Raw genomic sequence first — 115,508 nt, 5'->3', positions numbered from 1 at the left:
TCCTTTATAATTTGGGTTTGGCTTGAACTGTACAGTGCACAGTACAGATTGTCAGTAACTGGCGTTATCAGTATTGGCTTGTGAACAGGCAGTGCTCAAAAGTAGAGGAGGAACACCTAGCAAAAGATAGTCCGCCAGAGAAAATGTTTTAAGAAATGTTGGCTGTGCTTTGTGCTGAAGTCACTTCTTGATTACGGTCATGCTGTGGACTTGCGGTTAAGTGTGCTGACGAGGAATCTCAGAATTCCCGTTCAGTGCCAACCTGTGATAAATCATCTTCTTTGAGATCATTGTTCATGTCAGCTTTCCTTGTCTGTGTCCCACCATGACAATGAAAGAAGAATGTCAAAGGCATGTATTTTTACTCACAAGTGCGAAATTGATTTGACACCGAATCTGTTTCTTCTCTTTCTTTTTCAAGTTTAAGTTTATTGGGTTTTGTTCTTCAGTGAAATCAAAATGGTGAAAATATACCAACTATTTAAAAATAATTAAAAGATATTATCATTATTTCACTACAATACATTAGTGTTGTGTTAATGTCGATTTTAGGTGTTCTTCAGTGTTGTTGTCAAGAATGTATTTTATAAAAAAAAACTGTTATCATTCTTCTTTATGATAAAATATGAGGATAAAGATCCTTTTCTTTTACTTCATCACATGTTTTAGTACATGTGAAAGTAATCCTGGTTTTGACCTGACCAGGAAACCTGGGAATGGGGTTTCCTATAATTTTCCTTTGTTGTGGTGTTTAGCAGTGAAGGTTTTGCAGATACAGTATCTGGCATGTGGCTGGCTAAAGGAATCAGGGATATTCCTTTACAGAGTACACAGCAAGGTCCTGAGGCTCTGAATGGTTGTTCTTACAGGGGTAAGTTCAGTCAAACTGGTTGCACAGAGATCAAGTGTCAGCCTTTCCTCCACCATAATTAAACTAACACTTTTTATTATAATGAAGGAACTGTATCAGGGTGGCCTAAATACAACAGCTAGCTCATAAAGCTATTACGAATGCGTATACAGCAATTGCATAAATTACAAACTGGAGACGATCCTGAGAAATTTGTTAAATGAAGTGTGAGAAACATAAAATTACACATAAATGCTGTACACGGTGATGCGGTGGCAGGTTCAGACAAGATGGCAGCTCTTATCTGAACTACATCTCCCAGAAAGCTGAAGGGAACAAACTGCCATCCCATCAAAATGTGAATAAAAAGTACTTTGCTTGAAATTAGACTCAGTTTTACCTTTTCGGTATTATTCCGAATTGTTCTCACTGTCTGCATTATTGCTATATCTACAGTACAAAACCTACATTTTTCAACAAGGTTTAAATATCTGTGATGGTACTGTATATTAACCCTTTAAAATCTGGAAAATCCACAAATGCCTCACACGCCTTCTACAGAATGACTGCAAGAATCAGATTTGAACTGGCAAGGTGGCATGTAAGCTCCCCTGCATTCCTCATAATCTTTATTTACACTTATTTCTATGCAATTGGACTCATTTTTTTTAAATACATCAAAATATTCACAGCTGTTTATTATGGTAAGATCTAAGCATTTTTTTTAAAAAAACTGAGGGCCCAAAGGACTTTCATCCTTACCTGTATTTGTTATTAGTCCATACAAAATACAAAATGTATTTTATTAAATGAAAGTGAAAATTGAATTCTACTACAGAAATGCTTAACACACACACATACTGTACAGATTTCACACATTGAGAAACATCTTGGCCAGATTAGGCTAAAAATGTCCCTATATATGTACACTCACTGCAGTAAGCTAACTTTCATTGTAAGCTTGTATGGCGTAATACTGTGATAGCCTGGTTAAGGTAACTAACTAACATCAGTTTTATACAAAGATGTTTATATGCTTTGCAGTATGGCTAATAAATAATTCTAAAGTTGATTAAAAAGCAATTTCGAATGTTAATAATATTCACCAGGAATAACACCACCCAAGAATTAAGTGCACTGAAAGGATTATAGAGTGTTTAGTCAAAATTTGTCTTAACCCGCTTGGCTGAGGGCTGACCTCCTGGCCAAAGGATGAGGAGGCTGGGACCCCCTTACAGAGTGAGGAGTGACCAAGGGGCAGCTGCAGAGGTGGAGATGAAAGAAGATGTATGTGACAGAGAGAAGGGGATCACGTACAGTATAGTATAGTATTATAGAGTTCCAGGAGAGGAAATGGTGTCAGGAGTGATTGCTAATTACTGACAGCCCAGTCTGATTAAACTTGGGTGTTGCCATCCCTCCTGAACTTTTGTTACAAACTCTGTTAAATAAAAGTGTTTTATATAACCGCTCAGGGGGAGGTAAAAACCTCATCTCTCCTGTGTACAAATATCATGCTTCTTGCACTTTTTGTTTTTGCCCTTGCAGCAACACCCCGGCACCTCCCTCTGTAATGGAGGGGGCCGTTCCAACAGCAGCGTCCTTACAGACGGGGTGTCATTCTCCTCAGACGGGTGAGATACCCCAATAATATTCAGTATTCAAATCTCGCCTCTTCTCCGCCTTTTTTAGGATTTAATCAGGCTACTAAAACATTTATTACTGTAACTTTAGGAAAGACGTGTTTTTCTCTGCGACTACCTGGGTTAGCAAAGAATTTTTGCTTTGCTGCCATTTGTGACTAATCCTTCCTTGTCTTCCTCAGAGAGTGGATCCGGTTGATGTTCTCGGACACCAGAAGTAAGGATTTTAAATTTGTTCCACTGTCATGGCAGTGTCCCTTGGCTAGTGGTTGCCCTGGGAAACCGTCACATTCTCAAGAGAGCTCACTGTTTTCCAGGGTTTTGCTTCTCTGACCGGATTAGCTTTTCGTGATCCGTGTTAATTGGCTCATTATTCAATTCTCACTTTTCTAGATAAAATAAAGCCGAGGCCCCTCTTTGATGGCACTTTCACACAAAATGGAAGGCTTCAGCTGCTTGTTTGATAAGGGAAAGGTGATTGGCAGCACAAAGTTCGCAAGCGTCCCACATAATCACTGGGCTGGCAGGCATAGCTGTAGGTGGAGGAAACTGGAAACTGAAGCACTCATGAGCTCGGATTGCTCAGATCGTTCGGGTAGATATTGAAAGTCTGGTGTAAATGAGCTATTATACAAGGAAATATTTTTATTATTTTTTCCACCTATCTTGACACAACAAGTCCTTTCCTACATCACCGCAAGTAATATTTATCCTGTGAAATGTTGTATTTTTAAATTAGACCCCCAAATGGTTTCCCTGTTGGAATGTAGGCTAGGAAATGAGACCACTTACAAAAGGTGTGTCTGCAATATGGAATCAGCAGTAATCAGAACGAGGTTTGAAATGTTTTGGAGGAAAACAAAGCTATTTATGCACTGTAATGACTCTGTCTATATCTCACAGGAGACAGTCCTGGTCAATTAGAAGGTATGTCTGGCAGCTGAGGTTTGGGTGTAATCTGACAGTCTTATTGTTTGTGGGCAAATATCTCATCTGCGGCACAACAAGGACTGAAACTTCCACGTGGATTACACATTGAAAAGCATTTTATCTGAGTCACACACCTTGTACTTTTTACCCTCTGCTGAGATAGCTGAGGTCAGTGTGTGGTAGAACAGAAGTACGAAGAGGCAGCATCAGAAATCATTTTTAATCTCCTGACCCAAATTTTGCTCTTATTGCCCCTTTCGTTTCGCATTTCCCAGATCAGACGTGACTTCATTTCTGTCCACCCTTATAGTATAATACCATTGGGTACTAAGGATTTCGTCAGTTCTACAGAAATCTCTTGTGAATCTAGATGTTCAGTTGTTTTCTTTGTGTCTGCACTTGTAAAATATTGTGAACACAGTATGTGGCCCTAGATAAGGGCCTTGCCTTAGGATCCAAACAACAAACTTACAATGGGGACTGACTATATATAATAATATATAGTATGTATTTCATATACCATATCATATTAAAATGTAGTTGACTTATTTCAAAATTGATCCCTATTCCTTCACGTGAAGAATAGATTTTTAATATGCTGGAATAAAGATATATTGAAAACATTAAAATATTATTTAATACCAAAACATGTCACTGTACCATTAGTTGCTAATGTATTATTCAATATATTCACTACATGTATTAAGGAAAACACCAACAAAATATTATTTACTAAAATTCATGGTATAGAAATGTTAAATAAATGCACATAAAAAGGCTAATACTAATATTAGTATATATAGAAAATATGTGTATGGTATATTACAATACATATTTTACCGACATTGTTCTTGTTTTGTATGAGGTGGCCAAAATCAGTACTTACAGTGTTCAAATATAGAGAATATGTCCTAAAAGAGTACAACACAAATTGCTAAAATGGTGGGGCTTCTGTTTTTCTCTAAAGTTTAGTCTTGCCTATAATTATTATGCAGCTGGCAACAGTATTGCCAATATAGTACATGCTGTATTGTTGGAAAACAGGGGGTGTGAATAATTGAATAATGGGAGACTAAAATCTAAATCAGAAAATCAATCAAATCAAAATCAAATGCTGACACCAGCTTGCTATACAAGCAAAATACATAAAGTAACAATTCTAATATCAGGCATACTGTACCCCACACACAGCATGTGTGTTCTTTGTGTTTCAGCACAGCATGGTAACAAATAAGAAATAACCATGAGGCAATCTTAAAAAGGAGAGGTATGTCATAATCATACAGACTACTGTGTACAGATATTTATAATATTGTTAGCATCAGAGTCCTGCCTCCTACCAACATGGACATATAGAACTCTACCTGGCAAGTAAGGAGAACTAGTGCACAGGAAAAAGAGGGAACATGCATCATAAAAGGCCATTTTAGGACTCAGTTACTTTCTATGTATGTTAAATAAATGGAAACCCTTCTCCTTATTCCTAATAATGGAGAAGGGTTCCCATTTATTTAGACAAAGAAGAAATATCTCTAGTCTGGTGGATATCACAAATAGGAAATAAATGTTTCCTTAAACAAAAAACAACAGGTCCCTTGCTTAACGCCTAGAGCTGGACTCTTTAGTGTTCGAATTACCTGGAAGTTCTGTGGCTGGATGGATGGATGGATGTTTGCCCATTATGCCTTCTGGCATGTAGGGACAGCAACAACCTGTTGCTGTTACCAAAAAATTAGTTTTTTACAGGACAGGGTTGTTAGCCTTGTGCTCAATAGTTGTGCCGCAGATACTTTACCTGTAATATCGTTCTGTCCTTTATCCATTTAGTGTTAAGCATTGAGGCAATCACTACTTGTCCCAGAAGCAAGGGGCTCAGCTCAGGCTGCACTCTGGAAGGGTCACCGGTGCATTGCAAGCAACACACATCAGCACACGGTTGCAGTTAGAGGTGTCAACTGACCTTTTTTTTAACTTCTTTTTATTTTAAATGCTCAAAATTTGTCACACAGACGAAAGAAAAACACAAACACATTTATTCCCAATCTTTAACCGCGCCCTTACCACCAACACCGTCAGTGGCACACCTGTCTGGTGTAAGACAAAAGAAGCAGTTCCTAATACAGGCCTGGCCTCTGCAGTAGCAGTGCCTCAAGACTTCACCACCTCCTCCCTCAGTACCATGGAACACATCCATTGAAGCTTCCTTAGAAATTAAATGAAGGTAAGTGAGGGTTCAGTGATGCCATGAGAGGGACTGTGGAGAATCCCAAAAACTATTGTGAGAGCCGCCAACCAGACCTACCCCTCTCAGCACGAGATACTAAGAACAGAATCAACATTTAGTAAGAGCACAAACTTGTCTACTTGTCTAGGACAGCAGCTGAAGCTGAAGAGACACATTTCCAAAACATAGTCACATCTGGGCACTCCTACAACACATGTAAAAACGTGCCTCTAGTGTCCTCAGGGAAGAAGACTAGGGATGAGAGATTAGCTTCATATAAATTCATTGGCCGCAGATCAGGGATACTTTGTAAATATTTTTTTACTTCAAATCTTTTGATAATCAATATTTTTGGATGCCAAAATTATTTCTAATAGCAGTACTGTGGCTGCTAAATGTTTGTATTAAGTTTGCACGAGAAATTATTCCTTCAAATACCAAGATAAAATTAATTGGCTAAAATTATTCTAAACTGTTATACACCAGCAGCTATATAACCCTGCAACTCGTAACTCGTAACTGGCAGCCCACTGAAGCTCAGCAGCCTGGCCAGTACCTGGATGGGAGACCTCCTGGGAAAAACTAAGGTTGCTACTGGAAGAGGTCTTAGTGGGGCCAGTAGGGGGCGCTCACTATGTCTGCATGGGTCCTAATGCCCCAGTATAGTGACAGGGACACTATACTAAACTATAAAAGGTGCTGTCCTTTGAATGAAATGTAAAACCAAGGTCCTGACTCTCTGTGGTAAATAAAAATCCCAGGATGTCCCAAATCTCATCCTGGCCAAATGTCTCATTGACCTTTACCAATCATGGCCTCCTAATAATCCCCATCTGTGAATTGGCTTCATTACTGTGTTCTCCTCCCCACTGATAGCTGGTGTGTGGTGAGTTTACTGCTGCTACTGTCACATCATCCAGGTGGGAGCTACACATTGGTGGTGGTGGAGGGGAGTCCCCATTACCTGTAAAGCGCTTTGCCTCAGTGTTTCCAGTTCTGTTTTTCAGATCATTATGGCTTAAACAAGGTCGTACAGCTATGGGCCAGTCTACAAAGGAAACTTCACATTATTTAGCACCTTTTAGTCCCTTTCAGTTGTACTCTACTCAGAAAGCAGCACTGCGCAGGGCCCATTCTATATGAATAAAAGATCAGGTCACATCTGATCTTCTGAATGGATTCTCCACAGACAAAGGGCTTTGCTTTTGGAACAAGGCCTTTTGTTCCTCGGCATCATCCCCCAGGACAATGCTGACCTAAGTGAAACCAAGGGGCTGCTCCTGCTGGGATACTGTACTGCCCTGGTAACAATTAACCCTTTGATTCAGCTACGCGGAGTCCTCAGCAGATGCTCGGCCCTGTCCTCATGTGGTTTCCACTGCCAGTTTGTGCCCATCCGCTCCCCTTCAAAGGCAAACTGACAGAAACACGACCACTCTAGAGAAGGAGAAGCTCTGGGAGTTGTCCTAGGTGAATCGCAACATCATCGTTAAATCACCTCTATTTTGAAGACTGAAATTCCCTACCAGCACATACAGTAGCGGAAGGGATCGTAACTGTGTTTTTACTAAATGCTGATAATTATTTAAACTATTTTAGCGACTGCAACTATTTACATGGACATTCGGATTTAAAGCAGTTAATTACAAGACCAATAATAACGATCATTTTGTAGGAAACTCAGGCCACAGAAACTGCTTTAAAAATGGAACTGTTGCTATAAAAAGCAATTTTTCTTGTCGTTTTTTCAGTGCACTTGATCAGGAATTTTGAGATCATGATTAGGAGTACTACTTCACAGTAGAAACAGAGCAAATCTGGGGCTTATAGCATTCAGTCATCATTTGATAGTCTGCATTTCTATTTTTCATGCAATTTACCTGATAATAGAACATATCCAGGCACACAGACAACAGAGTGAAAGTCTCGATTGATACCAATCAAGGTAGGCCACCCTAGTATGAGGGTCTACATAACAAAATTGAATACAACACAGACATGGAGACAGAACATCAACAATTAGTAATGACTCCACCACTAATACTAAAGATGTTTATTATGCTTTTTACTGGAAATGCACTTCTGGATAACTGTATTCCTCAATGCCAAGCCATAATTCAGCATTCTGTGTTAGTAAGACAGACAACTCCACACAAAGCACAGGATTGATTGTAGATAACAATCTCAAAAGTAATCCTTACTGGAAACAAGGAATTTTTTAACAGATTTACACAGGGCAGAGAGCTGTATGGAAAAGATAACATTAATGAGACAAATGTGATATACAAATAACAAATAGAAAAGCACTACATCGAATAATAATCCGTACCAGATTTTTTGTTGTAGCAGACAGACAGAAACTGACTAAATACAGCTAACCTTGACTTAAAGACTGCTGATTTTAACAGGTTTTCAAACTCATCATTGTGAAAGAGATTTAAAGGGGAATTGCAGTCCCGATTTTCAGACTGGTTATTAAATCTTAGTAACAAAAAAGCACAAAATTGGGGATTTAAAAAAAAAACTTGTGTTGTTACCATTTTGTTGCAAACTGCTGGTCTCGACACAGGTGAGAGCAAGAGTTTGCGCGAATTACGACGTGGCGCGGCCCTTCCCACTCACTAGTCACTGTAATGACTAATGTGATGCGATGTAGGAGGGAATAAATACAGGTCGTGCAGCAGACTTTTAACGGCAAAAAAAGTTTCAACGTGATCTGCATGCAGAGTTAAAATGTAAATAGTATTTGTTAGCAAAACGTGAAGCCGAGAGCAATGTTTCTGTGGGATTAAAAAAGATGTATTTACAAGTCTGCTTGTTTCCAATGCAACAGGGCTGCTTCACCTCTCCGGATGTTTTGTTGCCTCATTCTGAGTTGCAGAATACGGTGCTGTGCATACCTAAAAATTTCATCTATTTCAGGAGTTAAATTGGAGGTTCTACACATTACTGTGTACATTTTACTTTTATTGTGGTTTGAAATGCACTCATCAATGCTGATTCTTTCTAAGCCCAAAATACAAAAATAGCGTTGCAGTTCCCCTTTAACAAGCACGAAACATAAATAATACAGCAAATAGTATGTTATTTAATAAGACCAAATATTATTCTGAGGTTGTACATCCTGTAATGACAGATAATAAAGTAAGTCTTTAACACAAGATTGGTCCTGAAATTATAAATACAACAAAAGTTCAGAAGACATTTGCAATAAGATGATTTCAGAAAAAAAATCATCAAGTTTCACAGAAGACTACATGAAGTCCCAGATGTTTTTGGTGTTTTTAATTTGGCAATGATAATATTTTAATGGAATACATATTTTTTTATATTCAAATGCTCTGTTGCTAGGAGGATGGAAACTATTTTAACCAGAGTTTACACTGTTTAAATTATCTTAGACAATACGTAACAGCTGGGTTCTTGTATCTTCTCTTTGTACCTATGGCAACAAGAAGAGACCTGAAGGCCTATCTGTTTTTCAAAGTATATAGTATATTTGTATTTGTATATACAAAGTATATTTGTTCATTTTCTTTGTTCTAAAGATTTCCAAGAAAATGTTAGGAGTCACAGCTGCTAAAACAACATTAGTGACAGCTACACTGTACCACATGTGTTTTCTCTAGGTGCTCTGCTATTCTAAGACAGGCCAAAGACATTCTGTCCATGTTATCCGGCATCTCTAAATTGTCTACTGTATTTGAGTATGTCCTACAGCAAACTGGTGTCCCGTTTGAAGTGTAATCCTGCCTAGTGCCTCCAAGAGTATACTCTGGCTCACCATGACTCTGTTGGGCTAAATTAGTTTTCTGAAAATAGATACTGTAAGTGGATCAAATAGACCTTTGTATTTTAAAATTATCTTCCAGCCTAATAAAAAAAAGTCCTTGTGATATGGGTGTCTGTAAATACAGTATATGTTTAAATAAGATCAAATATATATTTGTATAATGCACTGCAGAAAAAAACAGCTTTTGAGCTATTACTGTACATATCTGTGTTTTAAAATACAGGTTATGCTTATCATACCATCAAGACAGGGTAAAGTTCCACAGTGAACTCATTGAAAGATGTTCAAAGGCCTATGCTTAATTAGCCCTTTTGGAATCAAAGCAATGATTCATGTTAAGTGTTTCAAAAGTGCATTGTCCTCTAAGTAGCTGGTCTGTATATCTTCTCAATTCTCAAGTGCTCAACCCACAGAGACATATCCTGTACTGATACTACACTAAAAGGTAAACATTTTCCCTGGCTCTTCTCTTTGCTGGAAACATGCAAGTAATACTGTACCATCCACACTACCATCTAATATATCTATATATTTTATTATATTTCAAAGCAGCATAATAATAATAATTAAAATAATAGGTCTGGGAGCATTTTGTTCCAACATAGACACTTCACAAGTGCGATCTAGTCCAGGAACAAACACAACACAACTGTAAAACGTATTTACACCTACAGAACACTGCCAATTGTTAACTGAAACCAGAGGAAAATATACATAGAGAAGTCAGATACCCAGCATGTTAGACTATTCATAGAAATCCAAGTTATTGGATATTATACAAAACAACATTTTTTAATTAACATTATAGAGGTGCTATATTTTACCAGCAACATACTTTACCTGAGATTTTTTTGTATCTGGGCTTCATGTTTCAAGTACTGCTACTTACAGATCGCATCTCCTACATGTTTTCACAAATTCACAATGAAATATTTCTTTCAGTTTGGAATTTATTTAAAAAAATATCAGAAGGACTTGGAACATCGCATTATACACGGCTTAGTGTTAGTGTCCCTTGTGACCCAGTATTAAAGTCTATAACTTCTCTGACTGGAAAGCAAGATTGTCCTCTCCGTGCAAGGACTTCCGAATATCCCTGCTTACTGCTGACACCGACCTGCTGGAAAAGGATGTTCCGATACTTGAGCCATCAAAGTCGGCTATTCTGGGGACAAGGGGCTGGACTCTGGGATTCTGTCTCTCTGGAAACTTGTAAACTAAAAATACCAGCCCAGTGAAAATGGACAGAACCGAAGACACAATCCCAACTGCAATGCCTGCGCCTATCTCTTGCCTCGAAGGAGAAGAGGGCATGTGGAAATTTGAAGGAAAGTTTATGGGCCTGTTTTCAACAACGGAGTTCATGTTCCAGGAAACGGAAATTAACACACACACCCCAGAAAAAATAAATAAAGCCCCTCCCAGCGAAAAGGCAATTCGTATGGGTCTGGACTCATTGATTCCGAAGTAGATGTTCCTGAAGGCATACACCGAGGAAGCTTTCGCTGCTGCTCCGGCAATAATGGCCACGACCATGAGTCCCTGGGCCACGTAGATCTCCGTGGGAGCGAAAGGGTCTGAAATATTAATTCCCTGACAGTACATCACCTTGAGCTCAGAAGACACCAGCTTGTCGCTGAAGAAACAGGCCTTCCAAATTCCGACCCAGGCCACCCCGGAGGTTATGATACTGGTGTCGGACACGTACCATATCCTCCACTCTATAAGTCCAGTGCTTATTGCGGACAGAATCCATCCCACAATGCCTACCCAAAAGCTGCCAAATTGCAGGTGAGCTGTGTTAGGCAGGAAAGTCATGACATGGACCAACACGATAAGATCTGTCAAACATCCAGGCTGTTCCTGCTGCCAGGTAGGCTGCACATGTTCAGAGGAAAAGAAAATGTGTCGTTTCAGGTCCTTCTGCTGGTAGGGCAGCCTTGGTATTGAAGCCAGTATTCTTTCATCAGTGTCCAGCTCCTTTAAGGTTGCTCTATTAGGGCGCTGAACATCACAGCAGCATCTGGCTCCTTTCAGAGCCTGCTAGATCTTTTCACTTATCCCTGTTTCCTGGAGACTCAGCAAACAAAACACTTGGGGTCCTCTGAGAAAAAACACAATGTAAAAAAAAGGTGAGCTGTGTTAGGCAGGAAAGTCAAGACATGGACCAACACAATAAGATCTGTCAAACATCCAGGCTGTTCCTGCTGCCAGGTAGGCTGCGCATGTTCAGAGGAAAAGAAAATGTGTCGTTTCAGGTCCTTCTGCTGGTAGGGCAGCCGTGGTATTGAAGCCAGTATTCTTTCATCAGTGTCCAGCTCCTTTAAGGTTGCTCTGTTTGGGCACTGAACATCACAGCAGCATCTGGCTCCTTTCTGGATCTTTTCACTTATCCCTGTTTCCTGGAGACTCAGCAAACAAAACACTTGGGGTCCTCTGAGAAAAAACACAATGTAAAAAAAAAAAGTGTGTGAGTAAGAAACAAAAAGCAGGCCACTTAGAAGTCATTACCACCTAAAACAAACTGATTGCTGGGGACAAAACCGGAGAAATCTAGTGCAGCACAGTGTTGCACTTGTTGTTGGTTACTAAAAGCTGCTCAACCAGCTTTCCTGGTCTCAGAAGCTGAAAGACAATGAAGTAATGGTCTACCAGGACATTATACATTGAACATTATACACTGTAAAAAAACACAGATTTTTCATTATTCGAACAACTATTTTACTGGATCTTTTTGCAGCACTGTCGATTTGTATAAAAGAACACAGCCTGCTGTACAGTATGTCTTTAGGTAGCAAAGGCCTTTTACGATATATACTGTATTATAACGTGAAAACGAGATTCAGAAGGGAACTCTCCTGTTAGTTGTCCAGTAAGACTCCACTTCAAGTGCCAGTTGTATTGTCTAGTCTGGAAGATGGCGATTTGATTCCAGGCTATGTGATTTTCTGACTGCGGCGGACAGTCCCACTTGTATAACTACAGGCTCAGAGAAGAACAGCAAATGTTATTTTGGGCAGGTGAAGGTTGGTGGTGGAGTGTGTGCCTTCCAAACTTTCTAGCCCCAAAATTATCTCTTCTGCTCCTTGGGACTGTAAACAGGAAGCTGAATGTTAGAAATCAAATGAGAAGAATGCTGTCACCTCTTTAACCCCCACCATTGGCAAAATTAAGGACGGGATTAAATGCTTACATTCCTACCCCGGACAAACTATGCCTGCTTATCCACTTTTGATAAACACTAGGCAAAAGAATTGCCAAGGATAATGTCAGGACTGGGGGAGCGGTGCTAGCTGCAGACCTCCCATCTTCCTGGGTTGCCAATACCACTCTCTCATTCAGCATTGCAACAGCAAGACCACAAATCAAAGAGTCCTGGATCAACACAGTTCATTTCTTTTCTATTTTTAAAGTGATTATTAAATGAAAAGCTAGATACCTCTGAGAACTGTACTTGTGTTTTATGAACAGGAGTGTGTTTTCTAGTTTTCTTCTCTGTGTAGTTTCTACCAAGATGCTTTTTGCCCTCGCTATTTCCTTACACTGAAGAACGTCTCTCTGTATGATTTTGGAGATCGGGAGCTCCTGTGTTACACTGGAGAGGGTGTAGGTGGTGCTGTGATCGGCATGACAGTGGGAGTGCCAAGGATTAGAGATTTATCTTCCGTCCTTCTCCACTTACACCAAATGTTTTATTTTATGTGTAGGTCAGTTCCTAAGAAAATGATATACAGGTAAAAAATTACATTATATGACAATATGAAATTTTGAAGTTTTGTAATCAGTAGATAAGACATAATAACCTACATCATTGCGACCTTAGACCACAATGTTAGTTGTGGGGGTTATTTGAAAACATCATTACTCTAAATTCTATTACATAGAGCAAACACAAAACATTAAGAGATTGCTTAATAGAACACTTTCCAGACTGCTGTTTTTGAATACCCTTTGATAGACCTTCAGCTCAAAAAATGGAATTTCCTTTGTATTATAAATCCAATATGTTCTATGTGTATTGGAAACAGTTAAAAGCCCTCTTAGCCTTTCCACAAGTATTCACTTCCTTCCAAAATACCTCAGAGATAGGAAGGATAGGAAGAGAAAACTGAGACAGAATGTGTGGCAGATAATTACATTTCAGCAAAGGTCACCTCACGACAATATCAAATGTGCTCTGTACCTCAAAACAAACTTGTTGAAGTTAAATGAGCTAAATGAGAGGAAAACTAATGTGAGCTAACTGCAAAATCTTGCATCTTTGCATCTTGCTTTTGCATAAAAGGCCTGAAGCTCGAGCTCAGTCTAACATTCTCTTATGTCAAAGAGTAGGAGAGTTCAATCGCAACATCCTATAAAATAAAACCTTTTTTTATTGCTGATGCACTATAGGACAAAGGGTCAAGAATCTAAACTTTCTCCAAGTATGGCATTATACAACCTAACAAGCAAAAAACAATATATTACCCTTCCATAACCTATGAAAAAACCTGACTGTGATCTATGGTACCCTTCCTTCAACCTAAGTATAATCTCCTTAAAGATGTAATTTGTGAAAAACCGTCTTATATATTATGGAATATATAAAGCTACACAGAGACTTGCAACCAGCAATTTTGGGTTGCAGTTCGTCTCACTTAAAAAAAGATTCCTCAGATGGCAGACATATACAGTTGTGGATATATATTTTCACAAGCTGCTAGCAAATATCACAAAATGTAATATTTGTGTGAAATTACATGATTTACGTTAGATTGAAAGAAAACAATCATAAAAGAAATGCAATATTCAGGTGTAATGAATCTATTCCAAACGAAATATGGAAGTCAACCATTAAATAAAAGACTCAAAAAATAACTACCCAGATCTGCACAAAATGGATCAACATCTCTTGAGCGACCTGGCCAGTGAGATCATAAAGAAAACTCACAGAAAGAAAAGAGTAGGTATTGGGACAGAGAAGTCTAAGAAATCTCAGGTCCTAAGCTAGATGATAAATATGAGGCAAAATGTCAGGTTTCATTTCTGGGTATTTTTGTGCATACATATTTAACCATGTTAGAACCAAAATGTTTTTGTGTTCAATCTCCCTCAATTTCAGGTCAGCACACGTATTTGGACTAATTAACTAGTGCAAAGTTAGTATTTGGCTGCATGCCCCTTACGTGCAATGACAGCTTCAGGTGTGCCACCCATCTTCCTTTGACTTTTTTCACCTTGTGATGCTTTGCCAAGCATTAACTACAAGCGTTCAGTTGTTGCTTGTCTGTGTCTGTGGGGTTTCTGATTTTAGTTTCCTCTTTAACAAGTAAAATGCACGCTCAATAGGATTTAAATCAGGAGATTGACTAGTTCAAACTTTTGATCTAGTTCAAATTTCCACTTCTTCCCAGTGAATTCCTTGGTTCAGTGTGAAGTATACTTTGGGTGATTTGCTGCCCAATGTTTGGAGGCATTTTTGTAGACAGATGAAATGTTTCTGAACACTACTGATTTAATTCTGCTGCTGCCATCATAACGGTTAATCTTGACCTTGTTTGTCCATAAACCTTTATTCTCGAACTGCTGTGATTCATCCTGGAACTTCTTTACAAATCGTAACCTGGTCTGTTTTTAGTGCTGTGAGTTTTGTGTATTGTAGTGTAGATCTTGTATTTCTTCTGACATAGTGTTCTGCACACAGTGAATTGAGATACTTTCAACTCTGCATCCTGGAGATTGCTTATAATCTCTTTGGCTGTTTTTTTAGGGTTCCAATTGGGCATTTCTTTGTGCTCATTTTCACAATTGCTTGCTTTTCCAACACAGACAGCTCTCTAGTCTTCATTGTGGTTTGTGCCTTCCAAATCATTTGGAAGAGGCAAAAAGTGAGCTCCAAAGGCTGGAATCAAAACTGTACATTCATGGCTCTTTTATGTTTTCACTGTTAATGCAACACTGAATACCCGAGCAATTGAATGACACAACAAATGACAGTGTTCTTACGTGGTTAAACATGTATGCAAAATAATACCCAGAAACTAAAGGTGAAACTTTATATTTTTGCCTCATCATAATCTTTTGATACAAATACAAATTTCATTAATGCACATCAAAGATGATAAATTTCACTTCACTGTCACCATACTGACATTTTCACTGTACTTCGTGATTAAACAAAGGATGTATTATTTGTATTGATTTTACATACAGCACTTACTTTAAATGAAACAGTTTCTACACATATGCAGTACTGTACAGTATATATAAACAGTACTACTTTATACATAAAAGAATTAGCTATTTAATATTCAGACTAAAGTCCAAAATAATGCATTAGCTAAACAAATAAACACAATTAAACTGAAACCCAGTCCCTCCTATAAGTAACTGGAAATTATATCAGTATTAACTTTCTATTTATTTGTAGCTTGATACCCTATAATTCAACAGGATAGCTGCTGTCCCTATTAATGGTTCGTTTGTTCTCTAACTTATTGCACGACGCTGAATTCTAAACCTTATTGGAGTGCTCAACACTGTTTTGCACTATGATATGTATTTACAGTACAGCTTGTTGTTTTAAATAGAAGGTGCTCTGGATTAAAACTAAATTATTTATTAGTATTATCACTGTTTCCAGTTTCAGGAAGTGACTGGTTAAGACTGCTCTCTGATCAGAACGGGATGTTTATTTATAAAATGATTTACCAAAAATATAAAAAGCAAAATAATTACAGAAAATGTCAGTAATGAAGGATATATATTTTCTTACCAGAGTAGGAGACTGCTTCTTCCATAAACATTCGGGGAATGACCAATCCTTGGTGTCTTGAACATCAGAGGCTTGCACAACCCCGTGATAGAAAATTCTCCAGATGAAACCTCTCGTGGGATGGGATTCTGCACAACTGAAACACACAAGATGTTAGATTCTAGTTTTGTTATCAAGCAAAGTCAATATAGTTACAACCTTACAATAGTTATGTGTTAGTTAATGTTTAACTTACTATATCCATTATCACACAATAAAAAAGGCTAGGCTGATAGAGATACAGGGTATGTTCTGAAGATAGAGTGACAATAAGAATTTTACTTGTCAAAAAATTGCCTTCCGGGACTTAATTTGCAAAGTCATTGCAATCAAAATGAATCCCACAACTGGCCTGATTAAGACTCATATATTCAGAACTGTTTCATGATTTTCTTTAAGTGTAGCCTTACACATCTACAGTGCCCTCCACAGGTATTGTGAAAGTGAAGTCTAAATAACTATTTCTGCTGTATACTCAAGCAATTCTGATTTGAGATGAAAAGATGAATAAGAACAGAAAGTTATTTTTTATTTTGGGGTATTTCTGTGCATACATTTTAGAATAATACAACTTTTTGTGTTCCCCCAGTATGCATTCATTGACAGTTAGACTCTTCACTAGTGTATCTTGCAATAAAAACTCTGCAGAGCTGCTGGCACACATACTGTAGATGAGTGCTGGACTTCAGTGGCTGGGGACATGAGTCCCCTCCAATATGTAAAGCACTTTGGTATCCCTTGAAATGAAACATGCTATACAAAAGCAGAAGTTATTAATTATTGGTTAAAACAACACTGACCTTTAGACAAGAAATCACTTTAAAGAATTGGCGATCTAATGCAACTAAATAAACTCCATTTAGTTTACAGGACTAATTACAAGAGGCGTAAACGCAAATGGAATATGCTTCCTGATTTTTTAAATACTCCAGTTACCCTCACATCCAAGCAATTTTGTTACACTTTTATTCAGGGACCTAAGAAAATTGACAGGCCTGAATACGTGAACTGAAAATTCAGTACTTCAATTAGAAGAGAAAATGTGTCTTCAGTATATCTGGGGAACAGAAATCTTAGGTAGAAAGAAACAGTTTAGAAAATATTTTCACTCTTCTCTAGTTGCCTACATTCAATATGGTTTTTAATTTGAAATAATTTGCTATTTTTCTTTAAGGGGGTAGAGGGAGTTTCATTGCAAATATGGATTTTTACTATAGACTGCAGCTGCAAAACAGTAGTTAGGATTTTTCAGATCCTTCTTCCTTTCCTATGTTAGCTGGGAAGTTGTCACTTTGTGATCACTGTGTTCCTCCCAGAAGTTGATATTCAACATCTAGAAATCTAAGTTAGATCTATCTAGCTTTCATGCCTGTCTGACTACAGACAAAGAGACAAGGACTCACCACCAGAACCTGAGACCAAACAACGTCTTCACAGTCCATCGGGCACGTAAGAACAATTAAACATTTATTCGTGCAAGATATGTACATAGTTGTAAAGCCTGTTTAAACTAAGTTAATGTTTAGCAATTTCATGTAAAACAAAGAGTGCTACTGTTAATGGTGTGTGGGGAAAAAGTGGAAAATGCGTAAATCATAGATACATCTGGTACAACAATAATAATACTTCCCTACACTTATACAGCTCTTTTCTGGACACTCCACTCAAAGCTCTTTACAGGTATCAGGGACTCCATTCCACCACCAGTGTGCAGCCCCCACCTGGATGATGCGACAGCAGTCATAGTGCTCCAGTACTCTCACCACACATCAGCTCTCAGTGGGGAGGGGAACAGAGTAATGAAGCCAGTTCCGAGAGGGGGATTATTAGGAAGCCATGATTGGTAAGGGCCAGGTGAAAATGTGGACTGGATACAGGTGGAACCATCTTCAGCCCTTTTGAATAAATGGTCAGACATTTATTTTTCATTTTCATAAGTTTTTTTTATGTCACATAAAAACATTCAACATCTTATTTTTTATTTCATTTAATCATTTTATTTATTGAATATGAAGGCCAATGGTAATGGGTTGTTTTTTGTTTAATGTTTTTCCAAAAACTTTACATTGAAGTACAGTTGTACTGATTTTGTGCACAGCTTCCTCTTAGTTTAATTGACTAAACTGTAAATTTTACACAACACACATAAAGTACGGACTAAGACAAAGGAGACATTTTATTGATTTATTCAGTGAACTTGAGCCAATGAGAGATGAACTAAGACACAACCCGCCCAGCTCCCCGTGCGTCACCAGAGTGATTTGGTTCATCCCTGCGCACGACTCCCACGCGCGTCGTGTCTCAAGGTGCCGCTGCAGTCTGCCCCCAGAGTGTGTTCCAGTGAGAACCGACTCATCCTAAACAAAGTAGTAGTAGTACGTATTCTTGAGAAGCAGTAAACTAAAAATGATTACATTCAAGAGCGTGCAAGTACAGAACTACCCGTACTAAATATCCCAACAAAATAAAGCAGGAACGCGTCCAGAATGAGGAAAGAGGCAACACGCTCAGATCAGCCACACGAGATGAAGTCCTTCAGCCCACAAAGCTCATTCAGCTCTCGGTTGTACTGCTCCCAGGACCGTTTAAACTTGGAATAAGCGGACCAAGCAGGAAATTCACTCTAAAGCCCAGCCCTGGGGTTTTTGTTGCCTTAGCCAGTTGAAGGTAGGACAGCTCAGCTGGGACAACTGTGTTGAAATCGCAAGGGAGAGCAGTGAGAGGTGATCAAGAGTTCCTGCGGCTGGAAACCTGCTGCCTAAACCGGCAGGCTCATATTGGCGGAGGAATGACGGAGGAGAGAAAAAAAAAAACTTCTGACACTTTACTTACAGTAAGATGAAAAAAGAAGAAACAAACCATTCACATTCAACCAGACTCTTTATTAAAGTAGTATAGCCGAGCACACACAAATGTTAAAAGCCTTAAGTTACAGCTGTGGACAGAGTATAAATACTACATTAAAGTCTCCAATCATCCATGGGCTCAGGGATATTGATGTTATCCCTATTAGAACAGCAACTGCAACTGTTATTAATCTTGCACATTTGGTGCCTACAAATGAGCAATGTTAAGATAGTGCACGCGTCTAAAGTTACGTCTAAAAGGAAATTCATTTTTGACATTGTTTTGGTTTTACATTAAGTAGAAAAGGCAAAGCAGTGGCAAGTGGGTCAACTGCCCTCTCTGCATAACTAACAACCCACTCTGCTTCTACAACGGACACAAAAAAAAAAGGCCCTTTAAAATTGTCTAGCGACTCTGAAAAATTAACAACCAAACAAACACTATACATACATTTTCCAGAAACGTTGTTTTAACTGTATATATGTGTTTTAACCAAAACTGTCAGAAATGGAGATTAACGCTAACTGTCTGGATCTATTCCTGTGTGGTGCTCTTATGATTCTTGTTCCTACATCCCGGGTTCTCTGTGGATCGAGAGTATGGGCCCATATTTTGCTATGTACACACTATTTTATAGTTAAATAATTATTCACATTTCAGATAAACTCTTCATCAACAAAGTCAATTTTATAAACTAAAGCAACAATGACTGACACAGTAAGTCATGCCCTGAATGGTGGTCATGTGATCCAGGTGGGCTCACCATACAGCTCACACTCTCAGTGGTCAAAGAGCTGCAGAGTTCTGCCAAAATCTAATAATTTGTCTCTGCATGCTGACAGGGTGCAATTGGACGGCATGAACAGTCCATGTTTTAATTTCCCCATCTCGTAGAGTTCAGCCTGTAGTATGTAAGTCTGTCATGGGGAAGACCTGAACAAATTCATTTCATTGTTTTCATTCACACACTAAAAACTGCTTTCATCTCTTTACAGATTGGTTTTAAATGTGGCTTCGAATGGAATTGTTTAAGATGTGTATGCATACTTACTTAAACACACATACACACACGTACACACCATCAGACACAAACCCTTCAACTGCTAGGAGGCAGTGACACACAATTCCCAAGCACCACTTCAGATAAAGGTTTTTTCTCTCTGCTGCAGGGTAATCTCAGTAAAGTGCTACCTCAGTACTTCAAACTTTCAAAATGAGTACCCTTTCAGACTCCCTGTACCCAGGCTGCCAATTTCAAAACGGTCCCTTTTCAAGGGCAACTCCTGATGCAAAAAAAAAAATCTTCACGATTCTCTGTCAAGAACAACTCTGAGGTCAAGAAAAATACAAATGTAGCAAGGCGTGCCCTGGGCATAAAATGAAAATAAAAATAATTAATAAGAAAACAGAATAAAAGACAGACAAAAGAGCAATGGCATTTTTTTTGACCCAGCACCATATCCGTGTTCATATATTACTGAATGCTTTAACTGAATACTGATCGTATGATCAGTACTATTTAGTACTACTGATTTACATTTTTGCAAGATCACATAGTCACAGTCTTGTAATTCTTTAATGATACTTTAATGCGAAACTTTGTATGGACAATTATGATTGTTAAATGCATATGATGGTCTTATGGTATAAGTTTGTATTACAAAGATTAAAGATTAAAACAGTGCTCTATCTCCAAGGTCTCTGCATCAATTCCAAGGCTAGAATAAATAACTAAAATTTGTTTTTTCAAATTGCAAAATAGATGAAGGCAGAAGGCGATCTGAAAACATGCCCAAGCCAGTAAAAAGTCATTTGGGGTGGCTGCTTACATTATGCACAAGCAAGAGGGATTTCAAATATCCAAAATCAATATCAATCCATGTTTGCACGGTCATCACCACAGGTGTAGAGATCAAAAATGCCCTGCCGGGCGGCCCTATATAACAATTCCAGCTAAGGTCATCTGTATGAAATGACGGGAAATGTCTGCAGTCTTCCTCCAAGGAATAAAATGTAGGGGAGCTCCAAGCGAAAGTCACGCACTGCAATCAAGAGTCCACTGTTTCTTCTTCAGTCATCAGACACGGGTGAGACTGGAGAACCTGGGTCTCCCTCACCCAACGGAGGTACACGGCCCACGTTTCTGCCCAAGAGGAACCCAGCCAAAGGTCAGAAGGGGGCTCGGTGATCCAGCGGCAGGCTGTCGGTCAGACACTTGAGCTGCTCCTCGCCCAGTTTGATTTTGTCTTCCAGTTTGCGCTGCTCGATGATGAGGGCCGACTTCATTTTGACAAAGTGCTCGTAGTCGGCCAGGCTGTCCTCGTCGAGGTAGCTGGCCAGGATGGCGAAGACCGCGCGCTCGCGGCGGTCCAGGTTCTCCTTGAGCTCTTTGGCATCGTCGTGCTGTCTGATGAGCAGCTTCCGCTTCTCGGTCAGGATGCGCTGGCGGGAGAGAAAGCAGGATCGCTGGTGTGACAAGACTGTAGGACCACGGCCTTCTGTGGAAATACTTGTCAGTACATATCTTGACTCAAAACAGGAAACAAACAAAGGCGGTCCAACTACACATCTTTTGAAATTAGATCATTACAATACTACAACGTGAGTAACTTTTCTAGATATTGGAATGGTTACAAATTACAGAAAAGAGAAAAAAAAGTGCAAGGAGCAACATGAAGTGTCAGTCCAGATTAGTAAGAATAAAGAGACATAAGTTCGCCTTTGGAATTATTCTAATAATCTATTTAATTATTCTATTATTATTAGTCTATAATTATTCTAATTATTCTATACAGTATGAAGAACAAATTATAAAATATTCCTTTCATGTTGGTATTTGATGGGAAGTTATTTTCCTGTCAAATTATATTAGTTTTCGGCACTGTTGCTCTCTTCTGATAGGGCCGAGCCTGAGTTTTTACTCTAAGTTCTTACTAACAGGAAAATATTTTGATGGAGTTCTGAATTACAGATGAACAGATGCAAATATCTTTCCTTAGCATTAAGATGGTTATGACAATTACAGTGACGGAGCTAAGCAGAGGTAAACACAGAGTAAGCCAAAGGCCAAGCTGAAATTACGTAGCTAATTATTGTTCAGAGACATTGGTCAGTCGTTTTCATGCCAGTTCTTGATCATCAGGATATACAGTTTGCATATTTAAGTGATTTTACAAGTGCTCTAAGAGCACCCACCCAACCTTAGAGACAAATTGTACCGCATATGCTTATAAAGGTGTTTCAGCAATGTTTGGACACTTCACTAAGTTGATTGCCTCATGTTTGGGCTGCCTAGAACCCTTTGCTGACGTCATAAATTATTGCATGATTTAGCTATTTTGTAATATTCTCTGAATCATCATCTCCAATTTTTTAACCATAAATGTATCATGCTGAGAAATATGCTACATAGCCAACATGTGTTTGTTTCTGAAGCAAAGAGTAAACTTCATGAAACATTTTACTTCCGTCTTCTTGGGTGCTGAAACAGGACATGTTAAGGGCCTAAAATGTTAAATCAGAGGTGTCGGGCTCCAAGCCTGCAGGTTTACATTCCAGTTCCACCCTTAACGACACAACTGGACTGATCATTAGCTGAAGAGGAGCAGTTTAACAGCGTTGTGCAGCTTTATTAAAAGAGATCTATGAACCCTGCTGGACTGCAGCCCTCTGTGACTGTGACCTGAGCATGCCACAGTGATACTACAGGGGACTACGTGTGGAGAGGTGTGGGTGCTGCAGGACACAAAACACTTTCAGCTTGAATAAAACTAGAAGCCTGGAAAAAAGACCAGACCCTGCTTCTCTTACCACTCCTCAGGCCCTCAACCGAAATGGGACCACAAGACATCAGACACAGTCTGTGAAAGATTCAGCCCATTTTCAAGTGACTTAATGTGGCATGACTCAACACAAGCAAAGATCTCTTGTGGCCGGGAACCGTACACCATGTTGGTTTCTCCTTGCCAATATAAAGACACAAACGATCAAGAAAAGGAAGCAGGCGGCGAGTTGGACGTTTCCCAGACGCGGCTGCCGTCTGTTTTCCCAGGGTGTAGTGTTTGCACTTCGGTCGACGGCAACACCCAGGAGCTGCAGCTGGGCTCGCCGCCGCCCAGGCCCGCTCTCTCACCTTCTCCTCCGCTGGCGCACCGCCGTCCAGACTATCCAGGGCATTCTCCACACGGGCCAGCCGCCCCGACAGCGACAGCAGCAGGCTCACCACCTTGTCCAGGTCCCCCACGAACATGCGGAACTTGTCCACCTCGTTGGGCTTGCAGACCCGCTGGACGAGGGCCTCCACCTCGTCGCCCAGCGCGTTGTTGGCCTGGACGTCCTCCAGCAGGCTCTCCCGGGCTTCGCGCAACACCTGCAGCTTCCTGCCGATGCTGCTGATCAACTCCTGCTGCGGAAAAACAAACGACCGCCGCTTCAGAGGCCCGGATTATTTCTGGTTTCACACAACCCGGGCCACCACTTGCCAGGAGACCTTTTGCCTCAAATTATTTTTTTTAATAAAGCAAACTTAAAATACAAATTTAATTTCCAAGTACGGTCCAGATACCTTACTTTTCCGCACAGAGGAATGTTAAATAATTAGAGCCAATGCAGCTCTACTTGACTGCCGGAGTACCAAACTCATCCATTTGACTTGGGGTCTGAAGCCATGAGCCATCTCCCGGTCAGCAGTGAAATAAATAACTGGTGCCACGTTTCAGAGTGATCTCGCACTCACAGGGTAATGAACCAATAGCAATAAAAAATTCAGTCAAGCAAGCTCAGCTACGTAGAATAACATGGCAAAATCTGCCTTTTTTTTTCTATACTAAAAAATTGAGCAAACTGTCTCTCTGAAGTTCGTTACTTTTGGCCTGTGACTGGGTCACCCTTGCTTGTGTGTCTTATTTTCACATTTTTATGCGACTACAGCACTGTCCTTTCACTTTAAAGAAACAAACGAAACAAAAAAAGCCAGCAAATAAACAATATTGACATTACAGTTGGTTCCAACATAAACTATCAATTGGTTTGGACTGGTGTTTAGTTAAATTTAAGTTCAGACAAGTTAACTTCAATCGATGCTCTAACAATAGTGGAATATAAATATCTTTTTCCTCAGTGGGTTTTGAAATGTCCTGAATTGGAGATCGTTTCCAATAGAAACTTGATACCTTCCTGGCAAGTTCTCCCTCATTGGCCCTATACTGCACATAGTCCCTCAATCCCTTTCAGCTTTTGACTTCTACAGGCAGACAGCACCCTCTTCTGTTACACCAGCATCACTGCTCTCTGCTCATACATTTTATACGAACTTATTTTAATGGATGACTTAATTAATATATATATACTTTAAAAAAAAGGACTGGGCAATGAAAGTATTCATTCTAGACTGCACAAAAACCACTTGCAAAAAACTGAAAACCTAGATGAATATACAATTGGTGGATATTCCCTACCCACACTGAGTGGCTGCATCGGCAAAATGCTCTGTAGATACCAAAAATGAGTAGAATTTTATTTACAAATCTAAACATATGTATAGCCCATTTAAGATCTGTAAAGATATTCTGTGACTTTATTATGATTTCTCTTGATCACTGATAGGCAATACCTTCATTCAATCCTTTCAGTATTTTACCTTTCATATCCTGAACTAAAGTCATTTTCTTTCCTCTAGTAATAAAGCTGCCTTTCGTAGCAATTTCACATTCATCTAATATTGATTTCCTGAGCTGTGTAAATCGCCACAAAAATCAGTGAAATCATAACCAAAACACTGACGGCTGAAGAATCAAACAGAAAAATGCAGGTGGCACGTATCTGGGACAGTGGTGAAAATATCGGAAACTCTGATCACCCAGTCTCAGGGTGAATAAAGAAGCGAACAGTGATTTTAAATAGAGGGAGAGCAGTGACAGGGTGGTGCCGGCGACGGCTTTGCTGACTGCAGTAGATATGCTCTCCTATACCAGCTACCTTCTTCTGAGAGAGATCATTGTCCAGCTCGTCCTCGGAGTCCTGCTCCTCGATCTGCTCCTGCATGTCCTTCATCTTGATCAGGAGCTCTGCCTTGGGGGCTGACGTGCTGTAGTAGGTGGAGCTGGTACCCAGGGGCACAACAGAGGCCAGCTCGTCCTCCTTCCTGTGAGAGAGAGAGAGCGAGGAGGGGCTGGGTCAACAGGATTCAGTCACTTGACCCTGGCTCTTCAGTTTGATCTTCTTTTCCCAACTAATCCTTAATTACGGAAGTGGGCGACAGCAGAAGGGTAAGAGCTCAATTAAGAGATTACCAATCCCCCAAATGAAAAGGCAAGGATGCAGCTCTCTTCACCACGTGCTGTTGTTATTGTAGACGTCACAGTGTCAGACGCTGCACAAAAAGATCATTTTGTTCCAGAAGTTTGCTTCTGTCTGACTGAATAACATTTCTCTAATAGTAGACATCCTAAAGGAAAAACTAAGGCTGCATTTAAATAAGTGTAAATTAGGTTTTTAGAGTAACTAAATAGGGTGGCATGGTGGCACAGTGGTCAGCATTGCTGCCTCACAGTGCTGGAGCCCTGGGGTCCATTCCTGGGGTGCTATCTGCGTGGCGTTTGTATGTTCTCCCCATATTGGCATGGGGGACTCTCACAGTCCCAAGACATACTGGTGGGTTAACTGGGTTCTAGGAAGACCGGGCCTGGAGTGAGTGTGAGCACATCTGTGTGAACGCTGTGATGGACTGGCGTCCTGTCCGTTGCTAGGACAGGCTCCCCCAAGACTCCAGGACTCATGAATTAGCGGGTGAAATGGAGAGGTTTAACAGGTGACAGCACAGATGTCCAGCAGTGCTGCTTGTTAACTGTACACATTCGACATGTTTTTGCACAGTATTACCATATCCATATCCCAAACACTTCCAAGTGTTTCCTTCTAAAAAAGGACTCAATAGCTTAGAGCACATAATTTAGATCACTTCTGAAAGTACAGCTTTGTGCAGATATTTCACACCAAACAGCCCAAGACGAACCTGGACTTATTTTGATGTGGTAGAATTTTGGAGTTACTGTATTGGTTGATTACTACAGGATGCATTTAGGTATTCCTAAAAGAAGTCTAGTTATATAAAGCCTAACAGATTCCTGCAATCTGCTTTAGACATACATTTACTTTATGCAGTTGTCAGCTTTGCTGGTATTTAATAAGATGCTTCTTCATCCTTTACTTAAGGACCTATGCAAGGTAGCACATTTTACAATGGGGATCTATTTAGACTCTGATATCACTAAAACATCCCTGGACAGCACACTTGAAGTAATGGATGTTGTTACTAGTAATGGGCCAAGGATTCACCATAGTGTTTATCACCTATAACTTTCTCCATTTTTTGTTTTTGTAGTCCAAGGAGCCCACTGGTAGAAGTTTAAACTACACTTCCCAGGCAGCAACAGGATAAGGCCAACTGTAAGAGTCTCTGAGTTAACAGAGCACAGGTGGTGTCAATAAGGGCCTGAACCCAAAGACCAAGCAGGTCTGCTGAACTAAGACTAAAAAACAAAATGGAAAACAATGTTTTTGTGTATGAAAACAGTGTACTGAAGGAGAAACGTCAGCCAGTGAGTATTTCTTTTTGCTCCAATGTTGATTAGGTAGTTGGGGGTGGAATAGCCACCCAGCAAGTTAGATAGGGATTTGTGGAGAAGTGTAGTGATAACTCCACAGAATGAAAAGTCGTTTTTTTTGTCCTTTTAGTCTTGTTTGACTAATTCCAGTTTCGTGAGCCCTGTTGCTTTTTTCTAAAGCCTTCTGTGCACGTAAAGACGCTTGGACCTTCATTTTAAACAAATGCACACCGTCTCCTCCTTAAGCTCCTAAAGGACGGGCCCCAAAAAAAAAAAAGGAAGAGGCCCGTTGAGGTGACCAGCACCCCGAGGTGTCACATGCAGCTCAAGCAGATCGCCAGACAGGCAAGGGCAAGATTGAAGTTGCCAGTATAGAAGGAGGCTGTGCAGGACCCATGGCTGCACACTGCGCACTGCAGCCCGCGCGCGTTCACCCCACAGGCGCGAATGGCCGATGCTTACTTCTCCTCTGCGCTCTTCGGGGAGCCCTGCTTGGGCACCGGCTTCCGCCGCTGCTGCGCCCCCTCCAGCAGCTGGTCTTCCTTGGGGAAGATGCCCTCCATCAGGTCCATGGTCGTCTTCAGCTTGCTGCCGGGGTCCAGGATGTCAGCCAGCGACCTGTCCTTGTCCACGATCTCCCGGGCCAGCTCCTCGGTCTTCTTGTCCTCGTCCGTCCGGTCCGGCGCGCTCCGGACCCCGTTGCTGGCGGCCTGCGCGGCGGACGGGCTGTCCTTCGGGTCCTCGGCACCGGCCTCGCCGGGGCCCTCCGCCCTTTGCCGCGTGTAGGCACAGAAGAGGGAGTAGGACTCCTCCGAGGAGCCCAGGGTCTTGACCTGGGGGTCCCCCTGCTCCTCCGCTGAGCCGGCGGGGGCGACGCTGTGCAGGAGGTACTGCCGGCTCTCCTTCTCCGAGCTGCTCTCGGCATGGACGATCTTGATCGGCACCATCTTCACCGTGGTGTTGTTGTCCATCACCTTCTCTATTCTGCCGCAACACAGAAAGAGGCAGGTATCAAATGACAAAGGTTTTAAAAAAAAAAGCACAATTAAAAATCTCCTTGAACTTGGGAGAAGAGTCTTTTATTACACAATGCTAACAATAGCCAATAGCAACAAAATGTCACTCCTCTACCAAATGACAGCGCTCGCGTGCACTTCCTTGAACTCTCACTAAGGCAGTACGATATTCAGAAAATTCACAGCACAAAAAACAAAAGATTAAATCGCCATCTAAAACTGCAACACTCCTTAGAGAAAATGTTCCCAACCCTGAGCTTCACGTGTTGGCAAAAAGATCAAAGGAATTGGGGAAAAAACATTTAATTCACAATGATGTTCTCTTTCCAGATCTTACTGTTCACCTCTAAGAATCGATTCAATGCCTTTTTCTTTTATTAACAAGTTGTTAATAAAGAAAGCTTTGAACGGGCCACAGTCCATTTTTATTTCAATTAATTTGATAGATTTAGTGCCAAGACTGAAATTTATTGATTTACTGACGACTATGTTGCTTTGAGAAAGCAAGCTACATTTCAATTTCATTTTCCAATACTTGACTATAATATACATATTTATAATATATGTATTATATGCAGAGAGGGAGGTCATACATTGCTGTACAAACGTCTTGGTCATTCTGCAAAGTTTTTCACTTTTATTTCAATGTCACACCTTTTTTTATGCAGAAAGAACTCAATAAAGAAATTTAGCCATTTTATTTTAAGCTAACAGTTAATCCTGCTAGATTTGTACACAGATGTGTAGCAGGGAGCAAACTATGTTAATGGCAAGTAACACGTGACCATGAGTCACCTTGATTTTCTGGATTCATGTGATGGATTAGCTATTAGAATACTTATAAGTTGCTGCTTGTTTACAGTTTACCTTGAGTTCTGAAGTGACAAGCTTAGTCTTGTGCAGGTTCTGAGTAAACTATTGATGTACATAACATGCATACAGCATACTATGCATATATATACAGTCTGTTTTCTGGTTATTTTGTATATGCAGAGTTAAATATTTGTCAATTAAGCAAATTCAATCATTCCATCAAATGACTGCACACTTTTTGTTAGCAGTAGGAAGTTAAGTATCTGGGTTAGATCAGAGTGTAGTGACAAAAAAAACAATGAAGAAACTATAATCAAATATTAGTATCTAATTTTTAACTCATTGCTATAATTTCTTAGCACTGGAAAACACCTATATTTTCAGAGACATCTTATTGAAAAGGATATGAGAATCAGTCCATTATTTAACTCTACTTCCCAAGAAAAAACACCGACCATAATTTATCTTTCAAACCTGACTTTATACCCGAGTTCTTGGTAAAAAAAAAAAATCATACATGTAGAATACATGGTTTTCTTGCCTCCAGTATCTTAACTGGTGTTTACCATTCCACAATGCCTTCTTTGCAGTTACTTTCAGTAACAGCCCTGTTTTCACAGTGCAGGAGAAAAGGCGGTGTCAGTGCAGTTCAAAGGTCACTTTTGGGGAGTGTGGATAAAAAAATGAATCGCAAAAAAAAACACACCAGTCTTAAGCAGAACATATCAAGTCTCTTCAACATGAACGAACAACAGCCTCACAGAAATGACCCTTTCTGAGGGTCTGAGTGACAAAGTGCATTGACAGAAATTCTCACCGGAAAGTGGACACATGTAGGGTGCACTTTCTAATTTCATTTGGTAAACTAGGTTGGGGCGCACTTGAACTCTTGAGGCACTCGAAGATTTTTTGTTCAATAAAACAGAGCAACGACAGAAGCTTAACTGAATTACACCGGCACACGACAGGAGAGGTCTGACAGTGAAGTCCGAGTAAGAACTGGAGCTTCTGTCAGAAGCGCTCAGGCGGCAATCGTCACAGTGTACTACCTGCTTGGGGCTTCATCCTGGATGGAAACCGGCGGCCTGTCAGTCAGCCTCTGAGGTGCAAACTGAGGAGAGGGAGTCCTGGGTCCATCCATGGAAGGCCGGAAGAAACCCGCCGACTTGGAGGAGGAGGGTGAGGAGGGGGGCGGCGGCGCTGGCTCGAGTTTGGCGAGGCTGCCTCTCTCTGCGGCTCCCTGCTCTTCCTCCGGCCCCGCGGCAAGCTGCGTCTGGGTGTGGAGCGGAGCCCCAGGGGAGCGAGGCCCGACTGCTCTGCTGCTCTGGGAGCCGAGCAGGGATTCTGAGGAGTCGCTCAAGGAGGATGTGGTTTCCTGACGTCTGTATTTGTCTAGCTTGGGCGGGGGAGGCCTCTGTGGCACCGGGCCTTTCTTCTTGCTGGAAGGCGCTGCTGCTGGATTAGCTGCTGGATGGTCAGGTCCTGCACTGTGAGAGCCGACGCTGCTGTCAGTCGCGGCCTGGTGTCTCGAGCGAGCGGGAGGGGCCTCATTAACATCCCCGTTGTCCGGGGCAGGGGGTGATCTCTCGCCACCGAGGGCAACAGCCCCGTCTCTGTTCTCAAGGTCCCCTTGCCCGGCCTGCTCGGGTGGAGGTTGCCAACCGGTGGAGCTGGGCTTGAGCTCCTGGGCTTGGTCATTCACTGGCCGTTTTGCTTCCAGTCGGCATTCCTTGTGCCCTCCGTCGGATAACCTGCAAGGCAGACCCACGTATTAGCCACCCCCGTCACGTCATGACCCTGTTCTCTCAGTATTAACTTACCTCTTTGCGTTTTTATTATGAATGGCCAAACGTGTTTTTGCATAAATGCTGCAAAAAATAAAAAAGTCCTTAATAACACGCTTCACAGAGTGTTCATTATGATATAGATGCATAACTCTAAAATATTCTGCATAGTGGGTACTATGGTAAGAATATTTCAATGAATTACTGTAAATTTCTGAACACATATTTCTCATGTCTCCATAACAATGTACCACTGTTTTTCCGAAACTTTCCATGGCAACTTTCTGCAGGCAGACAAACCAGCATTTTTTTGTTCCCACAAGCCTGTACTGAATTTGTAGCGAACAGTGATTTGCTGTCAGTTGGACTGGCTGGGATGCTGTTTTTGTCATATATTTTAACTCTTTCCCTCTCAGTTCTGTCTAGAAGGATAAAAAATGTGGGTACAACAAGCATAAATCAGCTTAATAAAGTAACACCCAATTTGCACACAGAAAAGAACATTATCCTGAACACTACAGTGCCCAGCCATACATATATATCCTCATTTGGAAAGGCTTTTCAAAACCATGTAATTGGTAAGTAAGTTATCTTCTTTAGAAGGACGAGTAAATAGCAGAATAACTTCATTAGCAGAGAAGAGATCAAAGGTGCAACTTCAGAAAAAAAAGCTAATATAGTATAAACACATGCCTACATTCCTAAAACTAGCTGAGCTAGTCAAATTACTTGCAGACTGTTTTTCTTAGTTCCACACACATGTATCTGTCATGGGAAGACGAATATTAATGAACTCTGGCTGTTTCAGAACACTAGAAAGCAGAACTGTCTAAATGGACACACAGATCCACGTTGCATCCATGAAATCAAAGTGAAGAAATCTTGTTTAGAAGGTTCTGCTTTCTTGTGTCAGACATGATCCACAGCAAATTAATATTTACATTCGCATAAATCATAGCAGCTGCTTACATTTAAAAAAAAAGACACTAGGCTCCTGAAAGGTGCTACTTGTAAGGTATACAGCTGCTTTTCTATATTTTGTACACTGGCAAAACCACAAAGCAGGCAGGCTTAAGGACTGAGAGGCACACACACACACACACAAATGAGACAGAAAGAACAAGCGAAAGGAGTACCTGTCAGGCACTGAGAGCCTGTTGGGTTGCTCTACGCTAGATGGCTGAAGACACAGAGAGTGGGCAGGAGACAGTCTTGAAGGGAAGCAGAGAAAGTTAGGAAGGAAAGGACGACCCCATTCAGGTGGTAAAAATGGCAGAGGATGGGGTGGAAGCCTCAGGGAGTCTCCTCTATCCTAAAGCCATGCAGGGTTGTTAACATATTCATGAAATTACAGGTATGAAGAAATCCAGGCATGATCCCTCCAGTTTCCATTTGAGAAGTACAATGGGAACGTATTCCTCATCTAATTAAGGATAATCTCTCCTCTTTTATACCTTAACGCTGGTGGTGGAGTGAATTTAAAGTCTGCTGCTCACCCCGATTTGCTGCTCAGTGAAGACTACTTTAAACTACACTGCGATGCATACAGAGCTACATGGCTTCACATGCGCAGTTGTAAAGAAAAGCTGTATTATAAACGCAAAATGCTTTAAAAGGCAAAGAGAAACAGGGAACCTGTGCTGCAAAGGCATGCATCAGGAATGTCCGCTAAGGGAGATCATTCAAACACATGCAAGACGAGAGATCAAGTAAGATTCCTGCCTCAATAAAATGAGCACCCCAATCTAGATGCACTATCGAGTGCCTGTAAACCTGTTAGTCCTGTTATTTTCTCCGGAAGAATCGCATCAGGCAACAGCATGCATGTGAAAGTGTGATGATGATGTCTAATTTTGGGTGTTGTTGATTTCCAAATGAATACAGCTAATAAAATCTGACCTTTTTTATAGACGTAGGATTCCAGCAATCACTGTCTTGGATAGTGTAGCTGCAATGTTATACAATGTACTGTATACATTGTGTCTACAGCTTTTAGGTTATTTGGGTAAACAGAGTGTCTAACAGCAGTATTTGGTGTTGTAATCCCAGTGTTTCACAGACCAGACAGAACAGAACTGCCTGCTGTCAGCAGATACCAGAATAACCAATCTGAGACACATGTGTTAGAGCACGTTAGAACATGTTAAAACACGACTAACCGTCTTTACAAAAGCCCAATTCCCCCCAACTAAACGTCCTCCTCCTAGGACATATTGTATTCCAAACTTAAAATGACTTGATTCTTAAATTCTGAAGAAAAAAAAATCTGACCTGCATTCCAGTTTGGTTCTGTATGGAAAGTTTCAATTGTTATTTCTAACATTTTCTTCTTTTAAAATAAGGCAACAATTCGTTGTGGTGTGGTGGAAAAACCAATCCCCCTGCATCCCTTACAGTAGCATTAACAGTGTGAGTTCTGCGTTTCAAGGCTTGTTCCAGTCTTGGAGAATAGGAGGCTGAAGTGGAACAGCAGAGCTCAGGCAGACCAGTCTCTAGCAGAAGTCCGCTGTTCAGGTTTAGAAAGTAATCTAGGCCTTCAACTGGAGGAGGGCTTCAGACAGATCGGCCATCCCAGACTTTATTCTTGTGGGAAGCCTTGATCGAATTTTTGCCCTTTTCAGCCAAATCACTTCATCGGCACTTTATGAGATGAGTCTGAATTAAGCAGTCACTTAATAAGCAGGGGTTACACTTCTGGCCATCTCTCCAATGGAAGGATGGGTGTGACTCCGATTTGGCACACAGGTCAAACAAGTCTGATGTCTCAATCTACAGGCGGTGGACAAAAAAAACGGAGATGCTGGGATGAATGAGGGACACCAAGCATATTGAACGCAAAGGCTTCCACCCAGGCGAGGACTTATAATAACATTCCAGCGTGTGTAGGGTCATGTATAAAAATGCTGCCTATAATTATGACTACGGCTGCAAGAGGGGACCTCAGCCACTTTGAAAGAGGGGGTGACTGCAGGGCAAGTTGGGAGGAACGTCGGTGGCCAATACAGCCCAACCTGCCAATGTTGCACAAGCAACAGTGTCTAAGATGTTGGTGGGAAAGACATCATCAGCAGAAGGGCAATAGGGGGCTCCAGTGCAGTAATCCGAAGCGTTAGGCAAAACACGCGAGCAATGGAAGATCAATTTACTGCAAGCTCTATCTGGAGCGCAAACAGCATCAAAACTGGTCTGCTGAGAACTCCACAGAGCTGGATATCACAGTCCGGCTGCAGTGCAAACTGTTCATCATACCTACTGTAGCAGCGCACGTTTGTGAGTACGGTGGTGCAAAGAACACAGGCAATAGACTAGCAAGCAGTGGAGAAATGGGATAAGGTCAGATAAAACATCCTTTAACATGGTTTTGAATAAATGGACTAATGCTCCAACTGCTAGCCCGGAGAACTCTATTACCCTGAATGCTTGGTTCCAACAGCGCAGGGTTCTGTGGGGCACTTTCTGTGGGGCTTATTTTTCTGGCATGGTTTGGGTGCTCACATTCACTTAGAAGGCCAGATCAATGCTATTAATTAATTAATAGTACTGAGTGATCATCTCCCCCCCATGTTGCAGCAGTTCTTTCCTGTCAGGAGGGGTGTCTTCTGGGATGACACTGTCCCCCTCCAAGGAGCACCTGTGGTCACCCACTAGTGTGACGGATTTGTCACTGGTGATGCCACTGCCTTCTCTGTCACCTGATCTGGACCCAATCGATCATTTATGGGATATTCTGGAATAAAGCCTAAAAACAACCTAATTATGAAACCCAATGCCTTATTAAGTGACTTTAAATTAGTGTTTCTATGTTTTTACACTACCAGCAGTCCACAGCTCATATCGGTGTCACAACCACTGCTTAACAGCCTGTAGCCTTGCGTGTTGGATGGCTATAAACTCTTCCTTTCTCTGCGAGAGCAGGATGTACCCACAGAGAAATATGAAGGGTCCTACATTACAGCTGCCCATGCTGCACTTTAATGCAGATAAAGACGTTCCTCCAAGTTCCAATTTTCCTTTTAGGGACAAAATGTCACAATAAATGAGAAATTTCCCTGAACCACAACATGAAAACCGAACCCAAACTGGATTGCAGGTTCCGACTGTAAGATGGCTTTACCGAGGACGATGTCAAAGATGAGCGCAGCTCAATTATCCTTCAGCAGGATCACACAGAAGGTGAACGGTAGAGCCTTGAGAAGGGTTTCTAGAGTGATTCAGACAAGCGGCAGGGAGGGAACACATGCAGCATGCTTAGTAGATTGGACTGTCATCAGGTCTTACTGTTTAAAACAGTGGAGTGAAAGAAAGCTTCAAGCACCAGAAGCGCCCAATGGCAAAGACCTGCAAAGTGTCAAATGTGAATCAATGAGTCTAACAGTTATTCCTTCATTATTCCTGGGTGCTGAAGAGAAGAACCTTCAAAGCACAGGGCTGTTGACACCAGAAATTCACAAAAGAGTCAAAAGCTTCATCAAATATGTTGGATGTCCTACCACAAAGACTTACTTTACCTACTTAAGACTCTAAAAGCAAACATCATCCTATGAGCATTAGAAAGCACAAACAATTTTAGAATACACACCAATTTAAACTACAACACAACTTTAAAGCAGGCGGGTCATTCATACCTATATGGCTAGCCACTGCTCACGGCTCATGCATGCTTTCATTTGCATGGAATGCATAGATATTGATCAATGAAAGACAATTTTGCAAGCGTTTTTCCTGGCACACAGCTTTAGTTACTTTTTTTTTACTTAAATTTTGTCCAGACATTTAAAAAAATGATTTTTGGTTATTTTGCACATTTTTTTTGCAAAGAAAATCAGTTTTATGCAAAAGCACAATTGTCACACAAACTTTGCTGTTCCAATCACAATATCTGGTTGCAAGGATATCTGCTTACACCAGAAATAAAACCCAAACCCAACCACGTACAGCAGCAGGTAAAGACTGTTACATCTGGAAATTATCAGACAAGAAAAAAAGAATGTAAACCAAACTAACTTAAGACATTTGTGAAAGGGTAGTGGAACCCTGATTTATATGGATTTATACCGCATTCATCTCACTTGAAAGAGTTCATTTTATCATTTTGGTGCTTGAAAAGCATTACCTGTGACTTGCACAGCAAGAGATGCACAGCAAAGTAGTTGTTCAATTTCTCAGAGAAATTAAATTCAGTATGGCAATTCAGATGATGGCAAGGTTGATGGAAAACAGGCAAATTACTTTTTAAACTACTAATCACTAAAGTTTTTTCTTAATGTCAACTGAAAATGAGCTGTCCCCTCATGCATATCTACTGCGTCTTTAAAACTAATCAATACAAACCACATACTGTACTCACTCAAGGAGTTACGGCACACAATACTCCAAACTCCATCAAACGTATCAATATATTAAAATGATCCAAAACACCTGGTTCATATTATTTCTTGCCATTACAAGCTGCCAGGCAGAATTTCGGGATTTTTTGTTTGAATACACAAATTCAGAAAAAAACATCTCACTAAATAGTGCCATGTGTTTTTCCCAGAAACCTTCAACACACAGAAACCAAGACTTCTGCTTATGGTACAAAACATGCTTAAATCAAAATTATATTCTGATGTATTGATTGACGACTGAACTAAAGATATTTCCCCGTGCCTAGCGCTTATTTTGGTGTTTGTACTGACAGTGAAAATCACCAATACAGTAAGTCTTACGGTTACATCAACATTCCGTGAGTGATAAAGGGATTAAACAACATATCAAATGTGAAAATTGACACTAATTCCACACAGAAAAATAGAAACAAAGTTGGAAAAACAAACACGCAAGAAATGGCCAAAACGTTTGTGTGCAATTAACAGGGTTCCTTTGCAGCTCACACATGACGGTTTTTAAATTGTACTGTACATTAAGGTGTTCTGTACTTAAAAGAAATCGTCTCCTAAATCTTGCTTTAAACAGCCAACTGTATGTGAAAAATATATGAAAATGAATAAGAAAATTATTATACTGTATATAAAAGATTGTGAATGTCAATTTGTACTTTTTGGAATGGAAGCTTGTTTGCTGAAAACATCATTCCTACAAACTGGTATATCCCTTGTTTTGTCTCATACAATAACAACATTTTGCTAATACACAGTTTCTTAATTTTATCACTGGTTAAAAAACACTGAAGAAGGAAGCGAAGGAAATCCGCTCTCCACCTCCAGAAAAAAGCACGAACTGAGAATGTACACGTTTTGCATGAATAATAAAAGTTTAACGACTTAAATTAACTATACTTCAAACCATATCTAGACCTACACATTGTAGATTGCTCATAATGTGTTGTATTTTAATCCAAAAAATATACAATGAAGTGCCATACTACTTGCCAATACCGATGCTCTTTATTTGTACAGCGACAGTGGAAAAGTCATACTTAAGGTATAAAACACTCAGTAGTCTCTAACTCTAACAGTAGGCAGGGACTTATTTGTGTACCCCTGTAGGTGGGCTTAGGAAACATTTGCATGAGAGAGCTCTGAAACCTGTCAAGCAGGAAGCGTTTCCATTGGTAACAGGACTGTAGTCCCAGACAGTATCTCGGTGATTCGAGGTGATAACGGCGTGCGAAGACCAACCCTGTGGCCTTGTCTTTCAACGTGCATCTTTTTCACCGGCGCACACGGACTCAAATTTTAAATCACACAACAAAAACAAAAAAATACGGCACACTTCAAGAAAGAAGAGCACTCGACATGCCATTCTGCTGCAGAAATGCAGACTGGGGAAAGGCCGTGACACCACTTTGTTACAGGGGTATCGTTATCCACAGAGGCGCCACAAGTTTCTGCTCTGCCCCTGTGGCGCATGGTGACCTCTTTTTTCCACAGCCCTGCCCAGAAAAGCTCTTTTAGGGCTGACAGTGTGTCAACTAAGCAATGTTCAGAGACAACAAGGTTTTCAAGCTTTGAAGAGTAAGTATATTACTATAGCCTGTAAGTATATTATAATAGCACACAGTGGCCTTTGCATTGCGTCTTGTACAGTCATTAGTATTTTAAAGCTATCTATCATTTTTTATTTCACTGACATGCAGAAATGAATCGTCACTGCATAATTGTCACCAGATAAGATTTAAACTAAAGGCTGGTTGGTCTCATCACCAGCCCACGCCACTGCTGAGGCCAAAGGCCCCGAGCAGCACACCAGTTTCTTCTTTCTACGCAGAAGGCGGGCCCGTCTCTCCCGGCCCGCAAAGCAAACACCTGGCAAAGCTGCAACTCCTGCACGGCCCAGATTCTAGACAGCGGTTCCACAGGCAGGACAAACACAAGTGATACCCAGACAGCAATGGAATCCGGAATCTAAAGGATTAGCAGTGATTCTCCTCCTGTATAGTTTACAACCATAAAAAAATCACCTGGATTATGAACCCCTTTTCCTGCCCCTGAATGAGCCACAGGTGTGTTTCCAGTATTTTAGGGGAAAAACACTCTGCCATTGACATGAAGAAAAAAGCCCTTTTCCCAGTAGAGTAAAATTAAATTGTCAAAAAATGCGTATTGCGCATTTAGCTCTATTTAAGATGGCTGTCCAGTAAGCACATTTAATTTTAATGCACATTAACTTGTTAAATAAGCTGCAAATTTAAGTAAATGTTGACGTTAAATTAAGACTTAAATTCAAACGTTGAACTTATCCACTTTCAAAATTTTTGGTTTTTATTATGAAGCCACAACCTGGAACTCCACCTCCTGCAAATGTGTGCCTTTCTCCATTTTGTTAACACTACACAGCAGTTATCGGAGCACTGCCCCCTTTTATTTGAGAAAAAAACGATTGAAGGGTTTGTAAACTGAGTCATCTGTCAACAGTATGTTGTACAAAAACACTTGTATTACTCGAATGAGAACTAAGCCCTGCACTTTAGCCTGACCTGATGAGTGATGAATGATGTTTATATCCTGTCAGGTCACCAGTGAACCACAATGTAGCACAGACACAGGTGCAAAATTACATTATGTAATTACAATAAACATTAATGTATACTTTTATAGCTCTTAAATTACCAAAGTTTAGGATCCTAGCATATCTGACATCAACTTGACAATTAAAAAAACTTTCTGCGCGCCCAGCCTGATTCAGGGTAAAGGAGAGAGCAGGAGCATGGGAGCGCATTCCTGGGACTAGAGCCTTGGATACCAGCAGACCGGATGCATAATTCAACCAGTGCCGAGGACAAAAAGGCCCTTTTTTGCCCCTTAGTTGCAACAGCGTTTTTTTTCACATTCCTCGGACAAGTATATAATAGCAAATCTGCCATATCTGCAAAATCGCTTAAAACTAAATGTGCTCATTGAGGATTCGGGGGAAAAAAAATACATTGTTATTGCAGCCATCGGCATAGCTGAAATATCAGCTGCGGTGGAGAAGAGGGAGACACTAAGGCACGCTCCCACAACCACAATTCTTACTTTATTTTAAACACAAACAGAAAAACACGACCAAAGTTAAAGAAAAATGCAAGGTATTCCTGTTTTGCAATTCATGGATTTCCAGGTAGCCTCTCCCTGTCACACCTATGTAACCTAGCTAAACTAGGATACCTTATTTCAAAGTCAAAACCTCCCAAAATAATAAGAATTCGACTTCCAGGCAAATACTTGAAGGCTAGAGTTTTTTTTAATTAAATACTACTGCAAAGACACTTACACTAAACCACTTCTAGACCTAAAGGACTGCTTATAAAAATATAAATGATGCTCTTCACCCTCTGAAACCCCCAAGATAAGTTAAAATACAAGTTAAAAGATATAAGTTAAAAACCTCACACTGTAAAATTCAGCACTAATTAACTAAGGACCTCTCTCCCTGGTGCATTTCAGTCAATTATACACTCATTGGTTTGCCCTCCTAAACAGTATTAGTTACTGTACTTCCTCTGTGTACAGGCACAGCTGTCGCTGTATGGCTTTAACCCATTAAATGTACTTTTTTTTCTGTGAGAGAAAGAGCAGATCAAAGATGGCTTTCTTTTTACAACTGGGCCTGAGCCTTAGGGCTGTTATGAGCGGCTGGACAATAAAGAATGTGCTGTTTCGCCCAGGCAAGTACAAAGTGCCAGTGTAGGCGTTTTGTTCTCTGGTTGGCAGTCGTCATAAAGCTTTCCTCACAAAATGAAAACCAACAACAAAAAATCACCTTCTTTTAGAACTTACCTTTTAAGCTATAGTGCATTTAACCACACTGTACCCAAATAAATACATGAATCATCCCCTTTCGCATTTTCTACATACGCATAGGCATTTCATGATCACAGCACACTTAACAGTGCATTAACAACACAAACAGCACAAAGAAAGGATTCCACAGATAACAGCACAGCCAAACCATGTTTCTAAAAAGTAATCATCCCTACATTATTATTCTATTTAAAATAAACATTAGGAATTATTTTAAATAAGGTATACAAACATGCTTAAAATCTTAATGCCACAGCCTGTGCTCCTTACGCAAAAACGCTGGAGCCACCACTTCTGGAGTTAACCAACTGTAAATACGTAGCCTAAACTGTGTAACCCCACCACATTCAGGTATTAGCAAAGCACAAACTGCAGAGATACAAGCTGCAAACAGCAAGCATTCACTTCTCTTACAAAGCAGAAGCTTCAAACAACCTTAATGCAACGTCAGTTGATCAAAAAGAGCTTTACCTTGTAGAAGGAGGTTCGGCGTCAGAGTTTTTACAGCCAGAAGGGTTCTGCTGTCTCTGAGAATAGTCCTCCTTCTTCCTTCCTTGCACAGGGACATTCTGAAAAGCATTTAGAACAGAACACTTTCTAATGACAGACTAGAAGAGTTTCCAACTGAAAGAAAATCTGTAATTATCAAAACTTCTATTTGAGGGCTTGGTCGGCTGGACCGAGATGTAAATCTCATCACGGTGCTATTTTGCCTCTAGACTTACCAAAAGTTAAGACATTTTCAAGTTAGTACTCAGCTCATAAAACCTCTTCCTTTTTTTTCCAATCTCTGGGTGTGTCTGAATTAACAGGCTCGGATTAATGTTTGACTAAGCCTCTATGTTTCTTTAAATTTCTATTACTCACATATCCTGCCTGTCTAAACATGGTTTAAAATGTCACTACTGACTATAATTGATTGGATCCTGTAAAAGCTACACAGATAAGCTCTGCAATTTATTGTATGAATGAATAATGGTTCTCTAAATTTGTTAAAAAATACAAATACAACATTAAGTGAAGTTTACCAAAAGCTACTAAAAATGTTACAAATGTTATTTTAGTTTTTAATGACTCATAAAGCATTTTACTTAATGTTAATGTTTTACTTAAAGTTTTCAAAGGGTTCATATGTGAAATTATTATAAAGTATTGAATTCAAACAAGAACTTGTATCTAGATGCCGAGGGTGTGTAGATCATTTCCATGTTACTACAATGCTGTGTGACCAGTTTTATTGTAATAAACACAGCAATACTGAGTGTTCAACCAGATATTCATTGTCTAGTCTTCACCAACACTCTAAAAATGCATTTTATTATTTTGTTTTTTATTTATTTGACTCGCATTCTGCTGGGTTTCCAAAAGAAATCATCCAACTGTATCGTTCTTCCCAAATTAAAATAGTTTTGAGAAGCACATAGGGAAAATATTTGGGATACTACTTTAATACAATCATGTTTACAGATTTGAATTTAGGGATTTCATCTGTCCTTCCAAGCTTCATTTTTTTTCCTTGAAAGCTTCCCTAACCGCAGATGACTAATTCAAGGGTAGCAGAAGAAATACTGCCAAATTGTGCCCAACCTGGTATTTTCTGTGACAGCTGGGGTAATTATCATCATTCTTTGTTGTTCTGATTAAAGATCTACTGCAAATTTACAAATATGGTACAAAATAAGAAGCTGAGCAAACATGGACATCGGCTTGATTTTGATAACTTATACTAGGGAAAAGCACAGCTGCTCATAAAAAATGCTTTGGAAAATGAATGGTTATTTGTGGCAAGTTATACATGGAAATACCAGACTAAAACAGCTGTGTTTCAGATTAATGCAAGCTTTTTCTCTTTGGCTTCAAAGCCGATATATTAATTTATTTTATCTGCAACGTCTTACAAATAAATCAGAACAGAGGGACACATCAGACTTTTAATTCAAGAAGCAGAAAATAGAACCATTTCCTGACAGCTGAGTCAGAAAACTGTCTCGCACAATCTTAGCTTTTAGAAAAGCAAAAAGTTCTAAATATTTAAAATAACTGTATGCTTTTATTCTCCCTGACTTTGTCCTTTTTATAATGATTGAACAAGCATTTGACATGAGGATGCAAACATTTTGTGTGCTCTGACCTGTCCGTGGAAATCGGCCGATGGGGACGATCTGGACCTCTCGTGGATATAAGAAATTTTCTCTTCCATCCCTGAATCCAGGATGTTGTCGGCTGAGTGGTACCTCCCCGAAGGTCTCGCTTCTGAGAGCTTCCTCTGCTCATTCCACGTGGCTTCATACTCTGCAAAAGTGCCTAATCGCTGCTGTTCCAGCATTATATACCTTTCCGTGGCCTTTGCACGGACATTATAGCCACGCTGATCCTCCTCCAGAGCACCCAATGAGCAGCCATAGCCCAACGAAGCAGCGCGTGACCTCTGCTCGTGCCACGACTCCTCCGGCTCACTGTGATGCGACTTCCTGGAGAGCCTCCCTTCGCCGTGTTCTTCGCAGGAGCTCTGCAGCGCTGGTCTCGAGAGCGGTTTAGGGAAGGCAGACTTGGACGTGCCCTCAAAGAACTTGCAGCGATCCGCGAACGACGTGGCCTTGTCCGGATAAGAATGAGTCTTTGTCACTCCTACCTCGTTTATCTTATCTGGCTCCGAGTACGACCTTACCTTTTGCTCTGCCGTGAAGCGTTTTCTGCCTCCAATTCGGGATACCTGGGCAGCACCGCTTCCCGTGGCAGAGCTAGCTCTGCTCCGTGGGACCTCAGAGGAGCTGAGCGCGGGGTTGACTTCTTTACGTGCAAGAGCAGAGGACGAGTAGGTGGGCAAGGCATCCGGTACCGGAAGTTCAAGTAGCACAGGTTCCAGATCTCTCCTCTTGAAAGATGTAGCTCTGAGGACTCTGGCCTGAGCTTCTTTCAGGTGATCTTTGTAGGTGCTGGAGAAGGAGCCATCAGAGGACGAGGTGGAGCTCTCTGTCGACTCGCTCTTCCAGACCTCTGCATCTTCTTCGGCTTCACTGGGACCCGTCAGGGTGGCGGAGCTTTTGCTCTTCTGCAACTGAGCTCGTTTTATCTGGATTTCATTGCGTAAAGTGGTGGCGTAGCGGTCACTACGCCTCACCTGTTTCGCGGTAAGAGGGTCGACAGTCTCTTGCCGGGCACAGCCGCTCTGAGGTTCTGAAGGGTTGCCAGCTGTACTCAGGCTCTCTTGAGCCAGAGAGTGAAGCATCGGAGTTTTCTGCGGACTGATCTTCTCCTCCCCTTCAGTCAACCATAGTTCTTTCTGTTGGTCTGTTTGCTGGATGCCCCCATACTTCTTCAGGTCATCATGCTTGTTGGGAGGATAGCTCATGTAATTAACTTCCATATTATATACATTGTTCCTCTTGTGCCCCCCCCTATCCTCGACATTAGATTTCACTGCTGGGGTGTCTTGTACAGCAGCTGAAATTGACCTGTCATGAACAGTCTCTTGTTTATAATACCCATTACTGTCCTTGATATCGGGATGAGGCTGCTGCTGTTGAGGTAGTAGGCACTTGGCCTTGCTGACCTTTTGAGCACCTGAAAAACTCTTTTCACTTAACACAGCAGCTGACTCGATCCCTGTGCTGCCTTTCCAGCCCTCCACCTTCACCAGCGATGCCTGAGAAACAGTCTGGGCAGGCTGCCTGGCTGTAATGCAGTAATATCGACTATGCCCAGTGCCCTCCATATTTTGATCCATAGGAGGACTGGATAAGGAAGTACTAGAAGTCCTCACCTGAGCCTGATTATAGTGCTGACTGAAGCTGTCAGTAGGCAGCTCTTGCATGCTGCTGTAGTAGTTGCCTACATTCTGCTGCTTTGGTACAGAGGTTGATCGAGGTTGCTGATACAAGGTGCTTTCATCGCTGTACTGGCGTTGGTGGTAGGGCACATAGTTGTACGGATTTTGCCCTGCCCGAATGTCTGTGCTTGACAAGGAGTATAACTTGTTTGCATTTAACTGGTTGTTGTTGTAGCTGTCCAGTGAAATGTAAGGAGGGAGGGTTTCGTTCTTGGGAGAGGGGTTGTAATTCCGCCTGGCCTCATGTCCTCTTTCATTGGCACGGTAGGCTTTCTGTTGGCTTTCACTCAGTTCAGCAGACACCCAGTCCCCCGATCTGGCCTGAGGCTTCTGCAGGTTATGAGGGTAAGAGGGTGTCTCGGCTGTCTCCGAGTAAGGGACCGCCAGTCCCTTCTCATGAACTTTAGTTGCCGCAAAGCTGTCACTGCGCACCGGCGGAGGAGGCGGGGGAGGCGAGGGGCTGCGCTTCTTCTTCTCGGGGATGTGCCACACGGGGCCGAAGCTGGACCTCCCCGAGCTGGAATACCGGGACCCGGGCTGCTCGTCCGTCCGGGGGCTCTCCCTGCCTCCAGTCCCAGCGGGCAGCTGCAGATACCCCTGCCGGTCATCGCTCAGGCTCTGGCTGTGCCTCCCATTGCTGTGCCTGCCCGCGTCCCACTGGCCCACCTTGTGCAGCATGTTCTCCGTGGAGGCGGCGTTGCTCTTGGACAGGGTGTAGTCCGGGGTGCTGGAGCTGGTGGAGAAGGAGCTGTAGGCCGAATCTCTCTTGTTGCCATGGCCGCTGCCCCCCAGGTGGTCGATGCTGGTGTTGGACTTGGCCGGGGACAGGCGGCCGGGCGGGTAGGGGTGGGAGGAGTGCTCTAGGCTGTCCATGCTGCCAAGGGAGCTGAACTGATCTGACGCACGCCGAAGGTTCGGCTGATCCCATGAGCCGGTGAGGTCATGTGAAGATGAGCTAAAAATCACATACAGGCAGCGTTAAAGAGAAGCGGTCAGTCAAAAGGAGATACCTGTAAGATCGTCTTCTTCCAAGGTTGGAAACAACATTCTTGGCCAGGGAATAAACTAATATTAGGAGAAAAAAATATATATCTAGTTGATTCTCGACATACAAGTAACAGAGGCAATGACAATGGGAATTCTAGCAAAAGTGATCAAGGAATAGAAGAAGTATCTTTATTCAACAAGTCATTACCGGTGAAGCCCAAGAATCGTTAAAATGCGGCCTTACTCACACTGTAAAAATTCTTAGATGAATGAGTCTGTTAAACAATGTTGAATAAATGGTGGAATTACATTCCTATTTTTTGACATTGATACCTGGCACACAAATTTAAGCTACCAAGTCAGAAGACATGGCAAAAATCATTTTGACACAAGTCATCTTTTCACATCTCATTAGTAACACATTAGAAGAAAACTCACGAATTATTTTAAATGAAAAAAAGGACTTAATTTACAAGCTGCAACTTTTACCCTTAACTACCTCAAAAATTCCACATTAAAATATCAGAAGGGAAAGACAGTGCAGGTGCTGGGGATCGCTTCCTTCGTGGTGCCCAGGTGACATGGCCACACTCGTTGCTGGGAAACGCAGGCCAACTCACCTTGCATCGTATCTCGTGTGCCAGACAGTTGTGGGTGTTAATTGTGTTTTTGCAGCTTCTGATTGGTTCTCTGTGAACTTGGTCGAGTGCCAGGAGTGGGGCCTGCTTACCGGTTCATTCCTCCTAGAAAGAGACAACAAGCAGCACATGATTATCGAGAGACCGAAAGATAACCTGCAGTGCGACTGGCCTGCAGTCACGTATGTAAATGTGTATACCTCCCTGCAATCCTTGTAAACATTCAACAATCGCAGCGATCCTTTTCAAAAACACCCAAAGATATTAACAGACCACAATTCACATTTTCACTTAAGAAAGATATTTAAGACATCAGCAGAAAATACAGTCTTAATATAGTGTTTAACCTTGCTGGTGAAAAGTGATTTATTCAAATCTGTAATTTGATTGCCTGTTTTGCCATCACCATGCTTTAGTAATGAAGAGAAGTGGACAGCATGTCAGAAAAATGAAGAATATAGCTAATAACGAAGTGATGTGGTTTTAGAGGGGTTTCTCCAATAGGTCACATTTCCTCTTTGTGATTCCATGTCCTAGAGGATGATTGTATTCATTCCCCAAAACATTTTGTATTGTCTGCCGGATAATCACACATCAGTTGTCTTCAATGCGCCCCAGTCAGCAAAGTATTTGCTGCGATCACTGTAAAAGCTGAGTGCCAGACTTTAATACGATTGGCGATGCTGGGAGGATCCAGGCCTGCGCATTATAAAACTGAAACAAAACAAACACCACCAGCATAATAAAAAAAAAGAATATTTAGTCACCCACAGTCACCAAAGCTGGCTTTTTCAGAGAGAACTGTGGTTGTGTGTGGACCCTCAGGAACACTGCTGCTCTAGAGGTTGCGGTCTTGACAGGAGGCGATGATGAAAGGTATATTTTTACGTAGCTCATCTGAGGGCCACATAATTGGGACTGACAACATTTTTGCCACTTCTGTAGCATCACAGCTAACATCCATCCATTTTCTAACCCAGTGTGTGTTTGTGGGGGAGCTGGAGCCTATCCCAGCAAGCAATGGGCGCGAGGCAGCCCCTGGACAGGACCATCACAGGGCAGATATACCGTACAGACACAGACACTCACAGCCAGGGCCAGTTTTATCAGCATGCTTTTGGACTGTAAGTGGAAACCAGAACACCTGGAGGAATCCCATGTGGACACAGGAAGAGTACAAACTCCACACAGACAGCACCCAAGGTCCAGAATAGAGCACACGGCCCCGGCGCGACAAGCGGCCCAGCTCCACTCTACCATCTTCACAGCTAACGAATTAATGGAAAACAATTACACAATCATTTTACTTGTCTTACTGTTGAATATAACCTGTTGTCTCAGCAATGATAAATACAATTCCCTTAACTTGTTTTAATTCTGTAAAACATAATTATGTACATACATTGCTAATGCATAATGCTTCTTCTTAAAAGCATATACTTTATATACAGAGATATACTGTTGCATTTTCACTAAGTCTTACGTTCCCAATGAGGTATGAAAGTATAGTGTTTTTTATATTTTAAGTACCGAGCAATTAGGCTTCCTGATTGAATAAGATTGTTCTTTGAGATAACAAAATAGAGAGCTCAAGTCATGCGATTTCACAAAAACACCAATGTTGGATATTTTAGTTGAGCTAAAACTGCTAGAATGAGTGAAGGATGTACAGCTATTCAAGAAGAAATTAATTTAATTAAAATTAGAACAGTGAAAGCTATGCCCAGGCCTCATTCGAGTAATGAACATTGCTATCGGCTCTATTGAATAGAATGTGCGTGAGATAGGATGCCTGCAGAATGAGATGTTCCGCAGATTACGTTACAGCAATCAGGAAAATGGCTCTAACAGAGAGATCACATCCTGTAAGGCAGGGGTCTCTATACACAAGCCCAGGACTCTCACATCTTCTGATCCACAGGAGTATAATATTCAAACTTCAGCAGCTATCTGATAAACCAGCAGCGATGACTGGAGTTCAACATTTGTGTGAAAATTACCTGCGTGCTTGGAAAATTACGGGAAGAAAATGTTGCCGTTTTATTCGTATTACTATTTGCCCAGACGTGACAGAAAACCACACGTGGAGATGTAATGGTGAACAGATGGTACCTGTTGCCTTGTTCAAGCCACTAGTTGGCAGTGGATCTAGAAAAATGCCCTTTTTTGCAGATTGAGAGCCACATTACTGCTTAAACTACATGAATGAGCTAAGAGTTCCTCTGTTCCTGCCGGCCGATTCAAAAGTGTTAATTTTCAACCAGGACAACGCAAGACCACATAGTACTAGGATTACAATCATATGGTTTCAAGAAAACAGACCTTCCAAAAGGAGTCTATCCAAAGGCTGATCAGGTCTGTGCGTCTATGAAACTGTAACTGAATTAATACTTTAGGATCTCCTTCCTGACACTGACTTTGACATTTTGTCATTGTCATTTCAACATCTGTGTTTAAAATATTTAATTCAATCCATCATACTTGAGTGTTTTGTAGATCAGTATATATTTTCAAATCTCGAGATAATATCCAAATGTTCCAGAACATTAGTATTGTAAATATACAAGCACACATGTACACCATCACACAAACGCTGACAATCTTAAGACGTCTTTAAAGCATATGATTGGAGCTAAGAATGCAGAAATGCAAACACAGAACACAGAAAACCTACCCTTTGAAGCGACTCTTTCTGTTATGCATGTTTGAATAGAAAAAAAAAACATACAAAAAACATTAATTCAAATGAAGAACAGAAAGCCAGTACCATTTTTTTCAGACATGGCCTTAAAAAATAGATCACGTTGAAATCTCCACAGGTTCAGAAGAATTAACTGCAATTAACTAGAACAAATCTCTTCCATTTATGTTGGTCACTGTAGGCCGCAGAGTAAAATAAAAAAAAACAAACATTGATTTCCACTACAAAGTTTTCTCTTTACCCCCGTTGGTGACATACTGTCCATCAGGGAAGCAAGTATTCAAAACAATTTGCGTTTGAGTCTCAGAAGAGCGACGGCTTTTGTTTTTTCTGTGGAGCACCAAACACCCTGGTGTTTCCAAGCATTCCGAAGGAAACTAGTCTAACATGGAATGGGTCTGTTACTTTTATCTCTGCAGTGATCATTTAACTTTGGAAAGGCAAAAAAAATCTGGAAGCCTAGGACAAAATGGGAGAAAAAAGCATAGTCAGCACTGGCTACACACTGAACAATTCACATTGAGTATGAAGCCAGGAACACTGAGACATGAACGAGGCACTACCACAAGGTATGGGATGCACATGACTGGCATGATGGCGAGTATGATATCACTACGCAGCAGAGAGCATGGGGTGACAGATATGACCGCGGATATGAGCCGAGGGGTGGGGTTGGCGTGGCAGAGATCTGGTTATGCCGATACCATACCTCATAGAGCTTCGCAAAATCTTCGTGAGAAAGCTCCTGGCCACGTGAACATCGCTCTCTGATGGCATTTTCTGTGCTACAATATCCACCATTTTCATCTTCCTGGGTAACAGGGAGGAGGAACACACAGTGGATTACTCAGGTTTATGATGCTGGGTGTTGGGGACTAGGGCACTCGGTGTACAGCCCTGAACGGGCAGTCAGCCGCGTCGGCTGAGAACGGCATCAGCCTACACAGGAGAGCGGACCCCACCCTGAGAGCACTGGGGCCTCCCATTGACTGCAGCCAATGAGGCTGGAAGTCCGCGTTATTCCCTTGCAGAAATAGACAAGATGGAAAAAACACAAAACACATCGGTTCATGTGCTAAAAGGTAGAGAGGAGTTGTACACGTGACTAGTAACTGTCTATGTCTTTACTAAATCTTAAACATCTTCATTAGGTTCAAAATATGGCTAGGAAGAGAAGCATTTCTTCAAAAGATTCAGTATCTGATTGGTGGCTGCCAAATAAGTACATAATATGTTGCCAAATAAGGTAAATAACATATGGTGTGTACCATAAATAAGTGATATTTCCCACAGTGTCTTATTCATTTTTACCTAAAAAAAATAGGAAGTCTTAAAATAAGTTTTTTTTAATCTATTCCTCCCCCCCCAACTAATTTCAGCTTCTAAAGGTGTAGAGCACCCCCCTCAGCAGAAAGCCCTCATTCTTCAGTGCCTGATCTCCCATTGATTCAGGAAAGCAGGCTGGCTCAAACATTTCCAAAAGTGAATGAGTCCTTATGCCTTAACAGACAAAACGCTGTGGGGTCTAACTGCTGTATGAAGAGGTAATTGCAGGACTACACCGCAGTACATTGCACCTGGTGCATTATTTCAAGAAAAGCTGGGGAAATAAAAGGTTTAATTCCACATTTTCTTTTTTTTTTTTTACAGTCCATGTGGCATTTGGCATTGTAATGTGGGGACAGAATAGGCGCTTATTCTCTTAGCAGAGCAGACAGAAGAATCGGTTTTCATTATGTAAATTCCAGATCATTACAATCATACCACGTTCCATGTATTTGTAAACATTTAGCTTCAGGTGTGACAGAACGAGTGAGAAGCATGGCTTCACGCAAGAAATTAACTACTATCACCTCAATGGGCAGAACACAGGCTAGACGGGCCGAATACCTTGCTCTGGTTAGCAGGCCTTCATTATTTGGGCAGCAATTACGGATTAAAATCTTGAAAAACTCAAAAGATTTGGCAGTATTTTTCAAAAAATAATACAGCGACATTTTAAACTGATCAGAAAATGTTCTGTATGGATCAAAGAACACAGCTTTATCATATCAAGTACATTATATTCTACTATTTGAATATTGGATGCAGCCTAACATACAAGGGAAACTCAAATGAATACATACCCTCCTGACAGACCAGGCAGTATTTCCGCCCTCAATGCAACTTTCATCCCACATTTACTATGACATTACCCAGTACAGAAAGCAAGGTGCATTACAAACACTATCAGAAACAAAGGAAATGAAGGATAGTACATTCAGAAAATTAGAAAGTGGAAGCACTGACAGCACAGAACAGAAAAAACGAGGAGAACACAAGTGTTGATCCCCCCTTATGAAATACTTCCTGCGCATGAAAAGCAACTTTCACCCGGGCTCTGTTTAACACTCCGGCCTCGCTCTGCTGTCACACACGCGTGGTGACCTCGGCACATCACCTCACGCCTTTTCGCTGCAAACTGTGAGTATCCCCCACTGCAATCATGCCAGGGGAGCACCCAAGCAGTTTGACTTTTTACAACGGATTTGTTTTATGGAACAGTACAGTATTGGGTATTGAAATGTACAAATGTCCTCAAATGTTTAGGGTCCTGCATTTTTTAAATGTATGCTATATTTGTGTTTAATTATTTCTACTTTAAAACTTATTCATTCAATCATGAATATTACTTTTATCATTGTCCATATTTTTTAAATGTTCTTTCTTTTTCCATCTCTATCTCATGGACTGCACGCTGCTGCTACCCTCTCTTGCTCTCTACCCCTCACCGTGATCAGATCACACACACACCCCCCTGTTAACCACTCCTTCCTCACTACAGTATCCCATCCAATAATGGCTTTATCCAATACAGGATCGTGGGGGAGCTGATCTCTGCAAGCAAGGGAAGCAAGGCAGGGTACACCCTGGACATGACACACACAGACACTCACACACTCTCACCAGCGCTAAATTTCCCAGGGACTCAGGAACCTACCAGCATGTCTTTGGACTGTGGGAGGAAACCCGTGCCAACACAGGGAGAACATACAGACTCCACACAGACAGCACCCCGGGTCCAGAACTGAACCCAGGTCCACAGTGCTGCGAGTTGAAGCGTTGCTTCCACCCTGAAATTCTCTGAGACAAAAGGGGCTATATAAGAAATGAAAGAAAGTGTTGTAAATAATTCTTATTCTTCTCTGAAGTATCCCTTCAACAACAATGTATTTTAAAGTGCCAACTAATGCAAATTCAGCTGTACGCAAGAGTGTTTTCTTTATATTTTGGTCTTTTTAGCCAGTAGTATTTTGAAATATAGAAACACAGGCTGGCATGAAAAAATGCTGATGGGACTTTTTTTAAAACATGACATCAAATGGGGAATTAAGGGTCTGAGAGATAACATACACTTCAGTTACTAAGTTAAAAGTGAACACATATATATATATAAAAGCTAGGCTCATGGGATTTATTTATTTTTTTGGTTTGGTTTTTTTCCCTGTCAAAACTCTTGACATGACTGGATAGGACAGCTAACAAACTACTCTAATTTTAGTATTAAAATAAGCAAATAATAAGCAAATCAGCTGAAGCAAAGTGTGTTACCAGCTAGAACTTTTATTTCAAAATTTTCAAAAGGAAAATTACTGATGGCATAAATCATAGAGGCTATAAACAGCAGCAGTAAAAGCTCACTACTCAAAGTCAAGAATTTTTGCAAGATCACAATATTTGCAAGTTAATAAATCAAAATGAGTTTATGGATCCGATGCTTATGAACTGTTTAAGACCAGTGGTATCCAAATGCCCCCTTGTGGCAGATCATGCTAACAAAAACTTGATCTAAGCTTTTGTTTAGACACAAGCCTACAAAAGGTAAAATCACCATTTGCGCTAACAGTGTGTTTCTCCGAATACAATTCATGTCACAGTAGGTAAAAGCTGTATCATAACAAGATAATAATAAATAGCGTGTAAAAAAGTTCTGTTTTAGTGTTTTTCGAAAGATTTTGAAAAATTATTTTTCTTCTGTGAATGATGTTTCTTTTGCATTTGGCAGTCTGCTGTCAACACATCCCAAAAGAGGCCCTCTAATGTAAATACCTCTAGTGTCCACTGCATTTTTAAAATGAACATGCAAGCGTATTTATAGTGTCAGAATACTGTATATGAGGATGTATATAGCATTCATCCCGTTTCAAAACCCTGGTTCACGGTCCTGTGGGCTAAGACTCTCGGGTCGCGCCTGGCTCCAGTGTTGTATCTCTCCCTACACCCCCTCTTGGCCTCTCCACTTCTCCTGTCCCCCCTTACCTTCAGCACCCCCAGTCCTCCCATTTCCATAGCCCATTCAGCCTCTACGCTTGCTTCTCAGTACTGGAGCGAGCTACAGCCTTGCGGCACCTGCGTAGGGCTCAATTGTCAAGCCCCCACCTGCGATCAATCAGCTCTCTAGCTCCAACCCACAATAACTCTTACATTGTGCCACACCAGCGGTTTTGCTTCTCGAGCTGGGAATGCACCTCGCTAATGGCATCTTCCTGGTAAACATGGAATACTAAAGGGTGTTTACATTACCATTCGGTACGAACACCGTCTACACTTTGTTTTAGGTATTTAATTTTGTGTGCCACTTGAAGTGGTTTTCCAATTTTGCAGCAGCCTGTAGAATGATATAGAGCACTGCCCTAATTTGCCCTGTCCCTAATTTTAACATATACAACACCGTGCCATTCACTGTTTGATAATCATCTTATTAATTTACTTTTACCATGTTGCACTTGGATGGCTTTTTCTTGCATTAAAACTGGAGAAGATGATGTTATAAATAATAATAAAAATATAAGATAATAAGTGGAGACATCTTCTTCTTTGGCAGGTTTTCTGTAGCCAATCAGGGATATTTAAAACTGCTTGCCTCCTTAATCATGCAAATGCTGAAACCACAGCATGTTTGCCTCACATGGCGCTTGCAATTGAGATGCAAATGGGCTCTTTTCAACAGCTCTATCGTCAGGGCTACAGCTGTGCAGCCAGAGATATTCCAAGGCAGTCGAGCTAATGCAGCAGGGAGGGGAACTGTCTCTGCTGACCTCCTGCTCTTCAAGTTAGTAGTCAGTAGGGTCTCAAAAAAATGACAAGTTGGAAAGATTAACAAGTGATCGTGCTCCACACATTCATGCACTACGCAGAACCATCCAGGGTTTCTAAAATGTGGTGAAAGGATGAAATGCAAGTCAGTGTAAAAATCTGTACTGCTGTAGCACAACACCTGTTCCGTGTAATGTTCGGAGGGACATAGCGATGTAAAAATGGATAACTGTTGAAGGTTTGCAGAGAAAATAAAAAAATCATCCTATATTCAGTCATAAAACATGGACTGATCTGCCGTTGTGGATTACCTGATTTGGCACGTAAAGACTAGCATTTCGAACAAATCAGGTGAAATTTAACCATTATATTTAAAATCCATTCAAAATATAACCGCATTCAAATATGTATCATTTAGCCTATGGACTACCATAGTTCTTGTACACTGATCACATTTTAGTTCTCTAATGACTGAACATGATACAGAACATATAAAATTTGTTTCCTTGTTTATGTGCTAAAATCCCCCCCTTAATCTAGCTTGTGCTACAGTAAAATTGAACATTCTGATGCTCCATTTTATTACAGGCCCTGCTGCCAATATGTGCATTTTAAAGGGCTCAGAAACAGGAGAGAGCAGCACAGACACTGACAGGTGGCGGAGAAGCAGCAGAGAATGACAGACGAACACAGCCAGCGAGACTCAAATACTGTAGAGCAAGAGATTTGGAAATAACAGATAACAGGATAAAGGGGAGGGGGGGGGGAATGGAGATTGGGAATAAAAATCCCCTAAAAAAACTAAAAGAAACACTTACCTAACTCCAGAAAACACTACGCGATAAACACGTAAGCAACATAATTAAAAAACGGGAACAAAAAGCCGTTCCTGGTCAAAAGAAGGCACACGGGCTGTAGGGTTGGTTCGGAAGCCCAGATTTCGGCGATGGTAATTGGCTGGGCTCCAGCGCACTTTTGCAGGCAGTACATTCCTCAGGCACTTCAAAGACAGACGAGGACAATGGGAGCTCCAGAAACCAGCGGACTTTGAGCTTTGGCATTTTCCTTCTTCCAAGCTTTAATACACACGAGGCACGAGGCAGCAAAAGCCCACAAGCATTTGAGGGGAGAAGTGGCTTCCCTCAGAGCGCACCACCACTTTTGGGGTTGTTTTCTCACAAAATGGGGGGGGGGGGGGGACGGGGACTGTCAAAACCCAACCCCCCTTAAGGTAATCCAGCAGAGCAGCTCCTCTCATTGGTGGAAAGCTCAGAAGCCAAGGAAGCGTTGAAAAAGAAGGGCTCGCCGTTTACTTCGCTCTCCCATTGTCCAGGACTGATGGGCTGTCCTTCGCGCCGTCCGTTTCTCCCATAACTATGGCAACAGGTTCATTTCTAATTAGCAGGTAGACCCCTCGAGCCCGTCTGCCTCTGGTCTCCTTTTAGGCAAGCCGGGGAGAAAAAGGGCTTTGTTTGAGGGCTAATGGTCTGCTCAAAGACTGTGCCTGGCAGGCACATGAGGCAGACACTTAATTACCTGCCCCTCAGTGAAATTCTAACAGCTTGATGAAGAAAAAGAAAAGGAAGTGGAAAGAGGTTTCACTGCTAAATGATTAACTTTATCCAGTTTTTTTATTTTTCCCTCCGCTGTTGTCCAAAGTAAACAGAGGTGATTTATTCCTTTATGAATTCACAACAGATGGAGTTGCTGTGGAGGCTCCTGTGTGAGCTGCCATTTATTGCCTACAATCACAGCTACACAGACCTAAAAGAAAAAGCCAAATTCTACAGAAAAATCTTTCCCAACGAGAACATTCCCTTCACTAATTCCTCCGTATAACACTTACAATTAAGAGTGGACAGTTAAACTCACCAACCATGTAACACACTGATAAACACCTGTTCCCATATTTGGGCTGTCTGACGAGGTGCCCACATGACTGTTCTCTGGAGACACCTAAGCATAATGCTGAACATCAATTACAGCATACAACGTCACTATAAAATCCTCTCCTGTCTCAGTGTCCCCTTTATCAATGTGTCATATGGTCACCTGTACCAGACTTATAACTGCAGTACAATAAAGTTAAAAAGAACAATGAAGGGAATAAGTCTGAGCACTTTAAAGACTTATCCGAGTGCTGCTTGGATTGTTTGACTTGGATGGACTGAAGGTATGGCAGGGATAGACTCTGATGGATGGTTTCCTGCAGCTTTAAGGGAAAAGTACAATTTCTGAGCCTCTTGACTCAAACCTTGCTATGTTTGAGCTTCTTTGTCGAGTCTCTAGATTCAAAACCTCTATACAGAAAGGCTTATAATTAGCATCTGTGTCTGTTCCATTTTCTAAAGACCGTGTAACTTCTGTCGCATGTGTAACTGCTTGTTTGTTATATGTACTTATTTTGTGATTTGCTTTTCTTATAACTGTTTTCTTTTAAATGTTTTTTACATTTACTGTAAAGCGTTTTGAGATGCAACTTCTAAAGGTATTAAATAAAATAAATATTTTTCTAATCACTTCTTACTACTCAATGGGGAAAAGCTGCCAGAGCAATATACAGCCAGAATACAAAAGCTTGTGGATCCTTTCAGTGACTGACGTTTCTGAACTGGCACTGCAGAGGTCACTCCTCATAACCAGGGACGACCCCACACCCGTCACTCATGTGCTCTCAGCACCAATCACCAAACGCACTATCCCTGGCCCATGTGGGCACACACACCCTTCCTTTCAGAACCATTCCCTCAGCTCTCATCTCAAGACCTCACACCCTGATCTGCTGGTAGAGTCATGAGTAGGGTTGCACAGTTTGAAGGTGCTTTTCCGCCCCTAAAAGTACATTACAAGAGCTTCAACACCAATCAGAAGAAATGACAGTGAACACAGACAGCGAGATGAAAGTTAACATCTCTGCTCTCAAAATGATTTCCTTCTTCAGAAAATTGTGTTTTTTGCTGTATAAAAGTTACTCACAGAACTAATAAGCACAGAAAATGAAAAAGACACAAGAAGCAAGGTGGGCTTTATCAAGAAGTAAACTTAAAGACCGGTCTTTAAACGAATTTAAAAATATCAAAGTAGTCTAAATCTCATAATTATTGAATGATATAGAGCAATGCTTTATTTCTTGCCCGTAAATTTAACATTTACAACACAGTGCCATTCACTGTCTGATCTCGGAACCACACCAGATGAATAGTTGATAAAGGACAGGTTCGCACAATGCAAGACATACATTTTCCAGACCCTTGCAAAGGCTTTATCACATTGAAATTCTAGCTATGGTAATGGAAAATGATCACCTAAAGAATACTAGAAATGGCAACACAATAAAATACATAAGTATAGATAATTAAAAGAAACACCTTATTTTAAAATTCTAATACCCTCACAATCTTTCTAACAATGTCATTTGTACAGGATGAAAACTGCATGATCAGAGCTTGACCTGTGCAGATTTGATTAAACCTATCTTGGCACACACACAAGTTGTCTGCTGACAGGCAAGAAGATTAGACCAGAACCATTTAAGACCTTAATTGATGGGGGAGTGCATTACAGAGCAGAAAATGTTAGACAAAGGTTCTGCTGTGAGCTGACTTTTCTACTGCTGCACACTTAGCTGTTTATTAAGATCTGGTGCAAGTCCAAACAATGCATCAATATCCTCATAAATAAATTATTCCTTCTTTGACTGCTGAGAGCAACTGAAACCCAGTTTCCATCGCATTAAGTAAGCCAGCTTGTAACCAGCTGCAGAATATGTCATTTTGCATCCAAATAATGGATTAAACATGTCAACAGCTAAAAGGTTTCTAATTAATACAAAAAAATAAAATGAGGGGGAGATTATGTAAAGTGTATTATTAAATTGAAATAACAGGCCATAAAACCTGAAATAAATAATACAAACACCTCTGGACCTGATTTGGATAAACTGCAGAATTTTTAAGGCTCTTAATAAGGCTTTAGTAACAATCAGCTCAGTTATAGTTGACACATATTTTAAGCGACAGTATGCCTACTGAAAATAAATGTTACAGTCCAGAGCTATCTAGCATGCCATCTTCCTGAACTCTTAATGAATTGTAGATTACGGGTCTATATTATTAATGGTCTATATTATAAATGGGTCTACATACTCAATGTCTTGGGCTACTGAATAGTGTTCTACTTATACAACATATAGGCTCTTCAATATCAGGAGCCAGCAGCACCAGTCTAGGTAGTATTTTCTATATTGTCTCAGCGTCTCAATAGGCAGGGTCACGAGGTCTGCAAAAATAGACTCAAATCTCATCTCATCGGATGACTGTAGCTACAAAACCTGCATCAAGACGTCTCTGTCCTCATAAAATGGAAGGAAGTCTTCCGCACTCTGGCTGAGCTCCTCTGTCACACCGAGTTCTGTGCCTGTTAGAGTGATAACAAGTTTGCCTGCCTTGTTAATATTCATTGCAGGGGAGCCGACATCACCAGCTCGCCATAATCTCGCCAGTGTCAGTGAGCTCCCAGCCAATAACGCACCCAGTGCCCACGACGCCATGCCAGGATCCAGCAGAACAGGAGCCCGGCACCCTGATCCCAGCCTCGACGATGACGATTCGAGCAGCGGGCCATCACACACGGGGGTAACGGGATGAGAGGAACTCTCCATCGGCCTTTTCGTGCTCTTCGGAAGGAAAGGTGGGAAGGATCCCGTGAGGATTAGTCGAATTTCGAAGGAATGAAGAGCTAAGCCTCTCCCACCTGCGGTAATGTGGTGCTGGCAAACACAATGTTACTTCTCAGTTACCGCCATGCTCACTCAAACGCCCTTTCAGCAGAAACGAAAGCTGCTGTGCAGAGGTGAGGGTTACTAAACGCCGCAGAGTACAAGACACGGCACCTGAGGGCAAATTTGTTGCGTACTCGGACATTCTCGCTCTCCACTTCCAACAGCTCAAGAACGCCAGGCCAGAAAAGAGAAAGCAACACGCAGACCAGATGAAGCTCAGCCGCAGCTACCGCTACTGAAACCAACACTCACGTTGCGTGATGCGGCCCGTTATCTTGATGGATTTCTAATTAACTGACGGCTGCCATCACTAGCTCCTAACAAAGGAAGAAGGGGCGGCAGTCCGACAGAAGGAAACCTGCAGCAATGGGAAGCACGGCAGCGGTCGTTAGCGGGGCTTACCAGCCCTGCAGGGGGAGCCCCCGGGTCTCACAGCCCAGCCACACGCCTCCCCCGCTTCCTGCTTCCACCGGCTCAGCGACAGGGCACTGGCCACGGCCGGGCGGCTGCGGGGATACACTGCTCCTGGGCCGGAGGAACGAGACGGATTCTGGCGCCTTTGAAAACATAGCTAGGTAAAACGTGGTCCTGGCACCCCTAGCCCTTTGTATAAAAAATGCCTCCTGTTGTCAGCTGTAAATGAACGTTCTCCATTGTTTCTATGCCTCGATTTCATGTTTCACTACTGATTCTGAAGAAGCTCACTGGGTCAACATTGTCACTGCTTATAAAGATGTTTAATACTTGAATAAAGTCCTCTAATAACTCCCTGTTTCTATTACGAGTGCCTGACCGCTGACCACCATCGGGCACGGCTGTGCCAGGCACAGAATGCCACCTGGCTGCTAGACCTCTTCTGTGTCACCGAATAAGCTGTAAAAGTCCTCTCTTCCTGTTGCTGACCACCCTGGGACTATTTACATGAAACAATCTCTAGTGCCCAGGGCCTAGGAATGATCACAAGCCCTCACCAGCTGTGAAAATAAAACCCCGATACATCCTAATCCTCAGCACTTGAATGTCTGGTGTCAACGTAACTTCATCTTGTAAAAGTGCCGCAAACTGCACAAATGTACGTAAAATGTAAATAAATCTATTTAAAGTGTTTATAAAATGCTTAAATGTAAATAAATGTATACATTTATTATTAATCAGTTCAATATATTTTACTAGTTTCGAGTGAACTCCAACAACTCCAGCTTGTGACTAGAAATCCATTATTCAACTGGTGTATTTGAACAAAAACACTTCATACAGCTTCTACATAAAATAAACGATAAAATAAAATTAATTTAGACACACACGGGTCTGTTTTTCCTTGTTTTTGCCTTGCCCCATCTTGCTTATTAGACCACTAATAAAAAAGTTAATAACCGATTTAATAATCAATAATTTAAGTACTTTGGTAACCCAACCAATCATTAATAAATCTTCATTTTTCTGTTTTTATCCCTGGTGTGAACGTCCTCATCTCCAGTAAATTCTTTGTCTCACAATGGTTATAAGCCATGTTCCTCAGACAGCAGATGTATGCTCTGCCTTGAATACTCCTCCGAAAGGGTCAAAGGTCAAAGTGAGGGTTCACTGCTGTGCGACATTTAACCCAAGAGCTTTGGAGCATCAGGGGTCACCGTCTTTAGCCAAACTCTGCACGGGACAGCGCAGCAGTCTTAAACAGCATTTGTTTAGAGATGAAAACGCCTGCCCTCTGCGGTGCGCACTGAATAGGCTTTGTGTCTTTGCACGCCGCAGGACCCGACAGGTAGGGCTTATAAGCTCAACCTTTTCGCCCCCGTCGAGCCGAACCCCGTGTTTAAATAGTACAGGCTGTCTGCCCAGAGGACAGAGTTGACAATATAACTTTAGCCTATTCATCACATGTCAGCTCCACTTCTGATGCACAAGACCTCAATTGTACAACGTGCATGCCAGTGCAATCCAAACAATGCACAAATTAAAGGCCTGCACTGGGCAGCTATTTCCCAGCAAACTGAAATAGCATCATAAGGGAGATACAGCTTATTAAAGGCACGACGGGAAAGAATATTTTGACTGAACACGGTTTAGTGAAAATTTATGAGCAGCCCTCCTTCCAATATCAAGGCTTCTTGCCATAACTTTGTGGTGCCCCTTGGCAAAAAAAAAACCCATAACAAAAACAGTATACATTAGGATACAGGATAGCTACGTTTAGAAAAAGCTGAAGAAACTCAATCATATTCTTGCTAGCAATTTAAGAACTCAATTGTGAGCATTACCCCCCTTAAATGGTCTCATTTAGGGAGAAAAGGAAAGCAGGGGGTGGTGCGGTGGGGGGGTGGGCAGGTAGCTCAAATTGCTAAACTGTGCCTCCCCCGTATCTCCACAGCGCAGCAGCATTCCTCTGCCAAGTCACTGCCCTTACATTGCGGGGGGATTAAGTCTGATCTGAGAGCAATGAAATGCAACTGGAAATGCCCTGAAATTTCAACCCTGATTGCTGCTGACGTCGCTTTGATGACATTTTTAGGCAGAGGCCCGAGATGGCAAGGAGGCACGAGAGAGAGAGAGAGAGAAATGAAGCGGGCCGAAGGGGAGCCATCCTCAAAACCACAGATATGTTGGAGACGAATTGAAAACCGTACACAGTGTAGAGTACTGAAAGGGGACTGGTTCCAAAAACAATAAGAGCCCGGACTTGTGCTCGGTGCCAGCGATTTCATCCACTGCAGCTGTAAAGTCCCTGTAAACAGGAGCAAACGCTGACAGCTCTCTGGTGAAAAGGTTTTGCGAGTAACTACAACACTGTTCAGGCTCCCTAAGAGATGCTTTGAACATTCATTACCACAGCTAAATGTTCAAACACGGCAGCCCAAGATGATCAAAAGTAAAGCATGTTTAAAGAACACCCTTTACAGTATTGCTGATGGGCCAAAAATCTTCTTAACATGCATACACAGCACCTCCCCTCACTGCCACAGCTGACTGATGTACCTGAAGGCTGCTCATTTTAGTCAAATTTACACCGTTGGATTTACACCATATAAGCAAAACATGACCATTCAGCAACACCCCTGAGGAATACTGAAGAGGACTTCCAATTAACATTAAACCACTGTCACAGGATGAATTGAAACGCCAGTGTCTAGGAAACATTGTTTGTTTTTTTTCTACTGTACATTCTATGAAGCCTCTCACATTTTTAAGCTACAGAGAGTATAAACTGGCTTGAGATGTGACCGTTGTCATGGCTCCTCAGGGCAACTCAAAAACACTGTGAGAAAACTGCACCATAAGGAGCAGGGGAATATAGCAGCAAAAACTAGGGTATACTACAGCTATTGCCCTATTTTAGGTTATAGTCACAAATACATCCATTTATTTATCAACTACCAGCTAACTTTGCACTTCTGGACAGACACAGCTAGATATAAGCTCATCCCAGCTCACTGACACATTGTGTGGTTACAAATGTTTAGGAACTCAGATTTCTATTAAAAGGCCTGGAAATTTAGCTGTCAAATTTCTGTCATAGATACCACACTAATTTCTGTTTTTCTCCTAGGATCACATTTTATCAGTGTGATAACCTCTATTAATGTGCCGGCTTTATTCTCGTTTGCTAGACGCACAGTTTCCTTTTCCTAACACTGCACTGCTGCTCTTTGGGGCTCTCACTGAGACCTCAAGCTCTTTCAGTTATACTCCAAATGGGGGGGAGAAAGGAAACAAATGGCAACCGGTCGTTCAAGACAACATGTACAGAGACGGGGGCAGAATAACGTCTCCTTTTTAAATACGCACCCACTGTACTGTCAGCACCAAGACTCCATTTCTGCACGAATACCTGCAGTGTACACTGGGTACAGCTGCACCTCTCCACACTTATTCTTCTGATCGCGACGGCTCTTTACATTTCTTGTCATTATTTTGAAACCCCCCGAAGCTCCCCGACTTAGAGCTTCAAATAATGCCCTCTCTTCTAACCAAAGCCACACCCAGGAAACGGGCCAAATCGACATACCGTCAAGGGAGGGCGGTCTAGTATCACGACGGACCCAAGCGCAGAGCTTGGCCAGCGAGACGACCGTGGGATTTCCTGGTCTTATCCTGCGCCTGAAGGTGTGAAATGAAAGGCGGACAGCTCCGCCGACGACCTGCTGGGAACATTTTCCCCCACAGTTAAATGAGATCCCCACCACTATCACCCCCTGCACTGAGGTCGACCTCTTCCTACTTAATCTGGATCCTCCCTAGGGTTTTAGAGGATGTAATAGGATTGATCCGCATTCGTGAAGCTAGAGCCTCCGGTCAAATCTCACATGCTCACCGAAGTGTTTTTCGCACACAAGCACATACATAAGCTGCAATTCGGAAAGGAACAGTTACCAAAACAAATATAAAGGAACAAGTAATAGGTTTAATTCCATGCTGAAAACAGAAGAGAGAAAACACAACGTTGCGTTTTCTCTCTTCTCTCTTCAGCAGTGATTTAAACCTATTACTTGTTCCTTTGCCGCCTATGCAGGCTGACGCAGCTCCCCACCTGAACTAAAACAAAATATAAGCCTCTCAGTGGAAGGTAGCATTGAGAGAAATAGTAAATGCAGTCCTTTCAGATCAGAAGAAAACTGTAAAGAATTTGGATCCATGATTAGTGTGCTAACCTGGTTGGGTATCCAAACTCAATTTTATAGGATATATTATAGCGGTATATAGAATTCTGGTATTATTTCATGCAAGACGTTCCTTATAGTGTATTAGTAGGCCTGTAGTGTGTGTGCAGTTATGATTCTACTCATAATTTCAACACAGCCATACAGAAATGTGTACTGAGTTTAACTTTTACAGATATATTCCAGAGGAACAATGTCACACCACTTCCAAAATGCCTTTTTAATGGATTAGTCTGGAAAAGAAGCTACAAGTTGTCTGATCTGCATGTGTATTTGAGAAACAAAAATCCCTAAAATTAGGCCTAAGGCATTAGGAGTCAAAACTAAAGGAAGAAATTTCTTCCACTTATTTCAAAATATCATTTAATAATAGGTGATGAAAGACAGAAGACACTGATTTAACAGAAGGCATATTTGTAAAATCGGTAAACGATGCCACATGACAGGCTCTCTTCCTATCTTCCTCTTTATTAACACTGGAGCTTTGGAGTGTGTACAGCTCAAGAGCTACAGTGTCAATATTTACACTTATAAAAATACAGCCAGAGTGGGTGGCAATAAAAACAAAATCTGAAAGTTAAACAGAGAGAGGATATCCACTTCACTAAAACACCATCAGGTCCGGTTGTCTTTTCAAGACTTCCAATGGAGCTCCATCTCTCCAGAATTTCTCTCTGCCTTCTGTCTGCTTGAGTAGCAAACTTCCATTTCAGTCTTCTTCTCATTCACGAACTTCTCTCTCTCTTAACGATTGCCCATGACAAGCCTAGCCCCACTAACGCAACAAATGCTGAACTATTCAAAAAACTATTTGTTTTCCTGTACTACATACAAAATGCCTTCATCTCCATGAAAATAGTTACTCGAGGCACAACTGTTTAAACACAAATGTAGCAGGTTTTGTCATTACTTCCCACAGTACATTTTGTACATCAAACTTTAGGTCATTCTGTGCGATCTCAGTAGCTCTACTTCATTTCAGATGTTTCTTATCAAATGTTAGTCAGTTCCTTTAAGTATTTTTATTAAGCACTTTAACCCCTTTTAATGCTCTGTTCCCTCACACTGTCAAGCTCTTGTGCTAAAATACAATCCCTGTATTTTGTGGCCCTCTAGTGGCAGTTCTCCGCAAACGGCAGAAAACTGAAATCGCATCCTTTCTGGAGAACCCAGGAACATAATACACGTCACTTTGGTCTGTGCTTACCAACACAATGCCTCATTGCAATCCTAAAGCCTTTCTAGCACCGCTCATCCTAAAGGCAACCAGAACTACACTCATTAAGATTTTTAAATGGAAAATGCTGAAAAAGAAACCTCCCCCCACCTGTGTACAGTAACCAGTCCAGAGCAGAAGATCAGTTCTTCACCCTGTTCTGGGTCACTGGCAAAGCACAAGGTAAGCTTCTCCAGGCAGATTCCCAACACAGCAACAAGACAGGAAAAGGGTTTTTCTCGACTTACATGTAATATAGACTTATTCTGGTATTTAAGGAGCTTTAGGCTTTCTTTGATTTTAAAAAATAAAGTCTTCAAAGAACAAATACAGTGACGTTAACTTTCTGTATTAGCAGAACTGCACTAAAAGCGATCCACATGTTACTGTAAGGAAAGGTTATCTTGTTAAGTTTCGTACCACAGAACCCACTGAGGTAAAGTACTTGGCAACTGTGAAAACTAACATTATTCATTTGAAAGGAAAAGTGATTTTTATGAGTGAATCATAAAAAACAAGTAGAGAAGAAGAAAAGAGCAGCCAAAAGGGAACTGAAAAACAACCGAGACCTAAAGCTGGTGCCCGCGATTAACTCTAACGAGTTTCATCTTTCCACCTGGGATTTCCATAAACTCCTATCATTAAATAACATTCTCTTTACCCACAAAAGAGCAAATGAATATTGATAAAAATTACTATTATAAATAAACTTTGCTCAAAAAGACTGTATTGTGCATCTGCTCCTTTTCTGGTTCTTACACAGTTAGACCCTTCACACTTTGTAGCTGGTGGCAGCAAACTGGCAGTGCAGAAAACCCACAGTAATTATTTATAACATCTACTAATTCGTTGGACCAGTCAAGATTTTAATGAATTTTCTTTACAACACCAAAACAAAAACAAAATTTAACTACTAAGAGCAGATTTTCTCTGGAGCTAAAGAGAAGACTAACTGCACCCTTCCTAGAAATTTGAGCAACGGTTTGTTGCAGAACAGGCAGGACCTTTTATCCCAAAAGAACTCAACTTCAGCCTCCTCTCGGGTGTGTTAAAGCATTCCTCTCACGCGGGACATGTCTTCACCACTAGGTGTCCTCCTCCTTTCTCTCTTCGAGGTTATGAGATTTCTGTTGACACTGACGTGTTGTAATAAATCGCTGTCTTTTCCGTGTTCCCTCGTGTGAAATTTCTCCTTGGTCTCAGCACTAGAGATAGAAAACCAAGGCAAACTGATGAAAACTGCTGTCAAGACAGAGATGTGTGACAGGAACATTTTTGAAAAGCGGCCAAAGAGAGGTGCACAGCACATTTTAGTGAGTATAAAAGGACACAGATGTAATACGGGGGTCGAGACTTTAACATCTATTGCAAGTTTGGCGTTTTGTTCAGCCAAATGTTTACACTATTTACTACACATCTGTTAATGATTAAAATGGGCTTAATTGCCTAAGGAGATATTTTGCAAACCTCAGTGGCTGTCAATGAAACCCAGCGTCCTTACCATTAATTTATTCTGCTTTTATGTGAAAAACGTTCATGGGGAGAAAATGCATTAAAATACACTAGAAATGTATGCCCTCATATTGACCGGACCTCAAAGTTCCATTAATATGATAAACCTTGTAAACAACAGACTATCACTTTCTATTTAGATATCTCCCAGAATGGACGGCAGAAAAGGGCAATATTATAATTTCTTATAATAATTATAATAAAGAAATTATAATCATTTATTTTTCTCAAAGTTAACTGAGAGCCAAGAGGTCTGCTTGATTGATAAACTCCAAGCAGAGGGAATCTTGATCGCACAGTGGGAGATAACTTTTAACTGACAGCAGACACTAACCCCACGGGGCTTCACAACTCCTGATGTAGTCAGATTTGGCCACAGAAACATTGCTGATCTCGAACTGGACTCGGGGTGAGACAAGCACGTCTGGGAGACATTAACAGGCACCACTGTATTCATTCCAACACAAAATTTGCACTTCAAGTCACATTAATTGCAATAAAAAGTAAAACAAGTGCTAGCACAATAGTGCTAGCTTGAGCACTCAAGTTTACTCTGGGAATATCCCGGCAGTCAGGAGCTCTCTGTTAGAGCAATAGTGTTTAAGGTGTTAGAGCTTGAACACTTACACAAAATACACCCGTCTGTACTCTATGCAGTGTTGACTTAATAGACATGATCACTACAGTTTACAACAGAAGGACTATATAGTGCAACTTGGTTTTAGTCCCATACTTTCATATGCTGAAAGACGGATGTGTTTTGTTTTGTATTTCTGCATATGATTGACTATCTAGTGAAGATTGCTCTGTGTTTTACAACAGAAAATCAGTGGTAGTATTATTGCAGGGTGAGATTCAGCAGAATCCTTTTGGAGAAGGTAACACCACTCCCAGTTACTGTGAAGCTATTTGCATTCTGACGTGCTGTAGGATTGGCGTGACTGTGGTGTCTGGATACTTATGCAAAGCAGCAGAGAACCCAGCAAAACTTCCTGGTGCTCGCACACCCTTTACAGAAAGAAGAGAACCGTCAACACAAAGTGGAAAGCCGAGAGGCTTTATTTCCTACAGCAGCTAATCACAATCCTTGTCCGAGAGCTCTCCCTTCTCGCTGTTCTACTGCCTGACCTCTGCCACTGTGGAGCCCCTTTAAAATCCAGGACAGTCTCAGGCTGGCCTTTTATGATCCTCACCAGAAAACGCCGACCTGAATCAGAGATCAGTATTCCATTTTCAGAACGGCCACTCGGTACTGATGCCAGGTTTGTTAGTATGCCACCAACCTGGTTTTCATCTTTCATACCGCAAATCAGGGTGGACGCAGAGGAGCTCAAGTGACAGCTGGAAGAGTATCCGAGTCTGTGCTTACTCCACCCAGTCCTGCTGGCACCAGGCCTGGCGCTGCTTTTCCACGAAGGCCTGAACACCTCCTATTCGACTCTATCACTTGCTCTCCCCGCAGAGCGTACGAAGGCCTGTGGAGGCGCCGAGGTAAACCTGCACCACTGTACTTAAAGCAGCAGGGAGTTTTATACACGCTTCCCTCAAGCAGTCTTCAGATATGGACAGTGCGCTGAAAACAGATTAAGCGTGTTGGATCAACAGCCATTTTCTTTCAAGTCCCTGCTGAGTAAAGAAAGATGCCTTTGCCAACTGTCTCGTGACCCCGTTCTCCACAGCCAGGGCCGGGGACTTAAGAATCTGTACAAAAGCCTGTCAAGTAAAGATGCTGTACTCGGAGACGATGCCTGCCCTGCAAGCTTCTTTTGTCTCACCGCTGGGACTTCTGTTGGAAAATGAAGCATCTCTTTGTTTTGAGTGTACATGGGTTACCCTCCTCGTAAAAACTAACCTTGGATTTACCGTTTTCTCCTCAAACATTTTAGCTGGAGATATCTTCCGCCCGTCACTACACTGTTTGTCATATTCTGCTACTTCTGAGGGGAGGCAGGGTCCACCAGCTGCACACGCCAGTCACCTCTAACTTAGTAACTCATGCAGAACATGAATCTAAAACTGGAAGTTTTATGTACAGTGTGTTGTTTGCTTAAATCAAAGGGAAAATATTCTTTGAATGAGAGTATCCCCAAGTCTACTAAACTAAGCAGAAGAGAAACATTTCCACTGTGCTGGGAGCTCCAATCAGTCCCTAACACAGCAGTCACATACAGTACATGATGACTATCGGAGGAACGCAGGATGTTTCACTAAAAACCTCTCGGGCTGACAGAGATGTCAAGCTGGACACCAAATCAATCACACTTTTGAGAGACTCTCAGCAGTGTGAAACACAGTTTCAGCTATGATGTGGCCATCCAGGACTTCGGGCATGACATCTGCTCCCAAGCCATTAGTCTTCTCTAGACTAAGAGCTACAAAACCGTTATGTGAGGGAACAAATATGGCAGAAGTGATTATCGACTGAAGAATAACAGTACTGACAAGTTGATGCCTCAACAAAAGTTCCATTGTTCTGACTGCATTTGAATAGCCAGACACTGTGCAGCCAAAAGAGATTTAAAATCCCTCCAACCAATGCCTTGACACTGTTTCCACTGCTGTGTGACAAATATTTTATGAGAGTAGTAAGAACACAAGTGCAGAACTAGTAAGAGTGCAAGAGAGCTGTGCCAATAACCATACAATTACAGAAATTAAAACTGCAAAGAAAAATATGACGGTTACTAACTCCCCCTACCCCTTTCACGTGTAGGAGTCTTCGTTAATAAATGATAAAATAAAGCTCTAAAAAGTATATTAAGAACTTCAAATATATCCAGATATTTATTTCCCTTGAAATTCCTCACTTACACCTTTATTATCCGGTGGAATGTTTCACTTGGCCCAGAAACAAAGTAACTGGTGGACATGAGAAGCTACAGGAGCTCACCAGTGTATGAAGTACTAACTCACTGAGACAGCACTGTAATTAGACAAAGAAATTCCTAAATCAATACGTAGTATATATTTCAGCAAGCTACGCTACAGGAAAAATGTGCCTTTTCGGTGCCTTTTTACTGCTGAAGAAAGCCAATAGTTTTCGATCTTCTGAAACCCAGAAAGGCTGATGTGAAGCTGCCACAGGAGGCCAGGAGCAAACGTCTCTGCACTGGGGCGCAATGTGGGTTTAACAGTCGAGTGCCATCGACTGAACTTGGACAGAAAACAGACCTCGCTGAAGCCGAAATAATGGAACCTCAGAAACACAATTCCTGCTTCCTGTAATGGACTACAGTGCAAACGCTGCGAGGACTCGAGCCGTCGGTCTCAGTACGCCCAACAATGTGGATCACAAGAAGAGCAGAATGCAGCAGCACATGGACAAACTGAACCACTGGAGGGGGAATCGCCCACGCAGTCCCAGTGGGAAACCCCCTCTTGTCACTCTTCCAGGGACAGAGGGGTCTCCTGGTCTCTGCTCAACAGGTTCAGGACAAGCCAAGCTCCCTGTGCACCCAGCCTGCACTGAAGAGGCATTGGCGAGAAACCCCTTACTCTCCCATGGAGAGAGACGAGCAATGAGAGGAGTGCTCCCTCCTCTCATCTAACATGGGGGGGGGGGGGGTCTGTTAACATTATATACAGCTGGCCAGGGGGCTGCCGCTGGGCTTCCATCACTTTTGAGCCAGACAACAGTAACCAGAGCAGCCTGGAATCTATATCTAATACATATTATCTAACTTCACCTATATGCAGTGAATCTTGAGTACAAACTGTAAATAGGGGAGACTTATGTGATAATCTCAAAAAATGTATTAAAAATAGCATTCCCAATTAAAAATGAAAACAGCTATTCTATGCCTAGTGATCTACAATTGAGTTTTTTTTATTAACAATGCAGATGCACAATGGTATGCAGTGTAAACATGAAGCTGGGGATCCATTCTCTGAAGACTTGGCATCAGGATTTGTTTTTTTGCACATCAGGGTGTCAAAGCTGCAGTCAGGTGCTGTGGCTGGGTGTTGAAGTAACTCCTAAATTAATGAAAACGTACCTTGCGGTCACAAAGTCAGGTGTGCCTGGTGCATAAGTAAATACTCTATTCATTCTGCTATGGAGTATGGATCGCCCTAACTCTTCCGAAGAAGGCGACAACAGTTGCAACAGAATCTCGGGTTTGGCGCAACGCTGCAAACATGACTCACAATACCTCCCATCCCCATTCCTAAATTATTAGGTCACCACTTATCACACATGTACTATGTTTAAAAGGTAGTGTCAATCAGCATCTACTCTTCCAGGAAGAATGTTTGGTCTAAAACCGTCCACTTTCGGGAATCCTTATCCTTCTAGACCCACCAGCTTGGCAAGTAACCAGAGAACACAAATGATTCAAACTACAGTCATTATATAATACAACATATAATACACATATTGTGTAATATACACAATTGAACTGAATTTTAATGACATTTATATTGATTTCCTGAACTTGCTTGTCTTCACTTGCACGTGTTTAGAAAGAGTGCTTTTTTACGTCTGGAACACCTCGTTCTGTGTTTCTAACCGTTCAGTGTGGCTTGCCTATGACAGCAATATGGCTTAATCCAGGCTGTCTTTAAAGGATTATCAGAAGCAAAACGTCAGCAACGCCTGGAAGGCTCAAGACCACTGCTCACCTCCGCGGGACCACTGTGTGGAAAGCTCTTACCTCGGCTCAGCTCTCGGCAGACACGCAGGGCGAGCGCACAGGCGGTCAGAAACACGCTGCGGAACAGAGCTGAGAGCAGCATCCCATTCTGGTTCTATTACATTTTTACACCTTTATTTCATTTAGGTTGGCTAGTTTGCCAATGATGACCAGACAACATATTTCATGTTTTAACTGACCAAAACTGGAACAGTGACCAGGCAAGCTGAACTGTAAGATGGTGGGATAATACTAAGGTTTCCAAATGAATGAGCTTCCCCAGGGCAGGGCAGAGACGGCCAGGTTCCGCTTCCCCGTGGGGCTTAGTGCTTCCTATTCCAACAGCGAGTGAGCTCACAGTTTCAGATTAAATCACCTGATGCAAAAGCATCTGTGACCGAGTGCTTTCATTTCCCTCCGAGTTAAACTCGCCACCTAAAGCTGAAAGGCTTTCCTTGTCAAGGAGTTCCTGTTGCCTTGATCCCACCACGTGTCAGGTGGAAATTAATCCTGCCCGGAACCAGCAGAAGAGACCAATTGGAAGGTTACTCTGAAGAAAAGTCCCTTCTCGGGAGACGAGGTGGAGCAATATCTCCCACCTCAACAACCAGGAACAAGCCAGCGCCAGGCTACAGGATGCTGTTCCCCACGGATATGTAAAATATGGTGCAGAATTAGTAAGCAGCTTGCCGTGGAAGACAAGTTCAGGAGCTCTTACAAAAAAAACACCTTTAAATATGTGCGTTAAGTGCTGTACACACTGCACCCCGAAGGACTGAGAAGATCTGTTGAGGCTTCATGGTTGAACGTTTCTACCATTCTAAACAAAATATACAGCATTTTGCCATCAAGGACTCTGTGGCGTAATACCAAAAGTTAGCGTCAGTTTCCGAATGAACAACAACCGCTTCAGTTCAAGCTCTGAAATAATAAAAGAAATGTATTGGCAGCAGCCCTGCCATCATGTAGCCTGATCTGGTCAGATTTAGAAAGCTAAAATCTGGCTGGACCCGATCTGTATTTAAGTGCACAGCAATGGCAGTGGACAAAAACGCTAAGACGCAGGAGTATCGATGCCCCAGCCTGGAAGATGGCGAGATTTCCACTCGTTTTCAATGCATCTCTCTTCACCGTGGCTCAGAAATGACCCCGTACCACTGCGCATTGTTTTTAGAATGCATCTCATTTGTGGGCTAACAAAATTGTCAACTGCAGTTGCTATTTGTGTATAGAGTGCAATTTCAGCACAGTATCCCTCCCTTACACACAGGGCGAGCACTACAAAATCTATTTGTCCCTAAAAGTTAACCTATCCATGACGGCCATGCCTTTAATCTTTACCCGATTCAACTTGTAACGCACAATACCCACAAAGTATTACTTTTTACTCTTACTATAAAAGTAACGTTTTGTCGTCATGCTGAAGCCTAAATTCTATTTATTTTTCAAACCAGCTCCAACCCCAGAACAAGGGAATACAGATACAGCAGCTCAAAGCCCGTATAGCTTGTCTATACTGTGGAGCTGCATGTCCAGGTAGAGTTAGCGTCAACTTTCACAGCATCTGAACGATTGAGTTACTTCTTCAAGACAGAAACCAATAGCTACCACCGCTTCTTAAAACCCTCAGACCATGTGAATAATGTAGCTCTAGACACCATCAGGCAGAAGTATGTTACCTGCATCCATCATTCCAAGCAGACATTCTTGGTTCTTTTGCTTAAAACACAAATTAAAAATCGTTCCTCATAATCGAGCATTTCAGTCTTCAGTTCAGAATGCCTCAGAAATTTCACTTAGCGCTAGAAGACATCCTCCGATTCAGTTTTGCACAAAGGAAACTACAGCTCTATCGTTCCTCAGCAACCCTCCAAAAAACGACAGCGCTCACTATGGAGATTAAGCTTCAGGGTGTGGTGAGGGGAATGAACCACTAAATGTCTTTAGAGAATACGTAATGATAGCACTTCCTTTCAGAGTCTAGATAACTAGACTGGATACTAGATACTGATCTGAAACTGCAAGCCCTTACGTCACATAACTGATACACCCCAAATCTCTTATTACTACTGGAGATTTCACTATAACCAGTAGTTATTTCATTCAGTTGTTTCAATGCCCCAGAAATCCTGACACACGGGATTCTGAAACAAGTACCTTTACATCCAAGTTTTTTTCTTGTATTAATTTCTCTAACTGGAACTTCAGCACTTCTTACTTTGCTTACAGGCATGTGACAGTTCCACCTCAGTGTGACCAGCTACAAGTCTGGGCATAGTTAGGGGGTGTGAAGTTCCATTTGTACAAATCCTATGAAAATATACCCAGGGCTTTAGCTGATATTCATGGTTTATTAAAATATAACTTTCATTATTGGGCAACAAGGGCAGAGTTAAACAGCCTTACAGAATCCCAATGTAACACAAAAAGATGCCTTTTTATCTAATTATGTGAATGACATCATATATACACGAAAGGATAGGCAAACTGGGTGTGTAACATTTGATTAATTGTTCCCTACAGCAGATTAATGCAAAACACTCAGACTTATCAAAAAGCCATGACTGATTTTGCATTAATGTGCGACAGACACGCACTTAATATCTTGATAAAAATCAGCCAGAACAAAACAATAACCAATCAACAGCATGTGCATTTTTGAAGAACAAAAGACAGCAATTCATTGGTATGTAATTAAAAAAATTAAAATGACTCTAGGCAGAAGCACATCTTTTCATGCTCAAATAAGTGTTTCAGGAAAGCCAGGTGGCTCCTATACATGTTTTGAAGAAGGGATTGCTTACTTTCACATAAACCATGTCATGCTGTGACCATTTTAATCCAGTCTATGGCCTGGTGAGTGCATACTGATTTTTTCCACACAGTTTAAGATCACAACTACCCGCCCCTCTCAAAAACTACAAGCAACCACTTTGGTTTCAAGTGTTAGGGGATGTCAGTGGGAGTGCTAATGATGAGGCCTTCTAAAGTGAAAGTGTTTATGTGTACAAAATGGCAGATTAAAGAAGCACACCTATAATCATTGTTTATACTTGGGTGGTTTTTCTCCTGTAATTGCTAATTCCAGAAATCCGGGGAAGAATTTAGACACCTGCAGCTATATCAGGAGTAAAAGAAGAAACACAAAACAGTGGTAAAAGAGGAGCTTTTTTTCCCACGTTACAGATATCTTGGCATTTGTTTGACCCAGACTAAATCGAGCCTTCCATCAGCACAAAGCGAGAGCCGTGTCTTCAGTTCACAGCAGTGCTGCGTTAAGTGCAGTCACCCAGGTCCACAGCAGAAACGATTCCACTCCACTAAACAGAAGTGTGGTCTAGCCACTGCAGATGGTGTCACAAATGTTACCTGAACACATGGCATCACCAACCAGCTCCATTTCCAAATCCATACAAAACAACAGACCATATATAATACAGGCTCAAACTTGCCAAGTTTTATATTAAGAAAAAACAACAACAGGGCAGAGGTTCAAGGCAATATTTCTGAATTATGCAGACACTGAACAGGGAACGAATCAGAAAGCAGTCATTCCTTCGAAAGCCCGATCTAGTCTCTGGATCTCCCACACGTCACACTCACTTCTGCTGGATTTAAGAATCCAATGCCTATGAAGGCACAGCAACAGTAGGAATTCCTCAGCAGTGCCTGGAATTCCCCAAATTTGGAATACCCCGGACAAACTGTTGTTAGAGGGCCTACAATATACGAAGCATCAATCAAGTTTTTGTTGTTAGAAGAAATGGTATGCATGAAAGTTTGGAAGCACTCAAAGCCACAGTTTTTTTTAGCAATATTTACATTTGTTATACTCAGTTCCCATTCCTCATCTTGAAAAGCTGTTCAGGATTTCTAACCCCTTTCAAACTTTTGGGCTGTACAGTAAGTAAAAAAACCACACACTGGTACTCAGCCAGGGTTGAGAACCAGTCTGATCAGTGCAGCAGGCCTTGAGTGCTGCCTGCCTCGGCCACCTGGCTGGCGTCAGCTTCGGTACGTTTAAGAGATGCCTCTCGTTTCAATTCCATCTCCTTCACACAATCTGCCAGAGCCCTCAGAGACCCCCCCCCTACCTTTTGACCACCAGCGAGAGAGTCTTGTGGGAGCCTTTGACCAGACAGATGGCCTCCTGCCTGTAGCCACTCAGAGGAACCTCGTTAATGGCGACAATCTCATCTCCCACCTGGAGCTTCACCGCCGCCGCCTTACTGCCCTCCTCGACCTGCAAGACAAACAAACAAACACCATGACCCACCGTCACAGGGGAGGGGGCTCAGACACATCCCCGCTTTCTCACACAGGACACCCCAAAGTTTCTCCATAGCAATGATTTACCGTTTCCTGGAAATATCTCCCCCTGCGAGTCGGGCAAACCAAAAGTGCATTTGTTAGTTAGCCTTTTCGATCAGAAGATTTCTAATCGTCATTGAAGAATGGAAATATTACTGCGAACATACAATATCTAGAAACGGACACTTTCACACAGTAAGGGGATATCGGTGTGCATTTAATGTGGTTTCTCTCTTGGCACGTGCTGAATTTTAAGCATAAAATTGTAAAATCGCATGAAAGCCTTCAGCACAGTTTATCTTTGCCTCCTTCATTCTTTCACTGATACTTCTGTAATCTCTAGCAATGGAAGGGAGATGGGGAACATTGGATGCATATCAGACTGGTTTACCTGACAAAAGTTTTAAAAAATGGGTACATCCTGCAAACGCTTGACAAATTGCAAAAAAAACAGGACACAGGAAGACAAGGAAGCAGAAAACAGAAGTTGATGCCAGCGCCTACTGCTCCGTAACGGCCCTGCGTGATCGTCTGCCACCTGGATATTGCAAAAACAGAGCCAAACAATGCCAGCACAGGGGAAAGAAAACAAAAGCAAATGGTATGGCATGATGAAAGGCTTTTTTCTTAGTGGGAACTCTTACAGACCCTGCTGAGGGGACGGGCATGTTCTGGCACCTGTGAAGATGCAGGGGGACAGGGAGGAGAGAGCCCTGATAAGAGCGGACACTCTGGCCAGGGGTCAGCCTCCCAGCTGTGCCTGACCATACAAAACCACCGCAGGCCACCGCAGCCACGAGGCCAGTATGGTATGTTATTGTTGTTAAAAGCAAGTATTTAATTTGGTTTGCTCTGCTATTATATAGGCTATTTATTGTTAATTGTGATCTTTGATATTTCAACATCTTGTTGTTCAAAGTGTAAATTGCACAGGGCAATGAGATGAACGTCATTCAAGGTCACTTTCTTAAAGTTAAACCAATCGATATCTCTGAGCATAGAGCAGTCCAAACTGGCATTATTAATAATTAATTTTCAGCCCGATAAACCAGCTTTTCAAAAATGGAAAGTACCTATGGGTGTTGCCAGTTCGTACGGATGATTCCTTATGAAGATGATAGCGTACGTAGTGTAATGTATGATAGTATTTAAGTCTTATAAATCGCTTATTTTACTACACAAGTCAGGAACAAACCTTGTTTACAATGATGGTACAGGAGATCCATTCATACAGCAAATCAGTAGTGTCCCACCCAGGGTTTGAACCCGCAACTCTCCACACTTTGAGCACTACTGACTTTAAATTGTAGAGGATTAAAGCCTTGGTGCAATAAATCATTCAGAAACTATTCATCTCTGACATTCTCCCAATGCTTTACACATATCACACAATCTCCTTATCTGCACATAATTATACATAACCTAGCAGGAGCAACAGGTGAACTCCATATAAACCACGTTGTCCTGGCTCCATTTCAGCACAGGAATACTCAACCTCTCAAGGTCTCTCACTCGCAGCTTTTACCTGCTGCACACAGCAGGAACTGAGAGAGCAGCGCATTCAGACATGAACACAAGCATTTAAACGGCTCCTAATGTGTCTTACTGAATACGAGGTACCAGATCCCTTTGAAAGCAAGAATGACACAGCCTCAGAAGCATTTACGCTTTTTAAACCCAGTGCATTTTCACAGTTTGGCTCATTTCACAGGATTTTTTTTTATCCCATTGCCGCTTATTGAAGACCAGTGAGCACCAGCTTAGTGAAATCCCTACATTATTATTTAATAAAGACCTGGTTTTGGCAGAAACTGCGTTTTTATTTTAAACAAACTCTTCAAAAGTTATGTGATGCTACACAACAAAAAGTCAGATGACTGGCATTTTATTACTTATTAATGATCTCGGGCAGCACAGAAATGTGTCTAAATACCACAAAAGAGACCCTTTCCGTGCTAAAAAAACTGGCGTGAGAGTGTGCTTCTTACGCCAACAACATCGCCGCCGCCAATGTGAGGGAGAAAGAAGAGAAAGTGAAAGGTGAAACGTTTTCACCACCTCTCCGCAGGAGCACCTGGATTTCTTCACGCCATCTGCAAATTCACGGCATTGCACAAGAGGGGAGGGGAAAAAAGAAGAAACGGACAGGAAACGAACGTCTCCTGAGCCTTTGCGATGGTTAGACCAGTGTGGCGGGAGAGCTACACTCCATCCTTTGGCATGCGTGTCGCCGATTGTTCTGGGCTCAGCCTCGCGCCAGTGCCTCAGGCCCCACAGAGATGATACTATCGCCGTCCACGAGGAGCACAGGCACACCGGTTTCACAAGAACAGGCCCGCCGCACTGCGCAGGCCCGAACAATGGGTCATTGTGCCCTGTGGCCGGTTCTGCCGCCTCCAGAGGAGAAGCTGAGAAGTGTTTCACGGTTTTCAACACCACTTTGTGATCACTCAAGGTCACAGAGGACTCATGAGACTCGCCGGTTGCCTGTATTGCCTGTTGCAGGAAACAGAGTAACTTGCACCCGAGACCTCTGTGAGGTGGTGTAGAGAGGGAGCAGCGTCGCTCAAGAGGTAAGCAGAGAATAAGCACTGAAACGCAGTGTGAATAAGTAGTGAGAATCAAGAGACAGCACGGCGAAGCGGGGGTCAACATTGCTGCCTCACAGCACTGGGGCCTGCTTATAATTTCTGGAGTGCTATCTGTGTGGAGTTTGTATGTTCTCTCTGCATCGTCATGGGTCTCCTTTGGGTGCTCCAGGTCCCTCCCACAGCCCAAAGACATGCTGGTATTAATTGGTTAATTGGCTTTTGGGAAAATTGACCCTGGTGTGCATCTGTGTGCGCTCTGGAATGGACTGGCGTCCCATCCAGGGTGTACCCCGCCTTGCACCCCATGCTTCCCAAGGTAGGCTCCAGGCCACCATGAGCCTAAACTGAATAAGCCATTATTGAAAGCGATGGTGATGTAAAAAAAAAAGGTGAAAATGTTTAGCAGTGGGGAAGATTTCTAATACTGAAACAAAGATTAATAGCAACATAACATCCGTGATACACAGGCTAATTTTATTCAAAACGTACACACACAACTATGGAACAGCCTCCATACCAATGCATTACATCTATTTGGGTGTGAAGTAGTGGCTCACTAAAAGACCTGTTGTGCATCAGACCTAGAAATTGGGCTGGAAAAACAAAAACTATTAAATCTTAACTGGAAGAAGAAGCAGGCCGAGGTATTTTTCTAAAACAAATAACTGATCCCAGATGGCAAGCTCTGCTGCTTACTGGTTTAACACAAAGCACACGTGTATTTTTGAAATGTTTCCACCATGTTAACTCAGCCTTCAGTTCAGCCCAAAAGAGCCAGTCTCTTAAAAAAAAAATCACATTTACAACCAAGAAGTAAATGTTTAAACAAGAGCAGGAAAATGAAACAATGTCAACACTCAAGAGTCTGCTTATTTGTTTCTCTCTCTCTATATATATATATTGTTGATCTTTGTTGAGGTTACATCAAAATCTTACAATGAAAACAATTATTCAGTCTTGCAGTTCCGAGATGCTGAACAGAACATAAAAACGTTAATGTGTCATGTCACTCATCTACTTCTCTAAACCGCTTTTCATTTCTGAAAGAACACTCCAGACCTTTGCCTCTGGCTGTTTCCAAATCACATCTTGCCAGAAGAGAGTGAGACCACTGAAATACGGAACAAGTTGTTTCACAGCATAGCTTAACTGTTAAGGCTAACTAAAATGGAATGCGATTATCTCTGCACAGAGCCGCAAAGGACCTTTAATAGCGGTGAGCTGTACTGCAAATACACAGAGCAGCGAACTGGAACTGCCACATGCTGAGCCGAAACCCTCTGCCCTCATAATTCAGCTGCAGTCCGCACTTTGTCTGAAAATCACTGTCACTGCCCAATGCAGTGAAGCATTCGCTTCAACTTACTTCATTAAGCGAAAAGCAGGAAATTCTCCACTGCTACTAATGACATCGTCACACCGCTCAAACAGCAGCACCTTGCTCAGTAAAACAGATAAACCTTCCAGCAGAGGAATCTCATTTGACATCTAATTTAAACTTCATTCATTCAATTCGCAGAGCTTTAATGGCACGATCAATCCATTACGGTCCTTCTAAAGCCCAACTGACAGAGTAATAGTGCAACGAGCAACTAAGGAGTGTCGAAAAAAGAAAGAAAGGAAATACAGAACAGAACAATCGCCAGTCTATTGAGAAAAAAACAGCTATCTGCTGACTGGTTCCTATGGCAAAGTCAGACTGTTAGCAAATATTAAACCTTACTTTTATATTAAATATTTATCAGTAAATAATTTTCTTCCCCAGTAACCTCTGTATTTTGACATCAAATCACTGTGGCCTTCTGATAACCTTGAGACAGCCTCCCAGCCATTACACAGGAAGACGGACAAGGATGGCAGACATCAGCTTTTTTTATACCACACACGAGTGGAGTGGACAGTTTAGGCAAAATTTAAGATAAAGGTTTACCTGCCACACATATTATGCCTCACATTATTGAAGCAGTCTGTATTTTTAAGATACTGGCATTAACATGAAAACGATCGATGCTTCGTAAAGCTACTTTGGTGAATCATCTGCTCACAGTGCTCTCAGTCTATCCAGTGCAGTCAGAACAGCAAAATCTGTTTTATATAATGCATGCATGTTGTTAACAGCACCCAAAAAAAAGTCCTTTGTTTGAGGGTTTCTAAAAAAAATGACAGTCAAACATGTTAAGGAATACAGAAAAAAGGAGGTAATATTTCACACTCCCCCCCCCCCCCCCAGAAAGTTTACATTTTGACTGGGACCGTTCCACAGCAGGGGGAAATAAACTCAAGACAATCTGAAATACTCTCCTCGATGGGAAAGAAAATCATTGTCAGAAGCTGGCACAGGGGCGTACGCACTGACGTGAGCACACATTCCCTCGCTCAGAGGAATTTCCTTAAAGCTGGGCAAGAACTAGCGGCCCCCTTTCACAGAGCTCTGGACCCGGACCTCCGCCGTGTAGAGCTGCCCTGTCACTCCTCAGCCTCAGCTCCCAGCTCGCTGGGCACGAAGAAAGACGACAAGCCTGCAGCAGGAAAGGGTGTAGATCCTACATGTCAATGTGGTGCTGATAAAGGCCCTTTCCAATATACTCCTTCGTTTTCTCCCTTGCGCCCTGTCATTGCCTTTGTTATAAATAACTCTCAGCTTGAGGCCACTGGACCGTGGACTGCCAGCACAGGATGTGGTTGGAAAGAATATGACCACTCTGCAGACAACCTACTGTAAACACAGCTTCTCGAAGCACCCTGTCAGCAATGCCTGCTAATCTCGGGGCCACAGTCAGGCCCAGAGCGCATCAGTCATACATGTCAAGACTCTTGCAACTTACGGACAAAAGAAGAAAGCCTAATAAAACGGAGCCATATAAGAACACAACTCGGTTCTTAGAAGTCAAGGATCCCATCCAGTCAGTTCATGAAGGAAGCCGGGGTTATCGGCTTCAACAATGTGGCTGGGTAGCTTGTTCCAGTCTCCCACAAGACCTTGAGTAAAGAAGTGCCTCCTGTTCTCGGTTTTCAATGCACTCCCATTATTGATTCAGCTTGTCAGGTTTTACAATCCCCCAGTCGAAGATACACTGCATTCTTCGTGCGTTTGTTAAATTGTACAATAGCGAATAAACTCAGAGCTGCGGCAAAAGTACCTCTTCATCCGTGCCAGACGCCTATTTAAAGGTTACAGCTCGGTGGCTGAAGCCACTGGAGACCAACACAAAACTGAAGTAAACCATAATTTGCTACTCATATTTTGTTTATTAATCACACAGGAGTGATGACTGGTGCACTTATGACCAACATTTGATGCCCGTAACGTATTCTAACATTCAGGCAAGAGAGCCCCGGAGCAGGGGAATGCCTCTGCTGAGAGTTCATCTGCAAAAGATGTGAACTAAAACTGCCCAGCCAGGCACCCAGTGCTGCCCTCACACTAGGCTGGATGAATGCCTGTTTCACTTCTGCTAGCCAACAGCAGAATTTATTCTTCACACTGCAGCTCCAAGTGATTTATAGACAAGAACAGAGCACTTGTTTGGCCTTTCCTCTCCTTCTTCGCTTCCAGTCATCCCATCTTTTTTTTTTTTCCTCCCCAGTGTTGTTCACTACAAAACATTACAAGGCTGCTTTCCGAATAACACATTCCAAGCTCCCCGACATGATCTTGGTTTATGACACACAAACTAAAATTCACAGATGCTTGGATTCTCTACCGAAAGGCTGGAAGCAACGGCATTTGGTACGTTTCAGTGCTTCTCCATATAGAATTGTCTCAAATCCCATGCAGAATGCAGCATTCACTTAATTATGAAATTAATCATGATAGTAATAATGTGGGTGGGACATCAGTAGAGAATGATGAAATAAAGGTAGCTTTACATAAAGGACACTGGGGAGCTCTTTAGAAACAGAAAAAACACTGTCTGTGCTCTCCTGCAAAACCTAACACGCAACGTGTTAGGTAGGAAAACTATCTACTAAATCCCTAAGCAATATAGCAGGGAATACCAGATCTTGTCTAGACTCCCCCACTTAGCCGGAAAACTATTCGACTGCCATTCAATTTGGAGTGAAAGCGTCCGATGTGCTTGGCTCCACTCACCACATTGCGCAGTGTGACCAAGAATGCCTCTAAACGCACTCGAGCGCCACACCTCCCACAGCCCTGTCCAGTTCCAGCACCGGGTCTTCAACCCAGGTGCTTTACCTTAGTCTGAAAAGGCTTCAGGCAAAACCCTGGACTCAAGAGCTGCACAAAGGGTTCAAAGAGCTGCGAACAAAGAAACCTCCAAAACATTCACAGACTTGAGATATGGGGTCCCCTCCATTTCCGGCCATCAAAACCATGCCTTAATATGAGCAACAGAAGAAAAAAAAAATGTTTGTGCCCAAAAAAAGAATCTGGCTCGCAGGTACTACAGCAGCCCAGAAGACGACAGCTCAGCGCTGGCCATCCCGCGCTCTTCCCCGGAGAGCGGGCCTTTTCCTTTCGGATGTTTTGTTTCTGCAGTCACGGCCCGGAAGCATGGAGCTCATCTCTCCTGGGAGTCTGCACCAGAAAGTACAAAGCAGTTGCTGCAGTTTTTTTAGTTTATCTTTTTTTTCTAATTCTTTTGGCATTCTTGCTTTCTCTTATCCCGTCCCTGTGGGTTGGCTGACCTTTGGTGATGTGCCTCTGAATACGTGGCGGTCTGCCATTCTGGTGAGGACTCTCCCCTTGTGGTATTCTGCTTAGCTGTATAGAGTTTGTGGGCGTGTGGCTACAGAATGAAACAACATGCCAATACAATATATATTTCTGTCACCTCATTCGTTATGCCACCTCTGTGGGCGGATGCACACCCCTGGGCACACCTTCGATGTCCAGCGTTTCAGAAAAATGTGATCCAGAAAGAGGAAACAGAAACCAAGAAGAAGAGTTTCATTTCGTGTGCTGGAATAGGATGTTGTGTTCACGCTTCGCAGAGCAAGGAAGTGATGTCATGTGGAGGATTGCTCACATGACCTGTATGCTGGGATGGTTGGTGGTATCAGCTCCTGTTGCCAGACTATTTTTTATGCTTGTTTTTTTAAGCCCCTTCCCCCTTTTTTTGCCTTCGTTATACACTGACGGCAGGGTGATGCAGAGAAGACTGATTGGTCACCTGTTGCTTCTCCAGTTAAGAAAAACAATTCAACTCTTCCAAACCAGCCAAAAAGGCTGCCTGAAGTTGTCAAAGGAACAGCAAGCGCAGCTGGTGAAGACAGCGATGGTGGTACTGGGGCTCACAGTTTGCTGGTATAGCTGTGCACTTAAAATGTTCAGATGTCCGGTATCCAGCATTTGTTCTTGAAAACACATCTCGTCTCAGGAGAACCAAAGGAACAAAAAAGAAAAAAAACGGAATACTTGCGTATGTGCTGGAGAATCTGGAGCGCAAGGTTACCGAGCCGTTTTGCTCTTCCAAAGGCCGCACCAAGCTCCAAGCCAGGGTCTAAGATTTTCACATTTTCCTGGTACGCGGATAAGACTAGTGTCTTTCAAAGAAAACAGGCCATTTGAGCTCAGCTGAGGAATCTGTGCTGTATTACTTAATAACATGAATTATTAATCTGCATCAGACCACCACATAGAAAACTTTCCAGGAATACAAAACCGCTTGGGAAGAGGGCATGTGGTCTTTCCTGCCACACCTCATGGAGCTGGAAGTCCTTAGCAAAGGCAGAACGTGTCAGTTTACCACTGCCCAGGGGTCATTAGACCTGAAGGGACCGAATGACATTTTTCCCCCCCAGAGATCCGAATGTTTTTTTGTGTCATTCCTTCGTTGTTACGGTTTTTGTAAAGATCGGTTTTCAAGTGTGCCGCACTCCCTTGCCGAGACCGATTAGTGGTTGCATGGGGTGGTGTCACTCCAGAGTTTGTTTGTACTGCGGTGATTACTGGAAACTGATCTTAGTGGCTAAATCCCTTACATTTGGTTTTGATAGTGGCCAGTTGTGCATTTTGGTTTACATTGCACATTCTCAACAGTGGATTATTCGGTCACTTTTTTTCTAGCAGCTTGGAAGAGCTTCAAACCGGTAAACTTAAAACTGGCAACAGCTTGAACAGATGGACTTGTTTTCCCAATTTTTTTCCAAGTTTGCATCCCCATTCTAAAAATGACTAACAAATTCATCTGTGTTTTTTTAAACCTATGACTTCCTTTTCTCCATCATTAGGGTATCTAGATACACTGCAAACTAAAATTTATACATTTATATACATTGAACAGCCATAGATTCTCCATTCCTCTAAGTGAAAGATCTGTATGGGATCGTATATCTGCTTGTACATCTTGGTGTCCACTTGAAGGAAGTCCTGTCAGTCCATGATTCAGGTTATACCGGAGATCCCCTTAAATACCATAATTATGCAACCGATTGTGACTTAGTATTTGATGAAGTCACGAGGTCTGAGAAAAAGTGACATTCTCAATCTCACGTTTTTCTGAAGTATTTTCCTTTTCCGTTTCGCTTTCAGCAAACATTTTAAATTTGCTCTTTCCAGAAGTTCCATTTTCAATGCAAGCTATCCAGGCTCCTCTTTCAGTTTCGTTTCCCCCCCGACTCGTGAATTCATTCTGCAAGCCCCCAGGGGCCGAGACTTCATTGGGTGGGTACACAATCCGCTGGATGTAAGGAGGGCAAAAACAAGAGCATCGGCATCTTCTACTTGCGTGTTCTGTTGGGGATGTCAGACAAACACTACTGGGAATAGATACTTGGACGTCACCTATGGGAAAAAATCTGAGGGGATCCTCTTACATTTTTTTCAGAGCGCACCTGATCCCTTGCTGACAATTTCATATAGTTGCGGGATAGTCCCTAGTCCCCTGTAGATGCTTCAAGAGGTTTCGTTGTCCACTTTAAATAGGATATTTCCTGCTCTAACCTGGTACTTCTGCTCAGTGATGGTTCTAATCCAAGCGCTGTCAGAAACGGATCTACCCGAAGGTTTTTTCCACAGCTATAAGAGCTGTGTGCTGGGAGCTTCCACATTCCCTATCCTGGCATCACTGGACACTCTCCTGTTATGATATCATTGATACGGATCTTCCTACTGCTCACTGCTACAGCGCTGACATGGTGCTGGTGTGTATTGCTCCTATCACTTCCGTCTGATTCTGGATTAGGGGTCCTCTGGCCGAAAGGTTAGAAGTTTCCAATGACCGAGGAAGTGGGATTGCGGTCCTGTTAAAACTGTTTATTCCTATTTTGCTCTCTGCTCTTCGCATTTCAATGCAAATAGCTATTTTTAGATTTCTGGATGCTCACTCAACGGGGCGAAGCCACAGACACAAGCCAATCTGCAGGCGAAGGTCAACAGATTAAAGGCCCAAAGAAAACAGAGAGAGGGAGGAATAATGATGTGCTCAGAGATGAAAGGCCGACAGGCTCAAGATGGGGAGACAGAGAGACGGGTTTCTTAGGATGCCTTGTCAGGAATGCAGCAGAGTCAAAGCACAGGGGCCTGCGATTTACGGGTACAAACTCTGTTGTTCACAGGCAGCAGATAACAGCGGAATGCCGGAGCGCCACAGAGTATAAACCCAGGGGAGCAGTGTCAGACATGTCCTGGGTGATTTCAATAAAAGCCCAGGCCTGTGCAAAGAGCCTTGGTTAAAAATTAAAGAACCTGAAAGGAAAGAATGCACAGCACATGCTGCACATTCCATTCTTCCTATCCAAACAAGGGAGGGGGGGGTTGGTTTATGTGTGTGTGTGCAGTCTGGGCACTAACTGCTTCCCCTCAGTTATTTTAAAATTAACCTTGAACCCCTGCCTGCCCCTTCAACACAAACAGGCTTTTTACCCAAAATTTAATCAGCAGGCTGCCCCAGCGGAGCCAGAACATTCCACCCCCGGAGCGCGAGGGTACCGTGGGGTGAGTGGGCGTAACGCTACTCCCGCACCGCGGTGCTGGGTTACAGTGGCCTTTTATATTTCCTCTCTCCAGGAGGGAGACAAGGCCCTCCGAAAAAATCATTACCAGAAAAAAAAAAACACTCGAACGCAGACAGGGCCTACATTTTAAATTATTGACCCTTCTCCTCCCACCAAGGACAGAACTTTTAGTTTAAACATGAACTAGATATGGAAAGGAGAACTTTTGCAAAAGAAAGAAAAACTGGTGAGATTTATCCAACAGCAACCTAGGCACTTTATTAAAAGCTTGTACATTTAATGGGTGAGGGATGACAGATACTAGTACAAGCATATATTTGTGATAAACACGCCTTCAAAAAATGAGAGGTTAAATATGACCCATAACTTTATAAAATGTCTTCACGTGAAAATGATAAGAACAGCGCACGGAAAATTGTCTGTCAAATCGCTTATGTAACAGACTTGGCTGCACATCTGCACGTCTGTTTAGCATGGAGTTCACAGACTCAGCAAGAGAACACAAAGACCCTGCAGCCTGATAACACTCCAGTACCTCATTCACCACGCGCAAACCCTCCAGAAGCACAATCCCACAACTCCGATTAGGTCCATATTTAATTTGGTTAATTACGTAAGAAATCTGTTGACTCTGTAACTGAGAGCCAACACAGAACAACAGCAAGAAGACCCTGCAAAACCCTGATGCCCCATCTCAGGGGTGGTGCAGGACTTCACTGCACCAGAGAAGCTCAGCTGTGAAGGACAAAGTCACATGGTGTGGATGTCCTGTTTGTAACAGCTGCCTTGATTAGAACGAAAACTGAATTTCTTGGGACGTTAGAGCCATGGACACCAATGGAAGGCTCACTCAGTTAAATCCTTATATGTACAACTTCATTTCAAGCTTATACCTTGAAAGCTCATCATGCCAATCTCTCTGGTAGAAACCAATTTCAAATTTTATTTTTTACCCCCCCCCCCCCCCCCACTTGCTTAAGCTGGCATTACAATTGTGCCAGATCGTAGAGCTGCAATTAATTTCTTTTACATACAATTATTCTCTTGGTCAGTAAGTACGGCAAGGTCATACTATAATTCATTGTAGGTTATAATAGAGCTGATAGTATTTCTCAATCAAGTATCTGTCTCTTGGCATCAATTAATTCTACCGAAAAAGTGAGGCCAGGTCATGCTAGAAAGTAATGATTAGAAACCCTAGCATTTCTAAGAAACAGCAGAGAGTTTCCACTGACTGTGACACATTTACTTTCAAGACCGCAACCTGTTTCACAAGAGAACTGGCACTTCATTGGGGAAAACGGCTATAAAAACACACTTTAAAACCTTGAAACTATTCATCTATTGTAGGACGGGATTAAACAGGTTTGCTGAAACTAGGGGTCATATTAAAGTAGAAGGAACATTTGAAGAATCCAGTGCAAGGAGAGGAATGTGAAGAATTTTAATTCATTCCAGTTTGCTTTACAACACTAATTCGACATCTTTCCCATCTGTCCTCTCAGACTTTATTCTTTCTAGTGTTTGGTAGTATTACGTCAACAATATTCTGGGACAACAAGCACCAAGGAAACGTTCCGTTGGTCTGTTAGTGCCTCAGTTCTCGCTCTGCAAGCGCCTGGGGTCTGAGGAATTTGCGGCCGGAGAGACTTGGTCTTTTCTCCTTGAGCCGCAGCCTCCCTCCCCGCACTGTTTGGACGGCACATAATCCCAACGCACAGATGTAACAGGAGCCCCAACACAAACAGTAACTTAATCTTCTGCAAGAAAAGCACCACGAAGATGAAACCTAAGGCCCCCTGATTAATTTACAGCGGCCGCATGTTGGCTTGTTTGAGAAGGAACATCAGAACGGCCACAAGCCAGTGGAGGTCATTCTTCTGCACATCAAGTTCATTTGTTTTTTTCCTTTTTGTAGTCCGATAGCCAGTACTGTGCCCCCACCCATCCACTTCCAACCCTGGACTGGGACAATTTTAGAGTGGATAGTAATCCCTAACCTACAACAGGGATGACCATCCCTAACCTACAATTTTTTTTTTTAATAGGAGAAAAATGGAGCACCTGGTGAAAATGTGTAAGAGGAAGACATGTACACTCCACACACTGGTGCCCCAAGCTGGAATTGAACCTACGACCTTGGAGCTGTGCGGCTGCACTACCACCTACCAGCCACTGGGTGTGCAACACATCTCACCGCTCGGTGGGTTGCCGGCATTACTGTGGGCTTCTGTGATGTCAGTCCAACTCCTGCCGCAAACATCCCTGTCCCCAAACACCACAGAAACCACAACCTGCTGCCAGTCTTTAAGTTCCCTACCCTGCAACTTATTCTACTGCAAATAACCACCCGTCTGTAAATTTCACCTCACTGGCTATCACCTCTTCGGGTTGTGCTCACTTTGGAAAAGCCTGCCACCCATTGGCAATCATGTCATCGGGCTCAGCCCACAAAAAAAACCAAAGCCTGAGCTAATGTCCAGCTGAGTCCGTTTCAGGCATAAAGGGGACTTAAATGCATTGTAACCAGTGATCCCCATAGGTCTGCTTTCCTCCATTTGTCTTATACGCTGCATTTTTCCTCTCCTGCTATGTACTTACACTGACTTAATAGCCTCTGTGTCCTGTTGCCTTTCATTTCAGGGCTGACAGGTGGCTCCTGTACTGGCGTTATCTATGGTGCTCTGAGTGAAAAAAGCCCAGACCTGAAGTGATCTTCACATCAGACACTGCACTTACAGGCAGGAGAAAACCAGCCCCCGGCGTTCCTTAGCAACAGGGCGCCTGTTGACAACAGGCCCTGCCACCGAGCTTGCCCAAGAGGAGCTCGTCCAGCGACTCTCAAGGGTACAGCGTCACAAGGACACCGCTGCCTGACGGGTTTCAGGGAAAAAGATGCAAATGCAAAAAAAAAAGCTCAAAACAATTTAGCTCCACAATGGAAGTGCTTAACTAATTTACGATGAACCTGTGTATAGTATGTACCCCAAAGAATGAGTTTAGATTATGCAACGCTATCAGAAAACTATTAAACACCTTAACCCGTCAAGATTTAATTCTGTTGTTGCATTTTAAATGATTTAGAAATGTAAATACGCAATTTCAGAGGAGAGACACCCTCCTCCTAAAAGGACCAAATGTGTGGTGACCCTGAAGGACGTCCGTCATGCGTCTTTGTTCCATGGCTGAACAAACATTAAAAAAAGTCTGTTGTTGAAGTCCATCTAGTTTTGTATGCAGATCAGTATTCTGTTGTTGTTACTTGTCTTCCTAATTAAATAAATACATTTTTCCAATTGGCTGTATAACTAAAGGAGGAACAGTGGTGCAGTGGTTAGCTCTGGTTTCCTCCCACAGTCCAAGGACTTACCTGTAAGTGACCTGGCTGTGGTGTGAGTGTAACTGTGTGCGAGTGTGTCTCTGTGTGTGTCCCATCCAGGGCGTTTCCTGCCTTGAGCCCAGCGATTCCTTGGAGAGGCTCTGAGCCACCGTGACCCCAAATTTGATCAGCCATTACTGAAAGTGAGGCGATGTATAATTATGTAATGTATAAAGTATAAATTGCATCTGCTCAGGTCCTTTGACACAGCTGATACTTTAAAGGCAGAGGCTTCCAATCCTAGTCCTGGAGGCCCAGACACCTGCGGGTTTCCTTTCCAGCCCAGATTAATGGCCTAACGACTAACTAAAACAGTGCACGATTGGAATATTTGTAGTTTTTTTTTTTCCTGCTTAAAACCTTGGGAGTTTATGCTACTTATAAAATGCAATAGTGGCAAGGCAACTGTTTAATAGCTGAACACAGGGAAACAGTTAAACTAAATCCTATTATTAAGCCAATTAAGGGTTCGATTGTGCAACCGAGAGCTGAGCTGGAATGGAAAATGGGAGATGTGAGACTATCCAGGAGGAGGATTGGGAACCCCTTCTATAAGAAGAGCCCTGTGCCACATCCTTCACCACAAGGTTTATATTTAAGAATTCTTTTCTCAAATAATTTGCATCCATTTTTTTGGAAACCAACCAAATTGAATTAATAAATTTAGGAATCCTGACAAGAAATCAGTTACTATTGTTGCTGGACTCCCACAGGATGGATTATCGTAATTTTCAGCGGTTATCAATTGTCAGCACGTCTAACAGGACCTTCTGTAACCTACAGACGCATTAACAAATTAAGGCTCAAAATTGGACCTTTTCCCTTCTTTGAAATTCCTCTCAGTGTTAACTTCAACCTCTTTCTCCTCAAGCTACCCAATCACTTTGTTCTGTCTGGACTTCTTGTAATTTTGCAGGACAATCAGGCTTGACCAAACTCAACTGAACATTTTCATACCGCCCCCACAGGAAACAAAAGAAAACCTGCAGTTTTCCTGCCAGGAAGAAAAATGAAAAATAATGCAAAGAGCCTTTATGTTCAGATGATCGTTAGTGTTGACATGCAATGATACAGATTCAGGATAAACGTTGAAAAAAACTGTCCAGAAAACCGATGGAAATTTCTCAAAACATAAATTTCCCTATTTTGGAATTTGGTGCAAGCCAATCAGATAAAGTACTATCAGACTATCCAGCTGAAAAACATGAAAATTACAATTTAATAGCACTGCAAGTGTGATTATTTAAACTTATTAATTTATATTTATTATACTTGAAGATAATATTACTTTAAGCTCACATTCTACACTACAAAGCATTAAAAAAGTACATGATTTCTACTACACATAAACTCCTAAAACTCCTAAAACTCCAAAAAGAAGCAATAAAGAGCTATGCCGCAGCAAATAAAACCGTGCTTTCCTCACTTCCTTGCTATTTCTTAAAAACAAGATAATTCTCTGAAACAGCCTATTAAAGATAATAACAATAATGGTTTGTAAAAGGCAGTACCAACACACCCTTCGGGAACCCCCTAGTTTCACGGACATGAACTTGACTTTGACAACCCAGTTCGGAATCACAGCCTGCATTCCGAGGGGCATTCCAAAGAAAGGTTCTATAATCCATTCTAAATTTAACACAGGTGGTGCATTTCCCCCCTGGATCAGCACAAGGCTGTCAGAAAAAAATTGCTACATTCTGCAGATCTCACAAAGCTTCGACATTCCTTCATGGTTCCTGGTACTGCTGGTTACAAAATCTAGGCCTTCATCTCCGTCACCTCCCCCATCTCCTCAATATGCAAGCACAGACTGGATACGAGGAAATGTATTCTGGAACAGGAGCACTAAATTGGAAGAACAACTGTTTCTTAAGTTACAGAAGGGCCCAAATAATTTAATCGAAAGGAGAGTGTACAGAAGGTACACTCTGCTTGAGTAAACCAGGCCTGCTTCACAGCCGTTAGTAAGAGCACAGTTCCCCCACTCATTTCCCTGAGTTACACTTTACAGCAAATTCCTCAATGGAATTGTTTAAACTACAGAATTAACATTAATCCTGTCGCTTCTGAATGAAGCACACTGAGCACACACTGCTTGAGAGATCAAAATTTGCTAATGTACACAAAAATGTTTCATGGTCTCATGACAAGCTGCAATCGCCACAAATTTAAAGCTGCTTTTCTGCATTTTCAGCCGTTACTCAGTTCAGCGCCTATTTGTTTTTTAATCTTCACATAAAACAAATGCCTAGATACCTTAAGATCTGTTAACATATTTTATCTAACAGTTTAGCTGTGCACCAAGACAAAGAAAATTCTCATCTGGAAAAAAAAAGTAATTTCCTTTGGTAGAACATTAGCTTTGTCGGTAAAGTTAGAATGTGGACTCTGCATTCACAAATAGGCATTTAAAAGAAAAACTGTCAGTAATTAACTTTTATACAAACCAGAACAGAATACCAGCCCTCCCAATGTCTGGCTGGGGTGCCTCTCTGACCCAGAAGGTTCAGCAACAAGCCTCAACACCAAATTCCCCAGAGTCCAGTGAAGAATCTCAATATCCTTTGCCTGCAACTAATTTTTTTTTTTTGCTCAATGCCGCGGGAATTCTGCCATTCTTAATGGAATCAAACTGATAGTTTTTTCAGCTTTCCCCACATTTCCAAGGAAACAAGTGTTGGTCTCAGTGCTGCAGCTCGAAGTGTGAGGCATACATTCTGGACTCTGGACTCGGGTTAGCTCAAGGTGGAAAAAAGGCGGGTGAGTTTGTTCTGGACTGCCACTGCAAACAGAGGCCCCCAGGGGCACCGCACGTTGATCATTAACTGTCCCACCCCCCGCCTCGCCGCCCTGCATGTTCATCTTATTAGTTTTGCGAAGTAAACCGGATTGTTAAAACTTAAGTTTAACATTCTACTCCACCTTTAGGGAAATACATCTTGCTTACATTTCTAGCAACTTTCGCACGCTCATTTACTTGCATTAACGCACTTGACTACGAGGTGTATCGTGAACCTGATAGGCGTGCGCCAGGCGAGACCGCCACCCACAGCTCCTGGTGCATCTACAGTGAAGCCACCAAGGATTTTTACGCGAGGGTCAAATACGTCGCCACTCTTTGGCTAAAAACACGTTTCAATATCAACCAAGCAGTTGGTTTAATTGTGTTTCTTTTCTACCCAAAACACCGGGAGCGTCCTGTTACCCCCTCCTCCCCCAGCCTCTCTCTTATCTGCGCAGCTGTCTGCGGGGAGCGGCGCGGTGCCTCCAGCAGAGAGGGGAGCCGATCACAGCCAGGAGCCGCAGCGTCAACACCCTGCCCAGCCCAGGAAGCAGAGCTGCTACTGCTACTGCTTGCCGCACCAAAGCGGGGAGGCTCAGGTGCACACCGCTCCCTAGTTTCAGACACGTTTTCATTGTTACTATTTTAAGACTCTGAGTCATGCGCCGGCAAGGTGCTCTCTCCCGGCGGGAGAGAAGACGAGGATCCTGGACAGCCCTGAATCGGACAGTGTGACGCATGATAATCATAAAGCGCTCAGGAGGTTGCCAGTCCTGGAGCTAAAAAGACAAACTCCCACCGCATGAAGATTCCCCACTTTTCGACTTTTTTTTTTTTAAAGCGGTTCCTTATATTGCTCACTTTGATTATGTCCGATTTCCCAGTTATTCCGAAGAAGCGTTACGCGACGGAAGGGAAGTGAAACTACTTTGCCGTCTCTACCGGATCAACTGGGAAAGAAGAAAGGTTGCAAGCACAAAAAAAAAAGTCCATCACACATAACAGTGTCGGTTCTGAAAACGTGGGAGGCAAAGCTTGCAGCAGAGCCCACAAACCTGTGTGTAAAAACTGAAAACCGATATTGTAAAAGATTTTACAATACAGTGTGGAAAAATTAAGTACTTGTATTTTGATGTGTGGGGTTTAGCGAAACCGCCTCAAAGGTGGCTAGAGGGCACAGATATGGCGCTTGTGCTGCGGTCGCAGTCACAGGTGTTCAGAGAGCCAGAGTCGTAGCCTCCTGTCTTCAACAGCGCAGTGAGGCCGGCAATTTTCAACTCAGCTTGGCGGAGCTGTGTTTTTCTGCACACACCCCGAGCTCTGACTCAGCAAAATGCAGTTTGCCGGCCTGTTGCGCTCAACATTGAACAATCAGACTCCAGGGATAATTCTGAAGATAGCATTTACTGTACACGTATCATCCACGGATCTCTAAAATGGAGCCCCTTTCGGCATATACGAACCAAAATCGGCGGTTTTAAGCCACGAAAATAAACTAACAACGATTGCTACACCGATCCGCTAAGAGGCATTTTTGTTTTCCTTTAAATCCAAGTCTTTTCAGATATGCACAGTTACTGGAAGTGAGAGAATCAAATGTACAATTCTGAGGGGGGAAAAAAATCCAAGAGGCAAATACAAAGTGCGTTTCACTTCCCAATACTGGTTAGGTATTCCCTTTGGGATATACAGTATTGTTCTGCTGTCTAGTATATCCTGGAACGGGCTTCCTTGACTTGTCTGACAGCCAGTGCTTATGGCCAAGTCCGTTCTGGAAGGTGAGAGATAAAACATTCTAGAACAGCCTGGCATCCAATCGGATCCGACTGACAGACACTGAAGCTTTAAAGAGCTACTATCACACCACAGGGTAACTGCAGGGGGTGTGGGAAAATATTAGGAAATCGTGCTTTGCCTTTTGCCATTGTTTCTTTCTTTTTTGTTTCGACCACCTGTTTTCTTATTTTTCTAACAATAGCAACAATGTTTCTGAACACTCGACTCAAAGTACTTTGCAAGTAGCGGGGGGAATCATCGCTCTCAACCCCTTTTTTCATAATCAGAACAAACAAAAAAAATCAGCTACGATTTACATGGTATTTTATTCAGAGGCATTTCAGTTTTAATAAAATTATTTTCTGGCTGGCTGGCTGGCAATAAACGTCTGTTACATGTAGGTAGAAAAAATAAACTTTAGATACAAAGTTGACCGATATTGAGGAACACTGTATGAAAAAGGCTTTTTGACACATTATTTACATATTCTAGACCATTTAATAATATAATAATAATTCCTTAAATGTATATAGCGCTCCACCGCTACCAATGTGCAGCCCCCACACTCACCACACACCAGCTATCAGTGGGGAGGAGAACACAGTGATGACGCCAGTTCAGAGAGGGGGGATTATTAGGAGGCCATGATTGGTAAGGGCCAATGGGAAATTTAGCCAGGATGCCGGGGTAACACCCCTACTCTTTTCGAGAAACACCCTGGGATTTTTAATGACCACAGAGAGTCAAACGTGTGTGAAATCAGGCTCCTGAGCCGATTCCCCCATTCCTCCAACAGAAACATCCATGTTCCCGACTGTGAAAAAAATCTTCTTTCACTTTCAGTAGCGTTGTATAAACGGAAAAATTCTTTCTACCATTTCTTTTCCCATATTAGGAATTCAGCGTATGGATCTGGTCACTGCAGACAAGATTCGGCAGAAAAGACCACAGAAACAGTTTGCTTTGCCGGAAAGGCATTTTTTGTGGGACCACTGAGGAAACAGCTGGATGAGGTCCTTGTAGCTCAGCAATGAACAAGACAGGCCGAGCTCTTTCTCGGCTCTTCCTAATGTTCCGATGGCTGTTGCAACGCACAGCTACACAAAGTGCTCTTCAGAGATAGCTCACGTGTGTGAAGAGTCACTCTGAGGCCGTGGCACTGGAAACGCAGGCTCCAGGCCACCAGGGGAACAGTGTGGTATCCAGCACTACACTATGAATTTATCTGAGTGATGCTTTTATCCAAAGCTACTTACATTTGTACCCAAGCACGACTTGACTGAACCAGTTGGAGTAGCAGGTACCCTGGTCAAGGGTTTCGATAACAGCACACTAATAAGTCCAGATCCACATTCAAATGAACTGGTCAGCGGAACTGATCTTAAAATGTACAAAAGCTGTGCAATCATGTTAATTATGAAGTATTCCAGAGCCCTGACTACTCCTACACATTATGGTCTGTTACAGTAATAGCCTCCTACAAGACAAATACATCCAGAAATCAAACCTAAAATCCAATTAGTGACTGATTCTGTATTACACACGTTTATATAATAGAGAATAACAAACCCTTTGAAAATTTCTCAAAGCCGCGCCAGTCTATTTGAACCTGAGACCCATTTTGCTCAAACACCTGCTTTACGAAACTGAACAAGAGGCGGAGATGTGCAAGCCAATACATTCTTTTCTTTGTTTCAAGCTGTGGAAGTTGCACTCCTACGTGGAATGATCTTATAATCTAATATTATTCTGATTTATTTATTTTAAGACTTCTGCTGATCACAACAAGTCTGCGCCCGGTTCTTCGATGTTGAGAAAAGGATAAATAACATATATCTTTGTTTGAAGAAAATGAGTGAGCATTTTTATGTAGCTATAATATCCGATTTTTACATTTTAGTTAAACATAATATACTGACAGATCTGTCTGCAACGATGTGTTACTATTGCTTTGGGGGCGACCTCCTGAAATAAGTGCGCCGTCCATCGAACGAGCTGAGGAACAGCAAAGAGACCAAAATCACCCCGTTCAAAAAGAGACTCTCCTCTGAGCGAAAGGCTTGCTGGGCAATTCTTAACTTAAAAGGATTCGCTCCAGCACTTTGAATTTCTAGGCAAGTTAGAAAAAAAGACGGTGATGATAGGTAGATGCAAGAAAACGAGGATGACGGGACTACTTTACCCACGCCAGCTGTGTGATTTGGAGACCAACGCACTGCCATAGTGTATGACATTAAAAAAAAAACACAACAATTTTGCCAACAAGGAAACAGCCACAAATGTGGAAACTCTGTTTTTATGACAGGGGTTCCGAGTGGGATTGCATTTGGTTTGAAAAATCAAATATTTCCCACACCGTAAATATTTATACTTCGGACTACACAGACTGCAAAGCATAAAGACATATGGAAGAGATTTCTTTTTTTTTAAAAAAGTACAGAAAACAAGATCAAAGTCCAGGATGGCTTCTGCATCCTTCCTCCGCTGTGGAGAGATACAATGGCCAGTTCCAGCTCCCGTCCTCACCCCCCGAGCCCTCTGAGCCCTGACTCACTGTTCCTCTTGTCTCTATCTCAGCGGAGGCCGAGAAACCTGACCTGCCCTCCAGCTCGCTCAGACCCACTGAAAACCACTGCCCGGAGTCACAGCTGGTCTCGAGTGTTTGCACGATATCTGCGGCTACACTGCTGCAACACTTTAATAAGGGCTTAAGGCAGAGGGGGTCTGACCCTGGCCAAGAAGGCCGAGATGTGTTTGTAGGTGGGAGCCTTTTTAGTCTCCTTAAAGCGCCAGCACACTAGACCTGGGACAAACTGCTGAAACAAACAAAGATCTAATTTAGGTTGTTTAGTGCCAAACTGGAATGAAAAAGACACAATAGGGTCCTCCAGGACCAAGGGTTACACAGCGCTGGTGAAACGTAACAAAGGCTGTAGGAGAGGACCTACTTCACAACCTCACACCTGCAGCCTCACTTTACAGCAGGTCAGGAGGAGGAGTGAGAAAACTGCTTCACCAGTGTGCAGATTGTACAAACCCCGTGTGGCCTTTCATCGGGGTTAACACCCCTACTTTTACAAGCACTGAAAAGAGGATCTTTAATGACCAAAAAATCAAGACCTCAATTCAATATCTTATCCAAAGGACAGCACTGCCTGCGCTGTACAGTGGCCTCATTCGCCACAGTAGTTTAGAAAATCTGGGACAGAGGGAAGAGCACCACCTACATCACTTACAGCCGCACCACGATTTTCTATAGAAAATTCCTTCGAAAGACCTACCTCTACAGTACCATTCACACATTCCAAATTGTTGCCACAAAAGTGATGTTCATGTACCTACTCAGTTAATTCATCACCCACTGAATTTTGAAATAAGATCCACTTTTCCAAGAACAGGAGTCAGTCTTGTAAAACAGACCAAACGGACACTTGGAGGTTTCTAGAAAACAACCCATCTCAGAGCAGTGTGCTAGTAAACAGTTAAGCAATCTCTCACGGTTCACTAAGGGAGTAAAATTTGCATTGTGTTGTCTGTTTTCATTTTATAGGTCAAAAAGGCCTCTATAATGTTCAGATTAGAATGTGATTCATTGCTTAAATAAGCAGCCTGACAAGACAAATTGAAACAGATGTGCTAATGGTTGGTTATTGAAGAAACATGAATGCAAGGCTAGAGGAGAAACACTCCAAAGAGTAAGGTAGGTGGTATGGTAGTAAGTACAGTTAATGTGCCTATCTATGGACTTCATAAAGTAGACATTACCATACCAAGAAAAATGTTTTTGTTTTATAAAATTGTAGTTGCGCACCCAAAGAGCAATCTGTACTATCTAATCACCATAAAACCTTTTTTTTTTTATAAGAGTACAGAGTATAGTTATCTAGTCGCATGCTAACATTTTTGTGTCTGCTTACAATGTAAGGTTACCACATTAAAGACCTGACGCACTAAAAAGTCTAAAGTAATCAGTTGAGAAACAATGACAAGTCTTGAATATTTATACTGTTTCCTCAGCATTTTAATGCAAAGCCTTTTTTAAATCTAAGCAAATGGAGCTGAAAATGATCTTATTTCAAGACTTATTTCTGCTCCATACAATTGATGATACTTTAATAAGGCTCTAGGGGTGCCAGATGTTCCAGAGGTGATCGGGAGCATCGCACTGGCTAAGAGCCACAGTGGTTGTATGCCTGTAGCATATTATCATCAGCTGGTCAAACATCCAGATTGCTTCCGAACGACAAAACAAGCAACTGCCAGAAATATTTTTTGCCCCCCATCACTTCGAAAACCAAGTGCTGTTAAATGTTCTGAAACGCCAGGTGAAAGCACAAGAAAATGCTACAGCAGAGGTGCAGAGCAGCTTTACCCTGCAGCAAGAATGGAGGCAGGACTTTGAAATCAAGACGTCGGCACCAGCAGCCCTGCGTTTTTCTGCTTTTGATGGATGCCAAACAGCCCCACAGAGAGAAAGAGTTTGAAATGCCTCAAAACGATTAAGGAAGAGAAAAACAAACCAAACTGCATCACACAGATGGTTTCCTGCTCCTTTGTTTTCTTGAAGCAGACCACACGGGAAGTTTTTTGGGGAAAAAAAACATGCTTCCATTGAGTTTTAATGCCACATTTCAGAAGGAGCATTTCTCTATAGCCCTTATCCCAGCCAAGAGATATTTTTTTAACCCTCTCCTTCCATGCACAACGACACATCTTAGAGGAGTGGCTTTATCAAGGATTAAAATGAAGCTTAATGTGCCTGAACATATAAAATATAAGCTAGGATAGCCACTGCAGTCAAGGTACAAATCAGCCCTCCCTGACACTTCAAAACCAAGAACCCATAACAATCGTTCAGCTCTTGATAAGCAGAACCACTGCATCAGCACTCCCTACTTGATTTATACAGCTAACAACAGCAAAATCAGTGACTGCCGAAAGTACCAATGTTGATCTGGTGCGAGACGGTTTCCCTTTGAAGACCAGCTGTGGAGCAGACATCAGCACAATATTTCTATGATGGTGGACACGGGACATTAGGGAACTCCCAATTTAAAGTGTAAGCAAGTCCTCTGTCGTTGGGTGGTCATGAAAGAACATGCTGCCCCCTCTTTCATTCAAAGCCGGAGCAAAGGAACATAGCCCAGTTCCTTCACCCTTTGGTTCCATTTCAAAAATCTTTCAGTGGAGGACAGGACAACACAGGAAAGGTTACAGAGGAGAGGACGTCCCTCAGCACGTCGTGCCTGGATGGGGAGCTGATCCATCTGAGAACCAGCTGTTTCTGGACAGACCCCACGGAATGGGCTCTACCCGGCTGGCTGGAGAATATTTAAGACGTGCTCACCACACACCATGGGTTTGACTGACCAGCTTTTATAGAGGCATGTGCACGTTATTGTGCGTTATTGGAGTTGTCCAGTTATCAATTGGCATTATAATAATGTCCCACCTCCCTTGGAGCAGAGTGGCAGAGGCAGGATTGTGTGAATATCACTACTTTGATGCTGAAGCTGTTTTAGTAGTACAGTATTTCCATTTGCTAAGCAGAAACAGAAAAAAACAATCTAATATCCTTCAAGTACTTCTACTGACAGCTAAATATTAAACACAAATTTGTTCTCTGACTAGTCTTGAAATACGATTTAAGCATGCCTCAAACATTCGCTATGCAGAGAGCAGTACAGAGCTATCTAATGATATCAGGTCTTTCCTCCAAATACTGCACAGCACACTTTCCCCCCAGCTTTCATGCAAAGCACCATGTGAGAAGACACAAGCAAAGTGTAAATTAAGAGTACCATCTTTCACTTGAACCGGATTTTAACTGTACTGGAAATTCTGCATCACACTGAAGCACGTTTAAAGATACGAGTAAGTTCACAATGGGAAACATTCTCAACTCCCTGAAGGCTCCACAGCCTAAACGTTGCGTTTTCTTTCTTCTCTTTTCAGCATGGAATAAACCTATTACTTGTTCCTAAAAAAAACCTACACTGAAGAGAGTACAGTACTGTGACCTTTATACAGCATTAGTTACAAAAAACTATAAAAAATACGTGGGTCTTCATTAAACTACTAACATTTTCAAACTGAACATTAAACTGTTAATACCCTTGTTCATTTTAGCTGTGAAAACAACACTATTCTGGTCTTGTGAAAGACATAACGAAGAAGGTGAAAGGCGGCAGCTTCCCTGGTATTAAAAGATTTAGCCATCAACGCGGAAATGCTAAATATTCACAACTCGGCTGTGGGATGTGAAGTAAAATTGCTCATTTTCAATTTGCTTGTTGGTGTCCACGAAGTAAATCTACAGCGGTGGGCCAAAGAGTTGGGTGAAATAAAGACGAAATCGGGAGACGAGACCCGTGAAGCGAACAACGACCCGTACATCCACCCCCACCTGTGGTGGCGATGGTGTCACCGTCAGATCAAGGGAGGCAGGGACGCCCTGTTGACAGCAGGGCCACACGGACCGGTGTCGGGGCACGCCATCACGCCCCACGCCGCCCGGGCTATACGCGGTTCAGATGCTTAGTCGCGGTCTGTGGCAGCCCCCACCTCACCTTCGTGATCAGCAGCGGCTCCTGGTGCTCCCGACCCCCCTTCAGAGTAAATCCCCATGGCGCCCCGCCTGTCAGGAGAGCCTTCACCAGCCTGCCTGCTTCGCCATCGCCGTCCCTCGGCTCCGCCGCCCCCAGGATCTCCGCGTCCTGGTGGAAAATGCCCGGCGCCGCTCTGTGATCCTTCCCCGTCAGCCGCGGGTCGCTCCTGGGATCTAGCGCGTCCATGCTTCTCGGGGGAGGGGGGGGGGGATCCCAGTCGATCGGCCGGTCGGCGTGGGGGGAAAAAAATGAGCGCACCTCGTTTTCACAAGACACAATTCATCTGACAGAAGACAAAAAAAAACCCAACAAAAAAAAAAGTCGCCGTTGGTCAGGAGGTCCCGGTCCCTCTCCTGGACCACACAAAGAGGACGGCAAGCCCTCCCAAAACGATCTGCGTCCGACCAGAACTGTGCTAACACCTGTCCACAGCCCAGACACTTAAGGCTCTTAAAATAAAAGATTACAAAGCAGCAGCATGTTGGGAGGCTGGTGCATTTGTCCCCTCAGAAATCTCCCCCACTTCAGCCAAACAAATCCTGCCTCTCCGGGTCTATCCCACGGATTCAAACACTTCCAAGCGACATCTGTCGCCAAATTTTTTTTAAAAAAAATACTTTCACCTGAACCGAGGGAAAGGAATCGCTGTCTTCTCTTTCTTTAAAAAAATATCCTCTGTGGTTAAATACGATAACAATGGTTTTCAGGAGCTGCGAATTATTGACATGAGCTTCACCTGAAATATCCCGAGATCCAGCCAACAAAAACACAAAAGTCTCGCCCTTCGCTTGGGGGAAATGAGACGGTCCCGGCTCCCTTTCGGCCAGTCATCGAAACCGACGTGAACTAGAGAGCTTCCCAACACCACAAGCCAGCTCCGCTTTCATCTGCCTTTTGTATCAACAGGCGGAATGGCATTTCTTCAGCACGCTTCCCGCAGGATCGCTTCGGTCTCGCCTCACCGGCTCCCTTGCTTCTAATCCTCTCTCCCCTCCCTAAGGTGAGTTCAGCAATCCCTCAAAGGCGAAATTATGTGTTGTTTTCTACCTTCTCCATTTTTCTCCCCTCCCGGCTGACAAAAAAAAATATAATAAAGTGACAAACGGAGCGGAGCAAAAGCAGAGGACTGGTTCCACAAGTCTGCCGGCGGACTGCACAGGCACAGGCAGCAGGTACCTGGTCCGGCCAGCAGAGGCGCGGCATGAAGTACCTGCGCACAGGGCGCGGCGCGCCCTCTAGCGGCCGCGCTTCGCCGTGCCGGTACTGCTGAAAGACCAACCTACTCTGGAGTTGGAAAAAGAAATGAGTGGTGACAAGGCATTGCGAGAAAACTTTCAAAAAATAAATTCGCAGATCGTTTCCCTACAAATAAGCTAATTTCTAATGGGTAACTGAAACACATTCCACTAAACCTAATTCCTTTTGTTTATTTGCCTCCTTTTTAATCTCAAAGTTTCCCAGAAAAGCGCTATACATTACGTACACATCAGTGGGGACCTGCTCTACCCATCAGAACAAGCGCGGCCATTATGTGTTAACAGCCCCGGTACATAACAGATAAGATGAAGAAGCGAGTAATTGCTTCACACAATGTAATACTAAAGTGACACTATTGTACGGTCCTGCTCCATCCCGCTGACCTGAGGTAAAGACAATAATGCTAAATCCGGCCAGATTATCCACGTAGGTTATAGAAACACAGGTTATGCGTTTAGAACAAATAATTTGTAATTGTGAAATGGACGTGACATGAAAATATCTTAAGTGGGGTAATCCTTTTAAACGTGACTGGCTATTAATTCTCGAAATAGAAACTGAACTGTGTTAAAAATGCCTCCTTGAGCACTTAAGGTCTTACGTACACTAATGTGCTCAAGCCTTGTGAGTTGCTAATATATATTTTCTAATACTAACATGACGCTTACCAAATGTTTCAAGAATAACTAATGATTCGTTAAGAATTAAAACAGGTCAAATAAAATGCAACTGCGACTTAAATGAGAGTCCTTCTAGAAACAAAGGGATTCCCGAAGCTGAATCCGAATTCAGCTTCTGTTGCCCTTATCCTCCACCACCAGTGTTACTAAGTAACAGCTACTTCCGGGTCAAGCCACGCACCATCGTGTATACATTCCCGGTTTCCATGGAGACAAGGCTCAGCCCTGCTTATCTGTCACAACCGCATTAGACGACGACTATTACACAAAGAGTATCGTCGACAGTAGTTTTCCTTCAAATCTGTATCTTCATATCCAATAATATAAACACACATTTATTTATTTTTTATTTTCCTTCATTGTATATTACCAAAAAATGGCAGACAGATATCATTACAAAACTATAGTCTTCACACTTGTGTTGAAATATTTTGGATCACTTTATTGGCCATGTACAATTTCTTGTATGAGGAGCGTCTTTTTCACATACCCCAACTTGCTCTCCATGAAACACACAGACAGGAAGAGAAGCTTGGGGTCAGAGCACAGGGTCAGCCATTTATACAGCACCCCTGGAGCAGTTAAGGCCCTTGCTCAGGGGCCAAATGGAGTAGGATTCCTCTGCCAGCCACAGGATATGAACCAGCAAACTTCCAGCCACAGGTGCAGATCCTTAGCCACAGAGCCACTGTAACACCCTTTTTGACATGCATAAAAAAGAGAAAATCAGGATGAAAATATTGTTTTTTTATGATATATCCATTCATTATCATAAAATCATTTAGTTAGTTATTTAGCTAGGTATTATAGGGGCGCACACAAACACACAGACAATTTAGGGAAACCAAAAACCTACGACCAATCCACAATAGTGGGTCTACTGGTATTGTCCACAGTTACAAATATATGGGCACTGTGTTTGACGATAAACTAAAGTCCACTGAGAACACAGATGTCATTGTGATGAAGTTCCAGCGGCGCTGATATGGTCTGAGAAAACTGAGTTTCTTTGGAGTCCAAAATGGAATTCTTTCAACATTTTTTAGTTCTTTTATCTGAAGTATTTTAACCTCTTCTTATGTTTGTTGGTTCAATACATTCAGTCACAAAGAAAAAAAAACACTTTCAGAATGTTTTAAACCTGAGCTCTAAAGTCCCCGGTGAGCCTTTAAGACCCCTGGCACAGCTGTATGCCCAGCAGACCCTGAGGAAGGCCTGGGCCATCACTGAAGACCCATCTCACATCTTTCACAGTCTTTTGAACTTTTGCCTTCAGGAAGACGTTTTCATGGGCTTGCAAACAATGGCTGTAAAGTAGTCTTATCAACATGAGGTCTATTGAACAGCACCCCCACACACAAATGTGCAGGTACTAATACCTTCCTAAATATAAACACTGTTACTTTCAATCACTTCTGTGGTCCGTTTGCCGTTTTTAATCTATGCATACTTTTCTTTCTTCAAAATGTTTTGTGTGTGTGTTGCACCAAAAATTGCCCCCCTTGGGGATGAGTAAAGTATGTTGAATTTTGAATTGAAATGGATATTACAGTAGTAAACAATTAGATGGGTAAATATTCTTAACATTTAAAGCATATTTAAAAGAAATGTAAATGTTTTCATTTCTGAATGCTAAAATTATAGTTTTAGCGATGTGCTGTCAGCTTTGGTACTGTAGTTCTCCCAGCTTTTGTTCTCCTATGCTACATTACCTTTGCGTACTGCCCTGTCTTTCTCACACCTGAAGAAGGCTCCACGGCCGAAACGTTGCGTTTTTCTTCTCTTTTCAGCATGGAATAAACCAATTGTAGCTTTGGTACTGGTACAGTTCTGGTCGGTTGCGGGGCAGTAGTACGGAGCAGAAGGAACATACAGATGAACTTTTCATTTTAAACAACAGGTGACTGGCGATGTTCCGTGTTTTCTGCAGATATATTGAACTATGGGGAGTGGTATTTTAATTTTTCCATGTGTTTTTTACAAATCGAAATCCTGAAAAAAACAGTTCCTATCGGATCTGTAGATTCCCCATATTTTTCTCCTGAGTACTATAAACCCATCAAGCTTTCGCACAGAACATAACACGAGTAAAAAATCCGTTTGAATATGGTTGTGTCATATAAACTCGTAGAGATACTTGTCTAAGGGGCGATTAAAGGGACAAAATTGTTTGACCCCTGACGTCATTGCAACGCGGAAGTCAACAAGCCATACATTTCCTGGTGACGTTCGGGACTGGACGCGAGCAGAGTAAACACGGCGAGGCGATATTGTGTTAATTCATCGGTAATATACGGCATTAAAAAAAATAACGACAATGTTCAAGGGCTGGGGGTCGTGGTTAGGTCTGGAGAACCCCGCCAGTGTGAAGTCAGAGGAAACTCCTAAAGATGTCGAGAGGTGCGAGGGGAAGGAAAGCGAAGAGGGGGAAAGTGAAGGAAACAAGCAGGAGAGGAGTGTGAAGCAGGAGAGTGACCCGGCGGAGGAGCTCATCCAGCAGGCCAGAGGGCTGAGCGGTAAGATCACTGCACCCGCACGGAAAACACAGCGCACTCCTTTCCTACGTGTCCGGGGTTTCGTTGGCAGGAGTGGGTGTGATTTATTGCTCGTTTATTTTAGCTCTTTATCGCGACACAAATAGCATTTGCTTAAGGTCCTGTCAGTTATTGTTTAGTTCTATTGAGATTATCGCACTGAAAGTCGAAATGAGAATGTCTCAGTTTTAACTGCAACAAAACCGCAAAGTTGTAAGTAGGAAAACGATCAAAGAGAGCCGACACTGTGCAGTGGTTAGCATTGCTGCCTCTCAGCACTGGGGCCCCGAGTTCAATTCCCAGGGCACTATCTGGGTGGAGTTTGCATGTTCTCCCTGTGTTCAAGCGAGTTCTCTCTGGTGGCTCCCGTTTCCTCCCACAATCCAAAGACATACAGGTGAGTTAATAAGCTTCTGGCAAAATGGGCCCTGGTCTCAGAGTGCGATTTTCTGTTTGTGTCTTGTGGTGGACTGGCATCCCATCAAGGGTTTATCCTACACTGTGCCCATTTTTTGCTGGGATAGGCTCTGTTTTTTTCCCAAAAAAAGTGTTGCCTTATATCAGGCATAATGTCCTGCTGCAGTGATATGATTTCAGAATGAGCTCACAGGAAGGGCAGCAAATGAGTTCTCAGAACGTGAAAGGTTTGGCGCCATAACATCAGGCTGACATCCATCACTACAAGTAGAGTTCTGTAGCAGCTATACACTCCTGCCCAGACCATCACTCTTGGACTTCCTCATCAGATTGTCTTTTGTGCACAACTTTTAGCATGTCATCATGCACATCTTTGCCACACTCTCTGACATCTATTAGATAGGTCTACAAAAAACACCACTGAAGAGGACTAGGCTCCACTGATGGCAAGTCTGCTCTAGGTAATAAAATGAGGCCACTGACATACCGAGTGCACATAAGAGGCTTTGTTGTCTTGTTGCCTTGATGAGTGGGGCACGTATTTCTGTGTTCTTCTTGGTGTTCACCATAGTTGAATTCAACAGGTTCAATCACCTCATCACCTCAGAAACTCTCTCACTAACGCTTAGGCAACAAACACATTCGAGTCAAAGTCATTCATTTTGGCCAGTTCATCAGAATGATAATAAAACAGTTAACTACCATGCGAGATTTGTTTATTTTTCTTAAAAAGTGTCTAAATTAAATGACAGTCTGTATTCTGTTATACATCTGTATGTGTAAAATGTGTCCTTAAAATTATCTGTTGAATACTAAATAGGAATATACAGCTATGTTGATTTCCATTGTTTGGGGGACTGTGTACAGCCCCATGTGCATTTTACTGAAAACTTGTAACACATGTTAAAACTGCTCTCTTATGAAGAATAATTATTTGTGGCAGAGAAGATAAACCTAAAGAATACAGACATTTCTGCTGCCAGCAATAAGCAGAGTAGCACACAATATTTCGAAAATGTACAAGGACCACTGAGGCTGTTTTCTTTGTCTTTTGTTTCTTTTAGGATACCTGTACAATTTTGCTAGCACTGCCACAAAAAAGATCTCAGACTCAGTAGTGGAGACTGCACAGACCATTAAAAAAAGCGTGGAAGAAGGAAATATTGACGGCATTATTGATAAGGTAGTCCTTCTGTCTGCTGCTTACACCTATTCAAACGTCAGTGCTTTTGCTTTGCCTGTCAATGTAACAGTGTTGTACCTGCCAGTTTGCCATGTAGGAGGCACTTGTGAAGAGTCTGAACATGGCACTTGGCCACATGTGGTGAAAACTGCCAGCAGCCATATCACCCTGCAGCTCACAGCTGGCAGCCCACTGAAGCTCAGCAGGTGTGAGCCTGGTCAGTACCCGGATGGGAGACCTCCTGGGAAAAACTAAGGCTGCTGCTGGAAGAGGTGTTAGTGGGGCCAGTAGGGGGCCTGTGTGGGTCCTAATGCCCCAGTATAGTGACGGAGATACGATACTGTAAAAAGGCGCCGACCTTTGGATGAGGTCCTGACTCTCTGTGGTTATTAAAAAAAACAGGGTTTTTCTCGAAAAAGGTGTTACCCTGGTGTCCTGGCCCAATTTCCCATTGGCATTTACCAATCACAGCTTCCTAATGATCCCCATCTATGAATTGAATTGGCTTTATCACTCTGTTCTCCTCCCCACCGATAGCTGCCGTCACATCATCCAGGTGCTGGTGGAAGAGAGTCCTAATTATCTGTAAAATGCTTTGAGTCGAGTGTCCAGAAAAGTGCTCTAAAAGTGTAAGGAATGAAGTAAATTAAAATGAAGATTACCAGTTAAAAATCAAATTGAATTATTTTTTTTTAAGTTGGGAAAAATCCGAGCCCAGCTTCCGACATTTGATCTCCAAACCACTCTCTGCCCCTTGCAGTTCTCGTGGAAGAAGGGCAGCACGTGGGTCGTTCAGAACCTCTTCATGGAGTTCTTAACTTTATATTGTTACTTTACTACATTTAGATTAGAAGGTTTTGTTTTCTCCAATTTTTGTCTTCTTCTGTGATGCATGTTAAAATTAATTAGTTTGTTTTGCCTCTCCCAGCTCTTTTATTAAATAATGTAGGCTTGTCTTTTTTTGCTGAAATTCATATCAGTATGGAATTCTTCCCAACAACTCATTGATGTGTGGAAGCAATGCATCTAAATTAGCTAGAAATGTGGAAATAGTTATATTAAATTTTTGCTTCCAGTGCTCCCACCTCATTCATTAATCTAATTCTGTAATCATTCCAACTCTATGGCACTGCTTGCAGGAAAAATCAACCAAGATAACAATGTAAGAGAAGATTCTTTTTTTTCCTCAGACGATATTAGGAGATTTTCAGAAAGAACAAGAAAAGTTTGTACAAGAAAAGAATGCAAAAAGGACAGGTGAGTGGCAGTTTTGTATATATCTGTACGTAAAGGGCAAAATGTTCTATTTTGCCATACAGAATTTAACTGTGCTGTTAAAATTGTGCATGCTTGTGCTTCGGAGAGAAAAAGCATTTTACAACTTCAAGGAGTAATCATTCAATTTTCTTTTAAAAAATGCAGTTTATTAACTTTCTACTTTTCAATCCTTTTTGAAGACACTGCTGTTCCTCCTTGGGTCGGTTACAGTGAAGAGGAAACAATTCAACAGCAGATTCTGGCTTTATCAGCAGTGAGTACAGAACAAAAGATTGAAGTCCTTTCCTAGAGTGGGAATGATATACTTACTGAGCAAACTGAGAAATAGTCCAGGCCTATTCTAAGCTTTTAAAAAAATGGAATCGCACTACTTTCTATTTTATATGCAACAGTTTGAATTGACACCGACCAGTCATCTTACCATTACCACTCTTGTACTCTCCAAGGAGAATGTGAACTGTGCCTGCGTACCTCTGACATGCCTATCTGTCAGAGCTATAGTTCCTCACAGGAGAACTGACACTGAGCTTTGGTCGAGAGCCCTGTTGGCCCTGAGGATACTCAGATGGTTTTTGGTGGTTTGTGGGGAAACGCCTGTCACCGCCAGCTAATGCTATAGCCCATGCTCCAATCAGCGGCATCTGAGTTATAAGGTTTAACTTCAGCTCTGGCTGGCTGAGCCACTTTCAGCCTTCATTTGCTATTCTTTAATGAGGCCATGACAAAACTAGACAGACAGAAATGGGCAAGACGCATGGATTCAGAAACACTATAATCAATAAACAAATTTGAAATTGTATTTTGCAATTAGAATGTTTGTAGAAGTGGCCGGCACAGTGGTGCAGTGGTTAGCATTCTTACCTGGCAGCACTGGGGCCCTGGGTTCAATTCCTGGGTGCTGTCTGTGTTTGTATGTTCTCCCTGTCTTCTCATGGTGCTCTGGTTTCACCCCACAGTCCAGACACATGCTGGTAGATTAATTGCTTTCTGGGAAATGTGGCATGAGTGTGTCTCCGTTTGTGCCTGTGTGTGCCCTGCAATAAATGGGCATCCTGGATACTTGGATATTCAGCATCCAGGGTGTATCCTGGCTTGTGCCCGTTGTTTACTGGGATAGGCTCTGTCTTCCCCAGGACCCTGTAGCCCTGTAGAAAAAGTGGTTAGAAAGTGCATAGATGTTTGTGGAAGTACCTGTTACCTCTATGAAGAGCAAAGCAAAATACAGCATTTCCTTCTGAAGAAGTGTGTCCCCTAAACTGAGGTTTAGCTCCCTCTGTGTTTCAGGACAGGAGAAACTTTCTACGAGACCCTCCTGCAGGAGTGCAGTATCACTTTGACTTCAATCAGATGTTCCCCATCGCGCTGGTGATGCTCCAGGAGGACGAGCTGCTCAACAGGATGCGTTTCGACCTGGTTCCTAAGCAGTAAGCAACATGCTTTTACTGACCGAACATTTCACTTACCAGCTCTCCGCTGGTGGAAATAAAGATGTTCCTCTTTTGTAATTTGTAATTTTGTAATTTAGCATCCTTTTCAAGTAACTTTTGCGTTAAAACTCCAAGAGCTTTGTCTAACTTCCCTTAGGGACCTCTCACCCTTTTTGTTATGGCTAGTTATTCCTTATCCAAGTGGGCTTGTATTATAGGCTTTCTACACATGACACTTAGCAAACCCTACTGATCTGTGTAATGTAAAAAAAACCCGGTCTGGTAGTGTTTGGTTCTGATAATGTCCATATTACCTGAGACGGCTCATACAGTATGTATGTAATTTGTTTGTGATCTTAATCATCATCTACAGTGCAAGGGTTAGTAACTTGAACACTTCTTCATTCTTATACTATATTTTCCTCATATGCCCTGTATCTTGCTAGCCTGTACAAAATGAACCTGTTCACAGACAGAAGATCCGTGTGCACAATTAGCAAATCTCATTTTACTTTTGGCCAGATCATTTTCGAGGGTTCTTCTTATGGTTTGATTTGCATGTGTTTCTGCACAAGGAGGGCTCCATTTTTGGTGTGTATTTTCCAGCTGCCTTTTAAAACAGTATTTAGCAGTCAGTGAGTCTTAACTCCAGTTTACTGAAAAGTATTCATTGCTCTCGGCGTCTAGGATGTAGTATCATTCTTTTCATTATAATACCCTTACACATAGTGCTTGTAATTATTGTTGTTTAATATTTACATCTCTGTTCTGTGAAAAATATTAGTTTCACTTAAGAATATTTGGGCTTATTTTTGTATTGTTTTTCTTTTGTCTCCTGTAGCGTAAAAGAGGAGGTCTTCTGGAGGAATTATTTCTACCGTGTCTCTCTGATAAAGCAGTCGGCTCAGCTCACTGCCCTGGCTGCACAGCAGCAGGCTGCGGACAGGAAGGAAGAGGAGAAGAGCAGTGTCAGCCCTGAAGACGTCCGCCTGACAGGTACCTGTCTGTGATCAGGCTCGCCAGCTGCTGTAGGGCCACGTACTGGGCTGGAAGAGGCTAGCGGTAGCAGTCGAGAAATCTTAAAAGACGAATCCAAATGAGCAAAACAGTTGTCAAGTTTTTAAACTGGTTTTGTGAAGGATTTAAATATACGTGAAAATGTTCAGATACTGTTTTTTTATATCTAACACCGCCTGTAAATGGTTTTTAGAAGATAGAAAAACTCACCACCCATAATAATAGGCTGAATTTCTAGAACTGTTTGTTTTAAACATTGCTTTCTAACAATACTTTTACTTTTGTGTTTTCTTGCCTAATACGTGCAATTGATTTGAAAAGACATTCCTATTGGATAGTTAATTCCTGAAGAGTTATGCAGGCAAACGCAGAGCTGCTCTCTGTCCATACAGTGTGACCAGCTGGAGTTTTCTGAAGATGGCCTTCTGTAGGCCGCTGGAATTTGCTAATCAGACCTTTTGAAATTTTCAATTCCAACTTTGTTCAAGGTTTAAGATGGCTTTGAAAAACATGTGTTACTGTACATATGACTTTTTTGTGAATGTGGAATGTGGTAGCATAGATTTATGTGCCTTCTAGCAGTAACCACTCAACACAGAAATAGAGAAAAGGTCCAAGAGTGGTTCCTGGATTTATTATGCAAGGTGCTTAAACAAAATAGGACCTCTGCTCTACACAACATTTATTGACAGAGTGGCCAGCCACAACACTGACTACGGCATACTCTGACTGACCAGAGTGAAGGATAGAGTCATGATATACAGATCACATCCCAACATTGCAGTTAATATTTATTATACAATCAGCTGCTCTTATTACATCAGGTGACCTATTACAATACAGCCTTTTCAATATTTTACATTGCGACCTCTAGTGGATGCCTCATTGTCATCGTAGTCCCCCTCTCTAGTTCCATAATGCAATTTGCAACAGTAGGCAGAAAGAAGAAAAAAGTACAGCTGGGCAAGTTGTGGCTTTGCTTAGCTGCTCTTTCAGCAGACACTCAGAAAAACTCTTCAGGACAGTCACACACAGTCTGTGTTTCTTTTTGCTTTTCAGAAACTATAAGACCCAAAACACCACCCACTGCCATCAATAGCAAACCGAAGCCAAATGAGGTAAAGGATAATGGATGTGGTGTGGAAGTATAGTTATCTTCTATCTTTCTAGTTCTCTTTATCCCTAGATGTGACAAGAGTCAATGAAATGCACAAGTTATGAAAAAACAATTGTGATTCGACATGCTGCAGTTGCAGGAGTCTTTGCTTCTGTCCAAAGTGTTGCTTCAGCCTTAGGCTCTGGACAGAACAACTGCTGAAAGATTAACTGCCATCTTCATAAAAACAGTAGTGTATACAAAGCTTTGCATTTGCAAGTGTATAATAGTATTTATTATATTAGTAATAGTATTTAATAAACCGTAATAGTGTACTAAGTGATACTGCAAGAACCCTTTGTTTAAAATAAAAGAACAATTTGCTGTCAAAGGAATTTAAGTATCAAATGGATTATAAAAGTTTATCCATATTTTAATAAATGGATATATTTTAAAGATTAATTGTTTGAAACACGATTTTAGTTCATGAAATAGAAGTTACTTATAACTACCGTTGCAAGTTTAGTAAGTATTTTACACCAAAGAAATAAGATAAGATCACTTTATCGGCCATGTTGTGCTAGAAATCCATTGAGAGTAAGGATTAAAAGCTCTGAAATATTTGATTGTGTGTCCTGAGAAGATTAGATGAATTTTAAGGGAGACAAAACATAAATTTATCATACTCAGGAGTAGAAATACTATCTGATTAAATTGTTTCTGTGAAATGTGGCGTTGTTCTGTGAAAGTGCTTCACTTTCTTATCTGGAAGAAGGGGGGGGGATCTTTAATGTGCTTGTTTTCAGGCCTTATCTTTTCTCTTTGGTCAACATTCAGTTATATGGAAGTTTTAATAGAAGTGCAGTTGACTTATATCATTCTTGGCTATTCTAAAGAACTTATTATTTTGAGAATTTAAAACTGGAGGATTGGTGCTTTGTAGTTGAATTAGACCTGTTCTACTGTAGTGGTGAGTAATGAAACAGTCAGGGCAAGAAAAACCATCCATGTTCTCCTGCTGTAGGATGAGGAGGAGATCTCAACAAGTCCAGGAGTCTCGGAGTTTGTCAGTGATGCCTTTGACTCATGTGATATAAACCAGGAAGACCTGAGGAAGGAGATGGAGCAGCTGGTACTGGATAAGAAAGAAGACGTCTCTGGCCCAGAGGGTGAGTACTGCCACAGGCAGGCCCATACCCAGCACCTACAATAGTACTGACTGTGCCTCCCCCAGCCTGCCTTGTCTTCCTAGCCAATCCTTTCTTATCTTATTTCAATCTGAAAATATGTTGAATCTAGCTTGAAGAGCAGATTGATCCTCTTTATATAGAACTGTTGAGGCCTGCCTTCTAAACTCTGTTATTTAAGTGTTTCAGGCTTTAGTTTCTTTCTCATTGAAGTACGAAACATAGCTACTAGTCTCATTTCTTCTAGTTTACCTTTGGTAGTGGAGGAGTTTTTGAAGTTTTCAATGTTTCAACGTTGTTTCCATCTTCCTGCAGAAGAGACAGCAGACTGGGAGAAAGAACTCCAGCAGGAGCTTCAGGAATATGAAGTAGTGGCAGAATCTGAAAACAGAGATGAAACCTGGGACAAGGAAATTGAGGAAATGCTGCAGGCAGATGGTTAAGTGTACGTAACTGAGAACTATACAAGTGAGCTCTGATCAGCTATATTGTTTTCACCTTACTTTTAACACTATGAAGGACCAAGTAAGTTTTAATACTGCATGCAGCACTCACTCCAACAAGCCATGCAGCTCGCCTTTGTCTCTCAACATTCATTGAATTCTCTAAAGAAATGAAAAAAACTTTCATTTTTGAAGTTTGAAATCTGGAAAAAATTGTACCCCAGTTAAAGTGATTTATGCATTGACACTGAAAGTTTTAAGATGATATATTTTTAACGCTTCCAGCAAATGTTAAGTGTTTCTTGAGGGTGATTATATAGTTATAATTTTATATCCATTGTGTAATGGGTTCTTTTTTTTTTCCTTACGTCTGCTTCCATTTCTAGCTGGACAGGTTATTTATTTTGTAAGAATATTCCCAAGTTTGTAGACAGTGCCAAACTGCAAACTTGCATATTTGTTTGAGTTTATTGTAATCAGAAACGGATATATATCCAATGATTTTTTTTTCAATTGGCCTACTATATGTGCTTTTGTTCATTGAATTCATTAATAGATCTCCACCTGATGTCAATGGTTTGATTTTAGCTTTATGTAATGCAGGTATTTTTTGCAAACATATTTAGTGTTTTCTTTAATTTCCTTTAACATATTGTTTTTAACCCTTTAATTGGATTCTAGAAACACAATTCAATTTAAGGTGCATTTCTTATTAACTGTCACTGCTGCTACGGGAGGGTGCATGATTGAAAAGACAAATGCTGACAGGGGGGAGTTTGTACTAGTGTTTGTAGGGACCACAGGCACAAAAGACTGCTGCAACCACATTACAGTTTTACAGAAATTATAACCAAGCTATACTTGAGCTGTATATTAACTGTACATCTAAGGTGTAGGTACAGGTAGTGGAAACAGCAATGGAAACAGTCATATAAAGTCACTTAATATGGCGACTGGACAACACATACAGCCTTGTTGCACTGTGGAATAGTGGAATAGAGTCTGCAGGTGACTAGAAGTCTAAAGGAGGGATGCAGCACCATTTTTCATTGAGAAAGACAATCAAATCACACCTGATTAATGATAGTGATAACATCAGTGTGATGTTTATCCATCCAGTACCATTAGGTGGAGATCGGTGTCGACCTTAAATTCTAAGAGAATGAGTGTTGCCAGACCGTACCAGAAGAATGTGCCCTACAACATTACAGGACCACCAGAACCCTTCACTGTTGGAACCAAACACTTAGGTCTATAGAGTTATTTAGGTCGGCACCATGTGTACACACATCTGTTTGTCAAAAACATGGTAAAGGATGATTAATCTAAAAAAAAAGGCATTTCTCCACTGCTCAGCAGTCCATTGCCTGTGCATCACCAGACTTGCAAACATGCCGCGCCAGGTGTGATGAGCATAGATGAATGCATAGACGTCACAATCCTGGAAAATGCCCTTCCACCTGTGGTTACGCATTGCTGAAGACGGCTTTCCATTGGAGTTCCATGCTGACATCACCTTATACACCAATGGCTGTGCAACATCAATAAGTTCAAGTGACTTGGTCACTGAAACTCCTGCCAAATAGCCCAAACAATCATCCCTCTTTCAGCATCAACGTGGTTTCTTACAGCAGCCATGTTAACAAAAATGTAGGCAGCCCGACCTGTCCAGCATTTTTTTAAATGACCCTTACCATGCTGGGATGTTATTTGTTTATTAATGCATAACCAGCACCTGTTTGGATGTCCATGTTTTTAGCATATTTGGTGACTCTCATATGCCCAGAGCTTTCCATTTTTTTTGTCCACTACCTTGCCCTTTTCAAATGATAATGATTCAAACATGACCTGTTGATTTGAAAAAATAATAGACCTTATTTTCCTAAACCTAGATGGTAATAAATACTCAGGAGGCCAGTCGCTTAATTTTATGCTCAGGAGTTTCTTGAGATTAAGGGTGTGGTGATGGAGATGCAGTAGGTAGTGACCTTGTTAAGAAAATGGTGTCCAGATCTAAAACTTAAGGCATTTGATGCTTTATGAAACGAGCCCCAGAGTGTCAGCTATCTGGAGCTGTATGTTAAGGTGACACGAAGGTTAAAGTAGAGATGTAAATTGTGAGAGTAGACAACAGACACTGCCTACCCTACACAAATAAATAATTTTAAAATGTGTATTATCTTGTATTTTCTTCTTTTTTAGTGTCGTTTAAAGCAAGGTCACCGTTTGCCATTTGGTAAGAGCAAGTTATTTATTATAGTTGCACTCTGACACTGAGAAACTGTAAAAAAATAAGGACTTGCAAGTGGCGATGTTTTTCTCCTATATATAATTGCCCAAAATGACAGAGTATAAACATTTTCTCTCTTATGTTCCAAGAACAGGCAGAGTAAGCAGAGGACGGGGCTCTTTTTGGCCTTGTCAGTTCAGTCTGTGTGAGATGTCATGAATAGGCAGCAATCCTAGCTGCTTTTTCCAGGTTAATTTGATTTTGCCCATTTTTCCATTCAAGTATTGATCACACTGGTGGGGAAAGAACCTGCAGTGGAGTCAAAATCAGAACCGATATTGCAAAGTTGACGATTCTGTGTTTCAAAGATACTCTATCATGAAAGAAACTGAATTAAGAAAGCCTGAAGGTCATCCTAAATATCTGTATTAGAGTAAGGGCCAAATCACAACGATTTATGCCTGGAGTGCTAAAAAGAAGAGCAACTCTTTAGGTGAGCACTGTGACCATGCGTGAGGTTTGACCATTCTTTTAACCACCAGTGTACACTTTCTTTACTCCCTTTTGGGATCAGGAAAGTGTGCAGTAGCTGATAGAAATGAGGCCACCTAGAGACAAGGAGAAAATTATTCTCTTACTGAGAATGAGTTAGTGCCTATGCAGTAAGGCTTTTGTTGGGTTTCTGAGACGAACGCCACACCAGCCAGATGAGCATTTAATAGAGGGTTCCCAATTAGGCACAGCCATGTTGTTTCATAAGAAAATGCGTTCCCATGTGGCTGTCAGAATGTCAAGATCCTCTGGTGGTGAACAGCAGCATCACGGTGAAAAGTGTTTTTTTTGCCGCTGTGTCATAGCACTTAGTCAGAAACTGTTTTTTGTCATTTCTACCCGAGAATATTTGGATATCAGAAAATGGTAGGTAATTAGATATTGTTAGATAATGTACTGTTGTTACCCAGTCTTCATCGATGTATAAATTATCTCTGTAGAGGGAACACATATTATAATGTGGTATTTAGATTACTTACAAATACTGGCAATGGATGCATTTATCTTGTATTTTTGAAAACATTGATTGTGGTTGTGTACGTTTGAAGTTGTTTATAAAACATAAATACATGCAGAGTTTTTTTCTGAACAATGCAATTCAAATTTCCTGTTTTTAGTTAAATTATACATTGCAATTTAGTAATTGTTCATAGTTGTACATTAAAAGATTTTAATGTAGGGTTGTGATTTTATTGTAGGTATTTTATTATTGATGTGTTTTGAAAACCTGAAAAAGCAGCATCAATGCTGCATGCAGTGCTATTGATGTTAAATTTTACATCAGCAATAAGCAGATAGGATTGGAGTGGTGGTGTTTCTTGGGGTAAAAATAATGATGAGTCCAAGTCATTTAATAAAGACACCAGGTGCTAAACGTGTGTTATTTTAGGTGAGTTAAAATTGGCACATTGCTCTGATTAACAATGTCTATAAAAAGCCATTCAATAATGTGATTGTAATGCAAGAACAGTAAAGATACGATCATGTCCAGTTCGAGAAAGATGAAGACCACCTGGTTGTTATCAGCTTGATTGACGGGGGATTGCCCTGAGAATGAGATCTTCTGCTTCACCAAACACCTGGAGAAGCCCTGTGAGTGAAGGCTACATCCTGGAAACCAGTCAACCACACCAGCCCAGGACTGATGCATCTATAAAAGGTGTGGCTTTGTTTTGTTTAATACATATCTTTCAAAGAAATACATTTCAGAGGTGGTGTTTTAAGTTCTTATAAATAGCACAGCCATTGAGTAGTTTTTTCCTGTTAAGAATAAAATGGAACTTGTAATGGA

General features: G+C 42.0%; 3 protein-coding genes across 6 annotated transcripts; 1 reads left to right on the top strand and 2 right to left on the bottom strand.

The window, feature by feature from the left end:
• Positions 1-10,372: 10,372 nt before the first annotated feature.
• On the bottom strand, positions 10,373-16,298 carry LOC148835890 (claudin-34-like). Its single transcript, XM_088913641.1, has 2 exons — positions 16,195-16,298; positions 10,373-11,876 (listed from the first exon to the last, which is right to left on the bottom strand). Exon 2 carries the CDS (start codon positions 11,256-11,258, stop codon positions 10,476-10,478), a length of 783 nt encoding a protein of 260 aa, XP_088769767.1. The 5' UTR covers positions 11,259-11,876; positions 16,195-16,298; the 3' UTR covers positions 10,373-10,475.
• Positions 16,299-19,094: 2,796 nt separating this feature from the next.
• Positions 19,095-99,178, bottom strand: shroom2a (shroom family member 2a). Of its 3 annotated transcripts, none has more exons than XM_088914683.1 (10): positions 98,878-99,178; positions 73,641-73,789; positions 44,958-45,080; positions 41,653-44,305; positions 39,993-40,090; positions 29,563-30,264; positions 27,147-27,668; positions 25,057-25,222; positions 23,213-23,485; positions 19,095-21,522 (listed from the first exon to the last, which is right to left on the bottom strand). In XM_088914683.1, exons 1-10 carry the CDS (start codon positions 99,100-99,102, stop codon positions 21,250-21,252), a joined length of 5,184 nt encoding a protein of 1,727 aa, XP_088770809.1. In that variant the 5' UTR covers positions 99,103-99,178; the 3' UTR covers positions 19,095-21,249. The 3 variants fall into 3 exon arrangements, with proteins under 3 accessions (XP_088770809.1, XP_088770807.1, XP_088770808.1); XM_088914681.1 differs by having other exon boundaries at positions 23,213-23,482; positions 98,878-99,119; XM_088914682.1 differs by lacking the exons at positions 73,641-73,789; positions 98,878-99,178 and adding an exon at positions 71,226-71,289.
• A 3,860-nt stretch (positions 99,179-103,038) lies between these two features.
• syap1 (synapse associated protein 1) lies at positions 103,039-115,294 on the top strand. 2 transcript variants are annotated; one of them, XM_088913667.1, is made up of 11 exons: positions 103,039-103,369; positions 104,869-104,987; positions 106,178-106,244; positions 106,445-106,518; positions 107,550-107,689; positions 108,534-108,688; positions 109,769-109,827; positions 110,830-110,974; positions 111,308-111,437; positions 113,638-113,671; positions 115,209-115,294. In XM_088913667.1, the coding sequence occupies exons 1-9, from the start codon at positions 103,171-103,173 to the stop codon at positions 111,433-111,435; spliced, it is 1,086 nt and encodes a 361-aa protein (XP_088769793.1). In that variant the 5' UTR covers positions 103,039-103,170; the 3' UTR covers positions 111,436-111,437; positions 113,638-113,671; positions 115,209-115,294. The 2 variants fall into 2 exon arrangements, with proteins under 2 accessions (XP_088769793.1, XP_088769792.1); XM_088913666.1 differs by lacking the exons at positions 113,638-113,671; positions 115,209-115,294 and having other exon boundaries at positions 111,308-113,609.
• The last annotated feature ends 214 nt before the right edge of the window (positions 115,295-115,508 follow it).

Source organism: Atractosteus spatula, chromosome 4 (assembly GCF_055471065.1).
Source record: "Atractosteus spatula isolate fAtrSpa1 chromosome 4, fAtrSpa1.hap1, whole genome shotgun sequence".
Classification (NCBI taxonomy): domain Eukaryota; kingdom Metazoa; phylum Chordata; class Actinopteri; order Semionotiformes; family Lepisosteidae; genus Atractosteus; species Atractosteus spatula.
This window is presented reverse-complemented; position numbering and strand designations above follow the sequence as displayed.

Bases quoted from the DNA above. Each gene is read 5' to 3' on its own strand.
- LOC148835890 (XM_088913641.1), bottom strand. From the start codon at position 11,258: ATGACTTTCCTGCCTAACACAGCTCACCTGCAATTTGGCAGCTTTTGG.
- shroom2a (XM_088914683.1), bottom strand. From the start codon at position 99,102: ATGGACGCGCTAGATCCCAGGAGCGACCCGCGGCTGACGGGGAAGGAT. The intron at 40,091-41,652 runs GTCAGAGCACAC...AATGCTTTTCAG, and splicing joins CGGCCGATTTCCACGGACAG to AATGTCCCTGTGCAAGGAAG. The intron at 23,486-25,056 runs GTAGCTGGTATA...GTTTTTCCGCAG, and splicing joins ATGATCTCTCTCAGAAGAAG to CAGGAGTTGATCAGCAGCAT.
- syap1 (XM_088913667.1), top strand. From the start codon at position 103,171: ATGTTCAAGGGCTGGGGGTCGTGGTTAGGTCTGGAGAACCCCGCCAGT. The intron at 106,519-107,549 runs GTGAGTACAGAA...TCTGTGTTTCAG, and splicing joins AGATTCTGGCTTTATCAGCA to GACAGGAGAAACTTTCTACG. The intron at 110,975-111,307 runs GTGAGTACTGCC...ATCTTCCTGCAG, and splicing joins AGACGTCTCTGGCCCAGAGG to AAGAGACAGCAGACTGGGAG.